This window comes from Triplophysa dalaica, chromosome 19, assembly GCF_015846415.1.
Source record: "Triplophysa dalaica isolate WHDGS20190420 chromosome 19, ASM1584641v1, whole genome shotgun sequence".
In the NCBI taxonomy this organism is placed as follows: Eukaryota; Metazoa; Chordata; class Actinopteri; order Cypriniformes; family Nemacheilidae; genus Triplophysa; species Triplophysa dalaica.
Genome location: NC_079560.1, coordinates 18,807,070 through 18,928,965, shown reverse-complemented (window position 1 = coordinate 18,928,965; position 121,896 = coordinate 18,807,070). Strand labels below are relative to the sequence as shown.

Here is a 121,896-nt window from a genome sequence, read left to right as displayed (position 1 = left end):
TTCATCTACTTTCTTTATCTGCAAAGCTGCACCCCCACACACATTCCTGTAGCAGGCACTGTCAATCTCAGCACAGAAACCCCTCACAACTTCTGCTTAGACATTTTCATTAAGGCACACACATTATGTTAATCAAACTATAATAAAGAGTAAAGATTCAAACATAATAAAACTTATTAAAAACTCCTTCATGTTCGACATTAAAAAAAACAACCGGCAACTTACTAATACAATCTGTAGCTTCTCACATACCGCCTTCGCTCCTTGTGTGAACAAAAACTCTAAATAACATGAACAACTTCTGTCCTCAGGTGCTATAGAAACGGAGAATGTTTAAAATCTTACCGCGACGGCGCTGCTGAAACCCCGCGCGCAAGACTCCTACGGTCCCCGCGGATCGAGGTTGAATCCGGGGTTACCAATATGAAACGCGTATGTAGATACCTCTATATAACATTACCAGTATCATAGTTACCAAATATGGAAATAAAACGTAATAAGTCACTTACCACAGGTGTGAATCACTCATTTTGCTCACTACCCCAATCTCGACTGTTGAAGATCATCCCGCCATTGTAGATTTGAAATTTACAGCAATATTCTGTACATATGAGATAATCCTTCACCTGACCCCAGAATGCATTGCACTTTACAGCAATATTCTGTATTATTTTAAAAACAGTCAGCTTCTGTCAAATAACGCTGTAGTTTTTACAACACGTTGTAAGCAACTGTTCTGCTAAGGCAGCATCTGTCAAAGAGGACAGCTCTTCACCGCCAGCGCTAGCTAATGTTCACAGACCCGAGAGCGAAGAGCCTCCAGAAGCATCTTCAACGGACGGGCCGGATTCTGCTGCGAGTGCGACCGTTGAGGGAAGCGGTGATGGGTCTCGAGTCTCACCGCCATCTGAACCGCTTGTCGAGTCTGCGAGCAGCCCCCGTACCACAGACACGGCTCTCTGCACTTTCTCTCTTTGCCATCGAACATGAACTTGTTAGTGCCCTTGATTTTGAAGATATTGTACACCAGTTTGCACATTCAAAATCCAGAAAAATGCCAGTGTAAGATATTATAGCCAAATGAAATCAAGCATTTCAAATTTAAACATGCTCTTCCACATTATTTAGGATTAATTTGTGTATTTTTCTAAATTATTCAGCAATTCTTGTCTTTTCTAATTGAGAGAAATTAACAGATTTCCAAATGTTTATCTTACACTGAAATGTTTAACCCTTGCCTGTCTTGTTGAACTGTGATGTAACAGATTGATTTCTGAGCTAAGGACCAAAATGCTACTTGATTCTAGGAGATTATGGTTCTTTTTCTAACTTCGCTCGGTGTTTCACTATGGGGAATCGCTTTGGGCGTGACCAACTACGGAAGCTCTTATGACACCACGTCTGTCTCTGACAGACAGGTCGACCCGTGACCAGGCTCCGCCCTGCCTATATCAGTCAGGTCGACCTCCACCTACGTCATTCGCGCTTTCTTCCTGTGGGAGACTGCAGCAAGCTCTCTCAGCACGCCCGTATCAGCTGACTTTTCGCTAAACTGTTCAACAGGTGGACCGTCATAGGAACCCGCCACCGAACGCAAGGTTAGTGAACGGGATTGTGTTGAGCTGACATTTTTTAGAGTTGGAATAGTGTCCGTGTCGTGGTTAGCTATCCCAATAGTTCTATTGCGTATTAATTAACAGCGGTAGGAGACGTCAAGTCTAATTAGGTTATCGCGTCAAGGCGAACCTTCTAAGGGTTTTATTACCTTTTTTGTATTAGGCTACTGTGCCGTACGAGTCGGCGATAGCATCATGTCGACGGCTGTTTCCCCCGCCAAAGGGAAAGAGTCGAAGGCCAGGGAGGTTGCATCCCGCCCGTGTCCATCCTCATGTGGAGCTAGCATCTCGGGTAGGGACCCTCATCCCATGTGCATCACGTGTATGGGGCCGAAACACGCTCAAGCGTCTCTAGCCACCCGCAAACATGTGCTCACTGTGCATCAATGCCGGTGAAAATTCTTGAGAGAAGATTGAGGGTGGCAGTGGCCAACAAGCAGGACCCATGCCTGTCTGGAACTGTCACGCAATCTGCGGCAACTGGCCATCACATGCGAGCTACAACGAGCTGGGCGGATATGATGGAAGCCGAATCCCCGGACATGCCGCCGTTGTTTGACGGCCTGCTCGAGCAGGAAGAAGGCGAACCGGAGGATGAGGACACAGAGGGCGATGCTAACTCTGACCTCCTCGATCTGGATATGGACGGCGAAGAAGAGGAAGAAAATTCCCCCTTCCCCACCCAACAGTCCAGGCCGCCGAGCACGACAGCAACCTCCATGAGGTCTGCAAATGGGCCGCGGCTAAACTAGGCCTTCCTTGGCCCGCGGCAAAAGATGCCGGAGGGACTGAGAGGGACCTTTATGACGGGAAAAGGCTGCCGCCTGCTCAGACTGCAGCGAGACAACTTTTGCCCGCCGTGCCGGCTTGCATGAAGGAAATGTCCCGTTATTGGGATAGCCCCTTTAAGAGCAAGCTCCCCACCAAGGGACATTCCATGGTGGAGATTCAGGGGATGGGGGAGCTGGGGTTGGCCGGACCCCCAGCGGTAGAGTCTTCAGTGGCTTTTCACCTCCATCCGAGTCGGCGTTCAATCCCTGCCTCCTCGCAGATTTCGCTGCCGGGAAAAATGCATCGGCTAACCGCTGCTATTTATCAGAGAACGTATAAATATGCGGGGCAGTCAATATGCTTGCTGAACGCTGTGACTTTACTGTCGGCGTATCAAGCAGAGATTTTGGAGGAGATGGGAAGCCAGTTGGATTCGGGAGCACCGAACCCTATACTCTGGGACGAGATTTGCGTGGTGAACGATTTAATTCTGCGCTCTTCCCGCGGTGATGGGATTGGCTGTGTCAGGTGAGAGAGCGCTATGGCTTAACCTGTCGGAGGTGATGGATGTAACGTACGACCCTACGAAGGGGTTGTTTGGTCCTGCACTTGAGAAAATGAGGGAAACCAGCACCCTCAGGAAACAGGAGGACGAGGCGTTTAACCTCTGTTTGCCACGCAAGCAAGTGCCGCGACCAGCCTCTCAACCCGTGCGGCAGGGCTTCGCAGCAGCCGCAGCCGCGAGAGGGAGACCTGTGGGTGGTAGAGGTCCAAGACCGGCTCACAGTGGACAACACGCAGGCCAGCGACCACGATCGGCTCGACATGGACCGTGGGGAAAGCATTCATACGCGGCTGCGGCAGCTAAAAACCGTCCACCAAACCCAGAGGACAGAAAGAAGAAGCGTGTGGCCTAACACGCAGTTATTCCCCAGCCCTTTTCTCTCTGCCCGCGAAGAGAAGAAAGGGGGAAAACGGCCCTATTGTGTTCAGTTCGGTAAGGGCCAGTTTGAGTTGTTCTCCTCGAGTTCTAAAAAACGAGGTAGCTCAAAATTGTGTTCAGTGTCACCAAGCACTCACGATATGTTCTCCAATGTTTTTATTTGCAGGGGATTTAAGAATAAAAAATGCTTTTTCGCATCCAGGCCACGGGCCGAGGGCGAAATGTTCCCCGAATTCAGAAAACATAACAATAAACATTCCACTATCGCAACCAGGCAAACAGCCGAGGGCGATATGTCCCAAACACAAAAAAGATTCTCAAAATTCGAATCGCATGAAAAGCGCTCCCCCTGTCCCACCACTGGGGGTAGTTCTCACTCCTTCAGCCGAAGCCCGCGCGGCGATTGTGATGACGTCATCACTGTGCGACGCCAGCGGGGCGGAAGTGTACAGAGGTCCTCTCTCGGTCCGCATAACAGATTGGCACGCATGCGCAGTTCACCCGTGGGTCTTGGCAACGATTTCACGGGGATACAGGCTTCAATTCGCAATGAAACCACCTCGGTTCAATGGGATTTTGATGTCAGTAGCACAGGGGGAATCGGCCCGAGTGCTGACGGTCGAAATCGATACTCTGTTAAACAAACGGGCAATCAGAGTAGTGCCCGAGGAGGAGAGCCGTCAGGGTTTTTACTCCCACTATTTTGTTATCCCAAAGAAAGGAGGCAAAGCCCTCCGTCCTATTCTGGACCTTCGTGTGTTAAACAAGCACCTGAGAAAGTATTCATTAAGAATGTTAACACACAGAGTGCTCTGTCGGTCGATTCGTCCAAACGATTGGTTTGTGACAGTCGATCTGGCAGACGCTTATTTTCACATAGATATTTACCCCTCTCACAGAAAATTCCTCAGATTTGCACACCAAGGCACAGCTTACGAATTTCAAACTATTCCATTCGTCTGTCTTTAGCCCCAAGGGTTTTTACCAAGTGTGTGGAAGCAGCTCTGTTCCCTTTGAGGGACAGGGGAATAAGAATATTGTCTTACATAGACGATTATCTCATATGCTCTTCGTCGAGAGAGCAAGCAGTGAAAGACGCGGAGATTGTGTGAAATCACCTCGGCAATTTAGGGTTCAAGATCAATATGATAAAGAGCCGACTGGAGCCTTTTCAGCACACGAATTATTTGGGGCTCAACATAGATTCCCTCTCTTACAGAGTAACACTGACAGAAGAGAGGATCACGTCTTTCACACAATGCCTCGACCGCTTTCAGATGGGGAAAGTGGTACCGTACAGACTATGCTTACGAATGCTGGGGCTTATGGCCTCGGTGATTTGTGTAGTGCAGCTGGGACTGCTCCAAATGAGACATTTTCAGCGCTGGATCGCGCATTTGCGTCTGTGCTCTCGACGGCATCTTGGCCGACCGGTGAGGATCACTCACGCGTGCGTCAGAGCACTCAGACACTGGAAAAGCCCCGTGACGTTCAGGACGGGGATTCCCTTAGGGGCGGTGTCATCGAGAGTGACTATGACAACGGACGCGTCATTGCTGGGGTGGGGAGCGACTTGAATGGGCAGATCGGTGAACGGTTTGTGGCCTCCGCAGCTGACTCACAAACATATAAATTATTTGGAGTTGATGGCAGTATGGTTAGCACTGAAACATTTTTTGTGCTTCATCAAAAGCCAGCATGTTCTGGTGAAAACAGACAACACCACGGTGGTGGCTTATATCAATCGACAGGGAGGCACACGCTCTCTGCCTCTGCATCAGCTGGCAGAGAAGCTGATTGTATGGGCCGATACAAGGCTTTTATCCCTCAGAGCGACTCACGTTCCGGGGATTTTAAACAGGGGAGCGGACTTGCTGTCCAGGGGAAATCCATTGTACGGGGAGTGGAAACTCCACCCCCAGGTGGTGTCCCAGATATGGCAGAGATGCGGTCAGGCTGCCGTAGATCTCTTCGCCTCGCAAGAAAACGCTCAGTGTCCTCTGTATTTCTCGCTAACGGACGAAAATGCACCGCTGGGTGTGGATGCCTTAGCCCACCCATGGCCAGAAGTACTTCTGTATGCTTTCCCTCCTCTGAGTCTAATTTCCCCCACTCTAGCCAGGGTGAGGGAGCAGTGTCTTTCGTTAATACTAATAGCACCCCGCTGGCCGTCCAAACCGTGGGTGGCAGAGATAATTCAACTGTTAGCAGGGCAACCATGGCCCCTCCCGCTCAGGAGGGACCTTCTGTCGCAGGCAGGGGGAGAAATTTACCATCCTCACCCGGACAGAATAGCCCTTTGGGCTTGGCCCGTGAGAGGTGGAATTTGAATGCGGCTGTTCTACCGTCCGCAGTCATTTACACTATTCAGAGTGCGAGAGCACCCTCTACTCGCTCCCTTTATAGCAATAAATGGCGAGTCTTTGAGGAGTGGTGTGAGCGGAGTCATAATGTCCCATTCCAGTGCGCTGTAAGAGATATATTGTGCTTCCTACAGGATCTGCTAGATAAAGGGAAAGCTTTCTCTACCATAAAGGTGTATTTAGCAGCTATTTCAGCGTGTCATGTGGGTTTTGGTGAGAAATCGGCCGGACAGCACCCGTTAATAAGCTGATTTATGAAAGGGGCACGCCGTATAAGACCGGCATCTAGGCGAATGGTTCCGTTATGGGATGTGACCATTGTCTTAGAAGCCCTTTGTCATCACCCGTTTGAGCCGTTGGAAGGAGTGGGCCTCAAGTATCTTTCTCTTAAAACGGCGCTCCTCATAGCTTTGGTAACCGCAAAGCGTGTGAGTGATTTACAGGCTTTATCAGTTAGCCCGTCTTGTCTGCAATTCGCTCCAGGGCTTGCAAAGGTCGCGTTCTGTCCTAACCCAGCGTTCGTGCCTAAGGTGTTAGACTCAGCATATAGGTGCCCATCTACTGAGCTGGCAGCTTTTCACCCTCCTCCCTTCTCTTCCCCGGAGGAGAAGAAACTGAACTTATTGTGTCCGATTCGGGCACTATATATGTATGTAAATAGGACAGCGGGTTTCAGGTCTTGTGATCAGCTATTCGTGTCATGGGCCACTCCGCAGAAAGGGAAGCCGTTATCGCGTCAACGGCTGTCTCATTGGATTGTGGAGGCTATATCCTTGTCTTATGTTTGCAGGGGCCTGCAGCCACCTAAGGGCTTAAAAGCCCACTCCACACGAGGTATGGCTACGTCATGGGCTTTACTCAGGGGAGTTTCCATTGGAGACATCTGCTCGGCGGCAAGCTGTGCCACGCCACACACTTTCGTGCGGTTCTATAGACTGGACGTGTCCGAGCCGTCCTTGGCACACGCGGTGCTGGGAGCCGGAGCGTCGGTACCCATTTAAGGCTATAGAAAATAGCAGGTATGTGGATGCAATTCGGTAGTGGGCTATATCTCCCATAGTGAAACACCGAGCGAAGTTAGAAAAAGAACTATGGGTTACTTAACGTAAACCCGGGTTCTTTGATAACAGAGTGAGGTGTTTCACCAGCACTTCCCTCCTTGCACGGGGATGGGAAGAAATCTTTCTAGAATGACGTAGGTGGAGGTCGACCTGACTGATATAGGCAGGGCGGAGCCTGGTCACGGGTCGACCTGTCTGTCAGAGACAGACGTGGTGTCATAAGAGCTTCCGTAGTTGGTCAAGCCCAAATCGATTCCCCATAGTGAAACACCTCACTCTGTTATCAAAGAACCCGGGTTTACGTTAAGTAACCCATAGATTTTTGTTTGTGTCTTGTCTGTGGACTTCCTCTGTGATGGCTCTATCAATTAAATACATTTGTGCTGGGAGTAAGTGTTGTTAAATAAATATTTGATTCTTTGAAAGTGGTTGCTTATTTATTTATTTGTGGAAATAGAGGACACTTCCTTCACTCTCTATGTAGTGGGTCAATTTTGCCAGATTATACTGAGGCCAAAGGGTTTTTATTTTATAACGTCATAAGTGAGTGGCCTTGACAAGAGAACATAGTGATGCATTTGTAGTTCTATGAGCATTTGCACATCTGTACATCAAATTTCACTTGAAGACAGTTAGTTATTAAAAAATGTAGTATATTTACTGTATTACTGTAATTTATTCTGGATTTTGCCAGATGATGGTGATCCTAAAGTCGTGTTGATGGGGCTCTTGAATATTGTTGCCCAGGGTACAGTGAAGTGTTAATCTGGCCCTGTATGATATATTGCTTATTGCTCTCTTAATTCTTTGTAAATCGCTTTGGATAGAAGCGTATGCTACATAATTAAATGTAAATCTGCTATGTACAGAAGCACTTCTGATTCCAGCATTTTTAACACGACAGTAATGATATATATTAACTACTTTTTGTCCTGATGCTTTCTCCACAGACTCATTCTACTTCAGGGTGATAGAGTTTTCTTTTAAAATCTGTCTAAACTTTTGTAAAGTAGCGTAAAGAGACATTTCAGGGGCTTATAAATAAAAAACTCTACTTTATATTGTCCTGATATTGCGTGTGGGACATTATGAGGTTGTGATTTGTCACCCTGAAGTAGAATCAGTCTGTAGAAAAAGAAAGTTTTCTTTTAAAATCTGTCTAAATTTGAAAAAAAAAAATAGTGTATAAGAGACATTTCAAGTACTTCACAAGTACACGCACATTACTTGCGTTTACATCTGGGTGGTTTTAGTCAGCTGTATTCATATCAGTTTTGTGGATTACAGCCTAAAAAGTGACCCTGGACAAAAGCAGCACACAACACATCTCTCCGTTCATGATTGCATTCCGGAGATGGCCCTGCAACAATTTAATTTTTTACAGTTGTGTGTTGTCTATCGTGCAATCATTAATGCGGTACATTAGAATTTTTTTTCCAAACGTTTCAAGTATTCAAGAACATTAATCGGAACTCAAGATTAAATTTAATATGAACTCAAGATTACATTTAACATAAACCAAATGGTTATTTGTTGTTTAAATCTTGTTTTTTTCTTTGTAGGAGTCAAAAATTCAAAACAGTATTGAAAAACAAAGCAGATACATTCAGTCCATTTGACTTCCGACAAATCATATTTTTCACAGATAGTATTCACAGATTTGAACACAGTAAAACTGTAAAACAAAGACAATAAACAAATAAGGATGGACATGAACATGAACAACAGGGAGCAGTACAGTTTACCCTATACAGCCAGGCATGAGTAACATGTTTAAATTATCCAGAGTAATGGTGACATTTGTTACATAATTACTTCTCAGTTTTCCACAAATTCTTTACACCTTTTTCACAAAAGAGCCCTGTTTGCTTTTTTAAATTGAAAGAAACTATCATAATTTCCATCCTTTATATTTAAATTACAATTGCTTTCCAATCTTCTATTGTGGGTGAAGTATGTTGAAGCTATGTGGAGCTGAATGTGGAGGTCTGTCGATTGGTCGTGGCCAGGGCCTTGCGCTATTTCCAGTACTTCTTCAACATTCTTGATTGTCGATGAGGCATTTTTGCTTCCCTCTGGAATTCCATATAAACGAATATTATCCCGCCTCGACCTGACTTCCTGATCCATTAACTTTGCATCAAGTTTAGCAGTTTCAGTATTTCAGACAGCACCTCATCAGTCTACTGCATTTGCTCGTCAACGTCTACGACACGACCCCCAGCTTCTCCTAACCTCTTGTTTGTGTTGGTTAGCTTTGTATACTGTGGTAGACTATATGAGTCCAGTTTTACTGCATTTAAGGTTTTTGTTGTTCTTATGTTATCAGTAGAGTTGAGCCGGATACTCGGCTGAAACGAGTATCCGGTACGGATAAAGCACTTTTGCCGAGTATGAGTATCATACGAGTAATACGAGTCAATATCTATGCTCGGATTGAATAAAAATCCTCATTGGGTAGCTGACTGTGTCTGCGTTCTGTGATAGGCTAGTCACAGCGCCCCTCCCCTACACACATACAGATGTATTGTGTTGCTGACTGTGTCCGCAGCTCTCTCTCTCTGTCTCTCCCTCAGTCACTCAGGTTCGCGTGTCTTTTCCGTTAACGTTTAGGTCTATTCAGCTTCAGGTTTGTTTTTTACTTCGGTTTGTAGTACTTACTTATTAACCAGTAGAGTTTTGATAAACGTGGGGTTTGTTCAGACGTGGTGCTTGGTAGAATGCGACTCGCGTTGCGTCTCTGCCTGGAGTTTTTTTTTCTTTTTTAAACCGTCAGCTGTCTCTAACCAGTTTTTTTAATTCACGCAAAGTCTTGTTCATTACATTTTACTTCATAATTGCAACCGCATGTGTTGTATTCATTGTTGAAAAACTTATTCTGTATATAGTTCGTTTGTTATCGTGATCAAAACCATTGATCTGAAGCTCAATGCTGATGCTGTCATGTAAATAACGTACCGGTTAAAGCCCCGCCCATCTCGAGACAACCCGACCCAATTTCCGGGTTAAATCCCGCTCCCTTCCGGGTTAGGCCCCGCCCAGTCCGAGTACAGATACGGATACAGATAATTCATATGGTTAACAGATACATATAATGCTGTACTCGCTCATCCCTAGTTATCAGGGGCCATGCCCCGAAGGCGCTTTTGTTAGCATTATTCTTCTTAACCAATGGTAGCCCTATGAACCGTACTTAGGACAATGGCGAAACTTGGCACACTCGTAGTTAGTCATGTTAACTTTTGAACCCATTGATGTACAAAAATTCTACTCAGCACACGTCCTGCACTCGTTTGCTTATCGCATTCCATGCCTTACACTATGACTCTACTCAATACATTAGTGGCCATCTCAAAAAGAACAGTATTGCGTTTTTATTGCTACTAGTCCTAGAAATTGTGACCGATTGTCACGAAAGTCGGCTAAGAAGATCTTTGGACTGAGCCGCATAGGGTTGATGCTCCGGAATGGAGTTTTTTGCTGTTGCTCAAAAGTAATGACGCCACAAACTTTCCAAATAACAGTCCCAAACATACTCTTAAAGTTTAGAAACAGTGCCACCTTATGTTCATGAGATATTACTCTTTTATATATTTTTTTATTACCCTTGACGTTGCTGGATTGTGCATGCCAATTGAGTAGCGCACCTGAAAAATTGCAGGCCTTGGGTGCAAGAGGTCGCTAGTTCGAACCTCAAATTGTGCGTTTACACATTTCAATTTGCAAGTATGTACAATTTTTTTCAAATTCAATATCATTTTAGTAATGAAATAAAGTGCGATGTATGTAGAGCAACTTAAAGTGTTTTATAATACATGTAAATATAAACAAACAGAAACAGGGGATGTACAAAATGACATTCTTACTATCGATATCCACTACAAACGTCTGTTCCTCCTATACACTGTTTTTCTGTTATTTTTGCTCTACGTTCTTGATTCAGCACCTTCGGGATTGGCACATGTCAATGTTTGAACCTCTGAAAGCTCTCCTAGGGATGCTCGGTCAAGCACCTCAACTGAGTAGAACACCTGATAAACCCCAAGCCTCGGGTACAAGAGGTCGCGCATTTGATTCTCGTGTTGCGCTTTACTATACACAATAATATTCTTGATTTCATTCTCACGCCTGACATCTGTTTCTCCTGTACACTGTATTTCTGCTACTTTTGATCTACTGCCTTATTTCATGTTTGGGGTACACTGGGGGAAGTGTGGGCATGTGGGGGATGTGTGGACTGGGTACGCTGGGCAAAGTGTGGGCTTGGCACTGGTGGTACTGCTTGCAGTTCTTGTTCCAATTGCTTCTATTGTTTACCTCATTTGTAAGTTGCTTTGGATAAAAGCATTTGCTAAATGACTAAATGTAAATGCACTCAGTGGTCTGTATAAATATGTCACATTTTGGTATAAGTACAGTCTGCTTGGAACTTGAACTGAGTTGGTACTAAAAAAAAGTATCCATGCACTAGGTACTGTACAGTGGAAAATCCCCCAAAAGTTCTATACAGTGGAAAATTGCCACATGAATAGGAACTGAAGCGACAATTTGCACAGGCTCGCCAAAACTTGAGAACAGTAGACTGGAAAATGTTGCATGGTCTGATGACTCTTGAGGGTCAGAATTCTGCGTAAAGAACATGAAAGCATGGATCCCTCGTATCTTGTATCAACAGTTCAGTCTTCTGGTGGTGGTGGTGTAATGGTATGGGCCCCTTACTACCAATTGAGCATTGTTTAAACGCCTTTGTTTTTCACACAAAGTTTAAATTTAGCTTTCAATATAATTTTTAAATCCTTAGCAAGCCAGTCTTTATATTCAGCCAGCCATCAGAAATAGTTAACCCATTGTGGCCGACCGATATATCCACACTCCAATGCAAAATGTGTGCTAAATGTGTATATTCAAACTGTAAGGGGGGATTGTCATGGTAACTGCTTCCTTACTTCGTAAAATGCAGTCACATTGAACAGTCCACCAGCAGATTTGGTCTAACACAAATCTATTGGCAGCGCTCTGATGAAAGAGTGCCCGATTAAGCTGAAAAGTGAATAGTAAATAGAACACCTTTTGAATAAAACCTCAGCTAACCAATATTAAGACTCTGATCAGTGAGAAGTCCATTACTACAATTTTTCCAATTTATTTGTTAAATGAAATATTTTAATCAACTGCTTTTCCCAAAAACACCAATCTGGAAAAATGACAACATATTTACTTTTACAATGTGTATCATATACATGCAGCTTTCTCTTTTTAAGAAGTCTTAATATTTTGGTCGTTTCACTTCCACCCTGTAAAATACAAACACATAAGGCAAAGGTCAACAGTAAATATATACACAGTGTAAATATATAAACACCCACTCTATACAGAGATCCACTCACCCATCTGCCTCCATCTTCTTTCTCTTTTCAATTATCTGCAAATCAAAATAAATTCAATTCAAATTAAAATATTTTTTCGGTAAGCACCCTAGTAAGAAAAAAAAACTTTAGGTAGGAAAATGGTGAAAATTGGAACACTCGTCGTAGAGGTGGTACTCATTAGTCCACAAAGGGTCTCCATTACTCCAAAACTCTAGCAGACGAAACATGGGGTCTCTAGCGCTCACTCTATAGCACCAACAACAGATCAAAAATGCACTTTATAAACGGCTGTAACTTTTGAACCCATTGTATTACAAAAATTGTACTCTGCACTCGTCACGCTTATCGCATTCCAGGCTCTACACTAAGACTCCGCCCATTACAGTAGCGGCCATCTTGAGGTCATCTTTTTTCGCTACAAGTCATAGAAATTGAGATTGTTTGTCACGCAAACCGGCTCAATTATCTTTGGATGGAGCTGCACAGACGCAACCAAAGAGAATTGTGAATTTCGCTTCAGCCAATGTTCGATTCATCGATATGACACTAGGTACGTGTAAACTAAACCCCGGAATGGTGGTCCTTGCCAAAATGGGGAACAGCGTCACCTATGGTTCACAAGATTTGAAAAATTTATATTTTTGCCTCTAACTTTTGAAAAGTCTGTCAGAAAAATCGTGATCTCTGTGTCTACGGATTCCTCGAATTGTGCCGGATCGGGTGAGTATGATTGTGTCACGGTTGAACGATCAGCTCGTCCGCCATTTTGAAATTTTTCATAAATTGCGATATCTTTTGAACTGAGTGAAATATCACCACCTAATTTGATCCGTCATCAATACCTGCGTTCACAAGATATTACTCTAATATATAATTCTTTCATTAACCATGAACGCTGCTGGGCAAAGCATGCCAACTGAATGCCACACCTGATAAATTGCAAGTCTCGGGTACAAAAGGTCGCTGGTTCGAACCTTGTGTCGCACATTTAAATTTGCAAGTATGTGCAAAAATTGTGCAAGAATTTAAACAAACGAATTGTAACATCATTTTATTAATGAAATAAAGTGCGATGTATGTAGCGGAACTTAAAGTGGTTTATAATACATGTTTTCAAACAGAAACAAAGTAGGAACAAAATGACATTCTTGCTTTCATTGTCACTTCAAACGTATGTTTCTCCTATACACTGTATTTCTGGTACTTTTCCTCTACGCTCTTGATTCAGCCCCTTCGGGATTGGAACATGTGGGGGAAGTGCGGGCTGGGTGTGTTGGGTATGCTGGGTAAAGCGGTGCAAAGTGTGAGCTTGGCCCCGGTGGTGCTGCTTGCATCTCTTGTTTGTTTTAGTATTGTCAAAAGTTTATGTACACCTTGCAAAATCCGGAAATGGTGTAAAAAAGTAAATGGCATTTATTATTTAAATCTTAGTCATAGATACAGCTACAGGTAACAAACACTTTAAGCTATGAATCTTCATCTTTGTTCTCGTTATGCTGTTGGTATCGTCTATAGCAAAATTAACGAAAATCGTGTTGTATTTGGTGCAAAGGTTGTCTCAATTACATGGAAAAACACATAACTCTGTAGTTAAAAAACATAATTTTGAATGTCCATTTTATATTTGTTATTATTCAACAATACTTCAGAAATAAAAGTGAAAGTTTTTTTCCATCTGTCTCCCCTGCACACTTAATAAATCCTGCATGTTTATTATATACCAGGGGTTCTCAAACTTTTAAGTCCAGGACCAGCAGAAAAGTTCTCTATATCAAGTCTTTTTTTTTTTTAAATTTGGGTAAACATCCACACTTTTTTGCAATTTAGCATTTTTTTTTTATTTTTCTAAAATGATTAAGTTTTATTGCAATTAGGGCTGTCACTATCGAGCATTTGGGTAATTGAGTAACTGAATGTTTCGTTTATTGAGTAATCAGTTCTTTAATCAAGTTATCTTTTTTTTATCAAACACGTTTTTTGAAAAACGTGTAATTGTTAGTCAAACTTGAATAGTATGACATGGTGAATATCCTTATAGAGAAAAAATATGTAGACCAAGAATAACAGAAGTCAATAGTCCCCCAGGGTTTGATTTTTAATGACGACAGAATAGTCAGGACCTCAGTTTAACGCGTCATCCGTAGGACGGTGCTTTTTTTACAGCATAGTCTCCCCTTCTGTATACTGGGGCATTAGGACCCACACAGACCACAGGGTGAGCACCCTCTGCTGGCCTCACTAACACCTATTCCAGTAGCAAACTGGTTTTCCCACCAGGTCTTCCATCCAGGTACTGACCAGGCTCAGCCCTGATTAGCTCCATTGGGCAACAGGGTAATATGCTAAGCTAAGTTAGGTAAATGTATAATGCAACTACATTTAGCACAGCAAAAAATATATATGTTGCTAAAGAAGAACAATAGCTGACAAACTTACTGCACTGATTTTCTTCCACTGTCGGTCTAACTCAGCCTTCTCATTGGTCTCTTTAAAACGACGGGTCTTTCTGCCCTCAGACATTTTGATGCCGTACTGGAAGGCTGCTCTGCAGACATAATCATCATCATCATGATCTCATCATCATCATCATCATCAGACACAACTTTATATTGACAAATCCTAAAAGCAAAGAGGATGTGTTACTTTGGCAATGCCTCTTTGTTGTTCATGTAGTCACTGTACTCCTCTTGAGTGTCAAAGTCCCAGCGGCCCAGGGGACCTTTCTTATTACCCTACAAATAAACAGATGGATTAAAAGCAAGGACACATTTCTCTGTTGCTACTAACAAAATTAATTTAGAGCAATTTCCACTCACCTGATCCATCTTGCTGTAGTCTACCTCTTCATCACTGTCCACTGCAAGATCATCCATTCTACAAAAAGAATATAATAAAATACAGTACCAAAAAAATCACAGCAAAGTCCAAACAAACAAAGCTAAAGCAGATTTTGAAGTTTGAATTACCAACTTTCTCAAGTCCTTAAAACGAATGATTCCTAAATTAGACTTTCAGAAAAGCTAAGATTAACACACAAGCACGCAGTTGTAACTCACGTGGCAGGGTAGCATTCAGCATAACTGTTTGACATGCCAAAGAAATCTCCCAAATGCTTCTTCTCTTCACGTCTGCTTCCAGTGCTTAAAAGTTAAAGACACAATACAAACTCTACTTGACAGTCGTGTTTTTTGTGTGACAAACTCTAATGTCCCGGCCAATTCTTGACAAATAACTAGAAGCTGCAAATTCTACGCAGATTAAGAGGAATAACTTTCATTATCAGTAATGCACTGTAACATTTTACATTGGATGTTGAACAGGCCAGAAGAGACTCACATTTTGGTTGCCCATGATTTGGATTATGTTTTGCAAAGTCTAGGTCTACTGTAGTCTTGAAAATAATGCAAGCCTGGATTATCACAAGAATCATATGTACATGTACAGTCAATTTTACTCCCAGTGGGCCTTCCCTGAAGTCTCGTTCACTCGAAAAAAAAGAAAATGGTGCTCTATAGCAATAAAAGGGGTTCTTGGCTCGTTATCATAGGTGAACCACTTTTAGTGCAATATAGAACCATATTTTGGTGCTTCAGTGGTTCTCTCTGTAAATCGGCATTGTGTTTATATATGCATCGTTTACATATAAACATTTTAACATTGAATCTCAAGAGCAAGCATTCAGTAGCCGCCGCAGCCAGCAAAAGAAGAGGAGCATCGTGTGGATTTTTTTCACCTCGTGAATAAAAACACTGCGAGCTGCGATGTATGGCAGTGGGCCTTTAGGGGTAAAAGATTGAAAGTACTTTATTATTTAACCACTTTGATAACTTTGTTTCTCAAACAATTGTGTAAACTTTGTTTAAAAAATTCCCTTAAAAAAAGTGTAATGAAATGGAAACATGTTCATTTTTTCTATTATTGTGTCTAAAAATAACACTGAACAAATACAGGAAAGCAGTTTTAAAATCTTTTTTCTTCAATAATAATTGTGTGCACTTTGGATTTTTTTTTCAACTAGAGAACTAGTACTGGGAAAGGGAGGAATTGTTTTCTTTATATATCGCTTTTCTATTCTGTAAATCTGTTATTGTTACTATATTCCAGAAATAATTTGGTGCAAAGTTCATGCTTTGCACCAAACAGGAATTACAGGAATAAATAACTAAATAAATATATTTATTTGGTTTAAATGATGTCCCGTGTTTTAACATCTACATGATTCATTAGCCTACAGGCAAATTAGGAGCACAAATAACAAAATCCTCATATCCTGATGAATAAAGCCAGCTTGGAATAGAAATCAACTGGTGTCAAAGCCGCAAACCTCCCACTCTGATATGAAAGCGCTTGAACAATACGCTCTACTCTTTAAATACGGAGCTAACGAAAACAGTAAAACAATTAAAACAATTAATCGGCAAACAAAAGGTTGTTATCGCGACAGGCCTCATGACAGGTAATAATAGATTATCGCATATTTTTTAAGAGCCTGTCCAATAATAAAGTCTAGCGCGACATCTGGACCCTTCTGTATGTTGCATAGTGACATGAGGACACATGTAAAGGATATATTTCCTGTCCCTGCCACTGAGCAGCTTCTGCAAACTTCTCATTGATAAGATTGATCTGGTCCTTCACAGAGCCTGGACCTGTGAACATGACAAACACAGCCCTGAATTCAACAGAACTTCAACAGAGTACAATTAGTATGAAGATAAAAAGATTTATCATACCTTTATCAATGTCGATGGCCTAAAGCAAGAAAGATTTTTGTTATTTGTTAGAGCCAAATTTATATGTTTGATTAAAAGAGAATGATATCCTTGAAGGACAGAGTCTGACCTCCTCGTCAGTACGAGGCTTTTCAAAGTAACTGTGCCGTCTTTTCTCTTCATCCCGATCCCTTTCCCTCTCCCGCTCCCGATCTCTTTCTCTCTCCCTGTCTTTCTCCCTGTGGCGCTCTTTCTCTTTGCCTCTGCTGCTTTTCGAGGTGGAGGGAATGTAATCTCCGATATCATCAAAGATGCTGCAAACAAACATTCGGGTAACATTTCAAAAATCTGACTGTTAAACTGAAAAAATTCTGACTGCATGTAAACTCACGTCACGTCAGCCTCTGGAGCTTTTTTCTCGTCCAAACGCCCTGCACACACAACACACTCCAGGTCAACTTTAACTCCATAGGAACAGAAAACGACCTTATTCTTTTGACATGGAAACTGGAAAACTACCTTTGTCTTTCTTCTTGAGTTTCTTGTTGCGTGTACCCTGCCTCAGGTATGACAGGATCTGTGTTAGTTTGCTGATGACAATGTCATTGGTGGTGAGAGTTGTCTGAGCCTAGAAACCAACACAGTAGAGTTCAACACAAATTACTGAGGAGAAGGATTATCTAAACAATAACTTGAATCTGGGGAATACCTGAAAGGTTAACTACATTAAATCCCAGTGGTCAACGCTCTATTTACGCTCATGATCAGCCTATCCGAACGATATTGATATAAAATATAGAAGAACTGCCTACAGTACATTTAAGGGTTTAAAACAAAACACAGGTCAAATGTCCTTTCAACTTTTATTCCAGCTTTTGACATAGGCTAATTGTTTTTCAATTACATGAAAAACTTTGGCAAGCAGGAAAACATATTTGCTATTGTGAACAGTTATGGATATCCAATGAAGCTCCTTAAGTTACTACATTTGCTTTTCGCACAACGAATGATATTTGACAATATGGTATTTACCCATTTGTGATTAGAGAGCGTTACACACACTTGTGCCATCAGATGCGGTTCCTGCGCTGAGAGTAGCGTTCATTCACACATAAAGCTCTTTAATCGATAGTATTTAATGTGTTTGTTTTGTCACAGACATCCTAATAGTAACATAAGTACCAAAAAAATAATAAACACAGGCTTATGTCGATATATTAAATGAAATAAGAAATGACTGCGACCATGGTTTGTATTGTTTACCACATAGCTCTCTAATGATAACACAACAATTGTAAAACTGATGTTGCAGTGGGAAATTGGCACGCAGGATAACTTGCAAGCACAAATCCTATCTGGCTTTCAAATTAATATTTACTGTGTGATTTGATTTTTCCATAATGTAAAAATGCCCATTTCTAATCTATCAACACAGAATTTACCGTGATTTAATTTATTATCGTTTTATTGCCCTTTAATGGCCCAATTTACATATTAATGAGATTCCTGTGTTGTGTGTCTGTACCTCCATGGTGGGGCAGTCAGCTTTGCTGCGAATAAGGGTGCACGGGATGTCAGTGTCCGCATACTCATCCTCCAGATCCACCACATATGCCATTCTACCTGGCAGGAAGAGCTCATTACGCTCCATCTGACGACCTTTGAACAGGATGCGGTAGATATTCCTTCCTTAAGAAAAGAAAAAAACATGTGACTAGGAATGTGCAACTATTTTACCCAGGCCACAGAAAACAGTGAGCGAAACAATAAACAAAAACTGTAGCTTTAAAGCTATCTATAATCTTTCTCTTTAGTATGCTTATAACTGCCACAATCAGATCAGCAAACAAATCGTTGAACTGGATTAAAAGTAGTGGTGGGCATAGATTAATTTTTTTAATCTAGATTAATCTAGATTAATTCCAAAATTAATCTAGATTAATCTAGATTAAAATGGCTCATTTGAATTCTGCCGAAGACATTCAGAATATGTGTGCTACCCAAATAATGACTAAAAGTAAGTCTTTGAGAACGGGTTTCTCAAGCCAGGTGGCGCATTAGACCAGGGGCTCATCTCCTGTTTCCAAAATGCATCACAAACTGCTTGAGAAAGCTGTTCTACTATGATAATTGGTGATGAAAATTAAATTATGTTCAATAAGATGAACTTGTGTTTACTTCCGCATTAGCTAAGGGATGATTTCCGTTTAGGTGGTACTTGAGACTGGAAGAGCTCCTACAGTACATTTACATTTAGTCATTTAGCAGACGCTTTTATCCAAAGCGACTTACAAAGAGTGAGGGAGCAACAAGCGATATGTCATACAGGAGCCATAATACATTAGATCTCAATACAAAGTTACTGGTTTCAACTAAAGCTAGACCACTACCTGTTGAGAGAAAGTTTTTTTTTAAACCAATTCCGCATTGCACAAGGTGCAAACAACCTAAGTCTTGTCGATGTTTCTATTGGGAAGCTTCTTAAAAATAAATATTCCCTGAAGCAAACGCGGCGGCTTCATAGCTGCATCCATGTTAGCACGTCACGTTTGATGCGGTAATTTCACAGTAACGTTATGTTGTGTTCAGACCAAACGCGAATGGCGTGTCAAGCGCGAGTGATTTATATGTTAATGCAAAGAGCCAATAGACCTACTTTCTGCGTGAATCGCGCGAATGAAGCCCTGGTTATGAGATGATGAGGCGGCTTCTGCTTCCGCGAATGACGCGAATCACGCGAGTTGAAAAATCTCGTTCTCGCCCCGTACAGTGCAGTTAAGCTGGTATACATCCGCGCTAAAATATCAAGGTGAAAGTCATCATAGCTTGCGTAGTATAGACCCAGCTCCCAACCCAACTTTGAGAATAGATTAACGGCGACATTTTTTTTTATCGCGCGATAAGAGTCTCACTGCGTTAACGCCGTTAACGGCCCACCACTAATTAAAAGGTAATGATCTAAAGGCTAGTACACCGAACATTGAAAAAAACATTCTTTCATTACTTACTCACGCTCAAGTCATCCCACAAAAGTCATCTTCGGAACACAAATTGACCCTTCGCAAGCATTTTGATTGAAATGCAATCTGACCGATCATACCGCTGATATCATGTCCCCCCCTTGACTGACCGCCATTTTGTTCGACAAACAATCAGTCTGATAAACCTGCCGTAGCAGAGCTTTGGTGATATGAAAAAAAAAAACGCCTTTTAATTATTGTAATAGTAAAAAAAGAGATATATACCCTGCTTTAATGGACGTTCATACTATAACTATAAACTATAACTTTTAAGAATCATTCTAAATGAAAGAGAATAGCCGAGTTCACATCACAACTTTTCCATTTACAAATTACTGACGGAAGCGTTCAGGGAGTGTTGTTTTAAGGCTGAAATAATACTTAGTAATATATAACATGAATGAGAGCAATCTGGCAAGATATGCATTGCGTCCCTGTGATGTGGTGAGCGCACCTTCAGACAGCAGCAATTGCATTGACATTTTGATGGAAAGACGTTTTCATCAATGAAGTCGTAAAGCAACAGCTGTGCTGTTTGTTGTAATTATAAAATAAAGATTAAGACACTGATGAACTGTTATTCTTTTCTGTACTGAAGTAATTTTAAAAGTTTATTTTCATTTTCACAAAGAAGGATCACTGCCAATCAAAACTCTGTCCGAAGTTACTATTTTCCCCTCTAAAATTGTCATTACTACAAATTTCGAAGTAAATATAAACACTTAATACACCACATTTAGGTTAGCTATACATCCATTTGCGTGACAGTAAAGTAAGACACTGCTTCATGCGAATTAACATAACATTATCATCTGCTGGTCTGGACGCATAAATAAGTATAATTATTGTTACAATTATCTCAAATCCTAAATGTATGCCTTGAATGCATATTGCGGACCTTTCAGTCTGAAATAAGTGTGCAATTTTTCCAGAAATTCTTCACTATTTCCCCAGGGAGTGCAAACATTTACACTGGGAGCGAATGGCTGAGACCGAAAGCTTGTCGGACATAGCAAAAGGAATGAAGGGGGCAGGGTTTTGAGAAGGGTAAATTAAGATAGATTTTATGAAGTCTGAGAGGTTTCACAGTACACGTGGTTAGATACTGAAGGTGCAAACTCGGCCTTTGGAAATTTTGTGAACTAAATGTTCTTTAACTGCTGCCCTTCCCCATTGGTGGCGCTTAATGCGGCGGAAGTAATTCCTGTAGCTCAGTGGTATGAGCATTGCGTTAACAGCGCAAGGTTGTGGGTTCGATCCCAGGGGATTGCAAATACATATGTAAAATGTATAGGATAAAGCAATGCAAGTCGTTTGGATAAAAGCGTCTGCCAAATGCCTAGATGTAGTAGGCATTCTGGTTGACTACCAGCTGGATTTTCTAAACTATCGTTCTAAACTATATAGCATGTGCATTCTAAGAGTACCAAAAGCTTCCAAAAATGTATTGCCTCGCCACAGCGACAATGTTTAATAAATCAAAAATCTTAAATGTCTTGGCACTATGTTCACTAAATTTGTTGACAATCGGATGAATACCCAAGGAGGAGTATACAAAAGTTCACCACACATAGCTTAAAAACCCACCTTAAATCCAACATGGCTGCCTTCCTGTTGGGCAGAGCTAATGACTGTAATATTGAAAGTAGAACAATATACAGTTGTGCTCAAAATGATTCATACCCTAGATAAATAAGACTGCAGAAGGCTATGAAATTATTATCTGCATTATTAAGCATTTTGATCTTTTATTAAAAAAACAAAAAATAAAACCTTTCATCAGAAAATCTCATACTGAATTTAAATATTTCTCTAATATGCACTGCTCATAATAATCATACCCTTTTATTCAATACTTTGTCCAATTTTTTTGACAAATAACCACTTATAATCCCTAATGAGTTCGGAGAAGATCTGACAAGAATCAGAGAGAAATCCACAGAATTATTCAAGATTCAGATTCCCTGCTCCATGTTGGTGCTTCTCCCCCCTCCTTTTCTGTATGGTTCAGTTCAATTTTAATTATTTTTCCACATTCTTTGCATTTAGCCGATCTTCCCCAAGTTCCTAGTTCTGACACATTAATAAAACCGAACGTGAGAATTACAGTGGCTTCCGCCATGTTTCATGTAACTGAAGTTAACTGAGAATGCGCAGTGAAACGTCTGTCATGAAATTCTTTGATAAAAGTTTTATTTACCGATATACACATTCTTTCCTTAAGATATAAGCAAGTCAAGGATAAAAAAACTCGTTTTTTTATACTCACGAGTCCATTTTGTCGAGACGAGTCAAGTCTGAAGTCATTTCAGGTCAAGTCTGAAGTCGTGTCTGAAGTCTTTTAAAATGCGACTTGAGTCAGAGTCACTAACTAAGAACTAAGAATCATGCTACCAATAAAAGAGAGAATAACTTCTCAAAATGTGCTTTAAAGCATGGTAGTATTTTCAAAGATCAAAATCCTGACTGGAGCACACTTAGTTAGTTGGCAAGACTATCCATTTGGTTAAATAACAGCAAAGAAATAACCGTTTTGGAAACATTGAATTGTGCAGATTGCCCATATTTACTTGCCATCTTACCACAGCTCTATTACGATGAGTCACTTTTATGCATAACTCACCTAGACGAGTCTTAAACTCAATCTTCTGTTCCGGATCTTCGTCTTTCCTGTCAAGCACAACAACATTACAGAATGTCTGAAACATGCTGAATCAAAGAAGGAAATTTTGAACATACTTGACTTCCTTCTGCACTTTTTCAATAATATCTTCCTCTTCTCTCTCCTTACTAGTGATTTCAGCTCGGACCTAAAAATATAACAGTTAAAAAAACAAAGCCATGTTGTTGGGGTATGGTGTTATGTATAGTACCACACTGTCGTACCTTTTGCAGAAGGGCAAAATCCAAGCCCTTCACCAAGTGAGTGTGTTCCATATCGCCACCCAAGAACTTAGACTCCTGGATCAACTGACGCCTCTTCTCCGCTGCAGATTTGTCCCTAGACCAAAATACAAACAGCCATAGACGTTGGTATTAATTCTTCAAGTTTTAATTGGTTTGTTCTGTGAGCATCTTAATTTTTTGGATTTTTAAGGGATGGGAATGGTCAGGAACAGAACTCATTTGGAAGCGATTCAGAAACTGTATTCTGCACTTCACAGTTTATTTAAAATAATATTTACGTACTTTGACATAGAGCTGAATAATTTATTGTAACTACATTACGCCTTAATTTTATTTATATTTCAGTTCGAAAAAACACTTTTAATTGATCAACAAAACTGCAGTGAGTGATTTATTTTAAAGTTTGTTAGAGACCCATTAAAAAAAGATCACAAAAAATGACAATTTTGGTGAATTATTGAATAAATTCTTTAAGAATAAGATTACAATTAAATATGGTTTTAATGGTCTCAAAAAATATCACAGTTTAAAACGTTTTATATTAAAGAAATATAATAATTATTATGATCATTATCAGTTATCAGAGTTTTTTGGTTAAACAAATGCTTTATTATAACAAACTTAACACCATTCCTATGTAAAAAAGCTGTATAAAGCTGTACATCTCCTATTTAGACAAAATGTTTTTAATATAATTATTAAAAATGATAATATCTAATCAATCAAATTAATACATTTCTAAATTGAAAAATATTAGTTAATGAAATCAAACGAAAATGTAACAACACATTTTTTGGATCACAAGTGAAAACATGGACAAAATGATATGCCATACGTAAATAATTTCGTAAACAACAGTTTAAATACATGGTTTTATTATTATTAATTATAATATTAATATTATCATCATAAATAATTAAAACTTCATTCTGTTGTAATACATTTCGGTTTTAATGTCTTTAAGTTCAACATAATTTTTATTTTAACAAGTTTAACGAGAAGAGTAATAATAATAATTCCTGTTATAAACAATATTTACAATGATAATCATTTGTGTTAATGTTATACCTAGAACTGCTTTTTTTTTCTTTGAGCAGTTTTAAAACTGTTTTCACAACATTAAATGCAGACAGCAAAACACATAGTGATTTTTTTATTTTGTGGGAATACGGATTCAGCACAGATTATTGTAATACAGTATTCTTCAATTACAGATATGGTTCTGTCATGATGTCATGACTGGATTGTAGATAAAAAAGGGCAAAGAAAACTCACGCTTCTGCTGTGGGTCCCACAGCTCTGTAATTTGCTGTGGTGCTGATGAGCTCAGTCTCCTCATAGTCTTTATTAACGCCATCACGTCTCTCTCGAGCACGGTCACGATACTTCTCCGCCAGCTCTCGCTCTCTCTCCATCTCCTGTTGCCGCAGTTTAGCGTAATAACTTGAAATACAATCACAGACAGTAAGAACATAGAAAAACATTCTCAACATATCTATTATGTCTATATTCTCTGTATTATACAGTTTAATAATCTGAATATTCCATTTCCTAGAAGCTTTGAAGGCCAGTTAGCATGTGTAGCAGTAATGTCATGACATGGGGGATTAAATTGTTCTACATCTTCATAAACAAGTTGTTGAGGTTTATTCTTACAACATCCCTGAACACAAATTTGTATAATTTTTTGGGAGATTGCTTTGCAAATCAAGCACAATTTAACAGGGAGGTCACAAACACTTTAAAAAGGTCAGCCGGGTCCAGGTCGGGTCTTAATCCAATAACCTCCGGATGGTTAAATATGCAAGTAATTTGGAGAACACCCGCCGTTATCTGTGTCAGTTAGCACTATGCGTGTATTGTGACCTGCAAGTTGTAAGATGATTATGAGAAAAGTATGAGCCTGAAAATAATGTAAAAAAACACAAGCAAGAACTCTTCTGCAGATTTACTGCAAGTGATTTGTGATTGTGGATGCCTTTATGAAGAGCACCTCTTCTTCTGGGCCTCCTTCGTGCAAATTGTGGACAAAGACGACAAAAATGTAAGTGAACTACATGTGGCGTGTTGTTGAAGTTTGATTCAGCACCTATTGCACTCTTTCTCCCATGCTTACAAAAATATGAATGAACTGTCTTGTTATATCTAAAATCTTTGGTCAGACTAGGCTCAGACATCACAGGAATGATAGCAAATAAGTAACGTTAATGGTGCTTATGTCAGCAGTCATGGCACTGAGCAATCGTTATTGTGGCTTAAAAAGAGCAAACAGTCGAAGTCGTCTTATTATTCAAATTGACTCGATATATAAAAATGCTCAAACTGCTAAGTCGCATTAAGCATGTTAGTTCAATCGGCAAAAGAGAAATAACATGGATGGATAATGACGCAACAAAATTTTTGGCTGCCGAAAACGTTCAGCCGAAAGAAATAAACACACACAAAAAAAGAAATATCTGGCGCCTCCGCTCTCCCTTGAGTGCTCATGCTCACTCAGGGCTCTAGACTAACTTTTTGCACTGGTTGCACTGGTGTGCCTAACTTTTTTTCTTAGGTGCAGTAGTTGTCAATCGTTCTTGTCATCTTCTCTCATCATCCGCTGCTACATCCACTCTGTTTAACTGACGGGTGCTCACCTCTCTCTGTCTGACAGCTGCACACGCATTTTCAAACGTACACACCAGAGGTTGCGCTACACTTTTTATTGTCCGTCATTTTGACTGACAGGCTCGTAAAAAATTAGGGATGCACCATTCCGATACTCTGGATCAGAATTTAGGGCCGATATGTTTTTTTTTGCTGGATCGGATATCGGACTGACGGGTTCCCTTCAATCCGATCCGTTGCGATACCAGTGGATGTTACTCTAAAGCTTCAAAAAGGACTAACTATCAGGAAATTACCATAAAACTTGTCATGCACTGTATTCGATTCGATTTATTTCGATGTCATTCATTTTTATGCGAGGAATATACCAATATAACATAATTAAAAAACTCTGACCTCAGCTGGTGCGGTCATCTGTCAATCTCAATCCAGCATGTGTCCGGGAACAGTCAGGACGTTACTCTTTCCAAAGTTTTCAATATTCTTCATAATCACTAGACTGTGGTTTTGTTTAAAATGCATTGATTTTGCCGTAGACTGTATCGCTGAGTGTAACGTTATTAGATTCAAGCACTGGAAGCGGTCTAAGTTATGCGTCATTAATACACAATAACTCTGTTTTTTTTACTTTAGGATGGATGCAATGTACTATGATTTAAGCACATAATATATCTCTTCTCTTTGTGTTATAACTGTTTTGAACTATCCGGGATGTTCGTCAGTGAAGCGGGTGCATTAAGCGCGTCGTTATGCATCCAATGCGCATGCCTTTAAATAACGTAGAAGCGAATGTATTAAGCACATCATTTTGTGTCCAGGATGTGCATGAACGAGTTTGGAGACTTTTATACTGTGGTAGTTTTGTGTGATAAAAAGAGATTTATTTGTTAAACAATTGTAATGCACAGATTGTAAGTATCTGTGCATTATGAGACCACATTTTTGTTTTGTATGTTTTTTAAAGTTTAATAAAGCACTTAATTACATTTAAAAAAATCATACTTTTAAAAGTAAAAATACTTAAGTAAAGGAAAGTGGTAGATTTTAATGTACTCATGGATTAAAAATTTAAAAACAACATTTATTTATGGACTGTAGTGGAGTAAGTATGATGTGCTTCATACTGTAGGGAAATATGTTTTGTCCAAAGTACTCTGATAAAGTACAGATATTTTAAAATGTATTTAAGAGTAAACATGCTTAAGAACTATCCACCTCTGGCAATAAAAGTTAAAATATGCAACTCTACTTTGAACAAGAAAAACAGTGCTAGTATCGGATCAGGATCGGTATTGGCCAAAACACAGAATTCAGGTTTCGAAATCGGATCGGCAAGGAAAAAGTAGTCTCGGTGCATCCCTATAAAAAATCTGCCATAATCTATTATTACCCGTCACTATGGTGCAAGGTGGCGTTAGGTGGTAATAAGTATGGTCGTGACGTCCGACGAAAATACTGTACAAAACCGTTTAAATAAAACGAAAGTAAGGAAAATATTGCAGGGCACACTGAAAGAACGAGAGCTCCGCCATTATCACTACACAAGGAGACTATAACAACTAATATGCAGTGAAGCAAGTTTTACGTTGTTTATCATCTGCAGTGTCTGGACTTTTGATCATCCCTTTTATGTTTTGCGATCGAGCAGTGAAGCAGGGATAACTCCTGGTGCTGTAGACTGGGAGCTCTGTCATCTCACGAAAACATTGTATAAAACAACTTTGCATGCCATAGTTTACACAGGACTGGCGGGAAATGTGCATTGATACTCCTTCATTCTTCATGTTATGTGGTTTACTTTGATAGGTGAACTGTCTTTCCCATCCCAGCGCGACATCCCTGCGCGACGGGTCAGCTTCGCGAGCAATTCACGCTTAAGGGAATTGGCGATTTACAAATTGCCCTCATTGTGATCCGCCAAAATGACGGACGGCCTTCAGATAATTCCGTCAATGGTAAAAAAATCTGCCGATGACAGAGAACGTTCAGTTAACGCAACCTCTGGTTCACACACGTGCAGGAATATCTGGACCACGGCCAATCAGAGGGGGTCTGCCCTTCACTATCACTGATTGGTATAGACCACGATATGGGCCTATTGTGTGTCTGTTGTTGAATCACAGGGAGACATTCAGAGTTGCAGAGACTTTTTTCTCCCTCGAACGGCTGGTCACACCGGTGCGACCTCGGATTATATTTAGTCCCACCATTGAGAAATAAGGTCGCATTTGATACCAAATTGGTCACACTCTAGAGCCCTGTCACTCACACTCAAGCTGTTACAAAAGGACGACCATGTAAGCGTGCCATTACAAAGGCTAAAACTAATATATATATATGAAGAAAAGGTCAAAGTCAGCAGACAGAAAATGACATCCAAGCTCTGTGTGATGCGCGACTGCACGTAACTGGCTTCAGGTTTCTTTACTGTTGAAGATCACGCACATGGACTCGCGCATGTTTTAAAGCCGAACTTGAAATGCAACCAACCCTTCACATGTGAATGATCAGTGGAATGATCTTTCAGCATCACATGGACTGTCAGCTAGGGTTGTCACGGTACCATAAACAAATCTTACAATACTGTGCCTTATGAAATTACACGATAGAAAGTAGTATTGAGATGCTGTGTAATGTTCATAATTAAAATCTACAAAATACACAAATTCCTTGATACACATAAAATGAAACTTTAGTAGTTTATTTAGAGTCTTATTTAGAGCATATTTATTTTATACAGTGAAGACTGTGCAGTGTTTTATTTTTATTGATCATTCAGTTTTCATCTTAAATGCAACCGTTTAATAGGCCTACTTGAAACATTGAATTGTTGTTCAAAATGTAATTGTTCATATTTGTGGGATTATGATGATAAGTCCATATAACCAAAGCATTTTTCCGTAATAGAGTAAAAATAAAATTGTGCTAAATAAAATATAAAAATAATATATGAAATATACATTAAGCAGTTACAGCAGTTTCATGCAGTCTTCTTAATATTTTTTTCAAATAATTTATTTTGGGCCTGGTTATGCATCACCTATGGTGCCGATGTGGTACCGATATTACGGGTATCAGATTACGGATCCGTCCCAAAGCCAAAATTTTGGTATCGAGCCAACACTAGTCCTGTCGCGGTTAGGAAATTTCCCTTGCGGTAAATATGGCTGGCACAATAGCGCGGTCGGCGGTATTACCGCACCCAACCACATTTTTTTGTGATTTATCATTATTTTAGTGCATTTAAATATTTATTGATCAGTTGTTACATTGAAGTATATATTTTTTGTTTTTAAATGACAGAGAGACAGGTTATAATTTGTTTTATTGTTAAATGCAGAACAGAACACCACGAACCATGCCTTGAATCTGAAAAACGAAAAAACTAAATTAGCCTATCACATAAAAACAGTTTAAATCAAAATACAGCAAATAAAAAGATAATAAATAGGCTATATCTTCACTTGATCATTAACTTTTTAAATGAAAGAGAGACGGGTTATAAAATGTTTTTTGTCCAATGCTAAATGCCGAACACAGCAATACGCTATAACAATAACATGCATTCAATCTGAAAAACGAAAGAACTCGAGTATCACATGTACACAGTGTAAATGAAAATACAGTAAATAAATAATAAAAAGTAATAAAATATGACTTCACTCACTTGAGCGTCAAGGAATGTGATTTAATCCTGGGTTATCTTGTCCTTGTTTCGTGCTAGAAAAACTAACATATTAACATTATGTGGTTATCGGGGACGAACGCATAGGCGTAACAATTTTTCCGGCTGCACTGAAAACTCTTTCTGATGGTGACTCTTTCTGACAAATAAACATTTGCGAGCATCGGAAATCTGCCCTGGTTTTTGCACCACCATGAGGGTGGATTTGCGTTAGAGTCTATTAGCACGTGAGCCCGTTATCTGCGCAAAATCTAGGTACGGATGCTGATGCGGAGGTTGTCCTTGAGATGAGACCTCAAATTCGACGTATTGCCGCGTGTTACAGGCACCTTTCTTCTGCAAATTTTGCATATCGGGTCATCTAAATTAGCTGGCTCTCCCTTAACATTCGGTTCAAACCCAAAGTATTCCCAAACTGGCGACGTTACATTAGGTTTTGGGACCAGAGCGCCTGCCATTGCGTCCATCTTTAAAAACACCCGATACTAACAGTTGGCGGGACAATGATACACGTAACACTCTTGGATTTATTAAACATTCATTGCAGAATGCAAAGGTTTAAAAAAGAACAGCATACCCTGATGCCATACTCAAAAAAAAGGTGGTTGCCGCGGTTTCTGCGGTTGCGTTCCTGTCTCTGTGGTTGGCTCTAGCCAACACTAACCGGTACACCATGCAACCCTACTGTCAGGTGCCGATCTCACAGCAGCTCATTTTAAGCCTGTTTACATGAACAGACTCACTGTGCCCCTCTGTGTTCTGCGTGCTGTTTTCATTAAAATTATTGTGAACCATATATTAACTTCTTGTATGAGCAAGAGCTGATGAGTTTGCCTATAACTTGACTACCTTTATGCATATAGTAATTCTAGAAACATTCTACAACTACAATGTTTAGATTATTGGCAATTTTTTTTTATATTTGATTGTGTTGAAATGACCATTCTAATGACATTTTGTATCGTTTTACAATATGTTCTCTTTCCTTATTGTGGTTTAAGTGCATATTATTAATACAATTAAATAAAACTATTTCAAAAAGGTTTTTTAAAGGACAACTCCGGTGAAAAATGAACCTAGGGTTTAGAATGCAAAGGTTTAAAAAAGAACAGCATACCCTGATGCCATACTCAAAAAAAGGTGGTTGCCGCGGTTTCTGCGGTTGCGTTCCTGTCTCTGTGGTTGGCTCTAGCCAACACTAACCGGTACACCATGCAACCCTACTGTCAGGTGCCGATCTCACAGCAGCTCATTTTAAGCCTGTTTACATGAACAGACTCACTGTGCCCCTCTGTGTTCTGCGTGCTGTTTTCATTAAAATTATTGTGAACCATATATAAACTTCTTGTATGAGCAAGAGCTGATGAGTTTGCCTATAACTTGACTACCTTTATGCATATAGTAATTCTAGAAACATTCTACAACTACAATGTTTAGATTATTGGCAATTTTTTTTTATATTTGATTGTGTTGAAATGACCATTCTAATGACATTTTGTATCGTTTTACAATATGTTCTCTTTCCTTATTGTGGTTTAAGTGCATATTATTAATACAATTAAATAAAACTATTTCAAAAAGGTTTTTTAAAGGACAACTCCGGTGAAAAATGAACCTAGGGGTAATTAACACATTATTACAGAGTAGATCGTTCTCTGGGATGCGTTTTCATGAAAATCGAATTTCGTGATTTCTATTTTGAGCCTTGTTAGTTTAGGGATGCACCGATACTACTTTTTCCTTTCCGATCCGATTTCGATATCTGAATTCTGCGTATCTGCCGATTCCAATTCTGATCCGATACTAGCACTGTTTTTCATGATCAAAGTAGACTTGCATATTTTAACTTTTATTCCCAGAGGTGGATAGTTAAGCATGTTTACTTTCAAGTACATTTTAAAATATCTGTACTATATCAGAGTACTTTGGACAAAAAATGCTTTCCTACAGTATGAAGCACATCATACTTATTCCACTACAGTCCATAAATATATATTTTTTTTACTTTAAATCCATGAGTACATTAAAATCTACCATTTTCCTTTACTTAAGTATTTTTACTTAAAAGTATGATTTTTTTTTAATGTAATTAAGTGCTGTATTAAACTTAAAAATACAAACAAAACAAAAATGTGGTCTCATAAAGCACAGATACTTACAAAATGTTTAACAAATAAATCTCTGTTTATTACACAAAGCTACCACAATATAAAAGTCTCCAACCTCGCTCATGCACATCCTGGACACAAAATAATGCGCTTAATACATTTGCTTCTACGTTATTTAAAGTCATGCGCATTGGACGCAGAATGATGCGCTTAATGCACCATCTTCACTCTATCCCGGATAGAGATGATCCTGTTGTCGCGGGGATATTTGATTCCCAAGTTCAAAACAGATATAACACAAAGAGAAGAGATATGTTATGTGTTTAAATCATAGAACATTGAATCCATCCTAAAGTTAAAAGTGATGTGCAAATTGCATTTTAAACAAAACCACAATCTATTATCTAGTTATTATGAAGTATATTGAAAACTTTGGAACGAGTAACGTCCTGACTGTTCCCGGACACACGCATGCTGGATTGAGATTGACAGATGACCGCACCAGCGGAGGTAAATTTTATTTTTATTTATGCTATATTGGTTTATTCCTCGCATAAAGCTATCAAGATACATGACATCGAATACAGTGCATGACAACGTTTATGGTTATTTCCTGATAGTTAGTCCTTTATGAAGCTGTAGAGTAACATCCACGGGTATCGCAACGGATCGGACTGAAAAGAACCCGTCTGTCCGATACCCGATCCAGCAAAAAAGACCCGGATCGGCCCCAATTCCGATCCAGAGTATCGGATCGGTGCATCCCTAGTATTAACTAGCAATTTAATTTTACTTACTCTGTGCCCCATATACTAGCGGTATAAGCTAATCTCTTTTTAGAGATAAAACTCTTTACATTCAATTTTCATGAAAACGCATCCCAGAGAACGATCTACTTGGTAATGATGTGTTAATTACCCCTATGTTAATTTTTCACCGGAGTTGTCCTTTAAGTCATTTTCGGTTTTCCGCCAAGTGCATCCTGAATTTTTGTTATCGGTTTCGGTGCATCACTAAATGGAACATACATGGAGGTTTTTAAACAGCACAGTCTGGAGGAGGCTAAAAACTAAACAAAAAAATAGTTTGAAACGTTTTATTTGTAAATAGCAATTTGCTATTATTGACTTGTTAATAGCATGATGTGAATTTTAAAGAGATCATCATCCATTTAGTAATGGAGACACGCAGTGCGGAGCCAGGCGCGAACATAAGCATTCATACACCGGCTGTGCGTAATGCGTGGTTCTTTAGTACTGCACACGCATCCATCGTATCTGCTGACTGCATGTGCCCGTGAACCCATCATGTGCCGTACAGACAGAGATGGACTGTTTTTTGACCATCTAATTCAGTGGTACTCAACTCTGGCCCGTAAGATAAATTTTCCTGCCGAGTTAAGCCCCAACTCTGAAAAAACATCAGAACAAGCTAATCAGTGTCATCAGGAACAGATGCATTCAACTTTATATGGGGCTGCACAGATTGTTTGGCGTATTGCATTAAATACAGCAAGAGCGATTCAAATGCATATGGAGCAATCTGCACTTGAATCGTTGCCGCAGTACTTTAATGTCATACGCTAATAGATTTGCGCAGCGCCGCACTGAGTTGAACGCATCTAGTCCTAAAGACGGTGATTAGCTTGTTCAGGTGTTTTATATCAATGTTGGAGCTAAATTCGGCAGGGAAATGGATCTGGTGGACCAGAGTTGAAAACCACTGGTCTAATTATAAGGGATGGGCATTTAAAGCAAAAATAATATTCGAAGATCGATGACAACTATTCGAAAATTATTCGAAAATTTGCACCCCTCCCCCACATGGACGCATTTACAGTATTACACACACATAAATGGAGAGAGAGAGACCATTTACTCTTTAAATCCGTGACGACACACTGCTTTATTTATTATGGAATAGGCAATCTTACATCAAGGTACACATTAAGATAACGCGCTGAAACCGAATGACGGCACTTATTAACAGTACATCGATCAGCATAAACCATCATAAGGCTAGGACATTTCCTTGTAAAATATGAGCATGCACATTTATACCAACTAAAAAACAGCAGTGTGATTGATCAAGAAAAATATAACAATATAACTCAGCCCGTCTGGCATCCAAATTGGTTGGTCTGATCATAAAACTAGCAACTGATTGCCGACCTGTGGATGGACCAGCTGGGTGCTTCGCCCTCAAATGATTGTGCATCGTAGCTGTTGATCCATGATGAGCCATCTTTGCATTGCAGAGTTTGCACCGCACTTTAGTCTCATTCATTTTATTAAAAGGACCCCCACACAGAACTTATTTTTGACACAGTCTCAATTTATCGTATCAGTTATGCCACGGGAGTCTACAGTGTGCGTAACTTCGTGCGTAACAATTGTTGTGAGAAAATGTTTTCCTCTACTGTCTCTTGATTGACAGCCTTTAGGTTTAAGGTGCGTCGTTATTGGCAGTGCCACCCTTTGGTTACATGATCACATTACGTGTGAAAACACAGCGATTTTTTTAAGATCGCAGACACTATTCCAAATTCTATAATTGAAAAACTAATTGAATATTCGAAATTTGCGACTCATCCCTACTAATTAGTCAGTGTTTTTCCTGCATAGAGAAATTGGAGGCGGCCGCCTCCATCAAATGTTGTGCCGCTTCAGGCTCTCGCCAAAATTATGTGGGGTGTCTTCCACAAGAAATGCTGCATGCATTTAACAGACTGTCATTTGTAGCTTCAGTTGCGACATTACGCCACAGCGGAGGCGCTGTTTCGTTGTCAGCACACTGAGGCGGTAAAAAGAGTTGCAGAACAAGAGCTGTTCGTTTTGCATCCAAGGACGTTTAATTTATTGGAATTTCTTAAATTAACATGACGTACATCATTGTTATGTCTTTAGCTGTGCAGTTGGATCGTTGAATCAGTGTATACTGTGCATAGCGAGTTTGCATGTATGACGCACATTGTGTTCAGACCGACTCGCACACGAATTACTAATTTTAACCGGTTCATTTAAACTATTTAACTTTTTTGTCACTTACAAATACAAGAAATCATTGAATTATTCAAAGTGAACCACAGAGAATGCAAAATGTGAATTAGCTTTGCTAATTTAGTAAGACTGGTAAATTCAGTTGGCTATTGTGGGCTGAAAAGTTAGTTGACCTACGTGTATGTGTGTGAACAAGATCAGGATGGCACCATCTCCGCCTTCTTTTGAGCCAGGAAAACCCCTGTTAGTAGGGGTGGGAATCGTTTGGTCCCTCATAATTTGATTAAGAATTGATTCTTAGGGTAACAATTTGATTTAATCGATTCTTGATGTACTAATTAGCAAATTTAAGATACAAGATTTCATCGCGTCAGACTAGTGTTGGTTCTAATCTTAGAACTGTCACAAATTCTATATTAATACAGCCGATTGCCCAGTAAAAAGCCATTCTCATTTATGTATTTGTATCCTCTGACACTTGCTTCACCTCACATTTGTTCCTGGTCTTAATATTAGTGTATTTTACTATAATTACCTATCATTGTCGTTGCCGAATTATTTAGAACTTTATTTTCTAAATTTATATTAATTGAAGCGTAACGCCGCTAGCATATTAGCGTGTTAGCTTGCCTTCTGTTTACAGTGTGGAATATCATCTCCCCCCATTTGTCTTGTGTGTTAACTGTTTCGTATATACTAAGACTCATCAAGCAACCTTGGTAAGTTAGGATTGCACTTCATACCCGGTGAGTTATGGCTTCTATTCCTATTGTTGTTACTTTCACATCATGTCATATGTTTAGCTTAGCCTTTTCTGTCAGCGGCGAGGGTTTTACATGTGATAAATGCAGGGAAGTAGTTAGGCTGACGGAGAAGATCTTAGAATTAGAGTCTCGCATCCAATCTATATTTGAGGATAGTAAGAGTGTTAGGACTGTAGAAAACACTTCGGATGCGAGCAATGTTAGCGCACACAGCTCGGTTCCGGTTGAAAATCCCCTGCAGCTGGGAAACTTTGTGACGGTGAGACGGCATAGTCGCAGGACAAAACATCACTCAACCGTTCCGATTAAAGTCTCGAACAGGTTTGCCCCGCTCAGTGACGCACCGACTGAGAAACCTGCTGAAAGTGCCCTAGTGATCGGTGATTCTATTGTCCGGAACGTTAATATAGAGACACCAGCCACCATAGTCAAATGTTTACCGGGAGCCAGAGCGCCTGACATCAAGTCAAATTTAAATGTGCTGGATAAGACTAATCGTAAATACAGTAAGATTACCTAGGGCCCAGGTCAGGAAGGAGACAGAATGGCTTAACCAACTGTCTGCTTGCCGTCTCGCGTTACAGAATACACAAAATATACAACATGTAATAATCCCTTCTTACAAACAACATAAAATAGAGACTGTGTCTGTCCCCCGGATTAGCAAGCATAAGATATTGCGTAAACCTCTTGAAAGTAATTTAATAAACGTTAAACATATCAAACATGAACAAAATACAGATAATCAACTGTTACGACTCGGATTGCTTAATATTTGATCTCTCTAAAATAAAGCACTTTTTGTTAACGATTTGATAACCGATCATAAAAAAGACATGCTTTGTTTGACAGAAACATGGCTAAAGCCAGATGATTATATTACTCTAAATGAATCCGTTCCCCAAGATTATTACTATAAACACGAGCCTCGTCTAAAAGGTAGAGGGGGAGGTGTCGCTGAACTTTACAATAATTCTTTTATCACCTCTCAGAAGTCTAATTTTAAATACAATTCTTTTGAAGTCATGGTACTTCACGTATCGACACCTAATACTAAGGACAAAACATTTTTAAAATGTATTCTAGCTATTTGTATATAGGCCTCCAGGGCACCACACAAATTTTTTTAAAGATTTTGGTGGATTCTTATCAGGACTAGTACTGGCCGCAGATAGAGTCCTTGTCGTCGGTGACTTTAATATCCATGTAGACAATGATACAGATGCCTTGGGACTGGCTTTCAAAGACACTCTTAACTCCATGGGCGTTAGTCAACATGTGTCAGGACCCACTCACCTTCGTAATCATACTTTAGATTTAATACTTTCTTATGGTATAAATGTGGACGATGTTAAAATCGTTCAGCAGAGTGAAGACATTTCGGATCATTATCTGATATTATGTTTGCTTCAATGGCCTAAGGCTGCAAATCAAACTCCTTGTTACAAATATGGTAGAACGATTACTTCAACTACCAAAGATGCGTTTCTCGATAATCTGCCTGAATTGTATAAAATATCTAGCATGAGTAAAACGTTGACAATTTTGACACTACTACTTTTCAACACTAATAGAGGAAAACCATCACAACCCTAGGTTTTTATTTAACACCGTGGCTAAATTAACAAAAAATAAGTCGTCATCGACGACTCATCGAATTTATGAACTACTTCACGAGTAAAATCCAAGATATAAGAGAAAAAATTATAACAATGCAACCTGTAGTGAAATCCGCTGAACAAACTAACTACAGCACCCCTAAGGAGAAATTGCAATTATTTTCTACAGTAGATCACGATAGGGGTGTGCGATATGACGATATTAGATCGCGAACGATTAAAATGACTGCACGATCCACTTTTTCGGGAAAATCGTTAAATCGTCCTATATAGTGCTGTTCTATATAATTCGTCAACATACTTGCGATAGATTGCGCCATATTAACAAGCTCGTTTACGTTGCTTGTGAATTCAGTAAGATTAAGTGACGCGGTCAGTGAAGATGGAGGGAAACACGGAGGACTTGGTCCCTAAAAAAAATTCTACATCAGTAATAATGAAATGGTTTGGGTTTTCCCCAACTGACTCGGCCCAAACAACAGTTATTTGCAAATGTGGCAATGATAAGATTCGAGCGTCGTAAGGCAACACAACGAACCTTTTTAACCACCTCAAAATAAAAGGGACTGAAAGAGTATGCCGACAGTCAAATTATAAAGGAATCCCACGCGAGTAAATCAGGTACAACCAAGCATACGGAAACTAAAAGGCTTAAACAACGACTTTAGCGAAAGAACCATTTGAGAAAGGAACTCCGTATCCGTATGACAGAATGAACAAGCGCTGGAAAGATGTCACTGACGCGGTCGCATTTTACCTGGCCAAAGACATGATTCCCATAAAGACTGTGGAAAAGGAGGGCTTTAAAAAACTGCTCAAAGTCGTAGATCCACGTCACGAAATACCCAGCCAAAAATATTTATCCTCCACGCCCATTCCACAGCTTTACTCCGAGTGCCGCAACAAGATGAAAAACAAAATTCAAAATGTAAAGTTTTTTGCTAACAGCTGATTTATGGTCTTGCACTTGCATTAAATATTAACTTGATTAAAATATTCTTCAAAATATAAATGGTAAAGAGTATATTTTTATATGGGGACTTAGTTTGGCTGTATTGACGCCCCTTTAATTTGCAAAATAGTCTTAAAACCAACTTGAAGAAGAACCGCGATAAAATCGTGAATCGTGATCTATCTTGAAAAAATCGTGATTTGAATTTTTTTCTAGATCGCCCACCCCTAGATCACGATGAACTGTCTAAAATCATAAGATCATCTAAATCAACAACATGCATGCTAGATCCTATACCTACAAAACTACTGAAAGAAATGCTCCCAGAAATTATAGATCCTCTTCTCAGTTTTATTAACTCATCTCTGACATTAGGACATGTTCCTAAAGTATTTAAGGTGGCTGTTATACAGCCTGTTTTAAAAAAAAAAAACTCGACCCTAAAGAACTAGGGAATTACAGGCCTATATCGAATTTACCTTTTATATCTAAAGTTCTGGAAAAAGTAGTTTCAACTCAATTATGCTCCTTCCTCCAAAGGAATGACAATAATGATGAATTCCAGTCTGGATTTCGAGCATGTCACAGTACAAAGACTGCATTGATCAGAGTTACAAATGATCTGCTTTTAGCCTCTGACCGTGGCTGTATTTCGTTATTGGTGCTGCTAGACCTCAGTGCTGCATTTGACACCATTGACCATAGCATACTTCTAAATAGACTCGAAAATTACGTTGGCATTAACGGAATAGCATTGAAATGGTTTAAGTCTTATTTATTCGACCGTTTTCAATTTGTAGCAATAAACAATGAGGTGTCCCGCAAATCACAAGTCCAGTACGGTGTATTGGACTCAGTCTTGGGGCCTCTGCTCTTCGCTTTATACATGCTACCTCTAGGAGATATAATAAAGCGACACGGAATTAGCTTTCACTGTTATGCTGATGATACTCAACTTTATATTTCCGCGAAGCCTAATGAAACTCAGCAGTTTCATCGAATAAAGGATTGCATAGCTGACTTAAAAATGTGGATGAGTAACAATTTTTTACTACTAAACTCGGACAAAACAGAAGTGCTACTTACTGGACCGAAAACTGCAATGCGTAACAACCAAGAATTACTGCTTAACGATTGACAGATGCTCCATAAAATCCTCGTCATCAGCTAAGAATCATGTATTCGATAGTACTCTGTCATTTGAAAGCCATGTCGCCAACACCTGTAAAATTGCATTTTTCCATTTTAAGAATATATCTAAATTACGTCATATACTGTCACTGTCAGATGCAGAGAAATTAATTCATGCATTCATGACATCAAGACTAGATTACTGTAATGCACTTCTAGGTGGTTGCCCTGCGGGCCTATTACAAAAACTGCAACTGGTTCAAAACGCGGCAGCTCGAGTTCTTACACGTACAAAAAAGTATGAGCATATAACCCCGGTTCTGTCAACCTTGCACTGGTTACCTATAAAGCATCGCATTAACTTTAAGATCATGCTTATTACCTATAAAGCCCTACATGGCTAGCGCATTAGTATTTGAATGAACTTCTATTGTATTACAGACCTCCACGTGCATTACGCTCTCAGGCGTCCTGTCAGTTGGTAATACCTAGAATTTCAAAATCGAGTGCAGGTGGTAGATCCTTTTCTTATCTAGCGCCTAAACTTTGGAATATTCTTCCCTGCACGGTCCGGGAGGCAGACACACACTGTCAGTTTAATCTTTTTAATCTTGCATACACTATACCTCCATAATATTAATCCTCAGAGGATTTAGGCTGCATTATTTAGATCAATCGGAACCAGGAACACATCCAACAACAAATGATGTACTTGTTGCATCAAAGTGTGCAGAACAGTACTCTACTCTCAGCCAGTCTTGTCTCTTTGTTCCAAGGTTACCGCAGGATGCAGTTCATGCCCAGACCTGATGGCAGAGCTGAGAATGGGAAGCGGTGACCTGAAAAGATCTAAGAGGATAGAGCTGGATAAAGGACGCGACAACTTTGTTTTTCCTACAACATTTAAAATGCTATTAAATTGTTAATGATAATCTTAAATCCTTAATTTTTATATTTTATTAAGCCTTGTTGTGCAAGCACTGTTGAGCTTGTGCAGAGGCAGCAGCTTTTGCCAGAGGGGAACTGGAATCCCCTGGTTGGGCCCGGGTTCCCCTGAGGTTTTTTTTCTCGATGGGAGTTTTGGGTTCCTCACCACCGTTTGCATACTGTCTTGCACTATCTGCCTGGCCGGGGGGGCTGCTTTCGAATTCATACTTGTATTCAATGTGTCTCATGTACAGCTGCTTTGTAACAATGAAAATTGTAAAATGCGCTATATAAATAAAGTTGAGTCGAGTTGAGTATTCTGCTGTCAGGCATTAAAACAAGTACATAATATTAATTAAACTCCACTCATTAGTGCTGTATGTTAAATGTCAGTCACTTCTACGAATCATCATACACAAATACATTTAAGGAGTCATGAATTAAAATCTCAATTTTAACCAGAGCTTTTGAGCTTTTGGGAATCGTATTCACGCGAACATCATGTAAGTGTTAGAACTTAAAATGCAGATGTTACTGAGATTACATCAGTTATGGACAACAGGCCCAGCTAACTCCATTGATAGGTTGAATACCGCCTCCACAGAAAAAAAAAAACGACTACTTCACTAGTCCTGACTACTGGTTCACGCATGACAATTCTGAAGTAACACAGGTGGCGCGGAACAAGATATGAACAAGCAATAAACAAAAGTGCAGATAAAGATATCTAAATATGGTGCCATCCCTGGTTGTGGAAGAATACAATCGTTGCATAACCTTCCTTTGGTTTCCGTATTAGGAATGCGGGGTTAATGTTTATTTTAAAAGGCGTTCCAAATCATGTGGGAAAAACATGAAGGTTTTGTTTGTTATCATTTTTCTGAGGATTCCTCTGTGAACAAGGCAGAGATCGACACTGGATTTGTGGAATGACTAAAATTAAAAGGCAGTGTTGTATATATTGGATCCGATAGTAAATGATGCATCAATCTTATGCGAGTAGAACATTTTTGTACTATGTGTCACTATTGCTTTGTTAGAGATCGCTTAATGTGCTATTACCTTGGGACCTCTAGTCATTTGTATTAATTGCAGAAGTTGTCTGTGATCTTAAGCTTGTGCTAATCGGCATCTCTGTGATTTGGCAGGATCTATAATTATTTAAGGTTTTAATCACCGTTTGCGAATAATGGTTACAGCTGAGGAACAGCTTTCCTATAGCTCAGTGGTAGGAGCATTGCATTAACAACTCAAGGTTGTGGGTTCGATCCCAGGGGATTGCAAATACCCATGTAAAATGTATAGGATAAAGCATGTAAGTCGCTTTGGATAAAAGCGTCTGCCAAATGCGTAAATGTAAATGTAATGGAGGCTGCTTTGAAGTGTTTTGGTATTATTTCGGGTGGTGGGTGATATCCATAAGTTACCTGGAGTCTCCCGTTTGTTTATTTATCATGGAAACTCGTAACATTTGAGACCCCCTGGTTAAGTCGTATCTATCTTGTGATCATGTCAATGTGATCAAACTAAATTCTCTTCAAAGATACGAAGTATGCAATACTACTCTATAGGTACTTAGATTAATATGAGATTGGAAGAGACCTTGTGTGTTATGCCCGCTTTAATTGTGTTCTTTCACTGTGCTTATGTGTGTGTGTGTGAGAGAGAGAGCGTGCATGCTTGTCTGTGTGCGTGTCGATGTCTGCATTGTGTGTGTGGAGCGATTGTATGTGGGGATGTCTGTCTTTTGTGAATTCACCTTTTTCTTGTTTCTTGTTTTTACAGGTATATAACTTTGCTTATAGTCAATATGTCTCATGTACAGCTGCTCTGTAACAATGGAAATTGTAAAAAGCGCTTTACAAATATAGTTGAGTTGATTCGATTCTTTACTTACAGAAAATTTCAAATACATTTAATCTTTAGAGTAGCATTCATTCATGAGACTTTTTACTTTTTATTGAAGTTGCAGCTAAAACGAACCAACCCACATTTTTTAATACTACAGACCCAAGATAAAGACAATTTATTTTACTATCCAGAAAATAAAGCAATGTAAGTTTAATCAAAAGGAACAAACAAGAATATTAAAGTACTATTTTATTCATAGGCTTGTGATCTTAAAACTTTTGTGAGATGAGAAAAAGATAAAAAGGTAAATGTGTGTAAGTGACATTTGTTTTGATATATTTATAATATTTCAATAGTTCTTTAATTTAATAGTTGTTTCGGTGAGAGAAGATCCTTTTAATTGAATGCAGCTTGGAGAACTGCATTTAGGGAAATTGTAAAGTTCAATAATTTCTCTTATGAAAATAAGAGCAAAGCAATTCCTGCACGAGCCGCACACATCACAAGCTCTCTTGTGCGTTGAAACCTCAAACCAGCACATTATAAACTCACTCTGGCGCGAGGAAAAGCCTAAGCCTTTGCAAGAAATGTAGAAATGCGCAGTGCGCGTTTGTAATTCTGATTTGCAACATATATTGGCAAACAGCCAACTAGGTTAGGGAATCAGCTATCGCCGATAGGTCTTAGGAAAGTCGATACACGATAGTATCGTCAATCGGAACAACCCTACCCCCCCAAAAAGCTGTCACTGCTCCTGACTGATTAACTTTTGTAACTTTAATAAGGTTCTACATTTAATTTGTTCAATGAAAGAGTCTTTGGTGACTCAGCACATATTACCAAGAGTTTCAGAAGATGCTCGGAGCACAGTCACAGCCTCAACTCACCTCTTCTTTTTCCGTCTGCGAGCTGCAGGATCCTCATCCTCATTATATTCTCGTGGCATTCTGGGAAATTTACCAAATAAAAAAAATGTATAGATTGAAGGTTAAATGTCTCTATGACAACAGAGGACAAGTTATCATTGAAATAACAATTTAGAAAACATAGGCCTGTGCGCTCAAATGGAAAACAACATACTCATGGTTCCGTGATTTGGAAGGTGGAGCTGAAGACGGGGTGGCTCTGGGGGTCATCAAAAGCTTCCTGAAGTCATCATTGGTCAGCTTGGATCTACATGTAACAAACAGACTATAACTCAGACAGAAAACCAAACTGCACTGAAAATGAGTGATATAAATGTGGGTAAGAGATGGATAAATAGATACAAATTTTACCATGTCAAAAAGGTCAGAATTTCAAATTATTTTTGGTTAGAATTGCTGTATTTTTAAGTTGATGAACATGCCCAACACTTACAACCAGTGTTGGGCAGTAAATTAGATAACTTTTTTGTTAGCAGAGTAATTTAAAGCATTATTTAAAAAAATAGTAATTCGATTAAAGTTGCAAGTCACTGTAACTATACGTTACAGCTGCATTACATCGTTTCCGTTTTATAGTTTTATCAATTATATTGTAAAAGCAAAATAGCTCTTTCAAAGTCTGGACGCCTGCCTGTCGCACCTGTGACGTCATCGAAATGAAACCTGTAAGCGCCTGCGCGGAAAGTACTACTAAAGCCACTCCATGGAAAGGCTACCTGTGGCGAGGTGGGCGTGATTCAGCACGGTCTGCGCGAGGAGGGAGTGTCGGGAGAAAGACGGTGAGTAGGCAGATCAACGGCTTAGTGAAAACACCTGCTTCTCGTTCTAGTAATTGGCAAGGAGACGCTTTAAAAACCCAACGACAGATCTGGAATGGAAGAGAGAGGCCGGCTGGGAATACGAGTGTGTGTGGCTCAGGAGAGAGACGTTGCGTCCAAAGAAAGAGCCAGTGAAAGGATCTTCGGTCAGACGGATAGTGAAAGACTTTTATTTTGAAGCGGGAAGTGTGAAACCCGGAAGTATTGCTAATAAAGTATTGTTATAGTTTTCTCAGCCACGCCGACCCCGACTCCTTTCTTCCTCCAAACTTGAACCCTTTTACACTACCACCTTAAGCTAAAAACTTGTAACGACCAATGCTATTGACACGGCTTCATGGATTGGACGGAATGCAGGCAAGGAGACTAGACGCCGTTATATGATTGGCTGAGGTGTCTCTAGTGATCCATGCCTTTATGCTCCAAGTGTAAGTATTACAGACCCATATATCTCCCTATAATAAGACAATTACAACAAAGCAAAAAAAGTTGGTTAAAGCCTTTGTCTTTTATCATTTGTATAGTAACGCTTAATGTGAATGGAAACCCCATTTTTTTCCAGTTTAATTGTTTGTTTTTCTTTCCCAGATATATTTTGGTAAATTATATTGTAACATTTTGTGCTTATAACATTAAGAAAAAGTGTATGTTTTCACAATCCCTGGACAATCTGCAGACATTTACATTAGTAGAAATTGATCTGCTAGTCCAGACCAATTAATAAACAGTTAAAAAAAATCTAGAAAAATCTTTACATTTTTGTTGAGGGCTATCCGTTTAAATATGGAGGTAAGGTTATGGCTAACCACTGCAACAATAATGAATGTCATTGTTGCCTTCGTATTTGTGTAAATAACCCTGTAAAAAGCATTTTTACCATTTCCTGGGATTGTTGTTTTATCAGTTGCTAAATGAATTTGAACATGACAATTTAAATAGCCAAAAACGTGGGTCTGCAAATCCTTAAGCAACAAGGAAAACACATGCAAACCAACCATTGCTGTTTTAACTCAAATATGACGACTCCGCTTCGCGAATGCAGAAGCGAGAAAAGGGTCCATTGGTTTTGGTACCAATTCTGCACTTATAAGCTCAAAGCTTTTTAATGATATTTAGTGATGAATATCCAAATTATGAATATAAGGTTTTGGTCTGAATGAATAAAAAAAGTGCAAAGTAACTGGAACTAAATGCACTTGAGTGCCTTTAAATGTAACGACATCAGAAGACTACATCAGAAGATTAAGGGGTGGTTATACTCGACTAGGGGTGCTTCGATCAGGGTTTTTTTAGCCGATCACCGATCCTCGATCACTGAAAGCTGTATTGGCCGATACAGATACCGATCACCGATTATAGGAACTATTTGAAGCTTTCTGAGTACCAAAAGAGAAAGTGTCATGAATTAACTAATGAATATTAGTAAGTAACATATTTGGTAACACTTTCCTTGAAGCATTTATGTATAATGCATTATAAAGAGTTATTAAAGGGTAAAATGCATTATTAATATTCATAATGTGTGTTGTAATGCATGATATGTAGTTGTAAATAATTATAACCAATTTAAAATGTGTCATGTTACAATGAATTGCTTAGTGTTATAATGTATTAACTGTAATAACAATTATCTATTAGACATTACAATGCATTAAAATGTGCATTACACTGCTTGAAAACTACTTTTACAATAAATTAAACATACATGCTTCAAGGAAAGTGTTACCACATATTTTCATAAAACATAGCAGCATGTGACATGAGTCCCAGAAACCCTTTGTCTTCCACAATATAAAGTGGCCATGATCAAAGCAAATTTATTACATTATTTTATCTGATAATCTGATATTTCTTTATGCTTCTTACTGTCCTTGCAGTAGGGTTGATGCTTTAAAAAATGTCTCTGTTACTGACAGCTGAGGAGAGGTTGCGCTAGACTTAGACTTTTCATTTATTTTCAATGTTTCTGTTGTCGGACATAAAATAATAATCTAATTACAAGCAAATGTTTATGTTCTTATGTCCATACAATAACAATGACAGGTGCCTGTAAAAGGTGTTTTGTACTAACAAAAAAGCTGTGGTTTGGTCATATGTGACCCTGGATCACGAAACCAGTCTTAAGGAGCACGGGAATATTTTTAGTTATAGTCGAAAATACATTGTATGGGTCAAAATGATCGAATTTTCTCATGTTCCATTAAGATATTTTGTAAATTCAATATATTAAATATATCAAAACTTTATTTTTGTGAGTGGATGGCCATTAACAGGGCCTTTTATTAACAACTTCAAAGGCAATTTTCTCAATATTTTGAATATTTTGCACCCTCAGATTCCAGAGTTGTAAACGGGTATATCTCCGCCAGATATGATCATATCATGACAACGTATACATCAATAGAAAGCTTAATTATTCAGCTTTCAAAAAATTTAAAAATGTAAAAATCTTATTTTCCAAAAATGTACCAATAAGACTTCTTTTGTTGTCCGGTTTCACATATATGTGCTGCTTCACTGAACAGAGAAAACGCAGAGAAATTTTTCCACTCAATGAAAGCTATTATTGATACAAAAAGACGCTATTTTATGAAGTGAAAACTCTGTAAGGACGGCACCACAGCGCGCCTGTGTGTATGCGGGGAGTGATGGATGCATCTCGAGTCTCTGTTGACCCCATGCGCGTTTAGCAAAACTGAGCAGACATTTGAGAGTAAGATCATGAATAGAAACACACGTCCCTTCGCGATAGTCTACCTCCTTCCGCTCACAATCACGTTCATTCACGATCACGTTCTAATGACACGAAATGATAAAAAGGGGAATTACAAATCGCCTTTATTGTAGTCCGTCAAAATGACGATTGCCTTCAGATATTTTTATCACTGGTAGAACAAATGAATCTTCGGTTGATGCGATCTCTGCAGCCGAGTGGCGCTCGAGCTGCTGAACTGCCCGCTCACTTTGCGCGAGGCTAACTTTGAAAACTACTCGCACTCCTTTACGTGACTATCCCTCAAACGTCTAAAGAGGTTGTTGGTGTAAAAATGTTTTGGGTGCTTCTCGCATCGTGGAATTCACATAGTACACACGCATCAGATTGATAAAGCATTGTCTATTTCACACACCTTGTAGAATTGCCAGACCGGTGAAGCCATTTTCATATCGCGTAAAATAAATGTCTCGTCAATTTTGCGTCATCTGACCGCCGATCATACTTCCCAAAGTGATTATCGGCCGATTATGATCGGCGACCGATCAATCGGAGCACCTCTATACTCGACACATTCGCTAGTTCGCTTGGGTGCGCCCGCCAAATATGACGTCATCGCGGTGTTCGCTTTGAGTGAGCGCGGGCTCATTTCGCGTGGCGGTGTGAACAACATTTTTGTGACTCGAGCGAACAGTTTGCGCGGCGCCGCCGTCGTCAACATGAAAGCTTTGAAGAGATTTTGGCTGAACAGGTACGCCTGTACAGACATCTTTTATGATCAATGTGTCCGTTTTATATTGTATTCAGAATAAAACAATATTTATCAACATTGCTCTTTTGAACTGTTCTCATATCTTCTCATTTTATATATCATAAAGACATCTAATCTATGGCAATGTACATTTAGCAGTCCCTAACCAACAAAATTAAGAAATGTGTCTGCATTATGCACAGAAATAAAAGAGTGAACAAAAAGTTTGATGTAAAAATGTATTAAATCAACAAACAATAGTTTGAAATGCATTTTCCCGTCCATCACACACCACTGCTTCACAAGATTCTACATCTCCATGTTTTGTGGCATGCAGTGGGCGAACATCCCATCTCCTTTTTCCCCCGCTTTTTTTGATAGTAGCAACAACACAAAATCTCCTACGTTTCCTTGTTGAGCAGCTGCTCGCAAGATGCCATTCTGAATGATCTGACGTAATTCCGGTAAATTAGTAATCAGGAAGTAATTCTACTTCCTGCGGATTTACAGGACTTTTAAATTCGTTTGTGTGCCCCCTGTCGTTTCAAAGAATATCTCAACGGCGAACGCGTCAAGTATAAACATCTCGTCCGTTTGGGGAGTTGCGTGCGCGGTCAGCGGAGGCTCGCAAAGCGGAGCCAGGCTCGTGTATAAACAGGCCTTTACAGAGGACGGTTCGGACTGCTGGAAGATCATTGGTGCTCCCCTGCCCAGCCTCCAAGAACTGTATACATCTAGAGTGAGGAACAGGGCTCAGAATATCACCCTGGACCTCTCATACCCAAGCTATTATCTCTTCACAATGCTGCCGTCTGGTCGGCGCTACAGAGCACTGAGCCTCAAAACAATAACAATTAAGTGCAGTTTTAATTATATCCTCCAGATATCTTATATATATATATATATATATATATATATATATATATATAACATCTATTTTGTATAAATTCATTTGGAAAATGCTTGTAACCAAACAGTTCTTGGCCAGTTCGTAGGAAACCAAACTGGGGCACTTTAGACTACTATTGTCATTTTTCCTACTAAGACTGTCAATGGTGGCCAAGAATTGTTAAAAGCATTCTAAATATCTCTCTCTGTATTTATCAGAACAAATAAATATATCAGATATCTTTTTGCCGTTTGGCAGGAACGCTTATGGAGTCTTGAACGTCAACAGAAAATCAGGGCTCTAGACTAACTTTTTGCACTGGTTGCCGACTGCATCGACTTTAACGCATTTAACATTTAACTGGTTTTACCAGTTAAATTTAGGCAAAATTTACTTGTAAATGATTAACTAACAATCTGGTCAACACAAAGTTCTTTATTTGAAGCACAAATCTACAAGAAAGGTAACTCACTGAAAAAGTGTTGGTGCTTCACTGAACTGAAACTTAAAATATCTCAAGATAAATGGACCAGGGCTTGACATAACCTGGGAGGTTGATGGCTCTCAGAGCAATGATTATGATTTTCAGACGGATCAGGCCTTAACTTAACATTATTCACGAAAAAGTTGTCAATTGTTTTTTTCATCTTCTCTCATCATTCGCTCCTACATTCACTCTGTTTAACTGACTGCATTAGGCTGCTCACCTCTCTCTGTCTGACTGCAGCACACGCATTTTCAAACGTACACACCAGAGGTTGCGCTATACTTTTATATTGTCCATCATTTTGACTGACAGGCTCGTAAAAAATACGTCATTATCTATTACTCTCGTCACTATGGTGCAAGGTGGCGTTAGGTAGTTATTAGTATGTTCCTGACGTCATCATGCTGAATTGCATCATCTCGGAACTTGTTGTATTTAATACAACCGAAGGCCCAGTAAAACCGTTGTTATTTATATTAATTTATATATAAAAAAAATTATATTTATGTTCATATGTGATTAGATCTGGGAAAACCCAACACAAGGTGTAAATTTATTTACAGTTTTTGATACCATTTTCAAGCCCTTTCCAAATCTGTTTTTATTTTGCTCATACCTTGTGTATGTAACTAAAGTAATGGCTGATGTCAACTGAAGCGCTCTGATGTTCAGGAACGGAATTTAGAGAAAACGTGTTCAAAGTTAAGTGATAAAAAATATATGCACAACAGTCCAGTATCACAAGTAAAAGTCTCTTTACAGTGGTAAGAGACTTACTCTAATAACAATTTAAAAAAAAAACATTTCCTGGTGTTGAAGTCTTTAAAAATACCGTACAAAACCGTTTGACTAAAACGAAAGTAAGGAAAATGGTGCAAGGCACACTTAAAGAACAAGAGCTCTGCCATTATCACTACACAAGGAAACTAACAAACATTACGGACCACAACTAGTAAGCTGCGAAGCAAGTTTTACGTTGTTTCTCATGTGCATAGTGTCTGGACTTTTGATCATCACTTGTATGTTTAGCGATCGCGGTCCGGCTCGCGTGATCAGCAGAGCGGGGATAACTTCTGGTGCTGCAGACTGTGAGCTCTGTCAACTCACGAAAACATTGTATAAAAAAACTTTGCGTGCAATAGTTTACACAGGACTGGCGGGAAATGTGCATTGATACTCCTTCATTCTCCATGTTATGTGGTTTACTTTGATAGGTGAACTGTCTTTCCCGCGTCCCAGTACGACATCCGATGGGTTTCCCTCATCGCATCACAAATGTCTAATCAGTAACAATGACAGGTGAAAACACGCAGGTCGCTTCACGAGCATATCACGATGAAGCGAAACAGGGATTTACAAATTGCCCTCATTGTATGGGAGGCCTGCAGATTTTTCCGTTATTGGTAAAAAAAATCTGTCAAAGACGAAGAATTTTCGGTTAACGCGACCTCTGGTACACACACGTAAAGGAATATCTGAACCACAGCCAATCAGAGTGGGGTCCGCTCTTCACTATCTCTGATTGGTTTAGAACACGATATGGGTCTAATGTGTGTCTGTTGTTGAATCACAGGGAGACTTTCAGAGTTCAGAGTCGAACGGCTGGTCGCACTGGTGTGTGTGTGTGTGTGCCAAGATGCTGGACTTACAAAATAACCCAAATGCAGCGAAAGCAACAGAGGCTCTCAACCAATTTAATCTCAATAAAATTTTTGCTTTAATTTAAGGTTAATGCTTTATACTTGGATGATTTTAAAGGTTTATTTTAAGTAACTTTAACTTCGAATACCACAGTGTTGTAAAACAATGGCCTTTCTGTTTCTGTGATGGTGGACACTTACTGTAGAGCTGACCGATGGTCCTCTACCTCGTGACCATCTGGAGCCAAAGGATTTGAGTATACTTCAGCTTAAAGAAACAAAATAAAAACACATCAAAGATATAATGATGCAGTTTACTAAAAATCCTCGGCGAAACAAACTCAATACGGCAAACACATAAGGCACTTCTCTGTCCGCAATAAGTCAATACATGTATTGTGTTTGTATCTGCACAAAGAAATGTCTGATAGATAGCACATGTTATTATATGTGTAGTTATTATATTACTATGTTATGTAACGTTACATAAACAAGGTTCTGCATTTGGTGACTACGGTAAAGATACAATGTTAGTCGAGCACGACACGCATGTTTGTGAAGGATTAACAAAACACTGTTGTGTACTGTAGTTCACAAACAAGATAAATATTAGATAAAATATGACTTAATACTTACATTCGCGTTCAGGCATGATGAAATAAAAATAATCTTTCGTAAACAAAACCTTGAGCCTACGTAGAAAACGCGTTCGCTGGGATAACGTCACGCTTCTTCAGATATCTTTTTGGCGTTTGGAAGGACCCCGCTTTAGGTCCATTACCGCCGCCAGCTGGACTGGAGTGTGGAACGTCAACGGAAAGAGAATAATTCAAAAGACATCGAAACAGAGATTAGATTATGACAGAACTGGGATTTAGTTAAATTAGGACATTTGAGTAGTTTTTATAAATATGCCCTACAAAAAATATTTTAATGTGCATTTTGAGACAAAATCACGCCAATTTTGAGTCACGTAAGTTATTACAAGTCTTAAAACCTATATGGGAAACCACCTTTTAGGTCCGATTTGACAGATGAGGTAAAGGGGGGTCGCACATCGGTGTTCTTTGACTGACATCATCTTCAATGTACACACTGGGATTAAAAGAAAAACCGCGCATTGATACAGAAAACCTCACGATTCTACCACAATTACAGCAGAGTTGTCCTAGACGTATGCGCGCGACCCCCTAAACCAGGACAATGCCTTAAAGTGATACTACACCCAAAAATGAAAATTCTGTCATCAATTACTCCCCTTCGAGTTGTTCCAAATGTGTATACATTTATTTGTCCTGATGAAGACAAATAAAGATATTTGGAATAATGCTTAAAACCAAACAGATCGTCCTCAACCCCTATTGTCTCCCATAGTAGAAAAAACTATTCTATCATTTTGTTCGGTTGGACACAAAAGAAGACATTTTGAAGAATTTAGGATAGCAAACAGTTCTGGGGCACTTTTGACTTCCATTCTTTTTTTCCTACTATGGGAGTCAATGTGGTTTAGATATGTTAGGTTATAAGCATTATTCCAAATATGTTTCTCTGTGTTGATCAGAAAAAAGAAAGTTACACACATTTTGAACAACTCGAAGGTGAGTAAATGATGACAGACTTTTCATATAAAAGAATTAAAAGTGAAGTATCCCTTTAATTAAATTAGAATATTAAAGTCTAACAAACAGAAAAGGGACCTTCACCAAAGAACACATTTTTCATCTCATGTATTACTCCTCCCCAAGCCGTTCCAAGCCTATATACATTTATTTGTTCTGTTGAAAAAAAAAACATTTGGAAGAATGTTAGCCAATGACATTTCCAAGGTATCTTGACTATCACTTAGTAGAAAAAAATTAAAAGATGGTGCTTCAGAACTGTCAGTTGTTAACAGGGCCATCTCAGTTACCAAATGCAGTAACATATTTATGTACATAACATATTAATATAAGAACTACACACATAATAACATATGCTCCACACACACAATATGCATACATACTTACACACGCAAACACACTCGCACACACGCACAGTGAAAGCACACATTTGAGATAAAGGAGAGAGAACAACAGGTCAAATATTAAACGGACTATAAATTCTTAAATGCAATATTAATTATGTCTAAATTCTAATTAACCAGGCAAATAGTGCAAAACAGTATGCAAACGGTGGCGAGGAACCCAAAACTCCAATCGACAAAAAAAAAACTCAGGCGAACCCAGGCCCAACCAGGGGATTCCATTTCCCCTCTGGCAAAAACTGCTGCCTCTGCACATGCTCAACAGGGCTTGCACAACAAGGCTAAATAAAAAATAAATAAACTTACTAATAAGGTAAATTATAGATTTAAGATTATCATTAACAATCTAATAGCATTTGAAGTGTTGTATAAAAATCGTGTCAAGTTGCCGTGTCCTTTATCCAGCTCTATCATCTCAGCTCTTGTCAGGTCACCGCTTCCCATTCTCAGCTCTGCCATCCGGTCTTGGCATGAACTGCATCCTGCGGTAACCTTGGAACAAAGAGACAAGACTGGCTGAGAGTAGAGTACTGTTCTGCACTCTTTGATGCAACAAGTACATCATTTGTTGTTGGATGTGTTCCTGGTTCCAGTTGATCTAAATAATGCAGCCTAAATCCTCTGAGGATTAATATTATGGAAGTGTACTGTATGCAAGATTAAAAAGATGCGTCTTTACTCTAGATTTAAACTGACAGAGTGTGTCTGCCTCCCGGACAGTGCAGGGAAGAATATTCCAAAGTTTAGGCGCTAGATAAGAAAAGGATCTACCACCTGCACTTGATTTTGAAATTCTAGGTATTACTAACTGACAGGACACCTGAGAGCGTAATGCACGTGGAGGATTGTAATACAATAGAAGTTTGTTCAAATACTGCGGCGCTAGACCATGTTGCCACCATGCTGATGGCTAGACCGGCGCTCTGCCATCAGGTCTGGGCATGAACTGCATCCTGCGGTAACCTTGGAACAAAGAGACAAGACTGGCTGAGAGTAGAGCACTGTTCTGCACTCTTTGATGCAACAAGTACATCATTTGTTGTTGGATGTGTTCCTGGTTCCAGTTTATCTAAATAATGCAGCCTAAATCCTTTGAGGATTAATATTATGCAAGTGTACTGTATGCAAGATTAAAAAGATGCGTCTTTAGTCTAGATTTAAACTGACAGAGTTATTCTCCCGGACAGAATATTCCAAAGTTAAGGAACTAGATAAGAAAAGGATCTACCACCTGCACTTGATTTTGAAATTCTAGGTATTACCATCTGACAGGACGCCTGAGAGCGTAATGCACGTGGAGGATTGTAATACAATAGAAGTTCATTCAAATACTACGGCGCTAGACCATGTAGGGCTTTATAGGTAATAAGCAAGATCTTAAAGTTAATTCGATGCTTTATATGTAACCAGTGCAAGGTTGACATAACCGGGGTTATATGCTCATACTTTTTTGTACGTGTAAGAACTCGAGCTGCCGCGTTTTGAACCAGTTGCAGTTTTTGTAATAGGCCTGCAGAGCAACCACCTAAAAGTGCATTACAGTAATCTAGTCTTGATGTCATGAATGCATGAATTAATTTCACTGCATCTGACAGTGACAGCAAATGACATAGTTTAGATATATTCTTAAAATGGAAAAATGCAATTTTACAGGTGTTGGCGACATGGCTCTCAAATGACAGATTACTATCGAATACAACGCCAAGATTCTTAGCTGACGATGAGGATTTTATGGAGCATCCGTCAATAGTTAATCAGTATTCTTGGTTGTTAAGTATGGCGGTTTTTGGTCCAGTAAGTAACACTTCTGTTTTGTCTGTTTTTGAGTTCAGTAGTAAAAAATTGTTACTCATCCAGTTGTTTAAATCAACTATGCATTCCTTTATTCGATGGAACTGCTGGGTTTCATGAGGCTTCAAGGAAATATAAAGTTGTGTATCATCAGCATAACAGTGAAAGCAAAGGCCATGTCGCTTTAATATATCTCCTAGAGGTAGCATATATAATACGAAGAGCAGAGGCCCTAAGACTGAGCCCTGTGGTACACCGTACTGGACTTGCGATTTGCGGGACACATCATTGTTTATTTCTACAAATTGAAAACGGTCAGATAAATAAGACTTTAACCATTTCAATGCTATTCCATTAATATATATATATTTTTTTTAAGATACCAAATTATGGTGTGGGGAATAAAACTAACATACTACATAGAATTTCTAAAAGTAGATCAATTCAACATAAACAGGACACTGTAAGAGTAATTGTAAGTGCATGGCAGCAAGGACAAAACGTACATTTAATCCATCATGTATTTATTAAATGCTTTACAAAGACTTTACTCAGAAAATATACATTGAAAATATCGTGCCTTAATACCCAGTGAGCAAGCCAAACGACGACAGTGGCAAGGAAAAATTCCCTAAATTAGTGAAGAGGAGCATCTTGCAGAGTGGTGGAGCATCATCAGCTGAGTGGTGTAGGGAGAAACCTTGGGAGGAACCAGACTCAGCAGGGGCAGGCCATCCTCCTTTGGCTGGCACATATCCAAATTTATTTTACATAGGCTAAATATTATACAAGCCATCCATCCAACATTTTATATATAATTGTTTTGCTTTTGTGTTTATGAATTAATTTGTGAAATTAATTTGACAGCTTGCATCAGTTTAGAGTTTTGTTGGGACATTTTCTGAATTGATAGTTGACAATGGTTTGTCTTCACTGTATGAAAGAGAAGCAGAAAATCAATAAATTAAAGTCATCAAATTAGTATCAACTTCTGATTAACAAGCATATAGGATATTTTATTCAACCTTTTTTCTCCAAATTGTGAGCTTGAATACAGTTCAAGCAGTTCAATACAGAAGTTCAGTGACCTTAGAATGACATCATGGGTGTCAGAAGGTAGTTACAATTATGAAAATGCATGAAAACTTCAGAAACATTAGACTGATTGAAAATGCACTGCTTCTTTGTAGCTATGACTGCTGTGTGTTTTAGAAATCTGGGGAAAAAAACATTCATGGAGTCTCAACTGCTTGATAAAATTCAAAACTTTACTCAACTAAACTCGTTTGGAACAAATTAATATACTTTTATATTACTGTTTTGTCAGCATTTGACATTTGCACAGTAGTTGGTGGAGCTGTGATTATGACTGCACTTACAGAGCTGTTGAACAAATCTGAAATTGTACTGTTCATAGGTTAATTAATCCTTGAAGTGAAGCATATCAAGTCTAAAAAATTAAGCAAACTATTACATTTACCTTTATATCAGATGTGTGCTTTTATAGGAGTTCATGGAACCAAGATTGTCAATATGGATATATGGAGTAAGTATGGACTTTGGGGCATTTCAGAAATCTGAAAAAAAACTCCTTGAACATGAACTGCTTGATAAAAGTGGAGGATTGAATAATAACATTTTGTGACTAATGCAGAAACTATTAGTTTACCTTTGGTCGGTAGTGGATATTTCAATAGGAGTTTGTGGATCTGAGAATATCACCAGTGGATACCAAGTTGCGTCACAAGTCTAAAAGTTTATAGTTTATACATTAATTAATACTTTAAGAAGAGTTTTAAGTTTTGCAGAAATTATAAGATAAGTAGTACCTTTTTAATCAGTCGTGTGCTTCTTTATAAAAACAGCTAATGGAGCAGAGAATCATAACGGATCTACACTCGCTTTTTGAGAACAGTTGACAGTAGATCTTGAGTTTTGATGCACAAAACTGAAAATGTATTGTTAGTAGTGGGGAAACCACGCTTGAAGAAATGAGTCAATTACAGTTTTGCACACAGTATACAATTACATTTATTTACCTTTTTATGGGTTGTGTGCTTTTTTATAAAAACAGTTCATGGAGAAGAGAATCATAATGGATAAGGAGGAATTTACAACTGTAGTGTATTGCGGAAATCTGAAAATACATCATGGAACATTAACTGCTTGATGAATAAAGTGTTTACACAACAATAACATTTTGCACCTAATGTAGTCAGTCTCTCCACTCACCCTTTGAGAGTAGTGGACAGTAGTTATTGAGTTGTGCTGCACGAAACTGAAAGAATATTGTTGTTTCTTTAATATCAGCTCAAAGAAAATAGTTAATCTACACTTTACAGACATTGTACAATTTACCTTTTTATCAGTTGTGTGCTTCTTTATAAAAACAGCTCATGGTGTCATGATTATTCTTATTCCTGCAGTGGAGTCATGGCATAGCCTTAGGTTGTGTGTGAAGGGAGAGATAGTGATCCTATCGGCTTGCTATACTCTCTCTCCGGTCTGCGTCTTTGTTCCCGCCATCGTGTTAGCTTTCCCTCAGTGTTTAATCCCTGTCACCTGATCCCTGTTAATTATCCTTTGTCTGTCTACCCTATAAAAGATCCTCGTGTCTGTTGTCCTGTGCTCGTTTGTTGAATGTACTTGTACCTGTACTTAACCGTGTCGTGCTTTATGCCAGTTATTGTTGCGTTGCGTTGCCTTGCCTTGCGTGTTTCTGTTACCCTCCAGTATCTATTACCTTTTCCCTTTTGTCTAGACCATAATTGTGAGTGTTAGTTTTGATTCTGTCTCCTTTGTTTTGTCCCCACATGGTAAGTGTTTTGTTTCTTGTTTTTATATGGGTCGTGCCCCCTGTTTGTCCCCATCGTGGGTTTTTATTTTGATCCTGTTTTGTTGATTATTAAACCTTTGTTAAAACCCCATTCATTGTTGCTGCACGCACTTGGGTTCTTCTCCGTTGAATTTCATGACACATGGAGAAGAGAATCATAATGGATAAGGAGGAAATTACAAGTGTAGCGCATTGCGGAAATCTGAAAATGCATTTATGGAACATTAACTGCGTTTACAACTTTTACAAAACAAAAACATTTTGCAACTAATGTAGACCCCGTCTATACACTCACCTTTTGAGAGCAGTGGACAGTAGATATTGAGTTTTTATGCATTAACCTGAAAGTATATTGTTGGTGAAAGTATGTGGGGTTACTTGCATATAGTTCATTTAGCAATGCCTTTAACACAGTTTACTACATTTCAAACAGAAAATCTTTTCGTAACCAGGCACACCTGAGTCAACTTACCTTTGTGCATGTTAGTAAATCTTGACTATTTTTGTGTTGTTCTAACTTAATGTTGTTATATCAGGAGGCAACTGGATGGATGCAGGCAGTCTCTGTAGATGTTCCTATGATGTTGGGAAGCATCCAGTATTGTTTGGATGGCTAAGGATATAACTGAAATTAGATTAATAACAAAATACTTCAGTAATGTAATATACTTGATTTCAGTTAGAAACTACATTTACCTTTACATTTATGCATTTGGCAGACGCTTTTATCCAAAGAGCCTTACAGTCCAATTCCTATACAGTTATACATAGGTTTTTGCAATCCCCTGGGATCGACCCCCACAACCTTACATTGTTAATGCAATGCTCTTACCGCTGAGCTACAGGAAAGCGAGAAAAATCTCTTAAATAAATAAAATTTAATTTTAATCTAAACATATAAAGTTGAATACAAATTAAATACTACAATTACCTTGGCGGGATAAAACATATTAGCTCAAGAAAGAAGAGTGATTATAGGAGATGTAGGATTGTGAACGATGATAACTGAGGCTGGATTGAATGGACTCTGTGAAGCTTGGAATCTCAGGATAGTGTTCACATGGTATGGACACAAAAACAGAACAGACAATACAGTGATACAAAATTCTCATTACAGTGTGTTTCACAAATAAAACAGATTGCCTTCAGATAGACCTTGATTGATGGATTATTATAGGTCTCATTTAGATATAGGTAGTCTAGGAACATACCGTCTCAGGTTATACACTTTTTCTCCAGTTGTATGCCCATTGGAATCTCAGAATGAACATTGCACAGTAAAGGTAATGAAAAGAAAAGAGAATGCAGTTATAATCATTTCAGTACGTCACAATCATTCCCTGTCTGCCTGTATGAGTACTGCCTGATGGTACAGTAATAGGTCTGCACGATTTCGACTGAAACGTTTTCTGCATCTTTAACATAGACATGGTCTATCAGCGTTCCTTTCTCAGTTGTAGGATGTTGCACATGTTGACTGTATCCATGTAATTCCATTAATGTTCCAATTGTAGATGATGTCAAGATGTCCTCATTAAAGTCATTGAAGTCTCCCATAATTAGTTTCTTGCCTGAATGTTTCCCCAGCTCATCAATAATATGCAGCATAATTTGTCGAAACATGTCAAGTGGATATGAATTAGGCCTGTACAGCAAAGCAGCATTCAAACTTATATGTGGAACTTGAAAGTATAAACATTCCAAGGTGCAAGGTTCTGGAATGATGACGTTAAGATGAATGCCATCACAACAGAATACTCCGACTCCACCACCTCTTTGTCGTTTTAAATCAGTGAAAAGTGGAGTGCTCTCAACATAGCACTTAGCTCAAAGATTGTTCTTAAAAACAAATCCTGATATCTGCACATCGTCTTCAACTTCAAGCAAAGTTTCAGTTAAACAGATACAATCCGCATTCATTAGCTATTGGTGAACTTGAATATCTTGAACATAAGCTCGAAAACTCTGTACATTATGAAGACCAATTGTACACCTATCAGGTGTCTTTATGACACTGTGATTTTCTAAAGCAAGTCGGCACATGTTTTTCATAGCAGAATCGATTTTCTCATTACAAAATATGGCAGACTCTTTGAAGTTATTAATTATTAGTCCATCGAGGGTTCTCAGTGCAACATACTCTTGTCCTGGACAACATACCTTGTCAAGTAAGACGACCGCTTTGTCTACTGTCACTCCTTGCACTTTGTGAACGGTGCATGCCCATGCCACTTTAAGTGGAAACTGACGTTTTAAACCACCATCGTTTGTGACATGATCTTCTAGATACTAGAACACATGCTGTAACATTTCCAAAATGAATAAAAAACAAGCAAAACCAGACACTCCAGCACCACAGCCCTTATGTGGTTATATACATGCAGTAACTCCTGTCACAATATCAAGTTCAATTTAAATATTTCAATGAAACGTTCCAAACACAAAGAGATGTGTTTCACCACACAGTTATTTATGCAGCAGAACAACATATCATGTGGTCCACCACAGCAAAAAATGTCAGAGCAGTCAAGCAGACAAACACAAGAAACAAACCAGGTAAGAATGGTATAAACCTATCTATCAGTGTATGCGTTTATCTGTAATCTCTACTAATTTTGTACTCTTATAGTGCTTTTCCAGACCCAAACAGCAAAACCTTTTTGAATCACTGTGATAGGAACAACGTAACGGAAGTTATAAATGTGGATTTTCCACATAAATCTCCAATCGAAACCCAGCTGATGTATGTTGAACAGATCAAATCGTTGGGTCCAAAGCAGCATGTACGTTTTCACTCAGTTTAATCTGTTCAAATAAGTGTGTATTTTAAAATCTGGTTGCACAGTCAAAGTTTAAGCCTAGGCCTAGACTAAAATGCATGTTTGAGGTGCTTTTACTGAGAGCAATTTGCACTCCAAAACATGTCAGTGCCATTTTCTCACAAGATGTCTGTCCCTGAAACTAATAAGACATCTCTTGTATTTCAGGTGACCAAACTTCAGGCAACTGTGAATGCCTGGGACACAGCGTATGAAATAAAATTAGTCTTCCTAAAAGACAAAACCGGTCAGATTATTCTTACTTTATGGGACAAATTAGGGACTCCGGTGGAACTGAATGAGACGTATGAGTTTGAAAATATGCAAATTTCAGGGGCTTCAGGGGCATCTCGACATTTAACTTCTTTAAGGAGCACTATGATTAAACCAATTGTGCAAAGTAAAGTGTTTCCTGCTGGTCAAGAACCAAAAGTCACAGAAGACCTTGCCTTCCAGAAAACAATACTGATTTCAAAAACACAGGGGGCAAAAATCCAAATCAACAAGCTTTGTCCAAAATGTCATCAGTCACAGCATGACTTCAATCTAGAACAGCCATTGCGTAGATGCCCCACATGTAAAGTTATCAGACAAAGAAACAATTACCTAACAAAGTGCTGAAAGTCTTGAAAAATGATCAGGTCCTTTCAATATGAAATTCTGTTTTGTCCAAATTCATTTAAGCTGAAATGGACTTGTCAACAACTAATGCGCAAGACATTGAGGAAATGCTATTGTCAAGAGACAACCTTTTGATTATGTACACCGACACCCTTGAAATAATTGAACTACAAAAAGCTCAAACAGACAGTGATGATGAACTTCTGAGGCTGTACCCTCTCCCTCTTCACTGCAGATGACAGCAAATCAACTCAGTTACCAAAAAGATCTAATACCAATATCTGTTATAACATTTGGACTGGGTCACACAATGTTCTGGCATCCCCAGTCTTAGATTTAGATGTGTATCCGGAGACTTTTATTGTGAAACCATTTGATACAGAGCGGTCATTCCTTGTAAGTAGGAAGTAAAATATATGAATGTGGTGTTATTTAGTGTTAAGTGTGAGATGGAGTTGTCGTTAAGTTCCAATGCAACTGTTTACCTTGAAGTTCACGCTTATACGTATAATACTTATCTCGTATACTAACTGATAACTACTCTACATACATAATTAATGACTCATGTGTAGAACTCAAATAACGATGGCCGAAGCTGCAGTCATGGAGGCGGCCGCTGCAGAATTTGAGGCTACAGATGAATATAACTGCTCCTATAACCCCTGCAAAGTGTACAACAACGGACTGAGGAGTATGTGAGCAAGCACAGTCATTTTAGTGGTAGCAAACACTCACTCAAAGATCACAGTTCAACCCACGAGAAAACACCACAGCATGCTAGCCCCTGCGCATCAGTATGTGAAGAATGGGAAGATAAACCATTAGACTTTATCCACTATCAGCCAAGTAGCCACCCTGCAGCTAGCGAAATGCATGGCAATAAAAGGGTTGCAGAACAGACTTCACCTCAACTCCTGAACAGCCATCAACATTATGCTAGAGACCTCCCTGTTCACACACCCTCATAAACTCAGCAAAAAAAGAAACGTCCCTTTTTCAGGACTGTGTATTTCAACAATAATGTTGTAAAAATCCAAATAACTTTACAGATCTTCAATGTAAAGGGTTTAAACAATGTTTTCCATGCATGTTCAATTAACAATAATCAATTAATTAACATGCACCTGTGGAATGGTCGTTAATACCTTAACAGCTTACAGAGAGTAGGCATTAAAGGTCACAGTTCTAAAAACGCAGGACACTAAAGAGACTTGTCTACCGACTGTGAAAAACACCCAAAGAAAGATGCACAGGGGCCCTGCTCATCTGCGTGAACGTGCATTAGTTTCACAGTAATGACCCAAGCTTTAATCTACTGTCTGTATCTAACACCGTAAATAGAAGCAGGTTTATTGAGAGTCACGGCAATGGCCGAAGATCAGTCTCTATTCATAAAACAGACGTGTTCCCCTCCTCCAACTCCACGTCCTCTGTTGAGGGCCCAGACAAGTTTTGCCCTGTGCATCACAAACCACATCCCTTACGAAGGTGCAGAGGCTTTAGGGAAAGGCCTATTGATGAATGGAAAATAATATTAAAGGAGCCAAATATCTGCTTTAAATGCTGTGCATCAGATAAGTAGCTTGGTACTGTGAGTAGACAGACAAATGTTTTGAGTGTGGCAGTAACTGGCATCCATCTGCCCTGCACCCAGGCCCAGTTCAATGGGCCTCCAAGCCCTCTACTTCCCCAGCAGAGCATGGCGGGGAGAAAGAAGAAGTCCAAGAGTCTGCCGTTGTGTCTTACTGTACTGAAGTGTGTTGAGAAGGCTTTCATGGCAAGTCTTTCTCCAAAATAGGCCTCGTCAATGTCTATCCAGCTGGCGACCGCAACAAAGGCAAGAAAATATATGCAATGCTGGATGACCGGAGTAACAAGTCCTTAGCTCGAACCAAGTTCTTTGAAATTACTAGTCATCCAATGTTTTATGTCCTCGATGCACTCTGCCAGTTTGGATAGCTTAAAGGAATCATCTGGTCTTGATGAGATATAAAGCTGAGTATCATCTGCATAACAGTGGAAGCTAATTCCATGTTTTCTAATAATGTTGCCGAGGGGCAGCATGTATATGGAGAAAAGCAAGGGTCCTAAAACCGATCCCTGAGGTAATCCGTAATTTACTTGCGTAAGATTTGATGATTTCCCATTTAAATGGACGTATTGATATCGGTCTGTTAAGTAAGATCTGAACCATTGCAGTGCCTGTCCCTGAATACCGATATAACTGTGTAAACGATCTAGTAGAATTTTATGTTCTACAGTATCGAAAGCAGCACTAAGGTCAAGCAGGACTAAGAGTGAGATGTTACCTTTATCTGAAGCAATAAGGAGGTCATTTGTAATTCTAACGAGCGCAGTTTCAGTGCTGTGATGCGGTCTAAAGCCAGACTGAAACTTTTCGTTCATGTCATTATTTTGTAGGAAGGTACACAGTTGAGTTGACACTACTTTTTCTAGTATTTTAGACAAGTACGGTAGATTTGAAATTGGTCTATAGCTTACAAGTTCATTGGGGTCTAAGTTTGGTTTTTTGATGAGAGGCTTGATTACAGCCATCTTAAAGGGCCCTGGGACATGTCCTAGATTAATTGACGAGTTGATTATGTTACAAATGGGCTCAATTACAGCAGGTAGTAACTCTTTTAATAAAGTAGTCGGAATGGGGTCTAGTAAGCATGTCGTCGGTTTGGATGTTGCAATTATTTTAATTAAATCTTCCTGATTTATAGGAGAAAAACAAATTCGAAACTAATTGAAACTAATTCTTCCGACACACTTGGAGGTTTGGTTTTAGCTATGTTGTCTCGTATTATTTCGATTTTCTCAGTAAAAAACTTCATGAATTCATTGCTACCAAGGTGTGGCGGAATACCCAGGTCAGGTGGAGTCTGTTTGTTTGTTAGTTCAGCAATTGTACTAAATAAAAACCTTGGATTGTTTTTGTTATTTTCTATGAGGTTACGGAAGTGCTCGGCTTTTGCCGCTTTTAGTGCCTTTTTGTAACAGCTTGCACTCTCTTTCCATGCAATTTTAAAGACCTCTAATTGGGTTTGTTTCCATTTGCGCTCCAGTTTACGCGTTTCTCTTTTTAAGGCGTGAGTGGTGTTATTATACCATGGTGCTATGATCTTTTCATTTATCCTTTTTGACTTCATAGGTAGGAGGGCACGGTGGCTTAGTGGTTAGCACGTTCACCTCACACCTCCAGGGTTTGGGGTTCGATTCCCGCTTCCGACTTGTGAGTGTGGAGTTTGCATGTTCTCCCCGTGCCTCTGGGGTTTCCTCCGGGTACTCCGGTTTCCTCCCCTGGTCCAAAGACATGCATGGTAGGTTGATTGGCATCTCTGGAAAAATTGTCCGTAGGTTGTGAGTGAATGAGTGAATGAGTGAATGAGTGAATGAGTGAATGAGTGAATGAGTGAATGAGTGAGTGTGTGTGCCCTGCGATGGGTTGGCACTCCATCCAGGGTGTATCCTGCCTTGATGCCCGATGACTCCTGAGATAGGCGCAGGCTCCTGTGACCCGAGGTAGTTTGGATAAGCGGTAGAAAATGGATGGATGGACTTCATAGGTGCGAACGCTTCTAATGTATTAGAGAAAATAGTGCCCATGTTGCTGGTCATGTCATCGAGCGATTCTATATTAGTTGGAAAGGTTATTAGAGGAGTCAGATCTGGCAAGTTCTTTACGAAACTATCTTTAGTAGTTGAGGTGATTGTTCTACCTTGTCGATAACGAGATATACAACTGATTTCTGCAGTGCGCAGTGTACATGTTATAAGACATGTTATGTCTTTGGGAACAGCCCGTCACCTGCAGTGGCCACCTATTGATTAAGGAGGGCCGCGTAACAGGGAGAGGAACAGTACAGAGCGCAGAATCCAAGGATCTGCCGGGTACATAAGTCTGCATAAGTGAATGAAATAAGGGGGTGCCAAACCAGTGGTGGTCTTGTAGGCCAGGAGCAGAATCTTGAATTTGATGCGAGCAACTTTAGAGAGCCAATATAACTTAATGAAGAGAGGAGTGACGTGTGCTCTCTTTGGTTCATTGAAGACCACTCTTGCTGCTGGATTCTGGATCATCTGTAGAGGTTTGGTCGTTCAAGCAGGAAGTCCAGCTAGTAGAGCATTGCAATAGTCCAGTCTGGACAGAACAAGAGCCTGGACTAGGACCTGCGTAGCATGGTCGGATATGAAAGGTCTAATTTTCCTGATATTGTAGAGTACGAATCTGCAGGATCGAGTGGTGCTGGTTACCTGATCTGTGAAGTTTAACTGATCATCGATCACCACTCCCAGGTTTCCGGCCGTTCTGGAAGATGTGATGGTTGATGAGCCCAGTTGAATGGAGAAGTTGTGATGGAGTTTAGGGTCGGACGGGATTACATGCAGTTCTGTTTTTGCAAGGTTCAGCTGCAGGTGATGGTCCTTCATCTAGAGTGACATGTCACTCAGGCATGCTGAAATGCGTGCAGAAACAGACAGATCGCTGTCAGATCGCCAGGCTGAAATGACAGGTGCAGTTGTGTATCATCCGCATAGCAGTGGTAGGAAAAGCCATGTTTTCGAATGACAGAGCCAAAGGATGTCATGTATACAGAAAAGAGCAACGGCCCAAGCACTGAGCCCTGAGGCACCCCTGTATCAAAACATTGGGACCTGGGAACAGGATGTACCTTTATGAGTGACTTAGTTTAAATGGGAAAAAAATTACTGAATTCATACACAAGTCTTTTAATTATTTTGATTTGATTTTCACTTGAACTACAGAGATTATTCCTTGTGTTTTATCAGTGGCACAAAGGGATGAGTGACAGGCACCTGACCCAGACATTGTGGGTTTGATTCTCATGCGATACAACTTCAGATGATTGTGTAATGTTCTACCTTTAACAACTCAACTCTCCATAGAATTAAAACAAACCTCTGTGTGTGACTGGCATGCTGTGTTAAAATGGCTATAGCTTTGAAGGTTTTCTAATAATTCAATATGCAGCAACTGTTTAACAATTGGAATTTTGCAAAGTTGAATAAGTTTCCAAATTAAACCCAAATATGCATATGGCAAAAAAAAGGGGCTTTGCCCCGGTAATCGCTGCTTGCAGCTATATTTTTATATATTATATTTGTATAATTTAAAATGTTCTTTCTGCTATAATAAGTTAGGGCTCAAGCCCGAAAGGGGAAATGTTGAAAATTGTCACACTCATAGAGGTGATACTCATTAGTCACGTGACCAAGTATGGGGTCTCTAGCACTCACTCTATAGCGCCACCAACAAATAAAATATACAGTTTTCAAACGGTTGTAACTTTTGAACCCCGTGATGTACAAAAATTGTACTCGGCACACGTGATTCACTCGGCACGCTCATCACACACCCTGCATTACACTTAGACCCATTACAGTAGCGGTCATCTTGAAAAGTACACTATTGTGTTTTTTCACTACTACTCCTCGAAATTGTGACAGCTTGTCACAAAAATTGGCTCAAATTATCTTTGGACGGAGTGGCACATAAGTGAAAAAATAGAATTGTGATTTTCGGCGTTGCTCAAAAGTTACGACTTCGCAAAGTTGACCCCAAAATGTTTTGGAGGCTGTAACTCGGCCAATGTTTAATTCATCTATACGACACTTGGTTCGTGTCAACTACACCTCGGAATTGGGTTCCTAGCCAAAATGGGGAACAGCGCCACCTTTGGGTCACTAAATATGAAATTGAATATTTTTGGATCTGACTCTTGAAAAGTTTGTCAGAAAACCGTGATCTCTGTGTTTACAGATTCCTCAAATCGTGCCGGATCGATAATGTCGCGGTTGAATGATTGGCTCGCCCACCGTTTGAAAACCTGCCATAAAATGATATATTTCGAATCGTGCGACACACGTCACCAACTGGTAGTCCCAAACGTACCCTGGAATTTTCAAGACAGCGCCACCTAGCGTTCGTAAGATATGATGCTTTAATTGTTTATATCCATTAAAAGCTGCAGGGTGAAGCAAGCCAGCTGATTTGCACCTGATAAATTCTCAAGTCTCGGGTACAAGAGGTCGCTGATTCAAATCTCATGTTGCGCATTTACACATTTCAATTTGCAAGTATGTGCAAAAATAGTGCATGTAAACAAAGGAAATGTAATGTATTTTAGTAATGAAATAAAATAAAATGCGATGTATGTAATGCAACTTAAAGCGATTTGCAATACATGTTAATATATACAAACAGAAACAAGCAAAGTACAAAATGACATACTTTCTTTCATTATCACTTCTGACATTTGTCATCAATACCTGCGTTTGTGAGATATTACTCTTATATACTTTTGTGACGGGCGAAGCAACGACACGTACACCAAAGTATAATTTACCACCCCCGAAGGGTATTTTATTAGAACAGTGAGGAAACAATGTCACTGGGTAAGATTCCTGTAGATCGCTTGGTTCCCAGGCGTTGAGACTTGCTTCTCTTTCCTCCCTTGTTGAAGCACTACGAGTCTTTACTTCCGGGTCCTTCTACTTCCGGGTTAGCGATATCCTTCCTTTCCAATCCCTAGATATCGGATCCTATGGGGTACAAAAGAACATAGGGACTCAGTGGCATTCCAATCCTCATGGAGACGTTGCTCACCTCTGTTTGACTACCAGCGGCTTTTATAGCCGCTGGCGTCTGATTGTGACGAGCGGCAGCTGTGCCGCTCGGATTGCCTCCGTCTCCATGGCGACGCTGATAGCGCCAGGGGTGACTCGTCACACTCCCCCCCCCAAAGTGTCGACCTAGTCCTGCGGGGAGACTGAGAAATGTTTTGGGTGGGATGGGGGGTGTCACCTGACCGAGATGTCCCTCCTGACCACATCCTCGACAGACCATCGGCATTGCCATGGGAGGACCCGGCCCGATGTTTCACAGTGAAGTGGTAGTCCTGGAGCGTAAGAAACCACCTCGTAATCCTTGCGTTGGTATCTTTGGCTTTACTCATCCACTGTAGTGGGGCATGGTCCGTTACCAAGGTGAAACTTCGCCCAAGGAGATAATATCTGAGCTCCAGGACTGCCCACTTAATGGCCAGGGCCTCCCTTTCCACCGTCGCGTACCGTGTCTCTGCTGGGGTCAGCTTCCGGCTGATGTACACGACTGGCTGTTCTATCCCATCCTTCATCTGGGACAGTACTGCTCCCAATCCGGTGTCCGATGCGTCTGTCTGCAGGATAAAGGGACAGCCAAAATCCTGAGCATGTAGGACTGGTGATGACGCTAGGGCTTCCTTCAATGTCTTGAACGCCCGTTCCGTTTCTTCGTTCCACTTGACCTTCTCTGGCTGCCCCTTTTTGGTCAGGTCGGTCAGGGGACTGGCTATGGACGAAAAGTTGGGTATAAAGCACCTATAATAGCCCGCTAGCCCCAGGAAGGCCCGTACCTGGGATTTGTTGTGGGGTGGGGTAGCATTCCGGACGGCTTCCACCTTCGTCGCCTGGGGCTGGATTAACCCTCCGCCCACTCTGTATCCCAGGTACTTAGCTTCGGCGAGTCCGAGGTGACATTTCTTAGGATTCGCCGTTAAGCCGGCCTTCCTAAGATCCATTAGCACTCTCCGCAACCTCTCCAGATGGGTGTCCCAGGTCCCCGAGTGGATTACAAGGTCGTCGATATAGGCTGCCGCATAAACTTGGTGAGGTCGCAACAAGATGTCCATCATTCTCTGGAATGTCGCAGGTGCCCCATGTAGCCCGAACGGTAATACCGTGTACTGCCAATGTCCAGAGGGGGTACTGAACGCCGTCTTCTCTCGGGCTTCTGGACTTAAGGGCACCTGCCAATATCCTTTTGTAAGGTCTAACGCAGTGATGTACCGTGCCTTCCCGAGTCGATCCAGTAGCTCATCCACCCGGGGCATTGGATAACCGTCAAAGGTAGATACTTCATTTACCCTGCGGAAGTCGTTGCAGAAGCGGAGAGTGCCATCTGGTTTGGGAACCATTACGATGGGGCTAGACCACGGGCTATGGGAGGGCTCTATAACTCCAAGCAGTTTCATCCATTTGATCTCCTCCTCTATAGCCAGTCGACGAATCTCTGGTACCCGGTAAGGCCGCTGTATTACCACCACCCCCGGAGGTGTGCGGATATCATGCTGTATGATCCGAGTCTGCCCGGGTTTTTCTGAGAATACATCTTTGAACTGACTGACCAGGGACTGGATGTCTTGTTTTTGGACGGGGGACAGCTGTTCTCCAATCTGTACCACCGGTGTTTCTGTCTCTGCAAACGCCGCCATCTGAGTTGGGGATGCAATCCATCGTTTTAGGAGATTAATGTCGTACAGCTGTACCTCCCGTCTGCGTCCCGGCTGGCGGAGGCGGTAATTGACCGGCCCTACCTTTTCCACCACCGTGTATGGTCCTTTCCAGGACGCTAGGAACTTCGATGTGGCGGTGGGAGTCAGGACTAACACCCGGTCACCTGGCTGGAACTCTCTAGGTTGGGCCGGCCGGTCATACCACCTTTGTTGGGCGCGCTGGGCCTCGACTAGGTGTTCTTTCACGAGGGGCATCACTTTGTCTATCCGGGATCGCATCTGCTGGACATGTTCTACCATGCTACGATGTGGTGCTGGCTGTTGCTCCCAGGCATCCTGGGCAACATCCAACAGTCCGCGTGGTTGTCGGCCGAACAGGAGTTCAAAAGGTGTAAAACCCGTGGACGCCTGGGGCACTTCCCAGATCCTGAACAGGACATATGGGAGAAGTAAGTCCCAGTCGCGCCCATCCTCTGCCACCACTCGACGGAGCATCCTCTTTAGGGTTTGGTTGAACCGTTCAACCAGTCCATCCGTTTGCGGATGATACACCGATGTCCTCAGCTGTTTCACCTTGAAGAGGTGGCAGAGGTCCGCCATTAGCCGGGACATAAACGGAGTTCCCTGATCAGTCAGTATTTCCGTGGGGATACCCACGCGGCTGTACATCAAAAAAAGTTATTTGGCTATTGCTTTAGCTGTAGCTTTCCTTAATGGTAAGGCTTCTGGGTACCTTGTAGCATAGTCCACGACGACCAAGATGTACTCCTGACCTCGGGCAGACTTCGGCAGCGGTCCTACCAGGTCCATCCCTATGCGCTCGAAGGGCACCTCGATTACTGGGAGTGGAATCAGCGGGCTGGGGGGAGGGCGCTGGGGAGATTTCTGTTGGCAGACCGGAGAACACTGGCAGAATCTCTTCACCTCTGCTTCAAGGCCAGGCCAATGGAACCGGTCCCTAATCCGTTGTATCGTGTTTGCAGCCGCCAGATGACCCGCCATGGGGTGAGTGTGTGCCAACTCGAGGATCATCTCGGTCTTGCTCTTGGGTACCACCAGCAACAGTTTTTCCTCCCCCCTTCGCATGGCGGCACAGTACAGCATACCCTGCTTGATCAAGAAGTATGGGAGTGGGTGCGGGCAAGGCTGGCGTTCTTCTTAATCCACAACTCGGACTTGGTTCCAACAATTCCTTAGCCTGGCATCCTCCCGCTGTTCCCTTCCGAACGAGCCACCTTTTGTCACCTGCTGAAAAAGATCAGCAAACACATTAGGATTCTGGCACTCACCCTCTGGTTCACTGTCTGTTGCCATTAGGACGGGCCGGGATCTCTGCTCTCTCTGAGGCCTGCCCCTCCGGGCTCGACCTCCACGGCCAACCGTCTGCACGGAGCTCGTCAACAACGGGTCGAACCCGGGCCAGTCCCGACCCAACAACATTGGCACCGGTAGGTCGTCCACGATCCCGATCTCCAATGTCCATGAACCAGGACCAGCCGACACTGTTACTTGTTGGGCTGGTACCCGACGGGTATCCCCATGAACACACGTGATCGGGATGGAGGACTTTACTCCGGGTCGGGGTCGAACTACCCCAGGTTGGACCAGCGTCACCGAGCTGCCAGAATCTAGAGTAGCTGTCACCAGGCGGCCATCCACCCTGACATTTCGTCGTGTGGCTCCTGACGGCAGAGCCTGGCCCGGAGGAGCCAGGCTCTGTAGGCATTGGCTCATCCACTGGACTCGGCGCTCTGGGTCTGTGTACCAGCCTCGAGGTGCCCTCCGCAGGTCGCCAATTCGGAATTACCCTCCGGGGGCCCACTACCGCTCTCTCTCCGGCGTCTCGGGCAGCTGATGCTTCGGCTAATTCTACAGCCTCTACGAGATCCCGTATGCTGGTGGGACCCCACATACTGACGGCCGTCCGGAATCGACGAGGCAGCGCCCGTAGTAGTCGATCCACCACTACTCTTTCAGCCACCTGGAGCGCGTTGGGTTCCCCCGTCAACAGCCATAAGTGTCCCAAACGGGGCAATTGTGCGGCCTGGGTCCTCACGGGTGTTTGATCATCGTAGGTCCACTGCTGGAACTGCTGAGCTGCGTTGACCGGGGACAATCCCACTCTAGCGAGGATCTCCCGTTTCAGGGCTTCATAATCGTTGCTGGCCGGTGGTAATAGAGCATAGTAAGCCCTCTGGGCTTCGCCCGTTAAAAATGGAGCCAGGATTCTCGCCCACTCTACCTTGTTCCACAGTTCCCTTGCGGTTATCACCTCGAAGCTGTGGAGGTAGGCCTAGATGTCATCCTGCGCCGTCAGTTTCGTCAACAGATTATGGGCCGCGACTCTTGCATCCGGTAAGGGCACTTGGGCGTTGGCAGCCGCCTGCATCATTCCCAGGGCCTGATTAGTACTATCCTGCCGCTGGGCTAGTTGCTCGGAGAAACGTTGCTGTCTAACCACCACTTCTGCCAACCGTCGGACCACTTCCTCCATGATGTTGTAGATAACCAAACGAGGGATAGAGAGAGAGCAGGTAGGGTTCCTGGAATAGACGAAGGATGGTTATTCAACTCTGTACGTATCGTAGCCTCGGTGCTACGCCCGCATTCTCCACCAGTTGTGACGGGCGAAGCAACGACACGTACACCAGAGTATGATTTACCACCCCCGAAGGGTATTTTATTAGAACAGTGAGGAAACAATGTCACTGGGAAGATTCCTGTAGATCGCTTGGTTCCCAGGCGTTGAGACTTGCTTCTCTTTCCTCCCTTGTTGAAGCACTACGAGTCTTTACTTCCGGGTCCTTCTACTTCCGGGTTAGCGATATCCTTCCTTTCCAATCCCTAGATATCGGATCCTATGGGGTACAAAAGAACATAGGGACTCAGTGGCATTCCAATCCTCATGGAGACGTTGCTCACCTCTGTTTGACTACCAGCGGCTTTTATAGCCGCTGGCGTCTGATTGTGATGAGCCGCAGCTGTGCCGCTCGGATTGCCTCCGTCTCCATGGCGACGCTGATAGCGCCAGGGGTGACTCGTCACAACTTTTTATTTCACTTGACGCTGCTGGGTGAAGCAAACCAACTGGGTGGGGCACCTAATCAATTCGCAAGTCTCGGGTGCAAGAGGTCACTAGTTCGAAACTTACGTCACACACTTAAATTTGCAATTTGTTCACACATAGTGCTAGTACGTAAACAAACAAAATGTATGACATTTTAGTAATGAAATAAAATAAAGTGTGATGTATGTAGTGCATAAAAGTGGTTTATAATACATGTAAATATATACAAATAGAAACAAGGTAAATACAAAATGACATTCTTTCTTTCACTGTTACTTCTGACATCTGTTCCTCCTATACACTGTATTTCTGCTACTTTTGCTCTACTGTCTCATTTCATGTTGTGGGTACACTGGGGGAATTGTGGGCATGCTTTGTTTTGAGTTATCAACCAGTGTTTTTCCCATATGTGCTTTGTTACATTGCACTGGTGAGGCTCTGCACTGCTCTTGCAGCACCTTTTGGGCTTGGCCCTCTATCGCTGCTTGCAGCTATATTTCAATCATAGTAATTTTAAGCAGAAAAAGTAAATAAACTTCACACTACATTCACATTAGGTACGTCGCTGCAAAGAATATGGTATGTTTAAGGTATGATTGGACTTCATGTTGCCCTGTTGAATTGAATTGGATCGTTGTAAGTTGACCTGATACACCACTGATCGGGGCTGCATCTCGATACTTGTGCTATTATATCTTAGTGCCGCATTCGACACCATTGACCACAAAACACTTTTACATAGACTTGAATATTATGTCAGTGTTAGTGGAATAGCATTAAATTGTTTTCAATCATACCTATCTAACTGTTTTCAGTTTGTAGCAATAAACAATGAGATGTGACAAATAAAAGGCCAGTCTGTCACCATCAGATGCAGAAAGGTTAAATAACACATTCATGACATCCAGACTAGATTACTGTAATTCACTGTTAGGTGGTTGTCCTGCAGGCTTATTACAAAAAACTCCAACTGGTCCAAAACGCGGCAGCTTGAGTTCTTACACGCCCCTGCTGTTCCTTATTTCTCCAGTAGTATGCAGTTTTACGCCCCTGCTGTATAATTCATACAAATTCATAGAGATTTAATTTTCTAAAACTTTTTGAAATAACAAGACAGTACCACTGCATGAGCATTTAATATTTTTCTTAATTATTTCCAAGTATTATTACAAATGAGATCAATAATATCACAACATAATAGGCCTAATTAGCCAGCCAACAACTACTATTAAGAAAACAAGATACACGATTAATTGAGGACTAACAATCACAAACGTGATAAAACCCACATAAAGTGCACATACATTTTAATCCAGATCATTAAGTTAAAATATTCAATGGAAAATATCAAAGAGGTATATTGTATGTACAATAGATAATTGGATCATCTCTTTAACAACAAATCAAGATCCATATGGGACTTATGTTTTCAATTTGAGTTTGAACATGTTTGTGGTTGTTGGTGCTCAATTATTGATTTTTTTTATAAAAAACTTGAATACGTGTGCAGCTAAACTGAAATGGTTTATATATAATATATAATGCAAGTTAACAGGGTCAGAATAATATTTTACCAGGACAGGCAATCTCGCATTGACTACAGAGACAAAATGAGAATAAATTATTAAGAAAATAAATATGAAAATGAGTTAGAGATATCGAGTTGGCATACACGTGCTCAGCTAAGGTTGATCCAGACAAAACATTGACCTGTTTTTTTATTAGTGGTGGGCCGTTAACGGCGTTAACGTGCTGCGTTAACGTGAGACTCTTATCGCGCGATAAAAAAATGTCGCCGTTAATCTATTCTCAAAGTTGGGTTGGGAGCTGGGTCTATACTACGCAAGCTATCATGACTTTCACCTTGATATTTTAGCGCGGATGTATACCTAGCTCAATTGCACTGTAACGGCCGAGAACGAGATTTTTCAACTCGCGTGATTCGCGCAATTCGCGCCGCCTCATCATCTCATGACCAGGGCTTCATTCGCGCCGCAAGTAGGTCTATCACGTCTTTGCATTGACTTAACATGTAAATCACTCGCGCTTGACGCGCCATTCGCGTTTGGTCTGAACACAACATAACGTTACTGTGAAATTACCACATCAAGCGTGACGTGCTAACATGGATGCAGCTTTGAAGCCGCCCAGGGGCGTCGCAACCGTGGGGGATGTGGGTGTTAAAACACCCACACTTTTCCCGGTGAGAGGGTTAAACACCCGCACTTTTTTTTGCAGTTTTTCCGCAGTTTTGTACAAACGCCTTACAGCAGTCGCTCCTCCGTTTCTCTTGCCGCTCTGTGTCTGCGCTCGATGCGGCTGCTTCCTCTCCCCTCCCACTCAAACATAACACCGGCTTTGAGTATGACCGGATGGTGATTGGCTGTTCTGCCTTAAGTCCCGCCTCTATTGGTGTGTTAGATTTACATACATGCCAACCCTCCCGATTTTTCCGGGAGACTCCCGAATTTCAAAGCCCCTCCCGAAAATCTCCCGGGCCGACCTTTCTCCCGAATTTCTCCCGATTTCCACCCGGACAACAATATTGCTACACCATACGTCTCTGGGCGCCGTTTCATATGAGGCACGTAAATTGTCAAAAGTAAAGCAAATGCAAAGAGAGGAAGACAACGCGCGCGAGGGGGAGTGAAGGCGTGCGAGAGGGAGTGAATGCGCGCGAACGGGGGTGAATACGCGCGAGAGGGGGCGAGTGTGCACGAGAAAGAACGAGTCTGCACGAGGAGCAAATGCGCGTGAGAGGGAGAGTCAAATGAGTGAGAGTGTGTGCGCGCGCAAATTACCAAATTAAAGAAACATTACTTAATTTTTTGATAAATTGTTTGAGATAAATCAAATTGTTTAGTTTTTGAGGTTTTATTTATTTTAGTATACGACCAGTGTTGGATAAGTTACTCTGAAAAAGTAATTAATTACTAGTTACTCATTACATATTCAATAGTGTAATTAGATTACTGTCCAAATTACTAGTATTTAGTTACTCATTACAAATTACTTTCTATATCCTACATCAACCTTGATTAGTTAAGTGATTAAAGGATAGACATGAAACCTCTTATTTAATTCATAAAAGAATAATATGATTAACTGACCAAAGTATTACAAATGTTAGAATTATACATTAAAGCACAGATTTTAAAGTAAGACTTTGAATTTTGATGTCAATTACAGTATTGCACACGCATGTATTTCAAAAAGTATTTAGTTTAATTACATCCAAAGTAACTGTATTTAAATTACAGAAAACATGAGAGTAATCCCTTACTTTACTTTTTCAAGGGAAAAGTAATTAAATTACAGTAACTAATTACATAGTAACTAGTTACACCCAACACTGTATACGACAGTTTTCCTCCATAAACCTATGACAATGCTCCATGCTGCGCATCCCACCAGCCATTCCCCAACCCCCCCACCCCCCCCCCCCTGGAATATCTCCCTAATTCTGAGGTCTCAAGGTTGGCAAGTATGTAGATTTATCGGTTAGCTCCAGCTGAAGAGGCGGGAACGGTAATGGTTTTTACGTCTTCCTTTTCCAGCGACTTTGAGTGTTTATGCTTTCGAGGTTTTTAAATAACCTTGATATGTGTTTGGGAAGATGTTCTGTTTATGTGTTGTTGATATGTCGAGTGTTTTGTGAATTATATTTAGTTTTTAGACTAATGCTAATTGCAAATTGGGATATTGTTCAGAAATAGCTAAATTCGTTTATTTATGTGGCATGCAATGTATAAAGTAACTGTGATGAAGAAGGCAGTGAATTGACGAGGAGGAGGGACAAATTGTCCTTGTTAAGCAGTGTATTTATGGGTTTATTGATTTTGATATTTTGAACATTGTTTTTTTTGATTAGTTGAATACTTTTGTGGATACTTACCTATTATGTTTGATTGTACCTGTTGAAGAACTATGAACGAAAAGTTTATATTATTTTAATGTTTAAAAACAGAAAATTGTTACATTATTTATACCAACAGAGAAAAAGCTTTGTGTGGGCGTTATATCTCCCCTTTTCAAGGTGCAAGTAAGCAAACTTTAGCGGTCACAGTCCTGTCAGACCCATGTCACTATCAAGCTTTCCACTGTCTTTCTCCCCTGGGATTATTAAAGTTTTTCTGATTCATTAGCAAGTCTACTGTTGTGTATTTTCACAACAGAGTTTTGACTTATCTTATGTGTTCCGAATGTGTTTTTATACTTTACTAGTATCCCACATTTAAATGGGAAGCTTTTTATATCTTGTATGTTATACCTTTTATACCGTTCTGTCATTACATTCAACGTTTTCATTGTTAACAAAAAAAAAACATCCATCCCCCGCACTTTTGAAAAGCTTGCTACGCCCCTGAAGCCGCCGGGTTGCTTCAGGGAAAATTGACTTTAAAGAAGCTTCCCAATGGAAACATCGACAAAACTAAGGTTGTTTGCACCTTGTGCAATGCGGAATTGGTTTAAAAAAAACTTTCTCTCAACAGATTGTGGTCTAGCTTTAGTTGAAACCAGTAAAATTGTATTGGCACCTAATGTATTATGGCTCCTGTATGACATATCGCTTGTTGCTCCATAACTCTTTGTAAATTGCTTTGTATAAAAGCGTCTGCTAAATGAATAAATGTAAATGTACTGTTGGAGCTCTTCCAGTCTCAAGTACCACCTAAACGCAAATCATCCCTTAGCTAATGCGAAAGTAAACACAAGTACATCTTATTGAACATAATTTAATTTTCATCACCAATTATCATAGTAGAACAGCTTTCTCAAGCAGTTTGTGATGCATTTTGGAAACAGGAGATGTGCCCCTTGTCTAATGCGCCACCTGGCTTGAGACACCCGTTCTCAAAGACTTACTTTTAGTCATTATTTGGGTAGCACACATAGTCTTAATGCCTTCGGCAGAATTCAAATGAGCCATTTTAATCTAGATTAATTCCAAGATTAATCTATATTAAAAAAAAAAATCTATGACCACTACTAATATATATATATATATATATATATATATATATATATATATATATATGTTAAGATGTTTAAATTTATTCATATCAACATCAATTAATCGTAAAAAAAATATGCATGTTGGGCCATTTCTTAGTAACAAAAACGATTATTTACCATACCTCCAGCTCGCGATAGACGACGAAGTTATCTGTTAGGTCTGTTCTGGTGGTTCATAATTAACAGCCGAACCCCTACTGGAGAAATAAGGAAAAACAGGGTCCTAAAACTGCATAGGGCTTAAAACTGCCGGGGGCGTAAAACTGCATGGTCGTGGTCTGCAGACTCCCCTTCTCCCATCTGGGGGGTTGTACCAACGTCAAACGTCATTTAAATTATAGCATGTGGATGAATTTTGTTATCAAGTCTCGGAAAAAAAGATGATTATCGTGATACAAAACAACAGGGGAAAGACTTAGTTATCAAGTAATTTGCTACTGGTGTTTCCAGTTCCATTTCAAAATCCGACGGCTGTTTTTATAAATCCAATCAAATCGGAGAGAAAGACGAATTCAGTGCCCACTACTATTTTCTCATTCAAAATTCCATTTAATCGAATATGTACAAAATACGACTATGTGAAAGTAGTCCACTGGCTTACAGAGATATATAAAACAAAAGAAACACGAATATAATATAGCACACTTAAATACAAATACGAAAGAAAAATCTTTCGTTTTTTCAAGTTTCTTATTCTGTGCCTCAACATTTAAAATGGTTTTAAAATAAAAATCAAGATCTGTGCGACTTAAAGTAATATAAGATGCTTTTGAATGCGTTATTCTGGTTTTATGAATGTAAAACTTGTCTAAAATAATAAAAAAGTTAAGAGTATAAATTTCTTTGTCAGACAAATAAGGGTTCTGTAGCCCATGTAAAATATCTCATGGCTCCAAATGAAAGGTGTTACGGAGGAATCTTTTGGTCGTATCCATTTTAAAAGCAATCCAGAATGAAAGGGAATAAGGGCAATAATAAAACAAGTGTTCAACATCCTCAAGATGCATTACAAAAAATTAATTTATCACAAACTGTATGTAGAGACATTATGCTTGTACAAACAGTAGCCTAATCTAATTCTTGCTTGCGATAGTAAGCTAAAATAGGAATTTATATAAGCAGCCTTTTGAAAGAAAGGGCAGAACAACATAAAATGTATAGCCTAATTGTCGCATTTATTAAGAAATAGGATTAGAAAGAAGAATTTAGGAATTATTATTATTATTTTGTCATCTTTCCCTTCAATGCCTCCACACTCCAGTTCAGTTGGTGGCGGTAGTGCACCAGAAGTTGGATATCAACCGCCATAAAGCCATGTAAGAAGAAGAAGAGTGAAGGTTACAGTCATGGCTGCAGCTGTGGTTCGTGGGATCGGATCAAATTTGTCGAAGAATCTGCGCGAGATCCGCTTGCATTTATGCCAAACATCAGCTGCTAGTCAGGGAGCCAGGTGTGTATTAGTGATGTTTTGTTTTGTTTTTCTTTGGAAGAATAGTTCTCTTTAAAGCAAACGAATGCATAATTTGTGTTTATCGTTATATTCACTTAACAGGTATATGCCTAATGAGCTTAATGAATGCGAGCGATGTTCTTAGCCGTGGCGTAAATTAGACAGAATTGTATTGATTCAGCGGTGATATGGATCAACTGGGGATCGTGTAAAATTGGGATATGAGCGTGCACGTATCAAAACACGGCGACAGATTAGCGATTGGGATTTTACGAGGAGCTCTAAAAATCAGTCACATTATTTATAAATATTTGTAACAACATTGGATATTGTCTTTTCCCCGGTTTTTTTTCCACATGTATATGACCCCGTTTATGATTTTTTTTAAAGTAGTCCTCATGTTGCAGAGCCGTTGAAATACAGAGTTACGACACTTGTACTAAATCCCAGTTCGCATACTATCCGTCCTACATAGTAAAACGTATTCGAAAATATAATTGTTGGCCGTTTATGAAAATGCGTCTTGTCTGTACTTGCGTTCCTGTGGACTTGTGAAACGTCATCAGTAGCAGTCCGATTACTGTACCATTTACGGCAAGAGTGGTCTTCAATTTTATATTATATTTATGGCCGCCCAATAGGGCTGTACGATTAATCGAATCGCAATCGCGATGTGAGACATTGCGATTTGCTATCGCTAGAAGCTATAATGTGGACGTCTGTTCCAAGCCGGCTTTGAGTGGCATTCTTGCTAACCATCTGAGTGAGCGCACCTCCGTTATACCCAATAAGCCCTGCCCTTGCGAACTGCGTAAACGGTAGTTATAAAAAAAACAAAGCGAGAGAGAAAGTGGGATTACTTGAGCTTCTCTGCCCGGCGTTGCTTGTCTCCCATCTCTAGCTGAGGAACCGTTTAAACAAAGCGCGTCTCTGCTCCTTGCGATGCGTCTCCATTGTACTTGAGTCCGGCTCCACACCGCATGTCTCCACAAGCGCATCTGGTAATATGGACACCCTGTGTCAACTCACGCCTGGCTCTGCATTTCAAATAAATGCTAATTTTATCCAACTATTTTACTAATTTCACTTCGATGAAATGAAACATTCAGCAAATTTTTAAAATCCCAAATAGGCCTACTTAAAAATGTATAAATCAAACTGTGTAAACTATTTACCATTTTATTAATTCACTCATACAATAAAACATTTAATGGATTAAAGGGTTATAATGAGCATTGTATTTGTTTTAATGAAAGCTAGAATAGTGTACACTGGTATTTAGATTTGGATGTTGGTGTGGTGAAATCTGGAAATTGGCAACCTATAGAACAACAGAAATTCCTAAATCAATAATGCCCATTTTTTTTTCAGCATGATAACTATACCCATACTGTGCGGCACACTATTGACAAAATAGAGTTGAAGCTTTGTTTGGAAACATTAATTTGCGATCGTCATGTCTGTCAAAAAAATCGCAATTAGACATTTTCCCCAAATCACACAGCCCTACAGCCAAAGTATATTTGGCATCACATTTTTTTATCCATCCGTGCTAATGACAGTATCTGTGATCGAATAACTAGAGGATGAGCCCTCAGCCTCTCGTTTTTAACTGTCACTTGCATTTAAAATCAAAGAAGGGTTTGTAATAAAGTAACACCTTGTCAAGAAAGGGTAAACGGCAGATGGCACATCTTTAATTAAGAATTACTGTATTGTGATTTTTGTCCGATGATGTTGCATTTATAAATCAGAATTTTGGCAGCGGTTAAAGTGACTGCTGGTGGCATCCCGTTGTAAAATAGACTTGACTTATTTTTTTGAGCTGCTAGCATCTGTTTTACATTGCAATCCTATGGAGTAAACCTTGTTTTCAAAAAAGTCTTTAACTCTTTCCCTGCCATTGACAAGTTATCTCGTCATTAAAAAAATATTGGTGTTTGTACTGTTGTACAGCAGCTGGCGCTGCTACACACCTTTGGAAAGAGTACAGAAGTTCTGAACCTAGAATTTATATGTTTTTAATGATTGTTCTGAGTGTTATCTGGGTGGAGTCTTTAAACAGCTGAGATAATAACAAAAATTTGGTCAGTTTTCCATTTTTGAAGAAACCTACCCAGATCTAAGGGGTGAAAAAAATGAAGAAATGAAGATAGAAGAATACAGTTTCTTTTGTTTGAAGCAGAAACTATATTCTGTAATTTGATATATTGTTTGTCCATACATTTATTACCGAAAATTGACTATGAGCCCTCAAAATTTAGCGAAAATGTTAAAAAACGCTGGCACTGGCTGGCAACTTTTTTTTTTTTAAAGGCTGGTGGAGAAAGTTAATTTCACCCCAAAATTTGGGGAAAATCTGCAGAATTGCACAGAAGAGTTTTAAATGTACATCTGTACTCAAATATACAGCGGGTAAAATAAATATTGAACACGTCACCATTTTTCTCAGTAAATATATTTCTCAAAGTGCTGTTGACGTGAAATTTTCACCAGTGGCTGTTCCAATAAGGAGGTTCAACCAACTCTAGGTTAAACCTTGAATTTAGAGTTTGTTTACTTGGAATTTAGAAACTTTGAGTTTTTGGTTTCAGAACATCTGATTTGAGTCAGTTCAATTTATTCTGGGTAGGCTTACGCTGGGTTAAGCGCTTGCATTAAGCGCTTGCTTTTCTTATAAAAAACTTCATTATTCAAGAAATTTATTATAAACTGAAAACAATTAGGGTTCCTTACACATTTTTTATCAGAGCGAGATTTTGTTTACCGGTGAGCGTAATCTGAGCGAATTGCACAATCATTGAGCGAAATGTTGAGACGTATGGCTCAGCTTCGATCTCATGCTCTGGTTCGCATGTAATCTCTTCCAATGAGCTCCATGTGCGTGCGCGAGCCCTCCGCCTCTCGTATTTAACTGTCACTTGCATTTAAAATAAAAGAAGCGTTAATAATACAGCAACAAATTGTCGAGAAAGGGCAAAAGCACATAGCCGCTCTTGAATGCCAGAGCTCTAGACTAACTTTTTGCAATGGTTGCACTGGTGCGCCTAACTTTTTTCTTAGGTGCACCAGCACAAAAGTTAGGTTCACCCAAATTTTCGACGGCATCGCATTTAACGCGTTTACAGTGCCTTGCGAAAGTATTCGGCCCCCTTGAACTTTGCGACCTTTTGCCACATTTCAGGCTTCAAACATATAGATATGAAACTATAATATTTGGTGAAGAATCGACAACAAGTGGGACACAATCATGAAGTGGAACGAAATTTATTGGATATTTCAAACGTTTTTAACAAATAAAAAACTGAAAAATTGGGCGCGCAAAATTATTTAGCCCCTTTACTTTCAGTGCAGCAAACTCTCTCCAGAAGTTCAGTGAGGATCTCTGAAGGATCCAATGTTGACCTAGATGACTAATGATGATAAATAGAATCCACCTGTGTAGGGATGAGTCACGAATTTCGAATATTCGAATAGTATATTTAACTCTAGAATTTCGAATAGTGTGTGCGATCTTAAAAAATTCGCAGTGTTTTTACGTGTAACGCGTTCATGTAACCAAAGGGTGGCGCTGCCAATAACGACGCACCTAAAACCTAAAGGCTGTCAATCAAGAGACAGTAAAGCAAAACATTTTCCCACAAGAATTGGTAACGAAGTTACGCACACTGTAGACCCGCGTGACATAAAGGAAACGATAAATTGAGACGATGTCAAAAATGTGTTCTGTGTGGGGTCCTTTAATGAAACGAATGACAATAAAGTGCAGTGCAAACTCTGGAATGCAAAGCTGACTTATCATGGATACACAACTACGATGCACAATCATTTGAGGGCGAAGCACCAAGCAGGTCCATCCACAGGTCAGCAATCAGTTGCTAGTTTATGGTCATAACAACCAATTTGGATGCCAGACGGTTGGAGCAAATAACGGCACTAACTAGCAAGATGATCGCTAAAGATATGATTCCGATCGGCTTTGTCGGAGGAGAGTGTTTTAAAAATCTTATGGAGTTTGTACAGCCTGAATTTACTGTTCCGTCTAGAAAAAACATCACTGCCAGACTGGAGAAACTTTTTCATGACAATAGAAACTGAAGCCTTTTGAGCTAATTATTCATGAAATCGTTCCGAACTGTTAATAAATGACGTCATTCGGTTAATATGTTTTAACGCGTGTTAAGTCTGGTCTAAAATCTTTATGGCTTTAATATATTTTCTTTGATCAATCGCACTGTTTTTTAGTTGGTATAAATGTGCATGCTCATATTTGACAAGGTAATGTTCTAGCATTATAAGAGGTTGATTCTGATCGACGTACTGTTAATAAGTGCCGTCATTCGGTTGTTAATATATTAATGTTTCAGCACGTTATTTTAATGTATTGCTTTATGTAAGATTGCCTATTCCATAATACATAATGCAGTGTGCCGTCATGCGGATTTAAAGCGTAAATGTTCTCTCTCTCTCTCCGTCTGTGTGTGTATAATACTGTAAATGCGTCCATGTGGGGGAGGTGTGCGAATTTCGAATAATTTTCGAATAGTTCTCATCGATCTTCGAATATTATTTTTGCTTTAAATGCCCATCCCTACACCTGTGTGTAATCAAATCTCCGTATAAATGTACCTGCACTGTGATAGTCTCAGAGGTCCGTTTAAAGCGCAGAGAGCATCATGAAGAACAAGGAGCACACCAGGCAGGTCCGAGATACTGTTGTGGAGAAGTTTAAAGCCGGATTTGGATACAAAAAGATTTCCCAAGCTTTAAACATCCCAAGGAGCACTGTGCAAGCAATAATATTGAAATGGAAGGAGTATCAGACCACTGCAAATCTACCGAGACCTGGCCGTCCCTCTAAACTTTCAGCTCATACAAGGAGAAGACTGATCAGAGATGCAGCCAAGAGTCCCATAATCACTCTGGATGAACTGAAGAGATCTACAGCTGAGGTGGTAGACTCTTTCCATAGGACAACAATCAGTCGTATACTGCACAAATCTGGCCTTTATGGAAGAGTGGCAAGAAGAAAGCCACAAGCCACCTGGGAGACACCAAACATGTGGAAGAAGGTGCTCTGGTCAGATGAAACCAAATTCAAACTTTTTGGCAACAATGCAAAACGTTTTGTTTCACCACCCTGAACACACCATCCCCTCTGTCAAACATGGTGGTGGCGTGGTTCCGGTGACGTCATCACTCCGAATGGCAGCCTAAACAACAGCTCCTCCGGGAAAACTAATTAACTGCCCCGTTAAGTTATCAAATATAACTTTTTTTGATTCTGTTTCGCTCAAAGTGGGGCAAGAATGGGAAGAAGAGATGGAAACAAAAAATACACCGCTGGAGAAACTGCAAACGAAGAAAACACAGCGAACAGCTCTCCTACGCGGGTACAAGATGGCGAAGCTAACGCGAGCCCTCAACCGAGTGAGGCGGCAAGTTTAACAAAAGTTCTGGAGGAGATAAGGGACTTTCGCAAAGACACCAAACAACAACTAACCGAAATTATCTCAGAAATCACCAGTGTTAATCAAAAATTGGCAGAGGCAGAAACGCGAATCGGCAAAGTAGAAGATCACGTTCAAAATGTGGAGCAGGTGATGAGCAAGATGATAAAAATCATCAATCAACAAGAAACCAAATTACTCGACCAAGAAGGCAGATCCAGAAAGGAGAACATAAGGCTCTACAATGTTCCCGAAGGATCGGAGGGCACGTCAACGACGATGTTTGTGGAAAAGTTACTGCAAGATACACTAGAGATACCTCCGACTACGGACCTTGGCATCGAGAGAGCTCACCGCGCGCTAGCCCCAAAACCCTCCGGCAACGGGGGAGATAAACCACGGTCAATTATAATAAAATTCCACCGCTACAAAATTAAAGAAGAGATTATGCGCAAAGCTTGGGCAAAAAAGAAGGTGTTTTTGAATGAGAGACCAATATACTTTGACCAAGACTACCCCCCGTCAATTCTTCAGAAACGTAAGGAATACTCTGAAGCTAAACGAGTGTTAAATCAGAAACAGATCCGGTTTCAGACCCCGTTCCCCGCTAAACTACGCGTGTTTTATGATGACGGGACACGACTGTACCAGTCGGCAGAGGAGGCAACCACAGACATGAAAGATAGGGGACTGCCCATCAATGTAATCACGCTGAGGGAGACCCTAGCGGAGCAGCTATCCCACACCGTCTGGGAAACGGTTAGAGACCTGAGACAAAAGGGAGTGGAAAAAGAACGAGAGAAGAATATAAGGGAGCGACTGCAAGTTTACAGAAGAGGGCTCCTGTCCCCTCCAGAAGATCTCTAAGTTTGGACTAATTTCAAACTTCTGGTGAGCTAAGTAACCCTGAAAAAGATATTCACTTCGAGAGATATGCGGTAATGTTAATTTCTCTCTTTTTTTTTTTTTTTTTTTTCAATGTCATTTATTACTTATTTTGTGGACATCCCTTCTCCCCAAATTAGATGAAAATATATAGAAAGGAGGAATATACAAGGTTTTTTTTGGCAAAATAAACACTGAACTTTACATTTACTTTTGTGAATGCTGCAATGGGGGCCCTCGACCCGAATGGGAGAGAGATTTTCCCCCACAGCTAGAAGTTCCATCTAGCTCAGCTCAGGGTCATCTATTAGAGACCCCAACCTTGGAATCATATCATTGTTTTTCATTTGTCTGTTATGCGTGTTTTTTTGTTCTTCTTTATACAGGGAGTAGATCAATTAAGTTCGGTTTATCTGAGTTGGTTAATACATTGCCTTTAGATGCATATGGTTAGAGACAAAGTTAAAATAATCTCGTTTAATGTCAATGGGATGTTGAATCCAGTTAAACGCAGTAAGATTTTATCTAAAATGAAAAAAGAACAAGCCCATATAGTGTACTTACAGGAAACGCATCTGAATGATAAAGAGCACGAAAAACTGAGGAAAATGGCTTCTCTTATGTGTTTTTCTCTTCATATAAATCAGGACATAGAAGGGGAGTCGCTATCCGCCAAAATGACGGACGGCCTTCAGATTTTTCCGTCATTGGTAAAAGAATACGTCAATGACAGAGAATTTTCGGTTAACGCGACCTCTGGTACACACACGTACAGGAATATCTGGACCACTGCCAATCAGAGGGGGGTCCGCCCTTCACCATTTCTGATTGGTTTAGACCACAATATGGGCCTAATGTGTGTCTGTCTGTTGAATCACAGGGAGACTTTTAGAGTTGCGGAGACTTTTTTTCTCTCTTAAACGGCTGGTCGCACTGGTGCGACCTCTGATTATTTTTAGTCGCATCATTGAAAAATAAGGTTGCACTCTAGAGCCCTGAATGTAGATGTACAGTGTTGTGAAATTTAAGCAGCGGTGAACGTGACTGCTGGTGGCATCCCATTGTAAAAAACAGTATAATGTGACCGATACAACAGTAGATGAAAAACAGATAAGTGCTAACACTAAAACGACGTGACGACGTCACAAATATGCTAATTACCCATAACAAATGAACAAATAAAATATATTTTGTAGTGATCGATCGATATTGTTTTTATAAACCGTTACAGATACAGATTATTTGCATGTTTATGTGCCTGATACCCGATATGCAGAACATATATTTATTAACTGTAATACTGTTTTTGACACACTGATCAATCACTCCCTTCTTCATACAAGGCAAAACATTTGCATATATACACCAATAAATGGAGGGGTCTGAAAGAGTGAAAATAAAGTGCACTGTTACTAATGTGTCTCTGTTCAGTGGCTCTATGCAGTGATGGTCCTGCATGCACTTCTCTAAACGGCCACAAGATGGCGGAGCTTATCGGTGAATCCGATAATTGAAAACAGATACCCGATGATGGGAAATGTATTACTTGCCAAAATGACCAACGCAAAACAATGTCTCTATCTGGAACGACTTTTCCATTCATGAAGTGCCCTTCAAAGGAACAAAAACAGTGCATGAAATTCGTCTAAGGTGTATTTATACATGTGACATGTCATATTTAATAGGGCTGGAGGTATACCGAGTTGGAGGGATATATCGATATGTTTACCCAACGCGATGCGGGATTAGCCTATATCGTTCATATCGATATGGTTTGATACTGTGCACGCGCTCGCTCTGCACGAACCAGATCGCGGCCGCTTGCCTGCTCCAGCACACAAGGTAGCATGCGACATGGAGGAACACGTGCTGCCGGTCAACACTACAGAAAACTTACTGGCTAGTAAAAAAAAAAAAATGGTTCACTCATTTGGAGGTGGTTTGGATTTAAAAGTTCCGATGAGAGGCAAAAACAGCAAATCTGTAGGGAATGTAATAAATTCGTTGTATCAAAATGTAGAAGCACATCAAATCTCTTCCACACTTACAAAATTACCATAAAGTGCAGTACGATGAGTGTTTACAACTTCGTGCTACAACTTCGCCCACGAAGACCACACAACTCAAAACATCTGTCCCGAAACAAAGCTCTCTGGAAGCTTATTTTACCCGAAGTGTGCCTTACGAAAAGTCGCAAGTGGTGCGATATAACTATGTCGGTAGGTTATCACATTGCTAAAGACATGGTTCCTATTGCAACAGTGGAACAAGAAGGTTTTAAAACACTGCTAAAAACAATTGACCTAAGATACCATTTACCCAGTCGCAAGTACTTTGCAACAGAAGCTCTGCCGCAAATGTACAGTGAGGTCAGACGGAAGCTTTCCGAGCGGCTCGCTAAAGTGTCTCTTTTCGCGCTAACAACCGATCTTTGGTCAAGCAAGACATGCGAGCCATAAATGAGTTTGACAGTTCATTTTCTTGAATATTGGGAAATGAAAACTCAAACCAGCTATTTTCCCCAAGACCATACATAAGTAGTTATGTTTTTTATGGTTATGTTTATTTTGTTATTTGCATAGCAGCACACTAGAGCTGTATACATTGTTAAGCAGGAGGAAAAAAACTGTATTGTATTTTATTTATCAAATATTTTAGATAATGTAAAATATGTTGTGAAGCTGTTTATTTGTAAACAGGGAGGGGAAACCCTGTATTTGCATTTTATTTTGCTCACAAACTGTTCAAATGAAGGTTTAATAAAGGCTTTGATTTTCGAGTAACCATTTATTCCTTTTGGTAAAAAATACCGGATATATACCGTATACTGCTATTCCTCCTAAAAATATTGAGATATGAATTTTTGGCCATTTTGCCCAGCCCTGATATTTAACTTGACTGTCTGTAAGAACTCTCTCGAGTTCCAAATGCGTCTTTTATTTTAATCACTTGTGTTGCTGTTTTTGTTAACTCCGTATTTAAAGAGCAGAGCGTCTCGTTCAAGCGCTCCTTTGTTTTCATATCGGAGTGGGAGGTTTGTGGCTTTGACACCAGTTAATTACTATTCCGAAACTGCTTTATTTATCAAGATAAAACAGTTTAACTCCTCCGGCCTTTTACCTGCCGCTGTCCGCCCCGTATATGCCTGTGCACGGAGTTGTGATTTTGTGTGTTCGTGTGTTGCCCAGTTTTGACACACAGGGCAGCGCTTACAGAGACAGCGTGATCGGATACAATGTTAAAATGTTTGTTTGTAAACGATGCATATATAAACACAATGGCGATATTTGCATTACCAAAAACTACCGACGTCAAGTTTATATATCGTGCAACAAGTCGAAGTCGACAAGTCGACAGGCCTACTTCCGTGAAATAACTTGCCTTTAAGATTACTTGCCTTTGGCCTAGTTCTTCACTCTGTATATTATCAAAGACACATAAAACTTTCACAGTTTAGCTGAAAACTAGCAATTCATTGATGTTTATCTTTTTTAGGGATTTTATTGAGCAGCATTATGTACAGTTAAAGAAGGCGAATCCTGATTTTCCAATCCTCATTCGGGAGTGCTCTGGAGTCCAGCCCAAACTGTGGGCACGATACGGTAAGAAAAACATACCAGCAAATACATTATTAACCTTTGGTCTTTGTTTGTTTACCAGTCTTGCTAGTGGCTAGCAATATAACAAATTTATACTAATATGAATTAAATATATAAATTGTTATTTTATTGCCTACAAATTGTATTAAATAAATAGTTTGTTGAATGGGCCGTGCAACCTCATTGCATTTAAGTTTAGCGAAGGTTTGGGCCACAAAAGAATGCATGAATTTGAATTTAGCTCTCTTTCTTGTTGAAGAATATCACTGAATAATATAAAGTATTATTTTATAGCTTTACCTGGTAACTACTGTTAGGCCAACCTGAAACTAAGTGTGGTAATTCTTGGGTCCCTCACGATTTGATTCAGATTCGATTCGGAGTATTATGAATCGATTCACAATCGATTCTTGACGTGCTAATTTGAATATTTGTGACATCCCGTCACATTTTCCAACAAAGTGAGACTAGTGTTGGCACTTTTTTTATTCTAGTCTCTGAAATGTCACATACTGTATTTTCACAACTGTATTTTGTAGTACAGTACAGTAGCCCCAACTCTGATAAACACCTGAACAAGCTAATCAAAGTCTTAAGAAAAGTTGTGTTCAACTTAATGTCGCACTGCTCAAATCTATCGGCTATTGAAATTAAAGGACTTTGAAAGCGATTCAGGGGCAGACTGCGGTATTTTAATGTAATACACCATGCAATCTGTGCAGTTCCGAATTAAGTTGAATGTGTCTGTACCAGAAGATGTCCACTAGCTTGTTTAGGTGTGTTTATTCAGAGTTTAACCCCTGCTTTAACTCTTTCAACGGCATTGACGATTTATCTAAAAAAAAACGGTTCCCTGCCAAAGACGAGTTATTACGGCAATCAATGTTTGTACTGTTATACAGCAGGTGTCACTATTACACACATTTGGGAAAAAGTACAGAATCCCAGAACCTAGAACATATGTTTTAGCGGTTTTTAATGATTGTTCTGAGTGTAATCTGGTCGGAATCTTTGACAAAAAACATTAATTATCTCCGCTGTTTAATCAAAGTGATGCAGAAAGTGCTAAGAAACCTACCTACATCTACGGAGTGATAAAAAACGAACAAAATGAAGATAGAACAATATGGTTTCTTTTGTTTAAAAACTGAGACTCTGTTCTTTCATTTGACATATTGTTTGTCCATATATTCTTTACAGAAAATTCACTGTGAGCCATTAAAGTTGGGTGAAAATGTAAAAAAACGCTGGCGTAGGCTGGCAACTTTAAAAAGCAGAAGCAGCAGCTCATTTAATTCACTCCACCGCAGCTGATTTGTCAATAAATTAGTGCAAACAGCATTTCCAAAAACGTATCACTGACAGCGATAGTTTACCCAAAAATACAAATTCTGTCACCATTTAGTCACCCTCAAGTTGTTCTAAACATTTATACATTTCTGTGTTCTGATAAACACAAAGAAAGATATTTAGAAGAATGTAAGAATTTTTTGGGCATCATTCACTACCATCGTAGATAAAAAAACATAAAATTAGATCTTTTTAAGAATTTCGGAAAGCAAACCGTTTTGGGTTTTCCAACTGTGGCAGGGTTTTTCTTGCATAGAGAAATTGGAGGTGGCCTCCTCCATCAAATATCGCACCGCCTCAGACTCTTGCCAAAATGATGTCGGTTGTCTTCACAAGACATGCTGCTTGCATTTAACAGACTGTTATTTTTTATAACTACAGTTGCGGCATTAAGGAAAAACCCTGTATGGATGTCAACGATGTCCCAGAAATTAAAATTGTTAACATTCCTTCAAATATCTTTCTTCATGTTCACAAGAACAAAGAAATTTATAATTTAATAATAATAAATTTATTAAGGGAATAGGTTAAGAGAACGGCTTGTCATCCGTGGGAGACGATGGCAGCAAGTTATACGCATATTCCACTCAGGGCTAGTCAGCCATGCTAGTCGGACCATGACAAGGGTCTGTGGAAAGCTAGACCATGAAGCATAAGGCCAATAATCTAGTTGGCTCTTTCAGCCTGCCCATTGTTTGTGGGTGAAATCCTAACGACAGACTGGAGGAAGCTCCAATCTATCGACAGAACTCCCTCAAAAACTGATAGGCAAACTGAGGTCCCCTGTCAGAAGCGTCATAGGGTAGGCCATGGATCTTAAAAACATGGTTAAAACAGGTGGAAGTTTGGGAAGCAGAATGAAATGTGCTACCTTAGAAAAGTGGTTTACGATTGTCAGGGAACAGGGTTTTCCCTTTGGACGTGGGGAAGACCTGTGACAAAATCCAAAACCATATGAGACCATGGACAGGACGAAATGGAAACGGCCTGAGAAGACCAGAGGGCCGAGAATAGCTAGACTTGTTTTGAATGAACACAGGACAAAAAGTTACAAAATGACATGCATCGCGTGCCCTCATGAGCCACCTAAATCTCTGACTGATAGTAGCGAGATAACCTCTCACCCCAAGATTTGCAGCCAGCATGCAGGAGTAGCCCCAACACAGGCCAAATAGTCTTCATGATTGAAGCGCAGTGACAAGCAGAACTCGCGAGAGGTTTTACATTCTTAGAACTGGTCTGTAAGAGATTAGGGTTGGGCGTTGTCTACCAAATTGGCATTGGACGATGGCTACATTGAAACATGGCTATGGACGATGGCATTGCCCTGTGGCATTACAAAGTTACTTGCATCTAGGCACAAGCTTTCCAGAGACACAGCTTCTTTATACAACGCGTGCTGGGCAATTATAATGCAGGCGCGTCATCTGCTAGATTGTATTATTATTCTGATGTTATAAAGTGAGACGTGTCTTCGTTATACACGCTAGGGTTGTCACGATACTGGAATTTCTAACTTCGATACGATACCTTGAAAAATATCGATATTCGATACCATTTTCGATACTACAGAGAAAAAAACTGTTAATATTTTTATTTATTAGAAGTTGTTTGAAGCCAGGTTTCTCAACAGGATACACAGGAACCTGATCCATGCATATGTACACTGCTACAGCCCTGTTCAGCTTCTTAGCTTCATTTGAGTTTGCTTCATACTTTCTTTGCTGTTTAAATACAGCTGGTAGTGTAGGTTGTGAGTGTGTTGTTTTTGTTGCTGGTCAAGTCTCATCTTCTTTCTGGTGCTACAAGAGAATGCCAAACTTTAATAAACAAATATTTATTTATTTTTGACCACACTTTTAAAATGAACTGAACTATCTAACTAATCTTAGAACTTAAGTTAATGGTAAAAGATATTTGTTAACATGAATAAACAATAAAGAATACTTCCAAAACATGTATTGATCTTAATTTAAACTAACTTTTACTAATACATGTACAGTTGAAAGAAAAAGTATGTGAACCCTTTGGGGCTTACTTGGATTTCTTCATAAATTGGTCATAAAATGTGTTCTGATCTTCATCTAAGTCACAACAATAGAGAAACACAGTCTGCTTAAACTAATACCGCACAAACATTTTACGTTTTCATGTTTTTATTGAACACAACATGTAAACATTCATAGTGCAGGGTGGAAAAAGTATGTGAACCTTTGGGTTTAATAACTGGTTGACCCTCCTTTGGCAGCAATAACCTCAACCAAACGTTTCCTATAGTTGCAGATCAGACCTGCACAACGGTCAGGAGAAATTTTGGACCATTCCACACATAGCGTTGTGTGTTCTTTCCAAACAACTCAATTTTGGTTTCATCTGTCCACAGAATGTTTTGCCAGTAGTGCTGTGGAACATCCAGGTGCTCTTTTGCAAACTTCAAACGTGCTGCAATGTTTTTTTTGGACAGCAGTGGCTTCCTCCGTGGTGTCCTCCCATGAAGTCCATTCTTGTTTAATGTTTTCCTTATTGTAGATTTGTCAACAAAAATGTTAGCATGTGCCAGAGATTTCTGTAAGTGTTTAGCTGACACTCTAGGATTCTTCTTCACCTCATTGAGCATTCTGCGCTGTGCTCTTGCAGTCATCTTTACAGGACGACCACGCCTAGGGAGTGTAGCAACAGTGCTGAACTTTCTCCATTTGTAGACAATCTGTCTTACCGTGGGCACATGGACATCAAGGCTTTTAGATATACTTTTGTAGCCCTTTCCAGCTTTATGTAAGTCAACAATTCTTGATCGTAGGTCTTCTGAGAGCTCTTTTGTGCGAGGCATGTTTCACATCAGACAACGCTTCTTCAGAACAGCAAACTCAAAACTGGTGTGTGTTTTTTATTGGACAGCCCAGCTTTAATCAACACATCCAATCTCATCACATTGATTGGACCCCAGGTTGGCTGACTCCTGGCTCCAATTAGCTCTTGGAGAAGTCATTAGCCTAGGGTTTCACATACTTTTTCCACCCTGCACTATGAATGTTTACATGTTGTGTTCAATAAAAACATGAAAACGTATAATGTTTGTGCGGTATTAGTTTAAGCAGACTGTGTTTCTCTATTGTTGTGACTTAGATGATGATCAGAACACATTTTATGACCAATTTATGAAGAAATCCAAGTAAGCCCAAAGGGTTCACATACTTTTTCTTTCAACTGTAGATCCGGGTGTCTGTCTTTCAGGTACTTTCTATATTAGAGGTGTTAGCGCCTTTTGTTAGCACTGCTCTGTAGCAACTCTTGCATATTGGCTTGTTTGTGTCCTTCGGCTTTCCATGTTCATTTGCTTCATATCCAAAATATTTCCAGATAGCACTCCTGCTGTGTTCTTTATCAACCAAAGCCGGTTGCGGAGGTACTACGGCGTTTTAGTGCCACGTTAAAAATAAAAAAATCCAAGATTTCGAGAATAAATTCGAAACGTAACAAATTCTCGTAACATTTCGACTTTATTCTCGTAACATTTCGACTTTATTCTCGTAACATTTCGACTTTATTCTCGTAACATTTCGACTTTATTCTCGTAACATTTCGACCTTTTCCTTGAAATATTGGATTTTTTTTATTTTTAACGTGGCACTTAAACGCAGTCGCACGGTGGCGCCGTGCACGCCATATTTATATTCACTTCACTTTTGCTATTTAATCAGAGCGAATGAGACGAGAGACGAGACACGTGACATGCACTGCAGGTTACGTGTGGTGTTTGTCAACGCGCCTTTCGAGATAAGTGAAAGCTCGGCTAGGATCGGTGTATCGATACTTTTGGGAAATTAGTATTGGTACCGTTCAGATATTTCAGTATCGATATTTATCGAAATATCGATATTTTTGACAACACTAATACACGCAAGCAATGCAGACTGCCCGTCCTCTTTATACAGCGCAAGCTCCTTAGTTATTCTGATTTCATATTCAATAAAACAGTTCAATAGTGAGACGCATCTTTATACAGCGCAAGCTCCACAGTTAAAAAGAGTCAGGCTGGTCTGATCTATACAGTGTGAGGTTTTAGGCCTAAAGCTTTATTCATATTTGTTCATGACTAAAGTGAAAAATTTGTTGGAATCACGATGCCGGCTCAACATCGTCATGTCTGTCAGCCATCGACAATGAATGATAGCATGTTCTATTGGCCCAACCCTATTAGCGATGGTAAAATGGAAACAGTTAAAGAAATGTGGGCAGTGGCCAGCGGCACCGCAATACAATTCCGAATGTGGCTTTGGTATTCAGCAGATGAAATGTTGATGCCTCCCAGTTGCATGGACTCCTTCCCCCAAAAGGATTTGGAAGTGGTGATGAGTTGAGGAGAGACAGGTTGAGGAGGATCGTCGTCATAGCCCCGAGCGGGGCGCGGAGCTCAAATCGCTTGTCCAGGTGGGTAGCCCGCTCCATCAGCTGATACAAGCAGGAAAGAAATTAACAGGAGTAAATCTCATCCTTGAGGGTGGCATTCCGCCCCTTCAAAAGATTAGCAACCAGGGTCGGCTCGTTCCAATAACATGTGTCCGCTAGTGTATGGAGCTCTATGGTGTAGTATGACACAGGTCGCCTCCTCTGTTGCAGGACAGCGAGCAGTCGAGCAGACTCGTACCCGTGGACTGAACGGTCAAACACTTTAATAATCTCCTTGAACTGGGCAAACTGCTCACAACACTAGGCATCTGCTTCCGGAACAGACCACCCCCAGATGCCAGCTTGTCCGATGATGAGAGAGATCATGTAAGCGATCTTGGAGCGGTCCTCAGCATAAGAGAGAACACAACCTTCCACTGGGTTAGGAAGGCCCTGCATTAAGTAGGTTCACCTGCGTAGCATGGAGGATTGTTTATACTGGGTTCAGAGGTGCTCATGAGAAGACTGATGGCTCTGCAAGAGATGAAGTTGGCTATTCAGATCTGTGACTTGGGCTAATAGGTTATCCACAGCACGCCAAACAACAGTTCCTATACATGCTTGCCCAGCAAAGCTCCCTGTAGCTAGACTGCTGAACGAATTGTTTTTTCCGTTGCTGGGTCCAACATGAAAAGATATTTAAGTCGATGTAATAATGGATGACCCAAAAGCAAACGCAGGTGAACTCAAACTGTTTATTTAGAAAAATAGGAAATTTATGCAGCATGCCGTCAGACCCTCTTGGAAGCATCAGTTTGGGCAGCAGATAGTTGGAAAGGGCAAGGGCGTTTTTCCCCAGCCAGGAGAAAATAAGCTGTAAGCAGTGACAGGACTGACACACACAGGCAGAAGGACATCTGTGCAGGGATTAAGTGTGAAGCACTGGACAAAACTGACTGGCTATAGCGAACAGCCGATTCTAAGTAGCAATAATGAAGATACAGTTGTGTTCAAAATTATTCAACCCCCACTGAAATTGATTGTTTTGGTCGGTTTGACATTGATTATGATCATTCAGTCATCCTGCTTACAATTAAATCAAAGAGGCACGTGTAGGTGTTATATAACATAACATTTATAATGAAATAACCACAAATGTCTTTTCTGAGCTCACATCATTATCAGTTTTATTCAACCCCCAAGTGACATTCAATCTTAGTACTTAGTACAACATCCTTTTACAGTTATAACAGCTTTTAAACGTGAAGCATAGCTTGACACAAGTGTCTTGCAGCGATCTACGGGTATCTTCGCCCATTCATCATGGGCAAAAGCCTCCAGTTCAGTCACATTCTTAGGCTTGCGCACTGCAACTGCTCCACCAGAGATTCTCAATAGGATTTAAGTCTGGTGACTGCGATGGCCACTTCAAAATGTTCCAGCCTTTAATCTGCAACCATGCTCTAGTGGACTTGGAGGTATGCTTGGGATCATTGTCCTGTTGAAAGGTCCAACGTCTGCCAAGCCTCAGGTTTGTGACGGACTGCATCACATTGTCATCCAATATCTCCTGGTACTGAAGAGAATTCATGGTACCTTGCACACGCTGAAGCTTCCCAGTACCTGCAGAAGCAAAACAGCCCCAATGCATGATTGACCCCCCGCCATGCTTCACAGTAGGCAATGTGTTGTTTTCTTCATAGGCCTTGTTCTTCCTCCTCCAAACATAGCGTTGATCCATGGGCCCTAACAGTTCTAATTTTGTTTCATCAGTCCACAGAACACTATCCCAAAACTTCTGTGGTTTGTCCACATGACTTTTGGCATACTGCAGTCGACTCTTCTTATTCTTTGGGGACAGCAAGGGGGTGCGCCTGGGAGTTCTGGCATGGAGGCCTTCATTATGCAGGGTGCGCCGTATTGTCTGAGCAGAAACTTCAGTACCCACATCTGACAAATCTTTTCTCAGTTCCTCAGCAGTCACACTGAGTAGAGTAGAGTAGAGTAGAGTCCCACTCTACGCTTCAGGTAGCGCACAGCAGTCGAAGTCAGCATCTTCTTTCTGCCACGACCAGGTAGCGTTTCAACAGTGCCCTTTGCCTTGAATTTGCGAATGATGCTTCCTGTGGTGTCTCTTGGTATGTTTAACATCTTTGCAATCTTCTTATAGCCATTGCCCTTCCTGTGAAGAGTAATCACCTGTTCTCTTGTCTTCCTGGACCATTCTCTTGACCTCACCATGTTTGTAACCACACCAGTAAATGTCTAGAAGGAGCTGAGTATCACAGTCATTTTAAAGCTGCCTAATTGGTGCTTATTAGGCTTTATTGCTGCTCCCTGATATCCACAGGTGTTTTCAATACCTGATTGAAAACACTTCATTGAACCTCTGTTCTTCAGAGTGGTAGTCTTTAAGGGGTTGAATAATTATGTCAATGAAGAATTCACAAAAGAAACATTTACTACTGTATAACAAAACTAATTGATGTCATTTTAGTTGCAAATGGTTCTTTAAGAAGTCCTTGTAGGATTTCATTCTGAATACAATTACAGATGTACACTAAATTCCCTAAAACCATTTACAGCATTGGGGGTTGAATAATTTTGAACACAACTGTAGATGAGGTGAAAATCAAACCCAGATCGTAGAAAAATGTTGACAGAATTTTCATTTTTGGGTGAACTATCCATTTAATTAACATTTAAAATGTATTTTTGACATTTGTGAATCTATTCTAAATTGTCCACTTCCGCATTGTGATGCATCTAAGAATCAAATATTTCCCCCACGCCTACCTTAAACACCTAAAAAAATTATATTTGTAATTTGTATGTTTGCTTTATTACATTCTGAACCATTGGCCTGACTGAGCTAGTAAAATAACCTTAATGTTGAGCCCTGACTTATACCAGATTTGAATATAAATATTTTTTTCTCCCTCAGGCGTTGGTAAAGAACACAGCTCTCCACTGGACAACATGAACGTCGACCAAGTGGCCAAAACTCTAGAGACATTAATGAACACCAAGCCAATGATCTTGTAAAATGATAATGTTATTTGTTTCCTCAGATTAAGAAATAAACGTATATCCTCCAAGAACTGAAATTGCCCTTGTCAATTTTTGTTTGTATGATGTAATATACTTTTTTTCTGTTTGCTTTTCAGGCATTTCCGGTAATGTTCAGCGCATGAACATTTCTATAGTATAGCAAGGCTTTCCAAAAAATATTCAAAGAACAGAGCACAGACTACACACACAAAGACACAAACACAATGATGATTTATTTGATTTACAAACATTTTGATCATTTATCCACATTGTGAAATATTGTAGAATTGCACACATGCGACAGTACATCAATATTACTGCACCACTGTGTCTGTCGCTTGGCCTCTAAAGAATGACATAGCTTAAAAGAATATTTATTGTCAGCATCATTACATTTTTGTTGCTGTGCACATTTTTACTGTACCTATCCAGATACAGGTGCATCTCAATAAATTAGAACGTCGTGGAAAAGTGGAAGTAGTTGAAGTCTTTGGTTCTTTTAATTGTATTGATTTTGGTGATGATTACGCAAAAGCATCTAATTGGATTTGTAAAACTGAAATAATTTTATAAATGCATATTATATTTACTTTAATATATATTTTAGAGCACCTAACCCCACTTCTACCCTAAACCTGCCCACTTCCCAACCATATAAACCATGCAAAAACCAAATAGAAGTCAGCCACGGGTATTTATTGCAAACACTGACAAAAACAGTTTAAAAGCATTACAAACAGGTTGCGTCTTCTAAAGCTGTATGATATTTTTGTGCAAGCACAGTACATTTTTATCACCAATTATCACGCTCCAGGAATGCACATGTCACAATTCATTCAAAAGAATACACTTTGGCCCATGACAACCAATGCCAAATTTATAACGTAAGCTAACGTTATGACACAACCAGTCACAAAACATACCAGAGCCAAAGCCATTTCAATGTCGAAGCCGACGTAACACTTCAATTTTGAATTCTGTAACTGTGCAACTGGTCCAGATCAGATTTTAACGGAAGATTGAGAAGGGAATTGGTTTTGGCTCTGATATTCTGCCCTGGAACTCTTGGAAGAATTGCACTTTTTTATCTATATCTGTATATGGCAGTTATGTGTTGTGTTTTATATTGTGTATATGTAAACCGTATACAAACTTGTCATTTCAAACTTGTATGACTTTCTTCCAAAGAAAACAAAATATGATATTTAGAATAATGTTGTTAACCAGGCACAAACTTACCTGAATTGGTCTTGTGTCCGTACAATACAAGTGAATGGGGGCCGGCGCTGTTCGGTTACAAACTTTCTTCAAAAACCTTAATTCGTGTTCCACAGGAAAAAGTCATACAGGTTTAATATAACAAGAGAATGAGTAAATGATGAAAGAATTCTCTTCTTTTGGTGAACGATCACTTTAAACGTGTCTAAATTGTGTGTACGAAATAAACACACTAAATACTATGTCTGATAAAAAAATCATTACAACCCAATATGACATAATATATGTAAGGGATAATGTACTGGCAGCTGGCTGTTATCGCAAAATTATTATACGGCTCATTGGAATGCTTCATGCTTATTGGCAAGTCGCAATATTTGCAGGTTCGTTATTCCCCTATAACAACCCCTCAAAAATAATACGGTAACCAGGATGCATCAAATCATTTTGACAGTTATTTTTTGACAAATTCTATATAAATATACAGTCAGGTCCATAAATATTGGGCATCGACACAATTTTAACATTTTTGGCTCTATACACCACCACAATGGATTTCAAATGAAACGAACAAGATGTGCTTTGACTGCAGACTGTCAGCTTTAATTTGAGGGTATTTACATCCAAATCAGGTGAATGGTGTAGGAACAACAACAGTTTGCATATTTGCCTCCCACTTGTTAAAGGACCAAAAGAAATGGGACAGAAAAATCATAAATCAAACTTTCACTTTTTAATACCTGGTTGCAAGTCCTTTGCAGTCAATTACAGTCTGAAGTCTGGAACGCATAGACATCACCAGACGCTGGTTTCATCCCTGGTGATGCTCTGCCAGGCCTCTACTGCAACCGTCTTCAGTTCCTGCTTGTACTTGGGGCATTTCCCCTTCAGTTTTGTCTTCAGCAAGTGAAATGCATGCTCAATCGGATTCAGGTCAGGTGATTGACTTGGCCATTGCATAACAGTCCACTCCTTTCCCTTCAAAAACTCTTTGGTTGCTTTGGGTCATTGTCCATCTGCACTGTGAAGCGCCGTCCAATGAGTTCTGAAGCATTTGGCTGAATATAAGCAGATAATATTGCCCGAAACACTTCAGAATTCATCCTGCTGCTTTTTTCAGCAGTCACATTATCAATAAATACAAGAGAACCAGTTTCACTGGCAGCCATACATGCCCACGCCATGACACTATCACCACCATGCTTCACTGATGAGGTGGTATGCTTAGGATCATGAGCAGTTCCTTTCCTGCTCCATACTCTTCTCTTCCCATCACCCTGGTACAAGTTGATCTTGGTCTCATCTGTCCATAGGATGTTGTTCCAGAACTGTGAAGGCTTTTTTAGATGTCGTTTGGCAAACTCTAATCTGGCCTTCCTGTTTTTGAGGCTCACCAATGGTTAACATCTTGTGGTGAACCCTCTGTATTCACTCTGGTGAAGTCTTCTCTTGATTGTTGACTTTGACACACATTCACCTACCCCCTGGAGAGTGTTCTTGATCTGGCCAACTGTTGTGAAGGGTGTTTTCTTCACCAGGGAAAGAGTTCTTCGGTCATCCACCACAGTGGTTTTCCGTGGTCTTCCGGATCTTTTGGTGTTGCTGAGCTCACCGGTGCGTTCCTTCTTTTTAAGATTGTTCCAAACAGTTGTTTTGGCCACGCCTAATGTTTCTGCTATCTCTCTGATGGGTTTGTTTTATTTTTCAGCCTAATGATGGCTTGCTTCACTGATAGTGACAGCTCTTTGGATCTCATCTTGACAGTTGACAGCAACAGATTCCAAATGCAAACTGAACTCTTGAAATGAACTCGGGACCTTTTATCTGCTCATTGTAATTGTAAAAGTTAGGGAATTACACACACCTGGCCATGGAACAGCTGAGAAGCCAATTGTCCCATTACTTTTGGGTCCCTTAACAAGTGGGAGGCACATATGCAAACTGTTGTAATTCCTACACTGTTCACCTGATTTGGATGTAAATACCCTCAAATTAAAGCTGACAGTCTGCAGTTAAAGCACATATTGTTCGTTTCATTTGAAATCCATTGTGGTGGTGTATAGAGCCAAAAATGGTAGAATTGTGTCGATGTCCCAATATTTATGCACCTGACTGTATATTTGTATAAAATATATGACAATATAATTACAAATGATTAAACCAAATTGCCTGTTTGTGACATCTGAACTCCGTTTCTTACCTTGAAACCGGAAGTAAACTGCTTTTAATGGGCAAAAACAAATACAAATAATTTGTGACTGTGTTATCAGGACCCGACGCAAAAATGTGAATTTTTTAATATTTGATTAGCTCATTTTTACCGAATGCAGGAAAAGCCATTTACTTTCGGTTATAAGGTTAGAAACAACTTCAAATATCACAAACAGGCCATTTGGTTTAATCATTTGTAAATATAATTTCAAATATGTTATTAAAAGACATATTTATATTTACTTTTATTCATAAAAATGGTCAAAATTATTTACTGAATCCGGATTACCATGTGTTCTTAGTTTTGAGCGTTTGTTATCTGGCAAAAATGAACCTGCAAATGTCGTGAATGGTCAACAGAATCAAGCATTCCAACGAGCTGTGAAATGAGGTGTTCAATTCAGTTTTATTTATATAGCGCTTTGCACAGTTTTCATTGTTGCAAAGCAGCTTTTCATAAATCATAATAAAAATAAAACTAGGGGAAAAATTAAAGAGAATATACGGTATTGAGAGAATTAGTATTTTTTTTTCTCTATGCAATGCAGTTCAGTGGATTGTCAGAAACTACCATTTTTTTTTATCGAAGTATATTTAATTTAGGTATATTATTATTTTAAATATTGTTATCAGGGCTGAGAGCATAAAATTACAATATACCAGATCAATTTGTAATAATAATCAAAGTATATTTAATTAAGGTATATTATTATTTTAAATATTGTTTTCAGGACTGGGAGAAATTTCAATATCAGAACAATTTAAAATAATACCAAAACGTGCGGATAGAAAACATTTGTCAAAATGAGTTAACATGCTTCTGCGTTGTTAAACGCAAGTTGTTTATATTTATGGCTTAAACTAAATCAGCAGTCATCCAGTGAGTAGCGGTGACAAGGAACCAAAATTCCACTATAGATGTACGTGTATAAAATTGGAGAGAAAAAAACCTTGGGAGAGGTCAGACTCAACCGGGAGAGCAAGTTCGCCTCTGGCTTATTCAAATAGAACTGCTGCAACTTCAGAGAGAATATTTACTGTAAACCGTCAAACAGTCATAGGAAATAGTTCGCCAGGATGGAAAGTGAAAAGAGAAAAAAAACTAGTGAGGATAGAAAAAAATAGATATTTAGGTCAGTCCAATATTATTCTGGTTCTGGAAGACTGTCGGTTTAGGCTGTAGTTGTGACCAGCTGAATTGGCCATCATTATGAGCATCAGGCTACACTGGGAAGAGCATCAGGCCAGAACCGAAGCTTGGACAGACGAGTTCTGGTGCCCTCGAGATCCTAGGTTATGGCTACAGTTGCCATCAGGTGGACTTCCCATCATCACAAGTGTTTGGCTGAACTGGGAAGACCATGCAGAGAAGATCACCTATACCATTCAGCACTTTTGTAAGTTATCAGGAGGATTTTGAAGTCTGAACTAAAAGGGCCACGAATCCAGGTGATTTCTGCAATGTAAAAAGTCAGTGGTATCCCCAGAGTGTTTCTGTAAATTTCAGCTCAAATACACCACATACGTTCATTACAATATGTTGAACATGGCCATGTGTGGCTGCAATGGATAACATGCAGTTTTTGTGTGTTTCTCTTTAAATGCAAATGATCTTCTGCTCCCCTCCCAGTATGCAAAATATGACAAAGAGCGCTTACATGTGTGCTTTGGATGACATCAAGACAAGATTATTTATAATTTAAGATTCTAAATCAAAACTGATTGGTAACTTAACGGCGTTAGCACAGCATTAGCGTCTTAGCCTGCTTTCTGTTTACACTGTGGAATATCGTCTAGCCTAGCTTGTCTTGTGTGCTAACTGTTTCTCTTTTTAAGTGTATATAATACGATTCATTGAGGAACCTTGGTAAATCAGAATTACTCTTCAAACCCGGTGAGTTATGGCTTCTATTCCTATTATTTTTACTTGCATCTCATGTCATATGTTTAGATTAGCCTTCTCTGTCAGCGGCGAGGGTTTTACATGCGATAAATGCAGAGAAATAGATAGGATGATGGAGAAGTTCTTAGAGTTAGAGTCTCGCATCCAATCTTTATTTGAGGATAGTAGGAGTGTAAGAACCATAGAAAACACTTTGGATGCGAGCAACGTTGGTGCACACAGCTCGGTTCCGGTTGAAAATCCCCAGCAGCTGGGAAACTTTGCGACTGTGAGACGCATAGTTGCAGGACAAAAAATCACTCAACCGTTCCGATTAAAGTCTCCAACCTGTTTGCCACGCTCAGTGACGCACCGACTGAGAAACCTGCTGAAAGTGCCCTTGTTATCTGTGATTCTATTGTTCGGAACGTTAACATTGACGCACCAGCCATCATAGTAAAATGTACCGGGAGCCAGAGCGCCTGACATCAAGTCACATTTAAATGTGCTGGCTAAGGCTAATCGTAAATTCATTTAGATTGTTATTCAGGTCGGCACAAATGACGTTAGACATCGTCAATATGAGATCACCAAAGATAATATTAAAGAGGTGTGTGAGCTAGCAAGCACGATGTCAGACACTGCAATATTCTCTGGCCCCCTCACTGTTTATCGTGGTGATGAGATCTATAGCAGATTATCATCACTAAATGGCTGGTTGTCTTGAGTGGTGCCTGCAGAATAATATAGATTTTATAAATAACTGTGAGAGTTTTTAGGGCAGACTTGATCTGTTGAAACGAGATGGGCATTCCTCCTGTCTAGAAATATTGCACAAAATCTTAGTAATACTAAAACTTGACTCTCTAGGGCCCAGGTCAGGGAGCAGACAGACTGGTTTATCAACTGTCTGCTTGCCGTTTTACGTCGCAGAATACACAAAATGTACAACATGTAATAATTTATTCTCCCAAACATCATAAAATAGAGACTGTGTCTGTCCCCCAGAATAGAAAACGTAAGATAATGTGTAAACCTCTTGAAAGTAATTTAATAACGTTAAGCAAACAAACATGAACAAAATACAGATTAGAACTGTAACGACTCAGATTGCTAAATATTAGATCTCTCTCTAATGAAGCTAATAAATTCTTTTGAAATAATTCTTTTCAAGTCATGGTACTTCACGTATCGACACCTAATACTAAGGACAAAACATTTTTTTTATTTATTCTAGCTATTGTATATAGGCCTCCAGGGAACCACACAGACTTTATTAAAGAATTTGGTGGGTTCTTATCAGAACTAGTACTGGCCGCAGATAGAGTCCTTGTCGTTGGTGACTTTAACAGCCATGTAGATAATGATAAAGATGCCTTGGGAATGGCTTTCAAAGACACTCTTAACTCTATGGGCGTTAGTCAACATGTGTCGGTACCCACTCACCTTCGTAATCATACTTTAGATTTAATACTATTTTACGGTATAAATGTGGACAATGTTAAAATCCTTCAGCAGAGTGAAGACATTTCGGATCATTATCTGATATTATGTTTGCCTCACTGGCCTACGGCTGCAAATCAAATTCCTTTTTACAAATATGGTAGAACGATTACTTCAACTACCAAAGATTCGTTTCTCGACAATCTGCCTGAATTGTCTCAATTCTCTAGCATGAGTAAAAACTTTGAATATCTTGACATCACTATTAATAATTTTAACTCCACCTTTTCGGAAACAGTAGACACAGTTGCTCCTCTGCGTTTAAAGAAGATTAACAAATGCAGCCCAACACCGTGGTATAATGAACACACTCAGGCTATATAGTAAGCGACCCGGAAAATAGAGCGGAACTTTAAGAAAACTAAATTAGATCTTACGCGAAAATACAGGAATGCCATAAAAACGTCTAGATCTGCCTACTTTTTATCACTAATAGAAGAAAACTATCACAACCCTAGGTTTTTTTTTAACATAGTGGTTAAATTAACAAAAAATAAGTCATCAGCGACTTCAGATTCTGATTATCAACATAACAGTGATGAATTTATGAACTACTTCACTAGTAAAATCCAAGATATTAGAGAAAAAATTATAACTATGCAACCAGAAGTGAAGACTGCTGAACAAACTAACTACAGCACCCATGCTGAGTGTGTGTGTCGATGTGTGTCGATGTGTGTCGAAGTGTGTGTCGATGTGTGCATATTGTGTGTGTGGAGCTTTTGTATGTGGGAATGTCTGTCTTCTGTGTTTTCACCTTTTTCTTGTTTTTACAGGTATATGACTTTAGTCGTCTTGCTTATAGTCAATATGTCTCACGTACAGCTGCTTTGTAATAATGGAAATTGTAAAAAGCCCTATTTAAATAGTTGAGTTAATGAATAAGCTTCACAGAAATGATGTCGGTCACAAATTTTTTGAACCGATGGGCGCTATGCGTTTTTCCACTAACATAACGACATAACACCTGTCTTTGGATCAATTTAAAGTGTCTGGTTTAGCCGCGAACATGTAAACAACAGCCGCTAAAGTGCTAAACACATTATTTAAGAAAGGCGATTTAAAAACGATGTGTAATACTTACTACTTCGACCCGGGGTCGTCGGAAAGGTCTCCTTCCGTGGCTTCTTTTATATTCCATTTTACATCCAACAACAACACACATTTGTTGTTTCTTAGACATTTTTGTCACTGGCTAATGGCTTAATCTTCACTTGCCTGAAAATGGCTGACAGCGTGTCTCTGGCTTAAGGTGGACCTGAGCACTCAGAAGGCGGAGTCTGTGAGCGGTCATGTGCAGGCATAAACAGTGTGACATCAGATTGTTAGGGGATCGCCAACAGCCTGTTTTGTGTCACTGTTGTGGTTTAAAGGAGATTACAAAAAGAAGAATCGATGGATTTGTATCATTACAGGACTGTTTCTGCACTCACCCTGGCGACCCGATTTCTTATAAACATTTAAAAGTGCATTTTCTGGGAATGCAGATGATTTTCAGATGATTCCTTCAAGCTATCCAAACTGGCAGAGTGCATTGAAGACATAAAACATTGGATTACTAGTAATTTCCTTCTTTTAAACTCTAGCAAAACAAAAATATTACTTATAGCACCAAAAAGACGTAAACAGAATATCTCAGATTACAACCTGCAAATTGAAGGCTGCATTGTTACTCCAACAAATACAGTTTTTTCTCCATTAATCAATCATTGGAATTTAGGTTCCCAGGGCTCTAGACCAGGGCTATTCAAATCTTACCCTGGAGGGCCGGAGCACTGCAGAGTTTTGCTCTAGCCCTGATCAAACACACCTGAGCAAGCTAATCAAGCTGTTCAGTATCGCTAGAAAATCACAGGTGTGCAAGTTTGATCAGGGTTGGATCTAAACTCTGCAGTGCTCCGGCCCTCCAGGGTAAGATTTGAATAGCCCTGCTCTAGACTAACTTTTTGCAATGGTTGCACTGGTGCGCCTAACTTTTTTTCTTAGGTGCACCAGCACATAAGTTAGGTGCACCCAAATTTTCGACGGCATCGCATTTAACGCATTTAACTGGTTTCACCAGTTCACTTTTTTATAAATGTCTAAAGCCAAAATTTACTTTTAAATGATAAAATAGCAATCTGGTCAACACAAAGTTCTTTATTTGAAGCACAAATCTACAAGAAAGGTAACTTACTGAAAAAGTGTTGGTGCTTAAAGTGGTTCACTGAACAGAAATTTAACTTAAAAAATCTCAAGATAAATGGACCAAACGTATACACCAGAGGTTGCGCTGGACTTTTTTAATGTGCGTCCTTTTGACTGACAGGCTCGTAAAAAATCTGTCATTATCTATTATTACCCGTCACTATGGTGCAAGGTGGCGTTAGGTGGTAATTAGTATGTTCCTGACATCATAACGCTGTACTTGCGTCTCGGAACTTGTTGTATTTTAATACAACCGAATGCCAAATAGAGCCATTGTTGTTCACATTCATTTATATATTCAACATTTTAATGTTTATGTTTATATGTGATTAGATCTGAGAAAACCCAACACATGGTGCAAATTTATATACAGCTTTTGATACCATTTTCAAGTCCTTTCCAAATCAGTTTATATTTTGCTCATATCTTGTGTATGTAACTAAAGTTAGTGCTGAGGTCGGCTGAAGCGCAATGATGTTCAGGAATTTAGAGAAAACGTGTTTAAAGTTCAGTGATGAAAATAAAAGCACAGATTGCATCCCATATGTCTAGTCAGTAACAATGACGGGTGAAAACACGCAGGTTTTTGAACATAGTAGAAAGCATATCACGCTCTAATGAAGGGAAACGGGGATTTACAAATTCCCCTCATTGTAATCCGCCAAAATGACGGACGGCCTTCAGCTTTCTCCGTCATTGGTAAAAGAATCCGTCAATGACAGAGAATTTTCGGTTAACGGGACCTCTGGTACACACACGTACAGGAATATCTGGACCACTGCCAATCAGAGGGGGGTCCGCCCTTCACCATTTCTGATTGGTTTAGACCAGGATATGGGCCTAATGTGTGTCTGTCTGTTGAGGGAGACCTTTAGAGTTGAGGATAGTTTTTTTCTCCCTCAAACGGCTGGTCGCACTGGTGCGACCTCTGATTATTTTTAGTCACACCATTGAAAAATAAGGTCGCAATTGCGACCAAATTGGTCGCAATCTAGAGCACTAGTTCCTCGCCACAGCAGGGCAGTGTTGGCTTGCTCACTGGGAGACTGCATTTATTTATTTATTAATTAGATATTATTTTTTAGAATGCTCTTGTTCTTTCTATAAACACCATGCACTGTGCTGTGTTTTACCTTTTCTTTTTTTCCTGTTTGCCCCTGTAAAGCAGCTTTGGAACAATGCACATTGTGAAAAGCACTATATAAATAAACTTGAATTGAATTAAATGTGGCCCTTTAATAGAAAGCCAATGCAATGATGACAGAATTGGGTTTATATGGTCAAATTTCTTTACTGCATTACTGCAGAAGCTGCCCCGATCCGTCTGTCAATCTCCCGTTCCATCCTTCCCTCACTCGTGAACAAGACCCCCAGATACTTGAACTCCTCCACTTGAGGCAGGAACTCTCCACCTACCTGAAGTGAGCAAGCCACCCTTTTCCGACTGAGAACCATGGCCTCAGATTTGGAGGTGCTGATTCTCATCCCAGCCGCTTCACACTCGGCTGCAAACCGTCCCAGTGCATGCTGGAGGTCCTGGTCTGATGGGGCCAGCAAGATGACATCATCCGCAAAGAGCAGAGATGAAATCGTGTGGTCCCCAAACCCGATGCCCTCCGGCCCCTGGCTGCGCCTAGAAATTCTGTCCATAAAAATTATGAACAGAACCGGCGACAAAGGGCAGCCCTGCCGGAGTCCAACATGCACCGGGAACAAGTCTGACTTACTGCCGGCAATGCGAACCAAGCTTCCGCTCTGGTCGTACAGGGACTGGATGGCCCATAGCAAAGGGTCCCGAATCCCATACTCCCGGAGCACCCTCCACAAGATGCCGCGAGGGACACAGTCGAATGCCTTCTCCAAATACACAAAACACATGTGGATTGGTTGGGCAAACTCCCATGAACCCTCCAGCACCCTGGAGAGGGTATAGAGCTTGTCCAGTGTTCCACGACCGGGACGGAAACCACACTGTTCCTCCGGAATCCGGGGTTCTACCATCGGCCGGATTCTCCTCTCCAGTACCCTGGCATAAACTTTCCCGGGGAGGCTGAGAAGTGTGATCCCCGATAGTTGGAGCACACCCTCCGGTCCCCCTTCTTAAAAAGAGGGACCACCACCCCGGTCTGCCAGTCCAAGGGCACTGTCCCCGACCGCCACGCGATGCTGCAGAGGCGTGTCAGCCAAGACAGCCCCACAACATCCAGAGACTTCAGGTACTCAGGGCGGATCTCATCCACCCCCGGTGCCCTGCCACCGAAGAGTTTCTTGACTACCTCGGTGACTTCATCACGGGTGATGGGCGAGTCCGCCTCTGAGCCCTCGGCCTCTGCTTCCTCAATGGAAGACGTGACGGCGGGATTGAGGAGATCCTCGAAGTATTCCTTCCAATGCCCGATGATATCCCCGGTCGAGGTCAACAGCTGCCCCCCTCCACTGTAAACAGCGTTGGTAGGGCACTGCTTCCCCCTCCTGAGGCGCCGGACGGTTTGCCAGAATCTCTTCGAGGCCGACCGATAGTCTTTCTCCATGGCCTCACCAAACTCCTCCCAGGCCCGAGTTTTTGCCTCCCCAACCACCCGGGCTGCAGTCCGCTTGGCCTGTCGGTACCTGTCAGCTGCCTCGGGAGTCCCACAAGCCAGCCAGGCCCAATAGGACTCCTTCTTCAGCTTAACGGCATTTCTTACTTCCGGTGTCCACCACCGGGTTCGGGGATTGCTGCCTCGACAGGCACCGGAGACCTCACGGCCACAGCTCCGAGTGGCTGCGTTGACAATGGAGGTGGAGAACATGGTCCACTCGGACTCAATATCTCCAGACTCCCTCGGGATCTTGTCGAAGCTCTGCCGGAGGTGGAAGTTGAAGATCTCTCTGACAGGCGATTCGGCCAAACGTTCCCAACAGACCCTCACAGTACGTTTGGGTCTGCCGAGTCTGTCCAGCTTCCTCCCCCGCCATCGGATCCAACTCACCACCAGGTGGTGATCGGTTGACAGCTCCGCCCCTCTCTTCACCCGAGTGTCCAAGACATACGGCCGTAGGTCAGATGAAACAACCACAAAGTCGATCATCGACCTCCGGCCAAGGGTGTCCTGGTGCCATGTGCACTGATGGAAACCCTTATGCTTGAACATGGTGTCCAATAACAGAACACCACTCGGGTTCAGATCAGGCAGAAAGCAGAAAGCATTTATGATAACTTTTTTCTAGTTTTTATTTAATTTGGAAAGACGACTTGAAACGTTATTTATCTGTTGATTACTTGAGACAGCGATGGATAATTTTAAATACTGAGCACTGTGCTGTGTTTTTACTTTTCTGTTTTTCCTGTTTGCCCCTGTAAAGCTGCTTTGAAACAATACACATTGTGAAAAGCGCTATATAAATAAACTTGAATTGAATTGAATTGAATTGAAAGATGGTGATGGTGAATGGTGAATATGGAGATGGTGGTCTAGTGGGTTAAACCACTGAACTGGTAAATCAAAGGTTGCTGGTTCGATCCCAGCAGCCACCACCAGTGTGTCCTTGAGCAAGACACTTTACTCCACGTTGCTCCAGGGGGATTGACCCTGTAATAAGTGCACTGTAAGTCGCTTTGCATAAAAGCGTCTGCCAAATGACTAAATGTAAATGTAAATGTAAATACCTTCACAGCAAGAACGACAAGTTTTAGGAGATAAAGGTTATAAATTGATTTGCATTTCAGTTATTTGTCAGGATACATTTTAGTCCCCTCCTCTGTAAATCTTTATGTTTTCTTGGCTGTCGCTCTGCAGATTGGAGTTTAAGCCTCTTTCACAGATTTCTATAGGACTATGGTCTAGAGACTGGCTAGGACATTTAAGGTGCTTCTCCTTGAGCCACTCTTTGGCACTCTTTGGTTGTCTTGGCAATATATTTGAGACTTCAACCAAAATGCGGTGAAGTCACCCCAACCGTCTTGAAATCTTTAACCAGCTTCTTCCATGTCGTTCCGGGCTGAGCCTTAACCCTTCTCATTATCATCTTTATCCCTTTGGGTATATCTTGCAGGGAGCTCCAGAACAAGGGCTTTTGTTAGTTTTTTTCTATTTCCAAATAATCACACCAACAGTTGTCTCCTTCTCACCAAGCTTCTGTCTGTAGCCTATTCAAGGTTTTTGCTAGTCTACAAACTTGTCTCTGACATCCTTTGAAAACTATTTGGTCTTGACCATGGGGTGGAGAGGTTGAAATTGAAGATACAGATTCTGTTAGCAGGCATCTATAAAGAGTACCTAGCATGTGGTTTTTTAGGTCCTACTTTGGTTTATGGAGTGTCCAACAACAAGTTTATGTACATACAATGTGTAAAAACACTATAATGTCATAATAATAGGCAGATATTCGTACCTTACCTCAAGTGATTCGTTCCGCGATTCATCGGTCTAGGCCTCGCCTACCCGCTAACCTTGTGTCATGTGATTGGTCAGATGGTGTAGTATGTTGTTATTGGTCAAACACGTTCATCATTTGTCGCAAATGGAACCCCCTACCATCATTACAGGATTACGGTTTGGATGTGATGTATATTATATGTGTAGCTAGAGATGGCGGCGGTGTTTTTGATGGCGATGTTTGTCAGTGGCAAGTGAAAACTTTTGTCATAAAAACTCCCAGTGTGACAACATGCATGTTGTGCTTTTGCTCATCAATGAAATAAAATATATATATTTTTTAAAAATACTGTTAATACATTAGTAATACTATTACTTCGTCTTAACTGCGCGTTGTCATGGTACATAGAGCATTTCAGAAATTTGACGTTATACGACGAAACCCAAATATATCTATATAGGTGCACGTGCAAATGTGTCAAAATGCAAAGTTAATAGCAAGATAAACAAACTGTAACACCCCAGAAATAACTGTACGTGCTAATGTTAGCGTTATATGCATTAGCTAAACTCAACTCAACTCAACTTTATTTATATAGCGCTTTTTACAATTTTCATTGTTACAAAACAGCTGTACATGAGACACATTTAATACAAGTATGAATTCTAAAGCAGCCCCCCCGGCCAGGCAGATAGTGCAAAACAATATGCAAACGATGGTGAGGAACCCAAAACTCCCATCGAGAAAAAAAACCTCAGGGGAACCCAGGCCCAACCAGGGGATTCCAGTTCCCCTCTGGCAAAAGCTGCTGCCTCTGCACAAGCTCAACAGTGCTTGCACAGCAAGGCTTCATAAAAATATAAAAATTAAGGATTTAAGATTATCATTAACAATCTAATAGCATTTGAAATGTTGTAGGAAAAACAAAGTTGTCGCGTCCTTTATCCAGCTCTATCCTCTTAGCTCTTGTCAGGTCACCGCTTCCCATTCTCAGCTCTGACATCAGGTCTGGGCATGAACTGCATCCTGCGGTAACCTTGGAACAAAGAGACAAGACTGGCTGAGAGTAGAGTACTGTTCTGCACTCTTTGATGCAACAAGTACATCATTTGTTGTTGGATGTGTTCCTGGTTCCGGTTGATCTAAATAATGCAGCCTAAATCCTTGGAGGATTAATATTATGGAGGTGTAGTGTATGCAAGATTAAAAAGATGAGTCTTTAGTCTAGATTTAAACTGACAGAGTGTGTCTGACACAGAGTGACAGTGTGTAAACACATACATAAGGTATGAAAATTTTTTTTGAAGTTAAGACAAAAATCAAATGTCACACTTACAGGTTGGGATTCGGTGGAGCTAACAGGTCCAAATAGAGTTTGTGTTCCCCTTCTTTCAAGGATCGTCGTTTCACATATCCTTCAGTGAACGCGCCAAGATTATTAAACCAATGTTCGGTGAAATGACGTGTGCACCGTACAACCATGGGGTTATAATTCTTTGGTATCGTTGGAAAAATGAATTGTAACCATTTTTTCCTCCGACGTTCTTCCTTTGGAAGAAAATGAAAGTTGAATGGAAGTTGAAATAAAACCGACTTAGTGTCACACCGTAGAACACACGTTCAAGACATGATACACACGCATCACGAATGAGCGACAGTGTTTTGGGGAGGAGAGATAAGTTTTCGCGGCAGTCTCAGCATGTGTAGTGACTATGTGTAGTGACGTAGATACGCAGGTGAACTATTCCACCTCTCGTTTGTGTGATTCAGAGTCGACTCCCATTTTTTCAAGAAAATAACTTTATTTATTCACCTTCGGACTTACAACATGGCAGACAGCTTACTTTCAAACACGGCAACAGAACAGACTGCATGAAATGTCATTTTCATGATCTCATGTTACGTACTCTTTAATATACATAACAAGCTGATTTAGGAGTAGGCTACTGTTTTAAGTGACAGGACTAATCTGTGGTCCATATAGGCACGTAACTAATCTGGGGAGCCAGAATTCTTCTTGGTTGGTAAGGGATCAAATACCTATTTCACTGACTGAAATGCAATTTATAACCTTCATGTACATTTTTCCCCCTGATTTTTCTGTTGATATTCGGTTTCTATCAGTTAGAATATACCTACCATAAGAATTATATACCCTTCATTTCTTTGTAAGCAGGCAAACTTTCAAATCAGCAGGAGATCAAATTATTATTTCATTCACTGCAAGTGTCAAACAAATGCCCAACTGACAGACTTACATGAGTAGCTTTGTAGCAGAGAGCTAACTTTTGGAGAAAAGTTTAATGCATCCAGCCCAAGAAAGATTGTCTGAAATACTTCAAATGTGTTTCTCAGCTTAGCTTAAATTCATGGAGTAAATGAAGGCCATGCAAGGGAAATGAAGGGAAAATGAAGGCAAGATTTACATACATTAGAATAACTAATTGTATGTGATTTAAAAAATTAAGTTCATGTTATTTGACTCATAAATCATAATTATGCTCCATAGTTCTTTGTCACATAAAAATACAGGCTCTGGACAATTTTGTTCAGTTAAAGGCTGTCATAACAGCTACAGAAAACTTAAAGAATTTCTCATTGGTGAGTGTTACGACCATAGACCAAAGAGAAAAATAGAATGTGAATTCCAAAAGTCATTTGAATTGCACAAGATGCCAGTCGACGAAAGCAATAGCAAACAATGGCCAGCAGCACTTCAATTGAAATAAAACATCTGTGTATTCCATATTGTTAACAAACAGCCAACAGCAGATAATCCATAACCTGTATTTTGGCGTGGATTGATCGAGACGCTGTAACGTTATTTGTCCGGATGAAGGCGAGACTGTCAACCAGTTACTATAAGATAGCTACATGACTTATAGTTCATTTACTCGTACGTGTCTTATCTGTTTCCAAGGAAATTAACCCACAACCTCAACCAATTGAGCTAAAGTAACACATTTAACCTTTCTTAGAAGACGAGCACAGCTCTCACAGCAGACGTTCTCTAATTTTGATACCTGATAAGAGTAGTTATATATTTGTAAAGTCAATATTTGCATGAAGATATAGAAAGGGAGCCACCAGATCTCCCTGTTTTATATCCCGCGAAAAGTTAAATCTACGAGTCGTTCCCATGGAAGTTTAACTGAACTATTTCATTCACTGTATAAAGTTTGTATTGTTCTTTAGAAATATTGACCAAAACCTAAAAGATTCTAATAGATGCAATAAAAATGTAGGCTTTACAGTGTCAAAGGCTTTGAATGTATCTATAAATAAAACAAAACTTTTATTAGGCATGTAATCCTTATAATCAATTAAATCTAAGATTAATTTAATATTATAGCTAATTTGTCGTCCTTGTATGAAACCTGACTGACTATCATCTATAATCTTTTCTAAACATAACTTAATTCTTTGATCAACGATGTGAGCTAATATTTTTATATCATTATTGATGAAGTTATAGACCTCAAATGGTCAAGAAGCAAATAATCCTTATTGGGATTAGTTAAAAATGTAATTATACCTTAACATAGATGGGGGGAGATACCGGCTTTCAAGACCAAATAGAAATTCAGAAATCTGATCTCAGAATACCTTCAAAAGTTAGGCCATCAATTCCTGGGGATTTATTGTCTTTTAATTGATTTATGTTCTTTTTACTTCTATGGATAACTCTTGCTCACAAACTTCCTTATGTGTGTCTTCAATACCCTTGGACTTGACCCTAACATTTTTTTTTGTAAATTATGAAAATATTTGGTATTCCATTCACCCTATCCTGTCCATTTTTGTCTGCAATTGATGTAAGCGCCCCGTGCCAAATTTGGATATTGTCCAGTTCAGATTGTAATTAAATTAACATATTAGCATCATAATGAGTTTGCTCATCCTTTTAAAAATACTAATTTATCCTTTAGTATTCTATCTTGTTTCTGTCTTTTTTCCTTAGATAATTCTTTCCCCCTTTTTATGACCACATTACGGATCTGAAACTTTGCATATTCCCAATATTTGCCAACTTTTAGCTTTTTTGGCTTCTGTTAAACTTTCTTTTATAATTTTTATTGCTTCATATTTTAATAATTTGTCAAAAGTACATTGTTAAATTCCAGTAATTTCATTTATATTTAATTGATTTGTTCCTTATGCATACTGCTGAAAGTAATCATAGTATGATCAGAAAAAACTAAGGGTTCTATTATAGTTTCTACCACACTATTTACAGACTAATTTAAACAAGCCAATTCTAGACCTCTTAGATAAATCTTTGTTATTCCAAGTAAACTGGATTTTTTAGTCTATATATATCAGTTTAAATGCAGACAGCTTATTAAACTATCCATATGTACCTCTTAAAGGTCTTTGAGGGTGACAATCTTTAATATGGTCATTTATGCAGTTCCAGTCACCTCCAATAATTACTTTAAGGTTGCAAAAATAATTCCATAACTTCTGCAAAAAGTAGTGTGTTTCTATGGCTGTTGTTATGACCGTACACATAACATAAAATGAAAATATACTCCATGAATTCAACAACTAAAAAGAGTCATACACTATATTTTTTAGGATCTTCCCTGAGGCGCCCTTCAAAATGGAAACGCCAGCAGATTAACTGCCTCTGTATGCCATCCAGATATTATCTCCTCATTGATTTTTTTTCAAAAACTAAAATCTGAAGCTAAAGTATGTGTTTCTTATAAAAATAAATCAGCCTTAAAAGATTTACAAAACAAAAAAACAGCCTTCCTCTTAATCTATTCTCGTTTCCCCCTTTCATTAAGTGAATACAATGATAAACACAGAGTGACAAAAGTGAACTTAAAGTGAATAATGAAATGAATGAATTTTTTTACAACTTTTCAATTGCTAACTAGAACGTGAAATCTTTGGTTTAGAACTCTCTGACCTATCAGAATTTTCAGTAACTATGGATAAGATCTGTGAGATAACATATTTCTAAATGCAATTTTAGATTCAAACAGAATCAAACAACGTTTCTTAGTGAATTCAATGATGGCTTTGGCTCCAACGAGGAAAGCTTTTTTCCCTTGCTTTTGTTCCTTTTTAATCTTTGGCCACAGTTTGGTTCTTTGGTTTTGGTTGTCAAATCTTCACCAAACTTTAACTTCTTTGCCTTGAGGGTTTCTGAGTTCTTCCCAACACTTCCACACTCTCTTTTGTCGATCTGGATGTAAATCGAGTTATCACATTAAAATTGTGCTATCACCTCTCCTCCCCATCCTATGGCTAATGTCGATTTGGGTGCTTAAATCCATTCCAGAGTCTTGAATGACTGCATTGCAGATGTCCATCATAGATGGTTTAACGTCTTCTCCTTCCTGCTCTGGCATACCATATAGCCTCAAGTTCCATCTTCTGTGATAACGTTCCATTTCATTCATTCTGTCCTCAACATAGGATATTTATTATCTTGTGATTATCATCACTTGCTTTCTTTACCCTTGTTATTTCTATTTTCATGTCTTGAATTTAATTGAAGAGAAACTCTGATGAAGGCTTCGATGGTGTAGCTTCACTGATCCAATAAATAATGGCCACAAACCATACTTTTAGATGTTTTATAGGCTCTCTCTCTCTCTCTCTCTCTCTCTCTCTCTGTGGTTTCAGAACATGCCACGATCAATGAAAGACACCATTAAAACTTAAAAAAAATAAAGACATAAATTACTTAACCACATCTCTGTCATCATTCACTTTCACAAATCAAATTCCTTTAACAATTATTCCCATTCACCACATCATTACATATTGATGCAAAACAGAACACATTACATTACACACGTGTAAGCACATAAACTCTATAACAAGAAACAAACATAAACAAATACTATGTTTGCCTCTTGGACCATATGCAGAGTTTATACATTTTGAAGAAGCTGCAGGTGTTACACCCTGTTCACGTCCCCGACAAACCAACATTCTCCTGTCCGGAAAGACTTCGAGAAACGAGCCAGGACTCGTTGGAAATATCTCCACTGGGGCCTTAGCATGAAGCTCCCGGTAGCCAGAAACGTTGAAAAATCTAAGCTCCACGACCCAGTGGCCTGTAAGTATAGCATGGGTTTCGCAAAAAAAAAGATTCTCAACAGTGGATCAGTACTAGCTGTTCGCGATCAAGCTTCATCTCCGGAAGAAGTAAGTATTCATTTTTAAATCCCCTTAAACAATGTGTTTAGCAAGTTAGCGGCGGTTGTTTACATGTTTGCGGCTTAACCTGAGACTTTACATTGGTCCAAAGACATGTCTTATGTCGTAATGTTAGTGATGAAATGCATAGCGCCCCTCGGTTCAGAAGACTTGTGACCGGCATAATTTATGTAAGGAAATTACACTGAATGCAATTTGTTTCAGAACAAAGCATTCTACTGAAATGACTATTTTGCACTTAACAGAGCAAATAAAATTCAGGCTTGACAAAGGTGGGATAATTGGTGCTGTGTTTCTAGACTCGCTTAAAGACTTCTATACTGTAAATCACATGGTCCCCGTTTATAAATTGTCTACGTTTAACCTTTCATCGACGGTTTTAACATTTAATTCTTGATATTTATCAGTCAGACAGCAATGTGTAAAAATTAACTCTACTAATTTAAATTGCCCAATGGGTGTTTCCCAAGGAGCAACATTAGGACCCTTGTTATTTAGCTTGTATATGAACAATCTCCCACAACAGTGTGAAGGGATGCAGCTGCAAATGTATGCTGATGACACTGTTATCTTTGCATATTCAAAAACAGCACAGATAGTAGCTGGAAAGCTAAACGCTCTGATGGGTAGGATTACGCAGTGATTAGAGCAGTTATTGCTTACATTGACTACAATAAACATGTTAAGAAACTGGTGAGAACCATAAAATATTAGGTAAATTAGACATTGTCTTCCAATGGGTGTAGCGAAAACCTTCATACAAGCTACAATTTATTATCATCTATCATGCTGTTTAACATGCTGGAGTCAAACTGAAGAGACAGTCATTAAACCATTGCACTCTCTTTTTAAACAGACTCACATTTTTAGATCAGAAGCCTACTTGTTATCACCATTGTAGGTTTATAGAGAAACATAACTTTTTTACTTTTGACAATTTTAATCTGTGTATGATTTATAAAATCTTAAATGGTCTGCCCCCCACTATTTCACAACTTTTTCCACCTAGATTTACATTTACATTTAGTCAATTAGCAGACCCTTTTATCCAAAGTGACTTGCAAAGAGTTTAGGGAGCAATAAGCGATATGTCATACAGGAGCAATAATACAGTAGGTGCCAATACAAAGGTACTGGATTCAACAAAAGCAAGACCATTACCTGTTGAGAGACAGTTTTTTTTTCATTAGTCTGTTAAGTATTCACAGAAGAGATGGGTTTTAAGTAGTAGTTAAGAATGTTTCACCAGGAAGGAGTTGTGAATGAGAATGAGCGGGAAAGCGATTTTCTGCCCTTATGAGGAGGCAATACAAGATGCCGCTGTTTTGTTGAACACAGGGATCTTGATGGGGTGTAGGATTGCAGGATTGCAGGAGGTAGTGACTCAGAGGTTGTTGGAAGGATTGTGGATGATTGTGGTATTGCCTAGATGGATGGTGAGATTGTGTTGCACCGTGGGGTGTGCCAGAAACACTTGTAGTTCTGTCTTGCCAGGGTTCAGCTCGAGGTGATGCGCTTTCATCCAAGCTGAGATGTCCTCGAGGCAGGTTATAATGTTTGCTGCTGCACTGGTATCGTCTGGGTGAAACGAGATGTAAATCTGGCCGTCGTCAGCATAACAGTGATACGAGAAGCCATGAGCCTGTATAATGGGTCCCAAGAATGATGTTTAGATGGAAAAAAGCAGCAGTCCAAGCACCGATTCCTAAGGGACCCCAGTGGTCATGTGGTGAGCAGTGGACAGCGAGCCCCTCCATGACACCCTGAAGGAACTGCCGGAGAGTAAGGATTTAATCCTAGCGCTGCAAGGATTGCTAGCAGTATCTGGTGATTAACGGTGTCAAACGTTGCAGATAGGTCTAGCAGAATCAGGGCCGAGGATTTAGATTCCGCCTTGGCTAGCTGCAGTGCTTCTGTGACCGATACCAGTGCAGTCTCAGTGGAGTGGTTTGTTTTGAAGCCAGACTGCTTGTCATCCAGTAGTTTGTTCTGGGGTAGACACCTGGTTGAAAGCTTCCCTTTCAAGTATTTTTGCAATAAATGGGAGGAGACAGAAAGGTCTGCAATTGTCAGGAGTAGAGGGGTCCAATGCGGGTTTCTGCAGTAGGGGTGTGACCTGGGCCTGTTTGAATGTGGATGGAAAAGTGCCGGTGAGGAGGGAGGTGTTGATGATGTGTGTGAGTGCAGGTGTTAGAGTGCTGGATACGGCCTGAAGAAGATGGGAGGCCACAGGTGGTGGGGTGGCTGGAGAGAAGTCTGGTTACTTCAATGTCAATCAGTGGGGTGAAAGAGGAGAGTTCAATGTTTGAAGTGAGGGTGGTGTGTACCGAGGTCTGAGGTGCTGAGAATTGTCACATCTTCTACTACTGGCTGTGTGATTCCACTTCGTCGCTCTGCTTTTGGACTATCTTCTTTCTCACTGAAAGCTCTTATCATTGGAATATTTTACCTGAAGAAATCAGGGTGTGTACATCTATTGATTTGTTTAAATTAAAATTGAAATTTTATTTGAAATTACCACAATTTCGTGACCATTGATTTTTTTTATTTATTTCTTGTTCTCAAGGGATGTGTATAAGTAACTATTTTATTTCGCTTTAGTGTTTTGTATATGTGTATGTGTGTTTTAAATTTATGTTAACCTGCTGAGGGACTGCGGATGGAAATTCGGTACAATGCGCAATATGGAAACATGGTACATGGTCCCTTTCAATTAAACTTAAATAATGATGTAATTAAAATAAGAAATTGCTTTGGAATTAATTTTTTAATTTGCTATAGCCTACTCAACAAAAATAAGTAATATTTCTATTTGTCATTATTCTTTTTCGGTTATCAAAAGGGTAAATAGTACATGGACCTTCACCTTATCTCAAAACTTGCTTTCACGAGCTGAGAACTGTTGTGAGATTTGATCGTAGCAACCGCTTGCGTCCATAATGATAGTTTTGTGTAGACACAAGCATGCACAGTTTTCCAGCTAATGATCGTTTGATAAACAGTCTCAGGACCAGGATAGCGGCAAAATCGCAGATGCCGAGAGTCGAAACTTTAATCAAGGAACTCAATAAATTCAGAACATATATTACTGCAGAGTTCGTTACTCAGCTCAGGCAACAACTATCAGCGAGATTCAGAGCCTTTCAGAGCACAGCGACTGGTGAAAAGGGATGAAAAGGATCTTTAATCAAAACTGACCCGCGTAGAAGTGGAAAATACAGCGCTTAAATTTAAAATAGAGGATCTGGTATCTCGCTCTAAGTGTCAAAACATTTAAGTAGTGAGTTCATGACAAACTTATTTTCCGAACTTCTCGGTGCTGGATTGGGCTCACTGAGGAAAACCCACACCCAATGATAATCAGATTTCACCGATACATTGTAAAAGAAACCGTATTGAAATGGGCAAAGTCTCATAAGGACAGTTCCTACAAGGGCCACAAAATCAAGATGTTCAAGGATTTCAGTACAGATCTGGCGAGAAACCGTGAGGCATTTATCATGGTCAAAAGCCTGTTCTACAAACAAAGGGCTCGTTCTGGAATGTTGTATCCAGTTCGTCTCCAAATCACCTGTAATGGTGTAGAGCTTTTCGTTTCCCCTGAGGCAGCGGAAACGTTCCATCTCCAAAACTTACCCAACTAAGTTATGGTCTGATATTGACAACCGATGAAACGAAATGACGAGTACACAAGGTACAAAAATCTCTAAGCAAATACTGTATACACGTTTAAAAAAAAGACAAGCTTTAGGGTTGTAAGTGCTTGATCGTTTCACACCCCCTTCTTTTGTGGTTTTTAGGTTCTTCTTTATTTTTTACCCATTCCCCTCAATTTATGTGCCTCTGGCTTTTAGTTATTTGTTCATCTTTCCCTTATTCTTATATTTCCACATATATAATAGAAATTATTAGATCCATGACAAACATGCAGGGTGCAGGTGGCAACATTGTTAAATTACTTACTTGGAATGTTCGTGGCCTGGGTGGCCAAATTAAAAGATCTAAGGTATTTTCACATCTGAAGAATTTGTCAACAGATATAGCGTTTTTTTTTACAAGAGACTCATATTAAAATAAGTGACCAGATCAGACTTCGTAAACCATGGGTAGGGCCAGTTTTTTATTCCAATTTCAATAGTATATCTAGGGGTACCGCCATTTTAATATATAAACGGATAAAGTTTGCTCCACAAAACATGTTTTCTGATCCTGGCAGGCGCTACTGTATAAAATAGTGTCTGGAGTTCTGTTTCAAACACCCGCTATATAAGCTAGTGTCTATGCTCCTAATCTTGACAGCACTGACTTTGCTTTGTAACCACATACCAAATATATATAGCCATAACCTCATACTAGGCGGAGATCATAACCATCACCCCAAAAGAAAAGCTACAGTGTTTTTCAGCTATAAAACAGGAAGATTTAATTTAAAAGATTTAAAACAGACAACATGCTCATTAGACCCCATTCCAACTAAATTATTAAAAGAGTTACTACCTGTTGCAATTGAGCCTATTTATAACATAACCAACTCGTAAATTAATCGAGGCCATGTCCCAGGACCCTTTAAACTGGCTGTAATTAAGCCTCTTATCAAAAACAAACTTATACCCTAATGAACTTGGAAGCAATAGACCGATTTCAAATCTCCCGTACTTGTTTAAAATACTAGAAAAAGTTGTGTCCACTCAGTTGTGTTCTCCATCCATACATTTCCTACCGCTTATCCGGGGCTGGGTCGCGGGGGCAGCAGTCTAAGCAGGAATGCCCAGACTTCCCTCTCCCTAGACGCTTCCTCCAGCTCTTCCGGGGGGACACCGAGGCATTCCCAGGCCAGCCGGGAGACATAGTCCCTCCAGCGTGTCCTAGGTCTTCCACGGGGTCTCCTCCCAGAGCAGTTGTGTTCTTTCCCACAAAATAATGACATTCACGAAAAGTTTCAGTCTGGCTTTAGACCGCATCATAGCACTGAAACTGCGCTCGTTAGAATTACAAATTACCTACTTATTGCATCAGATAAAGGTAACATCTAACTCTCAGTCCTGCTTGACCATAGTGCTGCTTTCGATACTGTAGACCATAAAATACTATTAGATCGTTTACACAATTAAACCTGTATTCTGGAACAGGCACTACAACGGTTCAGATCTTACTTATCAAACAGATATCAATATGTCCATTTAAATGGGGAATCGTGAAATCTAACGCAAGTAAATTATGTATTACCTCAGGGATCGGTTTTTGGGCCCTTGCTTTTCTCCATATACATGCTGCCCCTTGGCAACATTATTAGAAAGCATGGCAAAAGCTTCCACTGTTGTGCAGATTATACTCAGCTATATATCTCATCAAGACCAGATGATTCCTTCAAGCTATCCAAACTGGCAGAGTGCATCGAAGATATAAAACATTGGATGGATAGTAATTTCCTTCTTTAAAACTCTAACAAAACAGAAATATTAAAACACGTAAACAGAATATCTCCGATTATAACCAGCAAATTGAAGTGCACTGTTACTCCAACAAATACAGTTAACTCTTTCACTGCCATTGACGAGATATCTCGTCATTAAAAAAAAACGCTTATCTGCCAAAGACGAGTTTTTACGGCAATGGGTGTTTGTACTGTTGTACAGTAGGTGGCGCTATTACACACCTTTGGGAAAAAGTACAGAATCTCAGTACCTTGAACGTAAACAACCCAGCACATTAACCCAGCGGGTTTAACCCAACACCTTGAAAACTAAAACTACCCAAAAAGTGTTTAACATGTGGAAAAATAACCCAACAAAACAACCCAACGGACTCAACCCAGCGGTATGGGTAAAAAATATCCCAGCCATTTTTAGAGGGCAGTTAGTTCAGAATGCAGCTGCCAGAGTTCTCACCAGGTCAAGAAAATACGATCACATAACCCCAGTTTTATCATCGCTTCACTGGCTACCCATTAAGTATTGTATTGATTTTAAAATTATTTTAATTACTTACAAAGCCTTAAATGGTTAAGCCCCTACATCATTAACAGAGCTTTTATCACATAACAACCCATCACACTCTCTAAGACCACAAAACTCAGGACT

At 39.9% G+C, this 121,896-nt stretch overlaps 2 protein-coding genes and 1 pseudogene across 2 annotated transcripts; 2 read left to right on the top strand and 1 right to left on the bottom strand.

Moving 5' to 3' along the window:
• The first annotated feature begins 4,588 nt into the window (after positions 1-4,588).
• On the top strand, positions 4,589-6,694 carry LOC130407537 (uncharacterized; annotated as a pseudogene).
• Positions 6,695-11,873: 5,179 nt separating this feature from the next.
• On the bottom strand, positions 11,874-50,423 carry ik (IK cytokine). Its single transcript, XM_056730668.1, has 20 exons — positions 50,266-50,423; positions 49,831-49,897; positions 42,486-42,578; positions 42,293-42,352; positions 24,038-24,205; positions 22,742-22,856; positions 22,595-22,665; positions 22,479-22,525; positions 18,361-18,524; positions 17,355-17,463; positions 17,227-17,266; positions 16,966-17,149; positions 16,857-16,875; positions 16,694-16,772; positions 15,180-15,260; positions 14,940-14,997; positions 14,767-14,855; positions 14,560-14,668; positions 12,142-12,176; positions 11,874-12,048 (listed from the first exon to the last, which is right to left on the bottom strand). Exons 1-20 carry the CDS (start codon positions 50,279-50,281, stop codon positions 12,021-12,023), a joined length of 1,632 nt encoding a protein of 543 aa, XP_056586646.1. The 5' UTR covers positions 50,282-50,423; the 3' UTR covers positions 11,874-12,020.
• A 27,000-nt stretch (positions 50,424-77,423) lies between these two features.
• On the top strand, positions 77,424-96,420 carry ndufa2 (NADH:ubiquinone oxidoreductase subunit A2). Its single transcript, XM_056732019.1, has 4 exons — positions 77,424-77,552; positions 87,383-87,489; positions 96,170-96,266; positions 96,393-96,420. Exons 1-4 carry the CDS (start codon positions 77,449-77,451, stop codon positions 96,403-96,405), a joined length of 321 nt encoding a protein of 106 aa, XP_056587997.1. The 5' UTR covers positions 77,424-77,448; the 3' UTR covers positions 96,406-96,420.
• Positions 96,421-121,896: the final 25,476 nt, after the last annotated feature.

Excerpts from the sequence above, each read along its gene's own strand:
- ik (XM_056730668.1), bottom strand. Across the intron at positions 22,666-22,741 it reads ATTTTGCCCTTCTGCAAAAG|GTCCGAGCTGAAATCACTAG; the intron begins GTACGACAGTGT and ends TTATATTTTTAG. Across the intron at positions 18,525-22,478 it reads TGAGTTTAAGACTCGTCTAG|GAAGGAATATCTACCGCATC; the intron begins GTGAGTTATGCA and ends TCTTTTCTTAAG.
- ndufa2 (XM_056732019.1), top strand. The coding sequence starts at position 77,449 with ATGGCTGCAGCTGTGGTTCGTGGGATCGGATCAAATTTGTCGAAGAAT. Across the intron at positions 77,553-87,382 it reads GCTGCTAGTCAGGGAGCCAG|GGATTTTATTGAGCAGCATT; the intron begins GTGTGTATTAGT and ends TATCTTTTTTAG. Across the intron at positions 87,490-96,169 it reads CAAACTGTGGGCACGATACG|GCGTTGGTAAAGAACACAGC; the intron begins GTAAGAAAAACA and ends TTTCTCCCTCAG.